Source organism: Pseudophryne corroboree, chromosome 6 (genome assembly GCF_028390025.1).
Source record: "Pseudophryne corroboree isolate aPseCor3 chromosome 6, aPseCor3.hap2, whole genome shotgun sequence".
Classification (NCBI taxonomy): Eukaryota; Metazoa; Chordata; class Amphibia; order Anura; family Myobatrachidae; genus Pseudophryne; species Pseudophryne corroboree.
In genome coordinates this window covers 137,579,836-137,724,014 of record NC_086449.1, presented here as the reverse complement: position 1 = coordinate 137,724,014, position 144,179 = coordinate 137,579,836, and the positions used below count along the sequence as shown (strand labels likewise).

At 47.7% G+C, this 144,179-nt stretch overlaps 1 protein-coding gene and 2 pseudogenes across 1 annotated transcript; 1 reads left to right on the top strand and 2 right to left on the bottom strand.

The window, feature by feature from the left end:
- Positions 1–9,836: 9,836 nt before the first annotated feature.
- On the bottom strand, positions 9,837–9,955 carry LOC134936856 (5S ribosomal RNA; annotated as a pseudogene).
- A 2,451-nt stretch (positions 9,956–12,406) lies between these two features.
- Positions 12,407–12,525, top strand: LOC134938976 (5S ribosomal RNA; annotated as a pseudogene).
- Positions 12,526–45,078: 32,553 nt separating this feature from the next.
- Positions 45,079–130,880, bottom strand: RETSAT (retinol saturase). Its single transcript, XM_063931892.1, has 11 exons — positions 130,634–130,880; positions 124,134–124,316; positions 123,795–124,036; positions 95,347–95,548; positions 91,962–92,159; positions 85,035–85,157; positions 83,951–84,089; positions 83,502–83,611; positions 78,604–78,770; positions 77,064–77,223; positions 45,079–49,005 (listed from the first exon to the last, which is right to left on the bottom strand). Exons 1-11 carry the CDS (start codon positions 130,788–130,790, stop codon positions 48,860–48,862), a joined length of 1,827 nt encoding a protein of 608 aa, XP_063787962.1. The 5' UTR covers positions 130,791–130,880; the 3' UTR covers positions 45,079–48,859.
- Between the last annotated feature and the right edge of the window lie 13,299 nt (positions 130,881–144,179).

The window sequence follows — 144,179 nt, the reverse complement described above, 5'->3', positions numbered from 1 at the left end:
AGCCAGCCTTTCCTTAACTAGCCCCTGGTGATAGCTGAGAGGATGACAAGGATTCCCTGCTAATTGCTACCAATCCTGGATGTATCACACAGCTTTTGGAAAGGTCTGTAAAACTCTGTGACAGTGCTTCCCACACTGACATTACTCCAGCGAGGTTATATTAAAGTGCAGCCTAGCCCTTCTTGCGTGTACTCCCAGTCACTGATAAGCATAGAGACAGTATGACCAATAAGTATAAAGGGAGTTATTAAATACTTGACTGGTCATTCAGGGACATGTACCGTAGCCTGACTCACTAATGGACAGCTACAATTTAACAACAGATGAAGGAGCGTCAGCATAGCAGAGAACTTACTAGCAGTGATATTACGAGTCCTTCCCCTGAAGGGTATATAGCACATCTCCCCTTAATTCAGTGTTTATTCAGCCTAAAGTGACATTTGTTAGGCTAACTCAACGTTATAAGCTGCCTGGGCTGAATAAAATAGTAATTCACCCTGTTAAGAAAATATCTTTTAGTCTGCAGCACACTATACTTCAGACTCCCAGAAAGACAGACCCATTGCCGCCGCTGCGCAGGCACAGTAATTACTAGTTGTCGGAGGTTTTCATTTCAACTGGCTTGGCATCCTACTTTCTGTTCATCTGATTTTTCCCAGATAATGATAGCAAGCTAAATTGGATAAAATCACCTGAAGTCAGTTCACCAGTCATACTTACGGAGTGATAACCGCCTACAGCACAGTACAGTCTAGACCGACTAATTATAACTATAGGCAGGTGTAGATAAGTCACCGCAAATTAAATTCTGACTACAAAGGGCCGCAGTTAGGGCTCCATTCGTCCTGGATTGAGTTACCATCAGTTTGCGTTGTGGAATACAAAGTTTGATTTATCTTCTTTATTCAGTAGAGAGAGCTACAGGGACTTTGGCAGGACTATCTCTCGCAGTATAATAAGAGTAAAGGCTCCCTGTGTACTACATTTAAGGCTAAGGATTCACAGAGACTTCATGTGCACCAACGTTATGGCCATTTAGAAGTAACAGACTGCGTAGTGTTCATTCTAGCACCCTGCACCTTTCAAAATCCGTGCAGTTCCTCTTTCCTGCCTGGGGTGTCGCTCTCTGCTGTGATGCTTCTCAGAACACTCTGATCTCTTACTCAGTGCTGTGATACAGGCCTGTGTGTGCTGAGAAGCACCCGAGCAGAGAGCGACACCTCAGGCAGGAAAGAGGAACTGCACAAGATTTGAAAGGTGCAGGGTGCTAGAATGAACACTAGACTGCGCAGTACAGACAATAAGGGGAATTCAATGGTATATATTATAGTAAAGAGTATAGATCCAATTGTATTTGTTTGCAGAGCCAGCTTGAGGGAAAATCGCTTTACCGTTCTATTGTTAAATTGTAATTATATTCAACAGATCTTATTTATTTTAGCAAGAGTGTTGCAATTTTGTATCATATCAGTTTATTTCCCTTAGAAAGGACTGAGGTCATCCGTTGCTGATCAATAAATCTACCCTTGTTCCATGGTTGTTCGATTCAGCTGTAACGTAAAAAAATTGCTAATCTGATTATCCATAGTACTATGGTTGTTCATGGTAAAGCTTTCACAGGGCATCTTTGACCCGTACTATTAAAGCAATAAAGCAAAGTAGTCTTTTGAAGCGATATAATTGTTATTGGAAATTTCTTGATACTAACCTCTCCACGAGAGCAGGAAGACCTCACGCAAGAAAAGGTACAACTATGATAATATACGATACCCTCACATGATACTCCTTAAGTAGTTTACAAATGGGTAGGAGTACAACAATGTCCAAGTAAACAGACATCTGTTTGCTATCAGAGGTATGAGTCCCCCAAACATATCGTAATCATGAAGCAGTGTGAGAAGAAGCATCAAAGAAATCTGTTATATGTTGGCGAGTTGGACCATCTAAATAATACAGATAAGGATTCCATTTGTTATAAAAGAGATTTGTATTTTTATCTACCTCTGGAAGGGTAGACTGTCGCTCAAAATATAGGGTTCTGAGCAAAAGAGTTTTCACATGCTCTAAACGTAGGGGGTATCTTGAAATCCAATGCTTGCGAATTACCTTCTTGGCGAGTGTAAGTATGATATAGAGAAGTGGAGCAAATCTTAGCACCGTGGCGGACAGTGGGCCTAATTCAGACCTGATCACATCAGCAAATTTGTTAGCTAATGGGCAAATCCATGTGCACTGCAGGGGGCGGGGGGGGGGGGGGGCAGATATAACGTGCAGAGAGAGTTAGATTTGGGTGGGTTATTTTGTTTCTGTGCAGGGTAAATACTGGCTGCTTTATTTTTGCACTGCAATTTAGATTTCAGTTTGCACACACCACACCCAAATCTAACTCTCTTGATAGAGTCAGATATCTACCTTTTAATATAAGCTATTTACTAATACCGTGAAGCCATAATGGCCGCTAAACCACGTGCACGTGCTACGCACTTCGTACGCTATTTGCGTACAAAGACCTCGCACGTGGTGGTACGCAAGTTACGTACACACGCTGCGCTGGGTGTACGGAATACACACAGCGAGCATACACACAGTTAATAACCTTTTAAACCTTAAACACAGAATATGCTTATACTGTAAACCTCAGTACTGAGATACTGCAATGATGTAACACTGGTTAACCTTGTTATTAAGTAAGCTGTTTGAGCGATTGAGACGCTCAGAAACCCTCTATAATGACTGGTGAAACACACACTGCTTGCTAAGGTTCCAACTCCTTTATAGACGATATTAGTAAGTAAAAGGGAAAAAGAAATACAGTTTACAGCTTATACACTACAGACCTGACATTAATACCTAAACACAATAACTAAACAGAAATATAAACACTGGCGAACAATCACAAATAGAATAAACACAAAGAGAATAAATGGCAAACACTTAAAGGATAACAAAAAGAGAACAATTGCATACACACAGAGTAACGAAATGGCCACAGAGAAACTTACACACGTGGGAATGACACGCAGGCGCTATCTGGAAACCAGCCCTCAGCTTTTCACCATGAAAACCTTTGTAGAGAGAAGTGAGTGCTGGTCTGGCTATGGGGGTCTTTATATACACCGCATACTGTACAATACAATGGTCCTATAATCTCATTGTTCATTGGACACAGGAATGTGTCTCTGCATTATAACAAAAGGTCATAGGTGGATTTAAACAGATGGGCTGTGTCCTTCTCCAACTGCCCAGGTGGGAGGCATCCTCTGGATTCCCCCCTGCATGTGTAATGAATTGCAAATACAGTGAATGTCTATAAACTACTTTTAAACATAACTATACGCAGCAGCGAACAATCTCTTCCTAACCAACACTGAAATGTTTCTAATAAAATACTCTTTAGTTAGACACTAGACACCACCATTCAACCTTTGTCTGACCCTTCATATCATGCAAAGAGGAATCCCCATGTCCACAAACCATTTAAACTAAACATTTTTACTGTCATTGCTAAGGGAAATATTATCTACAAAACACACTATATGAGTTAACTATGCTATAAACGAGTCGCCCGCTACACGCTCACAAACTCTACCGTAAATGAGCATAACACGCGCGTGATCACCAGAGCGATCTTAAGCAATTTGCGGATATGCACACGCACCGCAGACTGGGTGCACGTGCAGCGGGCATGTGCATTGGGGTTAGTATAAGGCATTGTGGATTACGATATTTTTCGACTTTGACAGTCCACCCTTTGGCAGTCAACAATAACTGCCACTATCTAAATAATCCAAACAGAAAAATATATGTTATCATGAAATACCTCATTATGATTGGGAGTAGGGAGGAGAGGAGGAGGTGGGAAATGTATGACCTAGTGAGATAGTAATAGCATGTGTGTATGAAATCCATGTCTGAGGGGTCATGTATCATCGTGCCGTACGTGTTCTAAATCAAGCTTCGAGGTATTGCGAAGTATACATTTGAATCCTTCTTATCCCGTATTCAGGGTCTGTGGATGGGCTGTCAAACTCTACCGAGCTCTTTCCGGCTTTTGGTTACAACAAATGGGGTGCACATTAGTTGATGATACATGAAGGGGGAGAATATGTGAGTGCTAATATGTGAAAATCACCTGTCGACTATGTGGGGTACTACCTGGAGGTTGTAGAGATGAAGATAAGAAACAAGCCTTATAAATGCAGTCATATAACTATGTGAGATTTAGTATGCAGTCGCCGATTGGGGTCTTGTTGATGTCTTGTCTGACGTCTTGTCCGGATTGTCGTATCTTTACTGTAGCTTTAAGGTTTATTGGCAAACAAAAGCTTCTTCAAGTGTCCATAAAAAGAATTACAGTCTCTAAAAGCTCATTAGGTGTCTGTGACACAGTTCATCAGTGGTCTTGTATAAATGGTCATCAAATTCTTCTTCCAGGCGGATCTCTTGGTACCTCGGAGAAAATCAAAGGAGAAACGGGTGAAAGAAATGGACCGTGGAATCACATTTTATCACAACATCGTCTCAATCGTTGGGTCATAAATTCACTTCCGGCAACACTTTTCCAATGTAACACAATCCCTCTGAGTTTGGGGCAAGGAACCTATACGCCTTCCTCCCACATATGAAATAAGCGTCATCGGGGAGAACATATGGGACAGAATATGACATAACCATATTACAAACCTTCCAGGGGAAGAATCCTATCCCTAGCTCTCTCATTTGTCTAGTACACATATCAGTTTGTATGATATGTGCACAGTATCCTGGTGATACTTCTCCAACTCGCATGATCCTACTTCCTAGAGTGTACCTATACCGGAAATATTTTCCACTGTCGGCTATTTGGCGTATAAGTTCTGAGTCTATGGGCATTCTGTCGGCTCTGTGTGAAAATGTCATGGTTTGGTTGTTCCAGGACACCTCCCAATTTCCCGGCTTTCGGGGATTGGAAATGTTAAAACATATTAGGGACCTATCAACATGGTATTGATGGAGCTTCAAACTAGGAGGACTAGAAATATTAAATCTCTTGTCCACCGGTCTCCCACCCTTTAACTCAAGTACCTCATCTACCGTTAAAGGGTATGGCACTAGTCCTGACATTCTATGACCTTGAGGTACTTGTGAGCATACCCAACAGTCTGTCTGGTTTAACACTTTACCCACCAATGAGTGGTAGTCACTCAATGGATGCCGGTCCATATTGATATTAAAACGGGACTGACATTCCTTGATGCAGCCGTCCTCAACTATGTTGTTACAATTCCTACAGATACAATTCTCTTTAGCTAACAATCCTTCACAATGTCTATTGATAACACGGCTACCAGATCGTTTTCTGATACTCGCCTTTGCTCAGTGATTGTGTTGTTCTTGGAACTCTATGCCTCCATGTTGATCATCAGATCCATTCCAGATCCTTTCTCGACCTCACTGGTACTCTCACCGAAACAGACTGCTCTGGTCAACAACAGGGTCAACAGGAAAACACGGACTGCAGTCTCTTGGGGCGAGTCCATCTTACAGGAGGAGAAAGAGAAAGTTGTAATGGGGGTACAGATAATAATTGAAGGGGAAAAAAAATGTGTTACGATGATTTGTCCTCTAGTCTTGTTGTTCTTCTTGCTCAGATGTCATCTCAAAGGTGCTGTCTCTCAGTCTTCCCAAAACGAACACTCCGGTGATACAATATTCTTTCCAAATCAGCAATCCTTCTGTAAGGAGCATAAAATCTTGCATTACCATTTGTCTAACTGATGTGTGACATACCATCCGTAAACATGAAAGAACAAAAAGAGAGAGAACAATTTGAAAAGAGAATAAAAACATTATCAGATTTTCATCAGCAGGCTGTCGCATCAACATGTCCACCAGTATCTCCGCATAGTCTCCCCCCCACCAGTATTTCCCCTCTCCACCCTTTGCGTCTGGCCAAACACAATGATGCTAGTAAGACATACTGGGGTTAGGTAGACCTCTGAAAAGACCAAGTAGTCATGTGACGTTTGAGGTCTGCTGGTGAAAGTTACAGATGAGACGAAAACATTTAAAGATAAATTACAAAGTTTACCCGGCCGTCCCTGTGTCCACAAGGAACTGACCTCCCAATTACATTGACTGTAACCTCAGGCTTACTATCAAGGCTAATGATCAACTTTTACTGGCTGCACATTACAGGTGCGGCCCAAAATTCTTCATATATGATCCCTGATTACAATTTCGTGTGTCATAACTTTGCTCGTGTTCTTGTCTAGGGGGCCTGACTTTATGTGGGCTGTTACAGTTGCTGGCATAATGCCCTTCTCTTTTACAAAGATAACAAACCCTTGGCTTCCTCCATGTGCCAGTGGCCTGGGGTTTTGGTTGATTTGATGCCTCCTCTAGTGCTTGGATGCTCAACACCATCAACCGCTCTCCCTGTGCTTCCCTGGTTCTTTAGATATTACGGTCATGCTCGATAGCGGACTCTCTTAATGCAGCCACCGAGATACCTCTCCAGTGAGGTAGAGAGGTTTGTACCCTGATTCTTAGTGTGTCTTTTAAGCCATCCATTAATATGGACACAGCTACCTCCCTATGATGTACATTATCCTCAATGTCCGTGATCCCAGTGTATCTAGATATTTCCTGCAGTGCTCGATGGAAATATTCCGCTGCCATTTCATCTTCTTTTTGTCTAATGGAGAAAATTTTGTTCCACTCGACAACAGTTGGGAAATATACTCCTAATTGCAGATTGATTTGTCGTACATTCTCCTGGGCGTATTCCTCAGTGAGAAGTACGTCTGCGTCTAATCTACAATCAGTGATGAATTTTGCAGGATCAATGTTGAAAGGTAAACATACTCGTAGCACTGTTCGCCAATCTTTGTTTGTGGGTTCTGCGGTGTTACCTAATTCTTTAATAAACCTCTGACATGCGGCTAGATCTCTCCTGGGATCAGGAAATTCAGACATAATTGTCCTCAATTCCATCCGGGACCAGGGACAATGCATAGCAATGTCTCTGACGGGAGTGACTCCCTGATCGTCAGTCCTCCCATTGGGGACTGTGATCACCCTGATAGGATTTAGTTCAATTACACCATCTTGTGTTGACTCTACAATGTGAGGTGCAATTGTCTGTGCATGATATACAATACCATACTTACCTGTGGGCACAACCTCACCTGACCCTCCGTTAGGGGGCTTGACTACTGCCTTTACCGATTGAGCCGTGCCCACCTGGGGGTCTCGTATGATGGCTGCTGGAAAAGGTGCCGACATCCTACTAGGCTCACTTTCTTGCTTGTAATCCTGAGGGAAGTTTAACATGGGGTGCGACTTGCACGGGTTAGAATTTGTATATTTATCAGTTTTCCTTCTATCATTATTACATTTATTACAGTTATTACATTTACTCTTATCATTAATACAGTTACTAAGTGCACAATTATCATCATATCCCCGTATGTCATTCTCTGCAGCCATTTGTTCTCCAGTTGCCATATGTTTCCTGCTAAGGTGAGAACCAGCTGTGTAAGCTAATTCCCTTTGTATCTCACCTTCCTGTTGCCATATCTGTAAACAATCATAATGTCTAATCCGTTGCTTCCCGGATTTTATGAGACAGATCCTTCTCCTTAAATTATGCAATACCTCTGAGTCAAAACTACCTATCCCAGGAAATGGTGCTTTATCCCCCACAGTCATTCGTGTCCATTCATCACAAAAGGTCTCAGTGTGGGGGCCATACTTCCCCCACATTACTAACCGAGCTGACCCCCTGGGTCTGAAATCTGCAGTCTGAACCCTGACTGAGGAACGTCCCTGTGTTGTGCACTTGGCTTCCATTGTGGACCTTTTAAACACAGAAAAACTTCCTAAAATGCACCAAACACAAAAGTCTACGGTGGGAGTTATCCAAGCTCTTCCACCAGCTTCTTCTGCTCCGAGTACAACGGATCCGCCCCTTTTAGCAGACCCACGTAATCGTTGCAGGCCCTACCAGCCTACCTTTATATTTTACACAAATCACGCTTACATGTGCTTCACATAACGCTTATGATGACAAGATTTACGCACAAATATGCAAAACTTCGTATCACGTTGCGCCGTGTTGCCCATACAACCGTGCGGTCCAATCGTACCGCTTATAGACACTTGCTATCTATAAGTGGTAGGATCACTGGAGTCTTCCTACTGTGCTCCACAACAGCCGGAGCGTAATACCACGAAAACTTCTATCACACTCCGTCGCACGTGTTCACCAAGACCGTGCTCGCATGATTCACCAAGTTTCACCGAGTTTCACCAAGACTTCACCAAGACTTCACCAAGACCACCAAGCGGAGTTCAATACACTCATACCTTTTTCCTTTTTGCCCACACTATCATTCTCTAATTTTCAGATCAGAAAAAAATAATCATTTCCCGTAATCTGATAGCTCTCCCCAGAGGTATTACAGTAAAGTAAGGTATTTAAACTACATTTTGTAAACTGAACAAATGTGTGCTATTATCTTCGTGGCTTCCGTGTCGCCTTACTAAAACAATGTTATCGTGTGATTTGTATCTAGTGGGCGTATCTGTACGCACGTTGCGTAAACACGCTACTTGCGTAGGCCTTTGCGTCGCGTACGCTTGACTCGCACTCGGTGAGAGACACGTGTACACAGGCTGGATACGTCTACAGTAACACAAATAACACGCTTCTATAAATGTAAGCGATATTTCACTATAATCACTTACCGTACACCACACAGTATCTGCTATGCTGTGTGCGTGTTTTTACAATTACTCCCTTAAGTATTACTCTTTACTTTTAACTAAAATAGCAGCAAATTTTCTCAGTCGTTATCAAATGCAAATGGCAAACAGGATGGTGAGATAGGTGAAAATACACAGATACAATACAATTCTAAATTAATCTAATAACATACATTGATGTAAACACACACATATAATATTACATCTATGTACTAATCACTGGTCTCCCGAGACCCATTCACTCCTCTAATTTGCATATGAATGTGCCCTTGACTGTGTGTGAAGGTGATTCTATTCACTGCTGGGGAAAAAAACAGTTACACAGGTTCCCATCTCACAACAAGTAGTTCAACAGAATCTTAGAGGTAAGGAGAGGGGAAAAAATCAAAAAACAAAACTTTGTTTCTCTGTGTGTCGTTCCTAAATCAAATATTCATTTTATTATTAATTTTCATTAAGCCCCATCTGAACTATTTATAATTGATTGTGACATGGGTTAAATAAATGCATTGGAAACTCGTAAATGGTGATTTCTTTTTGACAAGGGACGGCTGATTATTCCTGAGTCAACTGAAAATCAGCTATTTTGAAAAAAATGACTTTCCCCCAAATGGCCGCTGCTCCTCCCCCTTCCACATCCATGAGGGTTACACAAAATGGAGGACATACCATGCGGCTTCTTTTGTCACAAAGAAAAAAATCACCATGCAAGCCCCTGAAGTTATTTTAGGCCTGGGTTAAAAATAAAACTAAGGTAATAAAGACAGGAGAGAAAGGAAAAAAGTGACCCTTGTTGGGAGCACTCCCTCTTGGAAACAACTATGATAGAAATTATGTATAGTGTATTGGATATTAAAACGTAACCTTTAATTTTAATGAATAATATGGGAGTACACACAAAAAATGTTTAAAAGATGATTAAATAATTTGAATCGTAAATTCGGGAATGCAACTGTGAACATAAGGATGAAAAAAACATTAAATAAAAGGCAAACGTGCGGCACAAGTTACGGCAAAACCAAGAGATTTACCCGCCAGGTGTTGATTACTGCAGTAGGTGCAATAGCAAAGGTATTGCCTTCAAACTTGACCTACAACACCTGGTATTCCTTAGTGGTCAACCACCTAAGTACTGACCAGGCCCAACACCGTATTGCATCCAAGATCGGACGAGATTGGGCATGTACGGTGTGGTATGGTAGTAGATTTAAAGTTGATGAAGCAAAGACCTATAATGGGTATGCAGTTGTTGAATCCACCACAAGGCTGGTTGTGAAATGGGCAAAAAGTCTCTTAAAAAAGAGACCTATGTTTAACCATCATTGCACCAAGGTGTATTCCAAATGTATAGGTATACAGAGGTTTTAAATCATATGGTCAACCGATTTTGCCAAAAATAGCCGCCAATATGTTGCTTATATTTGTGCTATGCAACATTGATCCCAGAGGATTTTTCACATGTAGTAGGGCAATAGTGGACCCTAGTTATTCTGATGACATGCCAGCCAAATTTTTGAAATATCAAAACATGAATGTGTTGCAAGTATAGTTAGTACTGAAAATGCAAAAGGTCCTGAGCAATACACCATACTCCCCCTCCCCCTTCACACAGCGTATGGGGCAGGAAATGGGAATGCACCAGAAACCATGTATTCAGCTAAAACGACAGATTGGCAGGAGTGGATAGATAATTAGGGAATAAATCTCAAGAGACGTGATCTCCACTATCCACACTAAGGCTAACTAATTCATTAGAGCCTGAAATGTCAATTACTGTCTTGATTGCAGTCTGTAAATAATTGTACTTGCAGTATAGAAGCACACAAATAGTATTGTATGTGCTGTATGTCCACAGTGAGTCAAATGAGAGTTGTGAAACAAAATGTGAAAAAAACCCCAATTGTCAAAGTGAAAGGTGGATTGTTGCTGATTGTATATAACTTCATCAGCAACAGAGTGATACTAAGAAGTATCAAAATTGTTTCTTTATATGTATAGCACCTAACAGCAGCAGTTTGTAATATACAATTAAAGGATTGAATGAAATAAATAAAACTTTTTGCCTTATTATAGAAGCGGCATAAATTTGCCTGAATGAGACCGATGCACACAGTGTTTAATTACAGTTGTGCGTGGCTGGAGAGCGGGAGACAGAATAAAAATGCAGGATATATGTGGAGAGATACTTGCAGACGCCTGTGCGTGTGTCCTGCTGTTTTGATGCCGCTGACAGCTCGACGTGACGAGCTGTGTGTCTAAGCGGCTCCCCTGGTCTCCTCTCCTGCCGATGCCGCTGACAGCTCGGCGTGACGAGCCGTGTGTCTAAGCGGCTCTCCTGGTCTCCTCTTCTGCCGGTCTCCTGGTCACGTGAGCGCACTCACCGTGACCTCGTTCACCTCCCAACGTACGTTTCACAGGATGCTTGTTCACGGGTAGTGAACAAGCATCCTGTGAAACGTACGTTGGGAGGTGAACGAGGTCACGGTGAGTGCGCTCACGTGACCAGGAGACCGGCAGAAGAGGAGACCAGGAGAGCCGCTTAGACACACGGCTCGTCACGCCGAGCTGTCAGCGGCATCGGCAGGAGAGGAGACCAGGGGAGCCGCTTAGACACACAGCTCGTCACGTCGAGCTGTCAGCGGCATCAAAACAGCAGGACACACGCACAGGCGTCTGCAAGTATCTCTCCACATATATCCTGCATTTTTATTCTGTCTCCCACTCTCCAGCCACGCACAACTGTAATTAAACACTGTGTGCATCGGTCTCATTCAGGCAAATTTATGCCGCTTCTATAATAAGGCAAAAAGTTTTATTTATTTCATTCAATCCTTTAATTGTATATTACAAACTGCTGCTGTTAGGTGCTATACATATAAAGAAACAATTTTGATACTTCTTAGTATCACTCTGTTGCTGATGAAGTTATATACAATCAGCAACAATCCACCTTTCACTTTGACAATTGGGGTTTTTTTCACATTTTGTTTCACAACTCTCATTTGACTCACTGTGGACATACAGCACATACAATACTATTTGTGTGCTTCTATACTGCAAGTACAATTATTTACAGACTGCAATCAAGACAGTAATTGACATTTCAGGCTCTAATGAATTAGTTAGCCTTAGTGTGGATAGTGGAGATCACGTCTCTTGAGATTTATTCCCTAATTATCTATCCACTCCTGCCAATCTGTCGTTTTAGCTGAATACATGGTTTCTGGTGCATTCCCATTTCCTGCCCCATACGCTGTGTGAAGGGGGAGGGGGAGTATGGTGTATTGCTCAGGACCTTTTGCATTTTCAGTACTAACTATACTTGCAACACATTCATGTTTTGATATTTCAAAAATTTGGCTGGCATGTCATCAGAATAACTAGGGTCCACTATTGCCCTACTACATGTGAAAAATCCTCTGGGATCAATGTTGCATAGCACAAATATAAGCAACATATTGGCGGCTATTTTTGGCAAAATCGGTTGACCATATGATTTAAAACCTCTGTATACCTATACATTTGGAATACACCTTGGTGCAATGATGGTTAAACATAGGTCTCTTTTTTAAGAGACTTTTTGCCCATTTCACAACCAGCCTTGTGGTGGATTCAACAACTGCATACCCATTATAGGTCTTTGCTTCATCAACTTTAAATCTACTACCATACCACACCGTACATGCCCAATCTCGTCCGATCTTGGAAGCAATACGGTGTTGGGCCTGGTCAGTACTTAGGTGGTTGACCACTAAGGAATACCAGGTGTTGTAGGTCAAGTTTGAAGGCAATACCTTTGCTATTGCACCTACTGCAGTAATCAACACCTGGCGGGTAAATCTCTTGGTTTTGCCGTAACTTGTGCCGCACGTTTGCCTTTTATTTAATGTTTTTTTCATCCTTATGTTCACAGTTGCATTCCCGAATTTACGATTCAAATTATTTAATCATCTTTTAAACATTTTTTGTGTGTACTCCCATATTATTCATTAAAATTAAAGGTTACGTTTTAATATCCAATACACTATACATAATTTCTATCATAGTTGTTTCCAAGAGGGAGTGCTCCCAACAAGGGTCACTTTTTTCCTTTCTCTCCTGTCTTTATTACCTATGTAATAGACCCATGGGAGCACCATCGACAATCACCCTCTTTTTTCTACCTAAAAAAGAACCTTTTTCTGTTCAATGGTAGATGGTGGTCAATTCCGGAAGCTTTTCTGGTTCGTCGGTTTTCTTGGAAACACATATCAATTACATATTTACTTAATCTCACTTAGTCTTGTGCGGCATCCTCAACCCTACCCTTTACCACTTAAAAATAAAACTATCAAGCTATGCAAACTTTTAAAAATACTTTTAAACCTACTTAAACAGATAAGCAATCCAATCTGAATCAAACACAATATGACTCATTTGAACCTTTTATGCAGAGTACAGGTGTGTGCGTGTGTTACATGTGTTGCGTGTGCAGTTGGCACCAAACAGAAATTAAAACCAGATTTAAAAAGACAATAGCTTAACGTTCTTACCTTCTGGAACCGGATTCCACCAGCATCCCTACAAACCAAGAGAAGCAGACGCTCATCCGATCAGCACTACTGTATCCCCAACCACAAACACGGATACAGGGGATACCTTTCCGCCCTTTGCTGATCGATAAAGTCTGCCTGTTTTCGCTTGACTGCGGATATGAGGTGGACCGACGAGCCCTCAATTGATAGAGTCAGATATCTACCTTTTAACATAAGCTATTTACTAATACCGTGAAGCCGTAATGGCCGCTAAACCACGTGCACGTGCTACGCACTTCGTACGCTATTTGCGTACAAAGACCTCGCACGTGGTACGCAAGTTACGTACACACGCTGCGCTGGGTGTACGGAATACACACAGCGAGCATACACACAGTTAATAACCTTTTAAACCTTAAACACAGAATATGCTTATACTGTAAACCTCAGTACTGAGATACTGCAATGATGTAACACTGGTTAACCTTGTTATTAAGTAAGCTGTTTGAGCGATTGAGACGCTCAGAAACCCTCTATAATGACTGGTGAAACACACACTGCTTGCTAAGGTTCCAACACCTTTATAGACGATATTAGTAAGTAAAAGGGAAAAAGAAATACAGTTTACAGCTTATACACTACAGACCTGACATTAATACCTAAACACAATAACTAAACACAAATATAAACACTGGCGAACAATCACAAATAGAATAAACACAAAGAGAATAAATGGCAAACACTTAAAGGATAACAAAAAGAGAACAATTGCATACACACAGAGTAACGAAATGGCCACAGAGAAACTTACACACGTGGGAATGACACGCAGGCGCTATCTGGAAACCAGCCCTAAGCTTTTCACCATGAAAACCTTTGTAGAGAGAAGTGAGTGCTGGTCTGGCTATGGGGGTCTTTATATACACAGCATACTGTACAATACAATGGTCCTATAATCTCATTGTTCATTGGACACAGGAATGTGTCTCTGCATTATAACAAAAGGTCATAGGTGGATTTAAACAGATGGGCTGTGTCCTTCTCCAACTGCCCAGGTGGGAGGCATCCTCTGGATTCCCCCCTGCATGTGTAATGAATTGCAAATACAGTGAATGTCTATAAACTACTTTTAAACATAACTATACGCAGCAGCGAACAATCTCTTCCTAACCAACACTGAAATGTTTCTAATAAAATACTCTTTAGTTAGACACTAGACACCACCATTCAACCTTTGTCTGACCCTTCATATCATGCAAAGAGGAATCCCCATGTCCACAAACCATTTAAACTAAAATTTTTTACTCTCATTGCTAAGGGAAATATTATCTACAAAACACACTATATGAGTTAACTATGCTATAAACGAGTCGCCCGATACACGCTCACAAACTCTACCGTAAATGAGCATAACACGCGCGTGATCGCCGGAGCGATCTTACGCAATTTGCGAATATGCACACGCACCGCAGACTGGGTGCACGTGCAGCGGGCATGTGCATCGGGGTTAGTATAAGGCATTGTGGATTACGATATTTTTCGACTTTGACACACTCTGCACATGTTATTTTACATGGATTTCCTGCAATTGGGAGGAGTGGTGGGATTTAAGATCTTGGGGAGAGGTCATAGAAACTCCACGGGCGAAATATCAATTTCTAGATCAGCAGACCACTGTGCTATGGCGGGCAACCATTCCTTGCCCGCATCTATAGACAAGAGAACCCTATATGTTTTATAATAAGAATTTACTTACTGATAATTCTATTTCTCATAGTCCGTAGTGGATGCTGGGGGCTCCGTAAGGACCATGGGGAATAGCGGCTCCGCAGGAGACTGGGCACAAAAGTAAAAGCTTTAGGACTACCTGGTGTGCACTGGCTCCTCCCCCTATGACCCTCCTCCAAGCCTCAGTTAGGATACTGTGCCCGGACGAGCGTACACAATAAGGAAGGATATTGAATCCCGGGTAAGACTCATACCAGCCACACCAATCACACCGTACAACCTGTGATCTGAACCCAGTTAACAGCATGATAACAGAGGAGCCTCTGAAAAGATGGCTCACAACAATAATAACCCGATTTTTGTAACAATAACTATGTACAAGTATTGCAGACAATCCGCACTTGGGATGGGCGCCCAGCATCCACTACGGACTATGAGAAATAGAATTATCGGTAAGTAAATTCTTATTTTCTCTAACGTCCTAAGTGGATGCTGGGGACTCCGTAAGGACCATGGGGATTATACCAAAGCTCCCAAACGGGCGGGAGAGTGCGGATGACTCTGCAGCACCGAATGAGAGAACTCCAGGTCCTCCTCAGCCAGGGTATCAAATTTGTAGAATTTAGCAAACGTGTTTGCCCCTGACCAAGTAGCTGCTCGGCAAAGTTGTAAAGCCGAGACCCCTCGGGCAGCCGCCCAAGATGAGCCCACCTTCCTTGTGGAATGGGCATTTACAGATTTTGGCTGTGGCAGGCCTGCCACAGAATGTGCAAGCTGAATTGTACTACAAATCCAGCGAGCAATAGTCTGCTTAGAAGCAGGAGCACCCAGCTTGTTGGGTGCATACAGGATAAATAGCGAGTCAGATTTTCTGACTCCAGCCGTCCTGGAAACATATATTTTCAGGGCCCTGACTACGTCCAGCAACTTGGAGTCCTCCAAGTCCCTAGTAGCCGCAGGCACCACAATAGGCTGGTTCAAGTGAAATGCTGAAACCACCTTAGGGAGAAATTGAGGACGAGTCCTCAATTCTGCCCTGTCCGTATGAAAAATTAGGTAAGGGCTTTTATAGGATAAAGCCGCCAATTCTGAGACACGCCTGGCTGAAGCCAGGGCTAACAGCATTACCACCTTCCATGTGAGATATTTTAAGTCCACAGTGGAAAGTGGTTCAAACCAATGTGATTTTAGGAATCCCAAAACTACATTGAGATCCCAAGGTGCCACTGGAGGCACAAAAGGAGGTTGTATATGCAGTACCCCCTTGACAAACGTCTGTACTTTTGGAACAGAAGCCAGTTCTTTTTGGAAGAAAATCGACAGGGCCGAAATCTGAACCTTAATGGACCCTAATTTTAGGCCCATAGACAGTCCTGTTTGTAGGAAATGCAGGAAACGACCCAGTTGAAATTCCTCTGTAGGGGCCTTCCTGGCCTCGCACCACGCAACATATTTACGCCAAATACGGTGATAATGTTGTACGGTTACATCCTTCCTGGCTTTGATCAGGGTAGGGATGACTTCATCCGGAATGCCTTTTTCCTTCAGGATCCGGCGTTCAACCGCCATGCCGTCAAACACAGCCGCGGTAAGTCTTGGAAGAGACAGGGTCCCTGCTGGAGCAGGTCCTTTCTTAGAGGTAGAGGCCACGGGTCCTCTGTGAGCATCTCTTGAAGTTCCGGGTACCAAGTCCTTCTTGGCCAATCCGGAGCCACGAGTATAGTCCTTACTCCTCTCCTTCTTATGATCCTCAGTACCTTGGGTATGAGAGGCAGAGGAGGGAACACATACACTGACTGGTACACCCATGGTGTTACCAGAGCGTCCACAGCTATTGCCTGAGGGTCCCTTGACCTGGCGCAATATCTGTCTAGTTTTTTGTTGAGGCGGGACGCCATCATGTCCACCTTTGGTTTTTCCAAACGGTTCACAATCATGTGGAAGACTTCTGGGTGAAGTCCCCACTCCCCCGGGTGGAGGTCGTGTCTGCTGAGGAAGTCTGCCTCCCAGTTGTCCACACCCGGAATGAACACTGCTGACAGTGCTATCACATGATTTTCTGCCCAGCGAAGAATCCTTGCAACTTCTGTCATTGCCCTCCTGCTTCTTGTGCCGCCCTGTCTGTTTACGTGGGCGACTGCCGTGATGTTGTCCGACTGGATCAGCACCGGCTGACCTTGAAGCAGAGGTCTTGCTAGGCTCAGAGCATTGTAGATGGCTCTTAGCTCCAGGATATTTATGTGAAGTGATGTCTCCAGGCTTGACCACAAGCCCTGGAAATTTCTTCCCTGTGTGACTGCTCCCCAGCCTCTCAGGCTGGCATCCGTGGTCACCAGGACACAGTCCTGAATGCCGAATCTGCGGCCCTCTAGAAGATGAGCACTCTGCAACCACCACAGGAGAGACACCCTTGTCCTTGGAGACAGGGTTATCCGCTGATGCATCTGAAGATGCGATCCGGACCATTTGTCCAGCAGATCCCACTGAAAAGTTCTTGCGTGGAATCTGCCGAATGGAATCGCTTCGTAAGAAGCCACCATTTTTCCCAGGACCCTTGTGCATTGATGCACTGACACTTGGCCTGGTTTTAGGAGGTTCCTGACTAGCTCGGATAACTCCCTGGCTTTCTCCTCTGGGAGAAACACCTTTTTCTGGACTGTGTCCAGAATCATCCCTAGGAACAGCAGACGCGTCGTCGGAATCAGCTGCGATTTTGGAATATTTAGAATCCACCCGTGCTGTCGTAACACTACTTGAGATAGTGCTACTCCGACCTCTAACTGTTCCCTGGACCTTGCCCTTATCAGGAGATCGTCCATGTAAGGGATAATTAAGACGCCTTTTCTTCGAAGAAGAATCATCATTTCGGCCATTACCTTGGTAAAGACCCGGGGTGCCGTGGACAATCCAAACGGCAGCGTCTGAAACTGATAGTGACAGTTCTGTACCACAAACCTGAGGTACCCTTGGTGAGAAGGGCAAATTGGGACATGGAGGTAAGCATCCTTGATGTCCAGAGACACCATATAGTCCCCTTCTTCCAGGTTCGCTATCACTGCTCTGAGTGACTCCATCTTGAATTTGAACCTTTTTATGTAAGTGTTCAAGGATTTCAGATTTAAAATAGGTCTCACCGAGCCGTCCGGCTTCGGTACCACAAACAGCGTGGAATAATACCCCTTTCCCTGTTGTAGGAGGGGTACCTTGATTATCACCTGCTGGGAATACAGCTTGTGAATGGCTTCCAATACCGCCTCCCTGTCGGAGGGAGACGTTGGTAAAGCAGACTTCAGGAACCGGCGAGGGGGAGACGTCTCGAATTCCAATTTGTACCCCTGAGATACTACCTGCAGGATCCAGGGGTCCACTTGCGAGTGAGCCCACTGCGCGCTGAAATTCTTGAGACGACCCCCCACCGTACCTGAGTCCGCTTGTAAGGTTCCAGCGTCATGCTGAGGACTTGGCAGAAGCGGGGGAGGGCTTCTGTTCCTGGGAAGAGGCTGCCTGCTGCAGTCTTTTTCCCCTTCCTCTGCCCCGGGGCAGATATGAGTGGCCTTTTGCCCGCTTGCCCTTATGGGGACGAAAGGATTGAGCCTGAAAAGACGGTGTCTTTTTCTGCTGAGAGGTGACCTGGGGTAAAAAGGTGGATTTCCCAGCCGTTGCCGTGGCCACCAGGTCCGATAGACCGACCCCAAATAACTCCTCCCCTTTATACGGCAATACTTCCAAATGCCGTTTGGAATTCGCATCACCTGACCACTGTCGCGTCCATAACCCTCTTCTGGCAGAAATGGACAGCGCACTTACTCTTGATGCCAGAGTGCAAATATCCCTCTGTGCATCTCGCAAGAAATGCATCCTTTAAATGCTCTATAGTCAATAATATACTGTCCCTGTCCAGGGTATCAATATTTTCAGTCAGGGAATCCGACCAAGCCACCCCAGCACTGCACATCCAGGCTGAGGCGATTGCTGGTCGCAGTATAATACCAGTATGTGTGTATATACTTTTTAGGATATTTTCCAGCTTCCTATCAGCTGGTTCCTTGAGGGCGGCCGTATCAGGAGACGGTAACGCCACTTGTTTTAATAAGCGTGTGAGCGCCTTATCTACCCTAGGGGGTGTTTCCCAACGCGCCCTAACCTCTGGCGGGAAAGGGTATAATGCCAATAATTTTTTAGAAATTAGCAGTTTTTTATCGGGGGAAACCCACGCTTCATCACACACCTCATTTAATTCATCTGATTCAGGAAAAACTACGGGTAGTTTTTTCACACCCCACATAATACCCTTTTTTGTGGTACTTGTAGTATCAGAAATGTTCAAAACCTCCTTCATTGCCGTGATCATGTAACGTGTGGCCCTACTGGAAAATACGTTTGTTTCCTCACCGTCGACACTGGAGTCAGTGTCCGTGTCTGGGTCTGTGTCGACCATCTGAGGTAATGGGCGCTTTAGAGCCCCTGACGGTGTTTGAGACGCCTGGACAGGTATTAACTGTTTTTCCGGCTGTCTCATGTCGTCAACAGTCTTTTGTAAAGTGCTGACGCTATCACGTAATTCCTTCCATACGACCATCCAGTCAGGTGTCGACTCCCTAGGGGGTGACATCACTATTACCGGCAATTGCTCCGCCTCCATACCATTTTCCTCCTCATACATGTCGACACAACGTACCGACACACAGCACACACACAGGGAATGCTCTGATAGAGGACAGGACCCCACTAGCCCTTTGGGGAGACAGAGGGAGAGTTTGCCAGCACACACCAGAGCGCTATATATATATACAGGGATAACCTTATATAAGTGTTTTTCCCTTATATAGCTGCTGTATTATTAATCTGCCAAATTTAGTGCCCCCCCTCTCTTGTTTTACCCTGTTTCTGTAGTGCAGGACTGCAGGGGAGAGTCAGGGAGCTTCCCTCCAACGGAGCTGTGAGGGAAAATGGCGCTTGTGTGCTGAGGAGATAGGCTCCGCCCCCTTCTCGGCGGCCTTTCTCCCGCTTTTTTACGGAAAAACTGGCAGGGGTTAAATGCATCCATATAGCCCAGGAGCTATATGTGATGTATTTTTAGCCATCTAAGGTGTTTTTATTGCGTCTCAGGGCGCCCCCCCCCAGCGCCCTGCACCCTCAGTGACCGGAGTGTGAAGTGTGCTGAGAGCAATGGCGCACAGCTGCGGTGCTGTGCGCTACCTTATTGAAGACAGGACGTCTTCTGCCGCCGATTTCCCGGACCTCTTCAGTCTTCTGGCTCTGTAAGGGGGCCGGCGGCGCGGCTCTGGGACCCATCCATGGCTGGGCCTGTGATCGTCCCTCTGGAGCTAATGTCCAGTAGCCTAAGAAGCCCAATCCACTCTGCACGCAGGTGAGTTCGCTTCTTCTCCCCTTAGTCCCTCTGTGCAGTGAGCCTGTTGCCAGCAGGTCTCACTGAAAATAAAAAACCTAAAACTTTTCACTAAGCAGCTCAGGAGAGCCACCTAGTGTGCACCCTTCTCGTTCGGGCACAAAAATCTAACTGAGGCTTGGAGGAGGGTCATAGGGGGAGGAGCCAGTGCACACCAGGTAGTCCTAAAGCTTTTACTTTTGTGCCCAGTCTCCTGCGGAGCCGCTATTCCCCATGGTCCTTACGGAGTCCCCAGCATCCACTTAGGACGTTAGAGAAATGAGGTTTTTAATAATCTGGTGATAAGCGGAGACAGTGGATCAGTCTCCTGACAAGCAGGTAAGGGAGGGGGTAATGATTGGGCATAATGCCGCACTTGAAGAAACATGAAAAAGTCAGAACGAGATACACCATACCTCTCTGCAAAACCAGTAAATTACATCACAGTCCCTCCAGGGTCGAAGATGTCTTTGATAGCGCTTATCCCCTTAAGGGCCCACTGTGAGAATTTAGAATTTTCCATCAGGGGTAAAAAGCAGGGGTTACCACAAATTGGTATAAATGGAGAGTACATAGGATTTCTGCCTAAGGCCTTATTGATTTTCCACTATGCTAGATATGAGTCCCAAAACAGCGGGTTCACACGCACAGTTATTATCCTGGCTTCTGGTTGCATTGGCTTCATTCAAAAGTGCAGCTGTATCTGATTCTGCCTTCAGTAATCTGCATTCACAAAAGTTCCTCTGCATCTGATTCTGCCTTCAGTGACCTGCACTCTCACAGTACATTTCGTATCAAGGACTTATTCTCCAGGGTCCTGCATACTGTACAAGCACATCCTGCATTCTGCATCCTACTCTGCAGCATACCATTATCTACAATATTCTCCTGCAGGCTGCCACTGGACCTACAGGCACTCCGTTGTCGTCACATCTCCTACGTGTTTCTGCTTTGCAGCTCTGAGTACATTATCTATTAAAGACTACTTAAAAGTCTGTCCATACACAAGCACCATACATATCTCCCTAGTGTTAGTCTAATGAGAAGGAGTCTAATCAAGCTTCAGCTATCCTCCTACACACAAAGCTAATTCCATGAGTCCTCACTCCTGACCTAAATCCACAAAACCCTTGAGACTTGACAAGGACCTTTACCATCATGATTTAGGGCTGTGGTATAAAATATCTACAGGCATTAGGTCCATCCCATTAGGTCGAAAGGCACTAGGTTGACATGGACAAAAGGTTGACATATGAAAGGTTGACACTGGAAACGGTCGACTGGAACAAAAGGTCAACAGGGTCAAAAGATCGACATGATAATGGTCAACACGCTTTCTTACATTTTTGGGGTTAGTGTGGATAGTTTTGACATCTGGGACCACCAATTGTTGAAACACGTCCCCTCGCTTCGCTTGCCATGCATAGAGCACAATGTCTTGCTTTGTTCACCACAAGGTTACTAAAGGTTATGATTTCTTACATGGATAGTCAAGGAAGGAAAAGGTAAAAAAAAACATGGAAACCCACCAAAAAATGTGTCGACCATATGTGTGTCAGTCATTGTTATGTCGACCATATGAATTTGTTGACCTTTTGAACCTGTCAACCATTTCCAGTGTTGACCTTTCATATGTATACCTTTTGTCCATGTTGACCTATTGTCTGTCGCCCATATGGGGTCGACATAATGACTATCGAACTAATGTATTTCAACCAATAGTCCGGATCCCATGACTTAGCACCTCTAGCTTTAACAGTATGGCATCTAAATCATAATTCTTAAGATAAAGGGGTCGGGACCATGTGCAGTGCTAGAAATTCCACTGTGGTGAAGAAGTATGATGTGGGTGATGACGTGATAATGTTGATTCAGTAGTACATCACTTAGGGTCTTATGCATAACTTGTACTGCATATTGCAGTATCTTGGAGTACGTCTCAGTTGTCTCAGAATGGCACATACAGTATCTCTCCATTGTGCCTCTCATCGCTTCGAGAGGCAGAACGAGGGAGTGAAGGAGCAGGTAGAAGTAACCAGAGTACAGTAAGGTCCTCTAATCGCAGCCTATGTTTTAGTCAGAGATGCAGCAGAAAAGCATTTTAGGAGGACTATAATTTACAGCTGCTTCTCCCCAGATACAAGATACCTCCTGGTGATGGACACCGTCACCAAGGTTTAAAATGGTCCTGGAGAGGTGGCAGAACTAATTTACCACGCCACCCAGCCCCCCCACCCCCCATCACCTTAAGCAGAGCCAGGGCCAGTGCTAGTGCTTCCTGCACCCCCCTGCAAACTATAAACTAGTGCCCTACTTCCCATACTTTATAAAGGGACATTGATCTCACAAAGAAGCAGCATGGTCACACAGTAGTGCCCCCAATTGAAATTACACCATACAGTAGCAGAATTTGATTCACATTACACTGTAATGTAATGCCCCTTATTCAAGTTATGTCATTCAGTAGTGCCCTTTATTCACATTGCACTACACAATGGTGCCCTTTATACACATTATGCCACACAGTAGTGTCCCTTATATACAATGCCCACAGTAGTGCCCTTTATACTCAATTTCCACAGTAATAGTGTCATTTACACATAATGGCCCTCATTCCGAGTTGTTCGCTCGCAAGCTGCTTTTAGCAGCTTTGCACACGCTAAGCCGCCGCCTACTGGGAGTGAATCTTAGCATCTTAAAATTGCGAACGAAAGATTCGCAATATTGCGATAAGACATCTCTGTGCAGTTTCTGAGTAACTCGAGACTTACTCGGCATCTGCGATCAGTTCAGTGCTTGTCGTTCCTGGTTTGACGTCACAAACACACCCAGCATTCGCCCAGACACTCCTCCGTTTCTCCGGCCACTCCCGCGTTTTTCCCAGAAACGGTAGCGTTTTTTCACACACTCCCATAAAACGGCCAGTTTCCGCCCAGAAACACCCACTTCCTGTCAATCACATTACGATCACCAGAACGATGAAAAAGCCGTGAGTAAAATTCCTAACTGCATAGCAAATTTACTTGGCGCAGTCGCAGTGCGAACATTGCGCATGCGCAGTTAGCGGAAAAACGCTGCGATGCGAAAAAATTTACCGAGCGAACAACTCGGAATGACCACCAATGTCCACAGTTGTAGTGCCCCTTACACATAATGACCACAGTAGTGCCACTTATACACATAATGCCTACAGAAGTCTGCTTATACACAAAATGCCCACAGTAGTAGTGCCGCTTTTATATAGAATGCCCACAGTAGTAGTGCCCCTTTCATATAATGCCTACAGTAGTAGTGTCCCTTACACATAATGACCACAGTAGTGCCGCTTATACACATAATGCCTACAGAAGTCTGCTTATACACAAAATGCCCACAATAGTAGTGCCACTTTTATATAGAATGCCCACAGTAGTAGTGCCCCTTTCATATAATGCCCACAGTAGTAGTGTCCCTTACACATAATGACCACAGCAGTGCTGCTTAAACACAATGATCCCAGTAGTGCCACTTATACACATCTCTGCCTCTGTCACTCCAGCAGCTCACTGCCTGTGTCCCACCAGCAGCTCCATGCCCTGTATCCCTCCAGCAGCTTCCTCACCTCTCTTGTCCCCACAGCTCCCTCTCATCTTGTCTTCAAGATGCACAGAGCCTGCTCCTCTTCATCGCTCCTCTTCACTTCAGCAGCGGTGACAGCATGACGTCACATACGCTGTGCAGTAAAAGGAAGCCACTGGGACGTGAGCAGGGGATGAATGCCGTCCTACAGACACAGCATGGGTGTGTACCAGGAAGGGTGGGCTGTAGATGTAGGAGGACCATTGAGCCACCAGGACCTGAGTAAGTGGGACATGGCTGCAGCTCATCAATGACACTAGTGCCACCTGCATCATCTATTGACTTAGGTGATGGGGTGGGCTTTTCTGTTAGAATTACTGTGCAGGGCAAGGAAAGAGGTGGAACTAGTTTCCCCTACTATTACAGGTGGTGGAATTCAGTTCCACCTCGTCCCCTCCCTACACACACACTTTAACCCCTGACTGTCACCGATCTTGCATTTCTTGCTAAAAATTAAATAACTAATAAGTGGAGACACCATAGCAAGGACTACAGAGTTGTGTCCTCCTGCCATAGTGCCAAACTAGCCCATGGCTGGTCATCTCCTGGCTGCATACCTTAGGACAGGCATGTCCAAACTGTGGCCCTCCAGCTGTTGTGAAACTACATACCCCAGCATGCCCTGACACGGTTTTGCTGTCAGAGAATGCTAAACCTGTGTCAGGGCATGCTGGGATATGTAGTTTCTCAACAGCTGGAGGGCCGCAGTTTGGACATGCCTGCCTTAGGAGGATCGGGACTGCACTAGGGCTATTCCCAAGACTCCTGGGAGACATGGATTAATGTCCCTGTTAGGGTCTCCTGCTCTGTGCTGCCACGTCGTCATGGCAACCGGGAGACAAGTGCTAGCGGAGTAACCTGAGCGTAGCTGATACTCCGGTTCGGGTCTTTTGCTGTGCAATGGTTACAGGCTCTGTGCACGGCAGGGGATCCGGTGCTGGTTTTTGTGCTCACAGTCTGTGAGGTCTGAGTGGGGCGTGGACAGCACCTGCTATATAAACCCTCTTCTCAGGTTAGGCAGATGCTGCTGAATCTTTGTTGGTTAGTCAGTTCCTGAAAGCTAGCTAGTACTGTGTAAACTTTGTATTTGTTTGTTGCTTACTGCAAATAGGCCTTGGGATTTGGTATTACACTCTGCAATCCAGACCTAGCAGTAAGACTGGAGTCAGTCGTTTAACCTGCTGGGGTTCTTTTGCTACTCTGTGAACCTAGCAAGTTTGCGGCTGTATTCTCAGACTTGCCTGCCAAAATCCTTTCTCACTGTGCAAGGTGTTCAGGTGTCAGTTTAGTGGCAGTAAGCTGAACCAGTGCACTGCAAGTGAGGACTAGGATTGTGGAGACTCTCCTTGTGTCTATTATTCCATCTCTGACCAAGGAGTTTACTGCCACACCCGTTGGTAACCCTTTAGGGTATTGCTGTTGCCCTTAGCAACAGCATTTCGGGTTCTCTACGTATTAAATCACTACATCTCGCTTCTTTCCATCTGAGCATTCCTAATACTAGGGAGACACCCGGTTTCTTAGCCTTTGGGCTTCTCTGTTCACTTTGTGTTTATTTTGTTACCCTATCACCTTCTGTGTATGTAATGTCATATTCCCCAGTCTGTCTGTGAGTTCATTTGTTTTGCATCCCTCACCGTTCAGACACCAGTACATTCCTGCTGGCACTGGTGTGCATAACATATTCAGCAGCCCAATACTCCTGTTGAAATTTTGTAGGAATATGGAGCATACCCCTCAAAATACTTTGCAACAGGTGGTCGATCAGGTGCAGGTCCTGACACGACAATTTAATGATTTGTCCATTAAAATGCACACCTCGCAGGCTGCTGGCGGAGCTTTCGCAGCAGCAGTACCTTCAGGGGTTAAGGAGCCGAAAGTAAATCTCCCGGATCGTTTTTCTGGAGATCGCTCGCAGTTCTTTTGTTTCAAGGAGAGCTGCAAGCTATATTTCCAGCTTAGGCCTCAGTCTTCTGGGTCAGAGATTCAGCGGGTGGGCATAGTGATTTCCTTGCTACAAGGAGACCCACAGGTCTGGGCATATGGGTTGCAGCCTGACTGTCCGTCGCTTAAAAGTGTTGATGCTTTTTTTACGGCACTGGGCATGTTGTATGATGACCCTGACAAGACGGCCTCAGCCGAGGCTCAGATTTCGATCCTTAAGCAAGGGCGAAGGCCAGTTGAGGTTTATTGTACGGAGTTTCGGAGGTTGGCCCATGATACCCAGTGGAATGACCCAGCCCTGAGACACCAGTACCGAAGAGGTCTTTCTAACCAGTTAAAAGACCAACTGGTACAATATCCCTTGCCTGATAGCTTGGATCAGCTCATGCAGTTATCCATTCGGGTGGATAGACGGCTGAGAGAGCGCAGGCTTGAAAGGGAGACCGAGATTTCCTTCTTTCCCAAGGGAACCTCAGACTCTGAGGAATTTTCCGAGGAGCCTATGCAGATTGGGGCTACCCGCCTCTCCTCGCGTGAGAAGACGCGGAAGAGACAGCAGGGGTTATGTTTGTACTGTGGGAATAAAGGTCATGTGGTAGTATCATGCCCAGAAAAGCCGGAAAACTTCAGGGCCTGAGGGTGATGGGAAATATCCTGTCAGGTCAGAAGTCGGAATTTCCCAAGAAGACTTTTATCATTCCGGTGACCTTGAAGATCCTCGGTCAAACTGTCAAGACTGAGGCCTTTGTGGACAGTGGGGCCGACGGGGTTTTTATGGACCGCCAATTCGCCCTGAGACACTCTGTTCCCTTAGTATCCTTGGCATCGGAAATTGAGATTTGTGGGTTAAACGGGGAACCATTATCCCAGGGTAAAATTACCTCTTGCACTAGCCAGATTTCTTTGTTTATTGGAGCCACACACTCTGAAAAATTGTCCTTTTATGTGACTGTCTGTACTTTTGCCCCATTGGTGTTGGGGTTACCCTGGTTAAGGGCCCACAATCCTCAATTTGACTGGGTCTCTGGGGAGATTCTTAGTTGGGGTACTGATTGTTTCAGGAGTTGCTTGAGCCTTCCAGTCAGGCTTTCGCAGCTAAGTTTGCCAGGATTGCCAGGATGTTATGCAGATTTTGCGGACGTGTTCTCCAAAAGACTTGCAGAGGTACTACCTCCCCATCGCCCCTATGACTGTGCCATTGATTTGTTGCCGAATGCTAAGCTTCCCAAGAGCAGGTTGTACTCCCTGTCACGTCCTGAGACTCAGGCTATGGCAGAGTACATTCAGGAGAACTTGGCTAAGGGATTTATCAGACCTTCACAGTCTCCAGTTGGGTCGGGGTTCTTCTTCGTGGGTAAAAAGGACGGTTCGTTGCGACCCTGCATCGACTTCAGGGAATTGAACCGTATCACGATTAAAAACTCATACCCACTGCCTCTCATTTCGGTCTTGTTTGACCAGCTTCGTACTGCCACCATTTTTTCTAAGATTGACCTACGCGGTGCGTACAATCTAATCCGAATAAGAGAGGGGGATGAATGGAAGACTGCCTTTAATACCCACTCAGGGCATTATGAATATTTGGTGATGCCTTTTGGGCTCTGTAATTCCCCGGTAGTCTTCCAGGACTTCATGAACGATGTGCTCAGGGAATATTTGGATAGATTCTTAGTTGTATACTTAGATGACATCCTAATCTTCTCCCATTCCCTGGAGGAACATCGGAAGCATGTACGCTTAGTACTCCAGAAACTCAGAGACCACCGGCTTGGGGCGAAGCTGGAGAAGTGCGAATTTGAAGTTCAGCAAATCGCATTTCTAGGATATATTATCTCCCCAGAAAGTTTCCAAATGGTACAGGCTGTCCTGGATTGGGTGCAGCCCACTAGTTTGAAGGCGCTTCAGCGTTTTCTGGGCTTTGCAAATTTTATAGACGATTTATCGCTGGATTTTCGTCTATAGTGGCGCCCTTGGTGGCACTCACTAAGAAAGGGGCGGATGTTGCTCACTGGTCTTGTGAGGCCAAAGCGGCTTTTGCCCGTCTCAAAAGGGCATTTGTCTCGGCCAAGGTGCTGCGACACCCAGATCCAGAGCGTCCTTTTGTGGTGGAGGTGGATGCCTCTGAGATGGGTATTGGGGCAGTGCTCTCTCAGATGGGGGTGTCTGATAATCGCTTTCATCCCTGTGCTTACTTTTCCTGTAAATTTTCGCCTGCCGAGATGAATTATGACGTGGGTAACCGGGAATTGTTGGCTATTAAGGATGCACTCGAGGAGTGGAGACACTGGCTTGAGGGGGCTAAGTTTGTGGTCTCAATTCTCACCGACCATAAGAATTTGGCATATTTAGAGTCAGCGAAGCGCCTCAATGCCAGGCAGGCACGATGGGCTTTGTTTTTTGCTCACTTTAATTTTTTGATAACATATCGCCCTGGGTCAAAAAACATCAAGGCTGATGCGCTCTCGCGGAGTTTTGCTCCAATCCAGGAGACCACCGAGGAGCCATTGCCCATTGTGTCCCCATCATGTATTAAAGTGGGCATTACCCAGGACCTCTTGTCATTAGTCCTTAGAGCACAGGAGCAGGCTCCTCCAGACCTTCCGGTAGGTCTTTTGTTTGTGCCTCCTAGGTTAAGACAGCGAGTGTTCCTGGAATTCCATGCCAAGAAGTCGGCAGGTCACCCGGGTATTGCCAGAACTCGGGAGTTGCTATCTAGGGCGGTGTGGTGGCCCTCGGTGGCTAGGGATGTGGATCAGTGGGTTCGGGCATGTGACATCTGTGCCCGAAATAAGACTCCTAGAGGGGTTCCTGTTGGCCCATTACATCCACTCTCTATTCCATCTAAGCCATGGACCCACATTTCAATGGATTTTGTGGTGGACTTGCCCAAATCCTCGGGGATGACAGCCATCTGGGTTGTCGTTGACAGGTTTTCGAAGATGGCGCACTTCGTTCCATTGGTTGGGCTGCCATCGGCCAGACGCCTGTCTGAATTATTTATGCTGCATGTTGTGCGCCTCCACGGGTTGCCACTTGATGTGGTCTCTGACCGCCGATCCCAGTTTGTGGCCAAATTCTGGAGGGCATTTTGTTCCGATCTCCAGATTTCTGTCAGCTTGTCGTCAGGCTACCATCCGCAGTCTAATGGGCAAACTGAAAGGGTGAACCAGTCCTTGGAGCAGTTCCTCAGGTGTTATGTCTCCAAGTGTCAGACTGACTGGGTGGCTCATCTGTCCATGGCGGAGTTTGCCTATAACAACGCGGCTCACTCTGCTACAGGGATCTCTCCCTTCCTTTGTGTGTATGGGCATCATCCTAAGGCCAATTCTTTTGACCCCCTGGACTCCACGCCTGGTGGTTCCTCTGTGGTTTCGGTCCTTAGAGGTATTTGGAGGAAAGTGAAGAAAGCCCTTGTGTCTGTGTCATTAGTGACCAAAAGGGTTTTTGATAAGCGGAAAAGACCCTGCAGCTTCAAATTAGGAGACTTCGTCTGGTTGTCTACCAAGAATTTGAAGTTGAGACAGCCATCTCATAAGTTAGGCCCCCGGTTCATCGGTCCTTATAAGATCACTAGGGTTATCAATCCGGTGGCATTTCAGTTAGATCTACCCCGTTCTTTGGGTATCAATAAAACATTTCATTGTTCCCTTTTAAAACGGGCGATTAGTAATCCTTCTTCCAGTGGAAGACCTTCCCCTCTTCTGATACGTGGCCAGAGGGAGTTTGTTGTTGAAAGGATTCTTGACTCCAAGATGGTTCGGGGTCGGCTGTCATTTTTGGTGCACTGGAAGGGGTATGGCCCGGAGGAGCGGTCGTGGGTGCGCAGTTGTGATCTTCATGCCCCCAGACTGTTACGCTCTTTCTTCTCGCAGTTCCCCGATAGACCCGGTGGTAGGGGTTCTTTGACCCCTCGTCAGAGGGGGGGTACTGTTAGGGTCTCCTGCTCTGTGCTGCCACGTCGTCATGGCAACCGGGAGACAAGTGCTAGCGGAGTAACCTGAGCGTAGCTGATACTCCGGTTCGGGTCTTTTGCTGTGCAATGGTTACAGGCTCTGTGCACGGCAGGGGATCCGGTGCTGGTTTTTGTGCTCACAGTCTGTGAGGTCTGAGTGGGGCGTGGACAGCACCTGCTATATAAACCCTCTTCTCAGGTTAGGCAGATGCTGCTGAATCTTTGTTGGTTAGGCAGTTCCTGAAAGCTAGCTAGTACTGTGTAAACTTTGTATTTGTTTGTTGCTTACTGCAAATAGGCCTTGGGATTTGGTATTACACTCTGCCAATCCAGACCTAGCAGTAAGACTGGAGTCAGTCGTTTAACCTGCTGGGGTTCTTTTGCTACTCTGTGAACCTAGCAAGTTTGCGGCTGTATTCTCAGACTTGCCTGCCAAAATCCTTTCTCACTGTGCAAGGTGTTCAGGTGTCAGTTTAGTGGCAGTAAGCTGAACCAGTGCACTGCAATTGAGGACTAGGATTGTGGAGACTCTCCTTGTGTCTATTATTCCATCTCTGACCAAGGAGTTTACTGCCACACCCGTTGGTAACCCTTTAGGGTTTTGCTGTTGCCCTTAGCAACAGCATTTCGGATTCTCTACGTATTAAATCACTACATCTCGCTTCTTTCCATCTGAGCATTCCTAATACTAGGGAGACACCCGGTTTCTTAGCCTGTGGGCTTCTCTGTTCACTTTGTGTTTATTTTGTTACCCTATCACCTTCTGTGTATGTAATGTCATATTCCCCAGTCTGTCTGTGAGTTCATTTGTTTTGCATCCCTCACCGTTCAGACACCAGTACATTCCTGCTGGCACTGGTGTGCATAACAGTCCCAAAAATAGATTAAAATATAGTTTTCCCATGGCAAACAATAGGTACACTGGGACTTGTAGTACGCCAAGCAGAAATACTGGGGAGGGGGAGGGGGGGGACACAGTTGCAAATACTTTTTTTAGATTAAAATAAAAACGCCCCTATGCAGCCCACTTTCTCCAATGTATTGTTCACCTAATTCCAGGCTTCCAGGGGGTCCTCTCCAAACAAAACATGACACTGCTACTTCCTCCATCAGGAACTCCACTGCAAATGGCTTAGAAATGGCCACGCACTTCTATTTATACAGTAGTGCCATTGGAAATCCCCACTGTAGTTGATTGTAGAACTATTATTATTATTATTACATTTTATTTACAAGGCACCACAAGTGTTTCTCAGCGCCGTACAAAGGACAGTACAGGGAGACAAAACTTAGCATTACAGTAAATAACAAAAATAGAGTACAGGTAACAAAGAGCACCACAATTCTCAAGACATAATACAGCTAAGATGTAAGTAGTGAGGGAGTGATCAGTGTGCTACTAGGGGCTGCTGGCCATAGATGGAGATGAGCCTTTACCAGCAGGAGAAAAAGTGGTAAAGATGGTCGCTGAGTAGGGGAGAGCTGCGAGTGAAATGTGTTGAGAAGAGGGCTTAGATAACAAGAGGAAAGAGGGCCCTGCTATGAAGATCTAACAATCTAGTGGGAAGGGTCGACAGACAGATGACATGAGGCGCAAGCAAGCGGGAGGTAGCCTGATGGCAGTATGCAAGCAAAGCTGAGGTGTTCAAGGAATGAGGCAGGGGGATGGAGGAGCGGCCTCAGAACTAGGTTATGCATCGGGAGGGTATGCTTTGATGAGTAGGTGGGTTTTTAGTGTCCGTTTGAAGCTTTGCAAGGTAGGGGAGAGTCTAATGGAGCGGGGGAGAGCATTCCACTGAAGGGGTGCAGCACGGGCATAGTCTTGAACTCGAACATGGGAAGCAGTGACCAGGGCGGTGGAGAGGCGACGGTCATTGGTCGACCGTAGGGGGCGGGAGGGAGTATGAAGGGAGAGGAGGTTGGAGATGTAGGGAGCAGTGAAATTAGAGATGGCCTTGTATGTGAGGGTGAGGAGTTTGAAGAGGATTCTGTAGGGGAATGAGAGCCAGTGTAGATTTTGTTGAAGGGGAGTGGCAGATGTGGAGCGGCGGGAGAGGAAGATAAGCCTAGCTGCGGAGTTGAGGACAGATTGGAGGGGAGCGAGATGGGAGCAAGTGAGGAGAACATTGCAGTAGTCGAGTCGTGAGATGACCAGTGAGTGGATGATAAGATCTATCTATCTATCTATCTATCTATCTATCTATCTATCTATCTATCTATCTATCTATCTATCTATCTATCTATCTATCTAATGTCGCACTAAGTGACAGAAAATACAGTAGCTGGGTCACATAAGTTTCCTTAGAAAGAGAAGATTCACACTTATAATAAAACCGTAAGCTGCTTGTCAGTAAGATGAATTGGATTCAGCTTTGTACAGTCCTCTAATGTGCATTCCACTACAATAGGAAATGTGTGCTTTTACTGTGAAAGCTGCTTTAAAAATTGAGGACATCCGTGACAACTGTTGCACATCCTGGACTGTAGTCAAGAAAGTAACAAGGTTTTGTTGTTGAATATATAGTTTTAAAGGAACAACAATTCCCTGTTACTAATACATGTACAGTGCTACACGTTTTCTGATATCACTGCGAGACCATTTATTTCTATAATTACACAGCGTCATACTTCCTGCGGCCATGCTGCGCAACTGTATGGCATTCAGAAGGTTGTTGATCGACGAATGTGCGTCTTCGTGCACAAGCGCCGTACTGAGACGACATCATTGGGCGTCTCAATACAAATCCCTTCAGTTGTGACATTTGCATATTTTCATAAAACCGCAATGGCGTTTGTGACCATCTCTGAATCAGGCCCTTAAAAAACAGGTTTAAATTTAGTTTCTTAAAGAATTGGGTTTCTGCATTTGTGACCTTGTAAGCACTGGCTTATCTATAATGGGTGCAGTGTGTGCGGTGCCCACGGGCCCCTGGATCCAAAGGGGGCCCACACCACACACACTGCACCCATTTCTTCTATACTTACCTTTCCGGCGTCCAACGGTGACTGTGTGTGGGCCCCATCCTCTCCCGTAGCCATCACCGCCGCTGCTAGCACACTGAGTGCTAGAGACTCTGGCACAGTGCCGGAGTCTACAGCGCATGCGCAGGACTCCGGAAAAATGGCACGGCGGCCATTTTTCAGAGTCCTGCGCATGCGCTGTAGACTCTGGCACTGTGCCAGAGTCTCAGCGCTTACAGCGATAGCAGCGTTGGTGACGGGTACAGGAGAGGAGGGGGCCCACACACGGTCTGCACACGGTTCCCCTCCTCTCTAGAAATGCCACTGCTTGTAAGATATGCCTTATACTGTAAGTGATAACCCCTTTAAAAAAACAACCGAGGTCAGCCGGCATCCCGTCTGGCCCAATGTGATTCCCCTGCATGAACCAGTAATCATAGTTCCTCTATACAGGCAGAAGGATCTCTTCATTCATTGGATGATGTAACATACTTGCCGATTTTACGACTGTCCCATGTGGGAGGGGGCAGCCAGGTCGTTACAACAGGGGGTGTGGCCTCTTCATGGGTGGGTGGTACAGGGGAGTGGATGTGTGATTGCATTATCGTAGCCCCACGCCCCGCTATTCAATGGGCAGATTACCATCATCATATAGCGTCAGCGGGGCTTTGATGACCAACTATCATGATTCCAGTGGGACAGTTCTGCTATTCGGACACTGTTCCACTTGCAGACCGCAGTGTACCGCGGGTAGAGGGGAAGTTTGGGGGAGCCTGTGATAACTGCTGCCCTGCTCTGCAAAGCACTGAGTGATCCCTAAATAGATGCCGTGTGCACGCACACTGCACCTAAACAGTGTAGGGAGGAGAGCCAGGGAGCTGCCCAGCTGTTAGGGGACGCTGGGTACATCCCCATAATGCTGAAAACAGGGCCGTGTTGTGCAGCCACACCCCCTTTTTGGGTGCACACACCGTAAGCAAGGGTCTCGATTTAATGACACCAAATGTTGAGAGCTATGTAGTAATGTGAAACAGGACCTTTAACTGACAAAAAAGGGCAAGCGACTGATGTGACTGAGCAGCGTCATGAGTGCCACGCCACCACGTAAAATCGTGACAATTTACACTGCGACGATTGTGAGAAACATTCACTACAGTTCAGTACCCTACACTACAATCCTGTTTGTGTGTGGCTGCAATGCAAAAAATATGCTATGTAGTCCAAAAAAGATGATAAAGTCCAAAACTAGGTGAATACGGATAAATCTATAGGTCAACAGGAAAACTGATGATAATTTGGTTCTCTATGATGCATCAAAAGAAACTATAGTGAGGTGGATCAATTTTAGGGAACCTGTTTCTTACAATTATACCCCTTTCACACGTGCAGCTATCCCTGGATTTCTGCACATGAACACACATCAACCCGGGATTTCTGCATGTGTGAAAGGAAACAACCCGGGACTGAATCCCGGGTCCATTGCCCTGCTCCCGACCAGGGTCATAGGGCTGAGACCCAGGAATTTGACAGATGCTTAACCCGGAAAATTTCCTGACTCTTAATTCTTAAAGCGGCTTAAGAAGGCACAAAACAGGAGCCCTTTTGGCTTTCGGTGCTTTTGGGTTATAGTGGTAGCACCCTCTGCTGGTTTAACTATGCAACAGCAAGTATATTTATTTTTTCATTATTTATTTTATTAACTAGAAGTAGTAACAGCTACTAAAGAAACCATCATTTATTTACATTTTATTTGTGGTGCAATTAATGGTAATATAAAATATTTAAATTACAATAAAAAAGTCCAACATATTAATCCATACCTACATTGCCAGGGAAACCACTTTTTTTATTATTATTCTGTAATTATTATTATTGTTACTAGTTTTTATTGACCTATCATTCGCTGGGTCCCGCTCTCTCACACCTGGACATCTTATTTTCCTGTCCCGCTTGTAAAGGGTATTTCCTTCTCTATGTTGTCCCATCCCATCGTCACACGCTGGCTCCCATTGCAGATGAAGGGGGTGGGACAGACCATAGAGGATTATTATATATATTACAAACACAATTTGCATACACATGTCCATGTTTTATGAAAGTTCATCAGTGTTTCCTATTTCCAGTCCTCAGAGACCCAGTGGCAGATTTCTGACTTGGCTTGTGAGGCACGTGCCTAGGGGTGCCATTTCCTGGGGCAAGCAGTCAGCAGCACCCCCTTTCCCCACCCTCCCTCCATCAGAGCAGCTGGCGGTCATCCAGGGAGAAAGTCCACACATGGGTGCTGCCAGCACTGCCCGCCATTGCTCATTACCACCAGTCCCAGCAGCCTGAATGGTTGCTCCAGTGCCCAGAAAACCCCATACACGGCTGCACTCAGTGCTGGTGCCTGGCCTCACACGTGATGTAACAATGCTGTTTGTCAAGAGAGCCATCACTCAGCATGCCTGGAATGCTGGAATGGAGACAGGAGTGGGGAAGACCTGGCACTGAAAGAATACAGCTGGAGCATGTGAGGAGAAGGTAAGGATGCTGCTGCCCAAAGAACAGGATAAGCAGAGGCCAGGTAAGTTACATTACCTACAGGGGAGGCACATTTTATTCTATACTACTGGGAGATAGGAAGCACCATGTATTGTTTGCTATAGGGAGGAGGAAAGCACATTATATTCTATAGTATAGAGAGGGAGAGGCAGATTACATTGTACACTATAGGCAGGATTTTTGTACCTGGAGCAAGGCCGAAATTTGACTCCCCCTCCCCCCCAATTCAGATTATGCCACACAGTAGTGCGACCTTATTCATATTACACTGCACAGTAGTACCATTTTATTATCCAATCCCAAACTTTTGAGTTTATTTAGTAGCCTGAGATGTGGGACAAGAGCTTTAATAAAGACTAGATAAGCTATATGTATGGCCCCACCTTTATCTATTACTTTAGTCACACAGTCATAAACGTCAATAAGGTTTGTTTGAAATGATCTCCCTTCAGTGAATCCATGCCGTTTGGGATCCTGTAAATTGCTGGATTTTTGATAATCTACAACTCTTTCTTTTAAGAGCGTTTCCATCAATTTCCCTACTATTGATGTAAGGCTCACTGGTCGGTAGTTGCTTGCCTCTTCCTTGCTTCCACTTTTGTGCAGTGGGACTACGTTCACTCATTTCCAGTCCTCTGGAATTACTCCTGTAACTAGTTACTGGTTGAATAATTCTGTTAATGGTGCTACCAGCACCCCTTTATGCTCTTTTAGTATTCTTGGGTGTTTCACATCTAGCCCCATTGATTTATCCACTTTCAGCTTTGAGAGTTCTGTTAGGACCTTCTCCTCTTGTTTATTTTTTTCTGAATATCCCTGCAACTTAACTGTGGCCCCTTCCCCTCTCTTTCAGTAGTGAATACTGAGCAAAAATAATTATTAAGATGATCTGCTATTACATTGTCTCACTCAACAAGACTCCCAGTCTCCGTCTTTAGTCTTATTATTCTGCCTTTTGCTCCTTTCACTTATATACATGAAAAAAATTTTTTTGCCTCCTTTACCCACTGAATGGGCAATTTTCTTCTCAGCTTGCCGTTTTTGCCTTTGCACATCTGATTACATTCTTAGTCTCCTTCTGTCTGACACGATATATCTCTTTGTCTTCATTATTTTGTGTCTGCTTTTATATATATATATATATATATATATATATATGAATGCCCTCACTCACCGACTGACTGACTCATCACTAATTCTCTTGCTTCACGATATGTCAGGAAGCTAAAATTTAATATAGATATTCTTCAGGTGGGAAATAGGAGAACTACGTAATTAGAATTTATTGTTATTATTATTATTACTACCCTTTATTTATATGGCGCCACAAGGGTTCCGCAGCGCCCAATTACAGAGTACATATGCACACTATCAAAACAGGAAAACAGTGATTTACAGTTGAAGACAATATAGGACAAGTACAGGGTAACTAAGCATAACTACACCAGTAGACGACATAGAGATAAATTTCATGGTGGCCAAAAAACTGTGGGATTTGGGCAGTTGTGGATTATTAAAGTAAGAATAGGATAAGCGCATGAGGGAAGAGGGCCCTACTCGTGAGAGCTTACATTCTAAAGGGGAGGGGCAGACAGACAGGGATCGACACAGATGGGGTACACCGAGCATGGGACAGGGGTTTAGGATGAGATTTGGCTGGGTTTGGTAAAGACATGGGTCTTAAGAGCCCATTTGAAGTTCTGTAGAGAGGTAGAGAGTCTGAGGGGGAGAGAGAAAGGGAGCAGCACGTGAAAAATCTTGGGAGATAGGAGTGGGAGGAAGTAATCAGAAGACAGGAGAGGCGGCGTGCATTAGCAGAGCGAAGAGGATGGGTGGGAGTGTAAAGGGAGATAAGGTCAGAGATGTAAATGGGAGGAGTGGGTGCGTGCTTATTAAATGAGTGTGAGAAGTTTGAATTGGATTCTGAAAGGGAAGGGGAGCCAGTGAAGGGCTTGTAGGAGAGGGGAGGTGAATGTAGTGCGTAAGGGGATGAACAGGGAGTTGACATAACAATGTCATTACGGATGCGAGGCTTGCGTTGCGTGAACGATAACACCTAAACGAACAATAGGATCACAATTTGGATTGCACCTCCAGTGGGTAGAATTTAATAAACTACAAAAATGCTCCTGTCACTTTTACCATATCTGCTACGGGTGCTCCTCGGGTAACGCCAAGAACCATAGATTAATATTTACATACATTAAGACGTCTCAAATTTACATCTCTATAGATTTACCAAATTTTTAACTCATTTATATTTACAACCATGCAAATCAGAAACTGCAGTACGAAGAACAGGTAAAACAGCTAGTATTTCCTAAAAGCCATCTTTTTTTGCTTTCATAATACTTGCTACTTCATTTGCAAATCACACTGGCTTCCTTTTGCTTGTGTTTTTCCTAATACTTTTGATATAAAGGTCTGTTGCCTTTGATATTACACTTTTAATGTTTCCCAACTCTCCAGGACTCCCTCTATCCTCTATGGCAGGCATGTCAAACTCATGGTCATCCAGCTGTTGTGAAACTACAAGTCCCAGCATGCTTTACCAGCTAATCAGTGGAAGGTATGCTGGCAAAGCATGCTGGGACTTGTAGTTTCACAACAGCTGGAGGGCCATGAGTTTGACATGCCTGCTCTATGGTATTTGGAACCCAAACTACATAAGGGAGCCCATATATTTTCAGTTTACGGTATATTTTCACCCTTTTCAGTTATCTTGAACCTCTATATGTTGACAAGGTAATCATGATACTCCACATTGGTTAACGCTTATATTTTTACGAGCTTTATACGTTTCCTATAAAATTAGGATGAAAAGAGAAAAAAAAAAACTCTTTTTCTTTCACAATTTATAATAGTTTTGTATACTCATCAATTTTGAGGGCATATTATTAAAATTTTAGATTATACATTTTCTTTTGTACTTCATTCCATTCATTATTTTTTTACTAATATTTAGATAATTGTTGTAATTAAGAGTGCTCCCAAAAGAGTGTTTTTGTCTTTTGCTCTCAGAAAATCACTGTAGTCTGTATCTGTAAGATATCTGGGAGCACCACCAACTGTAAACTGTCCTAAATGATTTATGTGTGACAGTCTTAACTCTGTTTTCATATTTATTTTGCTTTACTACAGAGTGATTAATGCGGACTCATATCTTACTTATATTAGTACATAGACCCCCATAGTCTTATAAATATCAAAGGCACTTTGGCAGTCTTTAAAGGAGTGAGTAGTAATACTTTAATTTCTTAACGTTGCACTGGAGTGCACCAGTGTAATGTTGAACTATGCTTTTAAGGTTCTTATTGTTCATTTTAATGTCACAGCAACCCCAGAAAAAATTAATTTCAGTATTAGATCATCACATTTATATATACAAAAGTAGATGTTAAGAGGTATAGTTTATTCATGCTTTTAACCCTGCGATGTGTATAAACCATATTAAAGGAGTCTATGCTTCACAAAATATCAATGTACAAAATATCAACGTAATATATATATAAATTATTATAAATCTGTTAATAGCATAGGCAAATTCAAGGAGAAGGGGGGGGGGGGGGTTCCAGTTGCCCGAAAATCCCCCTTCCCCACAGTCAATACATGCAGTATAAAGGGCGGAATGGAGCTGCTGCCCAGTAGCAACAGATCTTCCTATAAAGTCTGCTGTGTGTGTCTGTGGACCTTAGTGCTCAATCATCGCACCAGAGGGAGAATCTAGTAAATGGATTATTATAATCATTGGGCCTATACAGTACATGTCTGAAGTACTGTATTACATAAACTGAACTTTGGTTGGGGCAGACTATAGCTTGTTACTTGCTAATTAGTCATCCTTCATGGGTTGGCGACAATCACCCTAAAATCAAACATTTGGAACCCCCTCTCTAGAAATGCTGAGTTTGCCCCTGAATGGTATATCAGAAAAGCAGTGTGGGACCCTTACAAAAACTGGTCTACGTTAGCAGAAAAATGTTGTAACCCATAGCAACTAATCAGGTGTTAACTTTTATTTCTCTAACGTCCTAGTGGATGCTGGGGACTCCGTCAGGACCATGGGGAATAGCGGCTCCGCAGGAGACAGGGCACAAAAGTAAAAGCTTTAGGATCAGGTGGTGTGCACTGGCTCCTCCCCCTATGACCCTCCTCCAAGCCTCAGTTAGATTTTTGTGCCCGGCCGAGAAGGGTGCAATCTAGGTGGCTCTCCTAAAGAGCTGCTTAGAGTAAAAGTTTTGTTAGGTTTTTTATTTTCAGTGAGTCCTGCTGGCAACAGGCTCACTGCATCGAGGGACTTAGGGGAGAGAAGTGAACTCACCTGCGTGCAGGATGGATTGGCTTCTTAGGCTACTGGACACCATTAGCTCCAGAGGGAGTCGGAACACAGGTCTCACCCTGGGGTTCGTCCCGGAGCCGCGCCGCCGACCCCCTTGCAGATGCCGAAAAGTGAAGAGGTCCAGAAACCGGCGGCAGAAGACTTTTCAGTCTTCATAAGGTAGCGCACAGCACTGCAGCTGTGCGCCATTGTTGTCAGCACACTTCATAACAGAGGTCACTGAGGGTGCAGGGCGCTGGGGGGGGCGCCCTGGGCAGCAATGATAGTACCTTATTCTGGCTAAAAATACATCACATATAGCCCCTGGGGGCTATATGGATGTATTTAACCCCTGCCAGGTCTCAAAAAAACGGGAGAAGAAGCCCGCCGAAAAGGGGGCGGGGCCTATTCTCCTCAGCACACAGCGCCATTTTCCCTCACAGAAATGCTGGTGGGAAGGCTCCCAGGCTCTCCCCTGCACTGCACTACAGAAACAGGGTTAAAACAGAGAGGGGGGGCACTGATTTGGCGATATGACTACATATATTAAAATGCTATAAGGGAAAAGCACTTATATAAAGGTTGTCCCTGTATAATTATAGCGTTTTTGGTGTGTGCTGGCAAACTCTCCCTCTGTCTCCCCAAAGGGCTAGTGGGTCCTGTCCTCTATCAGAGCATTCCCTGTGTGTGTGCTGTGTGACGGTACGTGTGTGTCGACATGTATGAGGACGAGGTTGGGAGGCGGAGCAAATTGCCTGTAATGGTGATGTCACTCTCTAGGGAGTCGACACCGGAATAGATGGCTTATTTAAGGAATTACGTGATAATGTCAACACGCTGCAAGTCGGTTGACGACATGAGACGGCCGGCAAACATATTAGTATCTGTCCAGGCGTCTAAAACACCGTCAGGGACGTTATAATGCCCAATTTACCTCAGTCGGTCGACACAGACACTGACTCCAGTGTCGACGGTGAAGAAACAAACGTATTTTCCTTTAGGGCCACACGTTACTTGTTAAGGGCAATGAAGGAGGTGTTACATATTTCTGATACTACAAGTACCACAAAAAAGGGTATTATGTGGGGTGTGGAAAAACTACCTATAGTTTTTCCTGAATCAGATAAATTAAATGAAGTGTGTGATGAGGCGCGGGGTTCCCCCGATAGAAAATTATTGGCGGTATACCCTTTCCCGCCAGAAGTTAGGGCGCGTTGGGAAACACCCCTTAGGGTGGATAAGGCGCTCACACGCTTATCAAAACAAGTGGCGGTACCGTCTCCAGATAGGGCCGCCCTCAAGGAACCAGCTGATAGGAGGCTGGAAAATATCCAAAAAAGTATATACACACATACTGGTGTTATACTGCGACCAGCGATCGCCTCAGCCTGGATGTGCAGCGCTGGGGTGGCTTGGTAGGATTCCCTGACTGAAAATATTGATACCCTTGACAGGGACAGTATTTTATTTACTATAGAGCATTTAAAGAATGCATTTCTATATATGCGAGATGCACAGAGGGATATTTGCACTCTGGCATCAAGAGTAAGTGCGATGTCCATATCTGCCAAAAGATGTTTATGGACACGACAGTGGTCAGGTGATGCAGATTCCAAACGGCACAAAGATGTATTGCCGTATAAAGGGGAGGAGTTATTTGGGGTCGGTCCATCGGACCTGGTGGCCACGGCAACTGCTGGGAAATCCACCGTTTTTACCCTAAGTCACATCTATGCAGAAAAAGACACCGTCTTTTCAGCCTCAGTCCTTTCGTCCCCATAAGCATATCTGCCCAGGGATAGAGGAAAGGGAAGAAGACTGCAGCAGGCAGCCCATTCCCAGGAACAGAAGCCTTCCACCGCTTCTGCCAAGTTCTCAGCATGACGCTGGGGCCGTACAGGACCCCTGGATCCTACAAGTAGTATCCCAGGGGTACAGATTGGAAAGTCGAGACGTTTCCCCCTCGCAGGTTCCTGAAGTCTGCTTTACCAACGTCTCCCTCCGACAGGGAGGCAGTATTGGAAACAATTCACAAGCTGTATTCCCAGCAGGTGATAATCAAAGTACCCCTCCTACAACAAGGAAAGGGGTATTATTCCACACTATATTGTGGTACTGAAACCAGAAGACTCGGTGAGACCTATTCTAAATCTGAAATATTTGAACACTTAAAAAGGTTCAAATCAAGATGGAGTCACTCAGAGCAGTGATAGCGAACCAGGAAGAAGGGGACTATAGGGTGTCCCGGGACATCAGGGATGCTTACCTCCATGTCCCAATTTGCCCTTCTCACCAAGGGTATCTCAGGTTCGTGGTACAGAACTGTCACTATCAGTTCCAGACGCTGCCGTTTGGATTGTCCACGGCACTCCGGGTCTTTACCAAGGTAATGGCCGAAATGATGATTCTTCTTCAAAGAAAATGGACGACCTCCTGATAAGAGCAAGGTCCAGAGAACAGTTGGAGGTCGGAGTAGCACTATCTCCAGTAGTTCTACGACAGCACGGGTGGATTCTAAATATTCCAAAACCGCAGTTGTTTCCGACGACACGTCTGCTGTTCCTAGGGATGATTCTGGACACAGTCCAGAAAAAGGTGTTTCTCCCGGAGGAGAAAGCCAGGGAGTTATCCGAGCTAGTCAGGAACCTCCTAAAACCAGGAAAAGTGTCAGTGCATCATTGCACAAGAGTCCTGGGAAAAATGGTGGCTTATTACGAAGCGATTCCATTCGGCAGATTCCACGCAAGAACTTTTCAGTGGGATCTGCTGGACAAATAGTCCGGATCGCATCTTCAGATGCATCAGCGGATAACCCTATCTCTAAGGACAAGGGTGTCTCTCCTGTGGTGGTTACAGAGTGCTCATCTTCTAGAGGGCCGCAGATTCGGCATTCAGAATTGGATGCTGGTGACCACGGAGGCCAGCCTGAGAGGCTGGGGAGCAGTCACACAGGGAAAAAATTTCCAGGGAGTGTGATCAAGTCTGGAGACTTTTCTCCACATAAATATACTGGAGCTAAGGGCAATTTATAATGCTCTAAGCTTAGCAAGACCTCTGCTTCAAGGTCAGCCGGTATTGATCTAGTGGGACAACATCACGGCAGTCGCCCACGTAAAACAGACAGGGCGGCACAAGAAGCAGGAGGGCAATGGCAAAAACTGCAAGGATTTTTCGCTGGGCGGAAAATCATGTGATAGCACTGTCAGCAGTGTTCATTCCGGGAGTGGACAACTGGGAAGCAGACTTCCTCAGCAGGCACGATCTCCACCCGGGAGAGTGGGGACTTCATCGGGAAGTTTTCCACATGATTGTGAACCGTTGGGAAAGACCAAAGGTGGACATGATGGCGTCCCGCCTGAACAAAAAACTGGACAGGTATTGCGCCAGGTCAAGAGACCTTCAGGCAATAGCTGTGGACGTTCTGGTAACACCGTGGGCGTACCAGTCGGTGTATGTGTTCCCTCCTCTGCTTCTCATACCCAAGGTATTGAGAATTATAAGACGTAGAGGAGTAAGAACTATACTCGTGGCTCCGGATTGGCCAAGAAGGACTTGGTACCCGGAACTTCAAGAGATACTCACAGAGGACTCATGGCCTCTGCCGCTAAGAAGGGACTTGCTTCAGCAAGTACCATGTCTGTTCCAAGACTTACCGCGGCTGCGTTTGACGGCATGGCGGTTGAACGCCGGATCCTAAGGGAAAAAGGATTCCGGAAGAGGTCATTCCTACCCTGGTCAAAGCCAGGAAGGAGGTGACCGCACAACATTATCACCACATGTGGCAAAAATATGTTGCGTGGTGTGAGGCCAGGAAGGCTCCACGAAGAAATTTCAACTCGGTCGATTCCTGCATTTCCTGCAAACAGGAGTGTCTATGGGCCTCAGATTGGGGTCCATTAAGGTTCAAATTTCGGCCCTGTCGATTTTCTTCCAGAAAGAATTGGCTTCAGTTCCTGAAGTTCAGAAGTTTGTCAAGGGAGTACTGCATATACAACCCCCTTTTGTGCCTCCAGTGGCACTGTGGGATCTCAACGTAGTTCTGGGATTCCTCAATTCACATTGGTTTAAACCGCTCAAATCTGTGGATTTGAAATATCTCACATGGAAAGTGTCCATGATGTTGGCCCTGGCCTCGGCCAGGCGAGTGTCAGAATTGGCGGCTTTGTCTCACAAAAGCCCATATCTGATTGTCCATTCGGACAGGGCAGAGCTGCGGACTCGTCCCCAGTTTCTCCCTAAGGTGGTGTCAGCGTTTCACCTGAACCAGCTTATTGTGGTACCTGCGGCTACTAGGGACTTGGAGGACTCCAAGTTGCTAGATGTTGTCAGGGTCCTGAAAATATATCGGTTTCCAGGACGGCTGGAGTCAGGAAAACTGACTTGCTGTTATCCTGTATGCACCCAACAAACTGGGTGCTCTTGCTTCTAAGCAGACGATTGCTAGTTGGATGTGTAGTACAATTCAGCTTGCACATTCTGTGGCAGGCCTGCCACAGCCAAAATATGTAAATGCCCATTCCACAAGGAAGGTGGGCTCATCCTGGGCGGCTGCCCGAGGGGTCTCGGCATTACAACTCTGCCGAGCAGCTACGTGGTCGGGGGAGAACACGTTTGTAAAATTCTACAAATTTGATACCCTGGCTAAAGAGGACCTGGAGTTCTCTCATTCGGTGCTGCAGAGTCATCCGCACTCTCCCGCCCGTTTGGGAGCTTTGGTATAATCCCCATGGTCCTGACGGAGTCCCCAGCATCCACTAGGACGTTAGAGAAAATAAGATTTTACTTACCGATAAATCTATTTCTCGTAGTCCGTAGTGGATGCTGGGCGCCCATCCCAAGTGCGGATTGTCTGCAATACTTGTACATAGTTATTGGTACAAAAATCGGGTTATTATTGTTGTGAGCCATCTTTTCAGAAGCTCCGCTGTTATCATGCTGTTAACTGGGTTCAGATCACAGGTTGTACAGTGTGATTGGTGTGGCTGGTATGAGTCTTACCCGGGATTCAAAATCCTTCCTTATTGTGTACGCTCGTCCGGGCACAGTATCCTAACTGAGGCTTGGAGGAGGGTCATAGGGGGAGGAGCCAGTGCACACCACCTGATCCTAAAGCTTTTACTTTTGTGACCTGTCTCCTGCGGAGCCGCTATTCCCCATGGTCCTGACGGAGTCCCCAGCATCCACTACGGACTACGAGAAATAGATTTATCGGTAAGTAAAATCGTATTTTTCTAAACTGTGTTTTAGAAGTGACAGAATCTGATTGGTTGCTGTAGCTAACAATGCCTTTGCTTTTTCAAACGCAGTATATTGAGAGACAGGAGAACAAATTCCTCTATGTGTAATGAAACAAGACTGCCACAAGTTTAAAAAGGTCAGAATTTTATGTTTTATTAAAAACCATGTAAAGAATTATGTTTTTCATCAGTAACTGATTACAAAGGAAATATGACTTTCTTAAATCTGGCTTTACTCGGACTAATATTGTTTTCATCAGTGTCTTACACATCTTTCAAGTACTTTTGTTTCACAGAATATAACCACAGCAGCACTGGGCAATTTCTGATATCACAGTACAGAATATTATGGTTAATTTAAACTAAACTCATCTGCAGTGTTGAACAACAGTCTTGCTATTGTACAGTGGTATCTGCATTCCACACATAGCCTTCTGAATGTGAGCTCTGCTGCCTTGAACCTCATATTCAGGGCCGTCTTTTCGTATGGGCTCAATGGGCTCTTGCCCAAGGGCCCCAGGAGTATAAGGGCCCTAGGCTGATAGCTGAGGGTCCCCTCTTTCCAGGGGTACCAGATTTTTGAAAATCGGCCCTGGGGAACCGGAGATATCTGACATTAAAGCAGGGGTCCCCAACCAAGCCTGTTAATTGCACTTCCCAGCCTGATATCTTGGGTTTTGTCTGACTTAGAGTACTTGTGAGGGTATAAGCTAAAAGCTGGGACTCTCCCCTTTTGGTGGACACTGGCAGCTTGTCTCTACTATGCCCAGAACCAGAGATATCAGCCTTCAAGCAGCTGGTCCCTGCTCCAGCTCCACACGCCTAATATGCAGTTTTAGATTTTCATTGGTGAATTGCTCTGGCACCTGAACTCTGATCCCCAAGTCCCCAGAACCTTCTGAAAGGTGGGACACTCTAGTTTTTTTTTATCTCATTCAAAGCTAAAAAATATATTATCAGAAACTTGAGATATCTGCAGTCAAGCAAGCTGCCCTCCCAACGGAAAATGATAAATATTAAGCCCACTCCACTATACACCCTCCCCTACGTATTAAACACCCGCTGCCACTCTGGAAGTCATGTAACAGGGCATCTTCATTCAGCCCAATGCCCTCTTCTACAGTTTAGCCCCATCTGTGCAGTAAAGGAGTAATTATCAGAAATTACTGTTCCAGGTCCTACATGCTGAGCTGAAGATAGAACACCCCCTACTGCCCACGGGACATCACAGCTGCACTGATAGCACCCCCTACCCCCACCCCTACCGCTGGAGGATGGGTAGGGGGCCCAGTGCATTGCTGTGCCCAGGGGCCTACACTGCTGTTAAGACGGCCCTGCTCATATTTGTTCCCATTTTGCAGGACATTTTTTGGAAAAGGGAATAGCAAGTATTCGCCAATTTTGTGCCATCGATCATGTAAAAGTATAACATGTATGAAGGTTTAATTCCTCTAGGAGATGTAACAAACATCCATTATGTCTGGCCTGATGGATGATCGAGTGTCATCTCTTGTTGTTAGGAAATGATGGGGTCTAAGGACCTTATTCAGTAAGGATTGCACATTCTGCCTTACAATTGCATGTTGCATACTGCCCACCACCCACCCACTGTGATCATGCTGAAATTGCAATCGTGCCGCAATTACAGTATGGTCGCAGAAACTGTAAATGCATCCTGCAGCCACCGCCATTTGCGGCCGAAAACGCAGATACGCCCCCGTTTACCCGACGCCACCCTGCGAACGCCTCTGCCTGTCAATCAGTTAATGTGATCCAATGGCATTAACTGCTCACGCACGCACAGGATGGGACCTGCACGTGCGCACAGCAGGGCTCTCTCAGAAAAATGCGGTTGCATCGCGTTTGTGATGCGATCTGAATCAGCCCCTATGTACTAACCCTTGGAGATAAAGTGCCAGCCAATCAGCTCCTAACTGCCATGTTACAGGCTGTGTTTGAAAAAAAGCAGTTAGGAGCTGATTGGCTGATACTTGATCTGCATCCACTTTATCTCTCTCCAGGGCTTAGTACATAGACCCCAATGTTCTTTTAATTTTAAACAGCTTTTCTTGATGGTCCCTAATATTTCCGGTGTTTGGACCATTTTTGCTGCAACTCACCCACAAACATTACAGATTTCCCTTCGCGGCACATAGAGGTGCACTGGTAAATCTGTGATGCAGTCCTTCTGCAATTCCCAGAAATGTAAGATAGACATTTAGTAGATATTCCCAAAAATAGGATTATGTAACAACCATGTGTTTCAGATGGGTAGAATGAGAAATTATAAAAGGAGATTACAAATAAATTCTTATTCCCCTCTAGCATATCTAAGTGCCCATCTTTATACACTTAACCTATGCGCCTAAATTCCGGTTAGGTATAAACACTAATGGGCCCTACACACAGCGCGATCAGCCGCCGAGCTGCCCAACGGCTGATACGGCCGACCCGGCGGGGGGGCAGTGATGGGGGGGAGTGAAGTTTCTATTGGCCTGCATGCACAAGCGACGGGGCACCAGCGATGAACGAGCGCGGGGCCGCACATCGTTCATCGCTGGTGCCTCCACACTGAAAGATATGAACGGTATCTCGTTCATTAATGAACGAGATCGTTCATATCTTTCAGCATTATCTGCCAGTGTATATGGCCCATAAGGGATATATTTACTAAAGTGCAGATTTTTAAAAGTGAAGATGTTGCCCACAGCAGCCAATCAGATTCTGCTTATCATTTATCTAGCACCTTATACAAGAGAATAGCTAAAATCTGATTAGTTGCTATAGGCACCTTCTCCACTTCTAAAAACCCGCACTTTAGTAAATATACCTTTAAATGTTGTCTACCAATGAAGAGCAGATGACGTTTTACAAACTATTGCTGCTCTTAAATTACAGTATGCTTGATATGAATCTGATTGGATCAGTGTTTTCAGCTGTACAATATATATTACTATTATTTTACAACTATGGTGGACATTGTCATTAAATTTACAAATACTGTATAGGAGACTATATATATATTATAAAAATATATGGGCAATATTGCTACATTTGTTCTATACCAGTGACACTTTTATTTTAATACAATACACTATTATTTACAGTAGTGCTTTGTAAAATAGTGATTCTGACTAGATTGCTTAGATTTTGAAGCATGATCGCTCCGTGTGTACCCCGCGCATCGCTATCGCTGGTGCTAGATTGGCAGGCCAATCTAGCAGGTCGCTCACTTCACCCGCTGGGTGAAATGAGCGTCCCCCCCCGTCTCCCACGGCATGCTCAGCACACATCGCGCTGTGCTGAGCGGGGGGAGAGATGTGTGGTTAGCGAACCGCTCAGCACACATCTCTCCCCAAATCGGCCCCTGAATACGGCCCTTAACGTTCTTAACTGTCCTATTGGCAAAAACCGTTAGTATCAATGATAACTGACCTGATATGGGCCCCCACATTGAAGCAACTGTTGAGATTAATCACTGTAAAGGGGGGTACACACGGAGAGATCCGTGCTTAAATTCTAAGCAATCTGACTGTGTGCTGAGTGGGGGGAGAGGTGTGCTGAGCGGTCTGTGATAGATCACTCGGCACACATCTCTCCCTGTGTGTACGGGGCTTAAGATGGTTTTAGGTAGATTTGCTGAAGAGCTGACTATTATCTGCATTGGAGAATGATTGATTTTACACCAATATAGGTGCTGTCTATATGGTCCCCTGACTCATGGAGGCTACGGCACGGAAGCCGCCAAGAGAATTTAGGTTGCACCTATTATATGTGGGATTACAACTGTATACGTTTACAGTAATAGGATTAGAATTAAAAATGTATCCGTCTTCGTCTAATTTATTGTGCACCAGTACATGTGACTGTGGTCGCTTCTTATACAGGTCGGCTCTGGGCGCTTGGAGGTCACTCAGCCTTCTTAGCTTTATGCTGCATAATCTGGCGTCGCAGTTTCAGGAGGTCAAAATACAGGTTCCGTCCTAGTATATCTGATGCACATATAACAGCTCCATTCAGAGCCCCAACAAACCCACAGAGGAAGACGTCTTGACCTGAAATAGAAAACAGAAGGTGATCTTCTGAGACGAGATGTATATGCAGCGAGACCAGCTACTGAACATGCCCATCACAGCGCTGCGTATTTGATTACCTATGATAGTAACAGTAACTGACAAATAGAGGTGACTTATAATCATGTTTGACATCTGAGAGGAACACATTCCTGTGCTGGCAAATGTCAGTGTTGTTCTCTAGCTGTTTTCGTTCGCAGCGCAGCGTTTAGTTAAAAAAGAGGCACTTCTGCGCATGCGTAAGCGCCGCAATGCGTACGCTCTACGTAACAGCCGAAGTAGTTTCACACAAGGTCTAGCGAAGCTTTTCAGTCGCACTGCTGGCCGCAGAGTGATTGACATGAAGTGCGCGTTTTTGGGTGGTAACTGACCGTTTTCTGGGAGTATGTGCTAAAACGCAGGCGTGTCAGATACAAACGCAGGCGTGGCTGGCCGAACGCAGGGCGTGTTCGTGACGTCAAAACAGGAACTAAATAGTTTGAAGTGATCGCAAGCGCTGAGTAGGTCTGGAGCTGCTCAGAAACTGCACAATCGCTTTTTGTTGCTGCGCTGCAAACCTTTCGTTCGCACTTCTGCTAAGCTAAAATACACTCCCAGAGGGCGGCGGCTTAGCATTTGCATGGCTGCTAAAAGCAGCTAGCGAGCGAACAACTCGGAATGAGGGCCAATCTCTAGAGATAGCGGCGTTGTGTACAGATGGTAGGAGTAGAGAGAATGCTGTGTTGGACCACAGGAGCGCTCACTTGGGGAGATGCATCATAGATTGCAAGTAAATAAATAAGTTTCTCTTACGTCCTAGAGAATGCTGGGGTCCATATTAGTACCATGGGGTATAGACGGGTCCACCAGGAGCCATTGGCACTTTAAGAGTTTGAGAGTTAGGGCTGGCTCCTCCCTCTATGCCCCTCCTACCAGACTCAGTTTAGAAAATGTGCCCAGAGGAGCCGGTCACAGCTAGGGGAGCTCTCCAGAGTTTCCTTAGTAAAGTTTAGTTTTAGAGTTTATTATGTTACAGGGAGGCTGCTGGCAACAGCCTCCCTGCATCGAGGGACTGAGGGGGGGAGCAGTGTCCGCCCTGCGGGATCTGAGCCACTGTCTCCGCTGACTGGACACTGAGCTCCAGAGGGGATAGATCGCTCTCCGCCGCAGGGAATTGCTCACCCCAGCAGCATGCCGCCCCCCTCTTACAGAGCTGAAGATTTGTGGCGAGTGAGTCACCGACCCCCCTAGCAAGCAGGGGGACGGTGTGAAGATAGCGGCATCAGGGTAGGAGCGCAGTATTAACTGCGTTCCGGAGGCTCAGCGGTACATAGTGCAGCGCTGTGAGGGGCGCCCTGAGCCAGCGCCTACACCCTACACTGGTCACACAGCCTGTCGGGGTCCCCGGATATCAGCCAGCATCAATCCTCAGGCCTGTATAATCCTATGAAGAGCGGGAAGACAGCGCCATTTTGGGGGCAGAGCTTCTCCTCAGAGCGGACCCAGCAGCGTTCAGCACCATTTTCCTGCCTGCACAACGCTGTCAGTGAAGAGCAAGTCCGTCCACAGCAACTCCAGCTATCTATCACGGTACCAGGGGGTTGTAGAAGGGGGGGAGGCTGCAAAACGACTGTGTAACCTATTAAGGTACACAGTCAGCGCTGATAGGGGGTCTCCCTTTATATTAAAAGCGCTGTGTGTGGGTTGGCTCCAATCTCTGTGTCTCTCTTGCCATTCTTGGGGGTGAAACTCTGTCTGCCCTCGTGTGTGTGTGTGTGTGTGTGTGTGTGTGTGTGTGTGTGTGTGTGTGTGTGTGTGTGTGTGTGTGGAGTGTCGTGGTCTCCATTCAGCAATATCCAGGGACTCTGTTTCATATGCTGCAAAGGATGTCCTCTCAGGATGAACCCATTCCATGTAATCAGGATTGCACTGGTTTAGCACAGATTCCAGCAAGGGAGCCTGAGTGGTTGTCCTCTATCAAATCTATGATTTCTCAGATTTCAAATAGGGTTGCACAAAATGAATCTGCAACTCAGGCTTTACAGAACTCTATGGCCATATGGCCCATTTCTGGTACATCAGGGCTCCCCGCTGTATATTCCCATAAACGTGCTCTTGCTCAGATCATGCAGGATGATATGGATACCGATTCTGATACTACAGACGGTGACGGGGATGTGTTGCGGGGGGCTGCATCACTCGCAAAAGTGTTGCAGTTGATGATAGAGGCTATTGGAGATGTGTTGAATATTGCTGATACAACACCCGAGCAGGTTGAGGAGGCTTACTTCACTGAAAATAAGAAAGCCTCGCTAACCTTCCCTGCGTCAAAGGAATTAAATGCTATATTTGAAAAGGCTTGGGAAAACCCGGATAAAAAATTCCAGATGTTGTAACACTGTAGGGGTGCAAGGTGCCTTTTCCTGGGGAATATGGCAGCACGCAGCAGCTGAGGAACAACACAAGTCCAGTTTCTGGTACAACTGACCCCGGCCAGTTTTATTGAAACAGAAAATAAAACAAACCCCAAAATAAAAATACCTTGCCTGTCCGGCACTAACTAAACATAAGATGTTCCTAACTGTCACTAAACAAAACACAGAGTTCTTCAGTACATACTGTATAGCTTACTTGCATCAGAAAGCGTGTCTCTCACACACAGATCCTGCAGCCTTCCCAGGCAGTCTGCCCATACTAATCAGGTTAGAAGCACTATATCACTCTTACACAGCTGAAACCCTGATTAGCCCTCTGTGAGGCCAAAGACCCGAACTGGGCCCAATGTCTAGAACTCGCCTTATCTCTCTCTCAGAGCCTTTACCCAGCTTTTACAGCAAACTGAAAAGGTTCAGACAAAACAAAAAGCATTTTTCCTAGAAGTTAACATTTTCTAAAACATGTAAGACAAGAACCTGGGACAAATATACCTGCCCTCAAACACTATCCCAGTGTTCTTGTCACATATCCCCCTCCCCTGTTTCGACCTAGGGGCCGGAACACTTGTAGCCCCCAAACAGAAGATGCGAGACAATGCATCTGCGTTGGCCAATTGTGTTCCCGGTCTATGTTCGACAGTAAACTTAAAGTCCTGCAACGCTAGAAACCATCTAGTTACACGAGCATTCTTGCCTCTATTTACATACATCCATTTTAAAGGGGCATGGTCTGTCACTAGTCTGAATTGTCTACCCAAGAGGTAATATCTCAAGGTATCTAGTGCCCACTTAATGGCCAAAGCCTCCTTTTCCACAATGGCATACCTTTTTTCATGCTCATTGAGTTTCCTACTCAAATAAATGATAGGGTGTTCGTCCCCATCTCTGGTTTGGGACAGCACAGCACCTATCCCAACCTCTGAGGCATCTGTCTGTACCACAAATTCTTTTGAAAAATCTGGTGTTATCAACACCGGTTGTGAACACAAAGCCACTTTTAACGCTTGGAACGCCTTTTCTGCATCAGGGTTCCATTTCACCACATTTGACTGCTTCCCTTTGGTAAGGTCTGACAACGGCACCGCTGTTGTCGCAAAATTAGGAATAAACCGTCTATAGTACCCAGTAATTCCCAAAAAAGCCCTTACCTGTTTTTTATTCACTGGACGAGGCCAGTTTTGAATAGCATCAACTTTATTCAATTGGGGCCTAATCAGACCTCTGCCTATGGTGAAGCCCAAGTATTTGACCTCCTCCATTGCGAGGCAGCACTTCTTTGGGTTAGCAGTTAACCCTGCCTCTCTGATTGAGTCCAGTACTGCTTGTACTTTAACCAAATGTGACCCCCAGTCTGTACTGTGAATTACCACATCATCCAAATAGGCAGCTGCATATTTTCTATGGGGCCTCAAAATTTTATCCATCGCCCGTTGAAAGGTTGCTGGAGCCCCATGCAACCCAAAGGGTAACATCTTATACTGGTACAGCCCCTCCGGAACCGAAAAGGCTGTTTTTTCTTTGGCGCTATCAGATAAAGGTATTTGCCAGTAACCTTTGGTCAGGTCCAATGTGGTGAGAAACCTGGCTGTTCCCAGCCTTTCTACAAGCTCATCCACACGGGGCATGGGGTATGCGTCAAACTTGGACACCTCATTTAACTTACGAAAGTCATTACAGAAGCGTATGCTACCGTCGGGCTTCGGGATGAGCACTATGGGACTGGACCACTCACTGTTAGACTCCTCTATGACTCCAAGTTCTAACATGGTTTTAATTTCCTTAGAAATAGCTTCTCGCTGAGCTTCAGGAATCCTATATGGCTTTAAATGAACCCTGACCCCTGGTTCTGTGACAATGTCATGTTTTATTATGGTCGTTCGGCCAGGCAGCTCTGAAAATACCTCCCTATTTTGGATGAGAAATTCTTTAACCTGATTGTTCTGATCAGCTGATAATGTCTCTGACACCTTCACTGCGGGAAGCAACCGGAGTGAAGACACCGAAGGGCAAGGCTCCGCTGACAGAGACAACCTATCTTTCCAGGGTTTGATTAAGTTAACATGGTAGATCTGTTCGGGTTTTCTCTTTCCCGGCTGGTATACTTTGTAATTAACCTCATTCACTTTTTCCCTAATCTCAAATGGACCCTGCCATTTAGCTAGGAATTTGCTTTCCACAGTGGGTACCAAAACAAGAACTCTATCTCCAGGAGCAAATTCCCGTATCTTGGCACTCCGGTTATAGACCCTCTGTTGAGCACTTTGGGCCTGTTCCATGTGCTCTCTGACAACAGGTACCACGGCTGCAATCCTATCCTGCATTTGTGTTACATGCTCAATAACGCTTCTATAAGGAGTGGGCTGTCCTTCCCACGTCTCTTTGGCAACATCCAACAGCCCTCTGGGGTGTCTACCATACAACAAATCAAATGGAGAAAACCCCGTAGAGGACTGAGGAACTTCTCTGATGGCCATTAACAAGTAGGGCAACAAACAATCCCAGTTTTTCCCATCTCTCTCAACAACCTTTTTTAACATACTTTTTAATGTTTTATTAAACCTTTCCACCAACCCGTCAGTTTGGGGATGGTAGATGGACGTCCTGAGGTGAGTGACCTTAAATAACCTGCACAATTCTTTCATGATCCTTGACATAAATGGAGTACCTTGGTCAGTCAAAATTTCTTTTGGTATTCCCACTCTACTAAATACCTGCACCAGCTCCCTAGCTATCGCCTTGGTTGTGATAGTGCGTAAAGGGACAGCCTCAGGATATCGAGTGGCATAGTCCATAATTACCAGGATATACTGATGGCCCCGAGCAGACTTTAACAAGGGCCCCACGAGATCCATAGCTATTCTGTCAAACGGGACCTCTATAATAGGCATGGGAACTAGTGGGCTCCTGAAATGGGGTCTAGGGGCATGATACTGGCATTCAGGACAGGAAGAACAATATTCAGACACTTCTTTATAAACCCCTGGCCAAAAGAACCTTTGTAAAACTCTTTCAGTGGTTTTTTCTGCCCCTAAATGTCCTGCGGTAACGTGACTATGAGCTAAATCTAGTACCGTTCTCCGATAAGGCTGGGGAACTACCAGCTGTTCCACCACATCCTCACCCCTTTTGACAATGTGGTACAAGAGCTCATTACAGATGGCCATGTGGGGATACGTAACCCTGTCACCTGGTACCACAGGTTCCCCATTAACAATCTTAACATTCTCTCTAGCCTTTATTAAGGTAGGATCCTTTAACTGTTCAGACGCAAACAGATCCTTCTTTACCTCCAGGTCAGGCACACTTTCAGTTCTAACTACTATGTCTCTGTTCCCGGCAAGAGGGTCCTCACTGGACTCCCCATCTGTCACTTCCCCAGCCAAACTAGCAAAAGGCAAAGGGCCAGAAAGTTCCGAAGACCCACGTACATCCATAAAATCACCGGTATTATCAACTGGCTTTTTACTTCTCACATCTGTTGATAACCGTGATTCCCACAGTTTCCAAAAATGAGGAAAATCCCTCCCTATTATGGCCTCATGCACCAAGGTAGGGACCAGTCCCACTTTAACCATTGCTGACCCACAACAAGTTTCTATATTCACCTCAGCAGTGGCATAATATTGGGTATCCCCATGTATGCAAGTTACCCCAATAGGTATTTGCTGGACCTTTAAGGGGTTCACTAACCCAGCTTTCACGAGGGTAACTAAACTTCCTGAATCTAGCAAGGCCTCTACCCGGTTACCTTCTAAGAACACATCACACATTTGTTTTTCCAGCTCAGGTGAAGGTACCACAGTACAGGCTAACCTAGCAAAGAAAGACATTCTGCGACATTCAAAGGCAGCATCACATTGCATGGGTTCTTGCGTGACTGGGCAATTGGCAATAACATGACCTGGCATACCACACCTAAAACATTTAACCACACGATTATCAACCCATTTGGGCAGCATAGACCGTTCTAGCCCCATTGGCCTGTTTCCAGGGCCAGTGTTTACAGTCTCTCCAGCCTTGCGTTCTCTTAACCGCCCAGCAACGTTTTCCCACGGAACAGTCTTACCAGTCTTTACTGAAGGGCGCTGTCGAGGATCTATGGGTTGCTGGGTGGTCATCAGTAGTTCCTCTGCTGCCAAATACCTCTCTACCATGTCCACTAATTGGTCAGCAGTACCCGGGTTTCCATGGCTCACCCACTTGCGCAGGACCATGGGCAAAGATCTCAAGTAGCGGTCCATGACGACTCTTTCCACCATCTGGGGACCAGTTAATGTCTCTGGCTGCAGCCATTTTTTTGTTAGCTGAATAAGGTCGTGCATCTGGGAGCGCGGAAGCTTCTCCATGGCGTACAGCCAACGGTGCACCCGTTGTGCTCGTACTGACAGCGTGACTCCCAGGCGGGTCAGGATCTCAGTCTTTAGTTTATCATAGTCCCGAGCCTCAGCAGGGCTTAAATCAAAGTAAGCTTTTTGGGGCTCACCTGACAGGAAAGGTGCCAGCAGACTGGCCCACTGTGCTTTCGGCCAGTTCTCACGCTCGGCAGTCCTTTCAAACGTGGTCAGATAGGCCTCCACATCATCAGCCTCTGTCATTTTCTGCAGGAAGTGACTGGCTCGTATAGAACTAGAGCTGGTTGGAGCACTGACGGCCACATCTCCAACCCGAGCTGCAAGTCTCTGCACCACTTCTGCTAAGGCCTCTCTATCCTGACGCTGTTGCCTGTAAAGTTCATCAACAACTGCCTGCTGTTGTCTCTTATTTTCCTCCATTGCCACCTGCTGCTGTCTGTTGGCCTCCTGCTGTAGTCTCCAATTTTCCTCCATTGCCACCTGCTGCTGTCGGTTGGCCTCCTGCTGAGCCGCTGTAGCTTGCAGCAAGGCTTTAAGCAGATCCTCCATGTCAACAGATTTTTCAGGCGGCTTTGCAGCTGCTTTCACCCAGGACATATATCAAACCCTCAGGGGTGAGTCTCAGTAACTTCACACTGGGCTGTATCTGCATAAACCACCGTTTTCTGCAGGCCTCACAAAGCTGCTGCTTTCACTTATGCGCAGAACGGCCTGCTCGCATTCTCCACCAAGTTGTAACACTGTAGGGGTGCAAGGTGCCTTTTCCTGGGGAATATGGCAGCACGCAGCAGCTGAGGAACAACACAAGTCCAGTTTCTGGTACAACTGACCCCGGCCAGTTTTATTGAAACAGAAAATAAAACAAACCCCAAAATAAAAATACCTTGCCTGTCCGGCACTAACTAAACATAAGATGTTCCTAACTGTCACTAAACAAAACACAGAGTTCTTCAGTACATACTGTATAGCTTACTTGCATCAGAAAGCGTGTCTCTCACACACAGATCCTCCAGCCTTCCCAGGCAGTCTGCCCATACTAATCAGGTTAGAAGCACTATATCACTCTTACACAGCTGAAACCCTGATTAGCCCTCTGTGAGGCCAAAGACCCGAACTGGGCCCAATGTCTAGAACTCGCCTTATCTCTCTCTCAGAGCCTTTACCCAGCTTTTACAGCAAACTGAAAAGGTTCAGACAAAACAAAAAGCATTTTTCCTAGAAGTTAACATTTTCTAAAACATGTAAGACAAGAACCTGGGACAAATATACCTGCCCTCAAACACTATCCCAGTGTTCTTGTCACAATACCTAAAAGGGTTCTGGTAGCATTTTCTTTCCCGGTAGAGGATAGGAAAAAATTGGAAAACCCGCCTATTGTTGACGCGTCAGTATCCAGACTCTCAAAAAAGGTGGTTTTACCAGTTCCAGGATCTAACGCCTTGAAAGAGCCGGCTGATCGTAAAATTGATAATACGCTCAAATCCATGTACACGGCTTCTAGGGCAATCCTACGTCCCACTATTGCCAGTGCTTGGATTGCCAAAGCTATAGTAAAGTGGTCAGGCACATTACTTGAGGACTTGGATACTATGGAGAAATGTGATGTTGAATTGTTTTTACGTAACATTCAGGATTCGGCAGGATTTCTGGTAGAATCCATGAAAGACCTGGGTTCCATAGCTGTGGGGATTTCCACCATGTCCGTATCAGCTCGTTGAGGGCTGTGGTTGCGCCAGTGGTCTGCCGACGCGGAATCCAGGAGAAGTGTGGAGGAGACCCTACCCTACACAAGTCAGGCTCTCTTTGGGGAAGCGTTAGATGTGTGGATCTCCACGGCTACGGCGGGTAAGTCACCCTTTCTTCCCTCAGCTACACCTGCTCCGAAGAAACCTTTTTCTTCAGTTTCGTCACAGTCCTTTCGGTCTAACAAGCCCAGAAAGGCAAAGCCGTCCAACACCTTCTTTCGGGGAGGCCGGCCCAAGTTCAAGAAACCTGTGGCTGCAGGTTCCCAGGCACAGAAACCTGCTTCAAGTACACCAAAGTCCTCCGCATGACCGTGGACTGCACGCCCCGGAGGTGGGGCCGGTGGGAGCGAGACTCAGACATTTCAGTCATGTCTGGGTGTCCTCCGGCCTGGACCCCTGGGTGCAAGATATTGTGTCCCAGGGGTACAGGCTGGAATTTAAAATACTCCCTCCTCACCGATTTTTCAGATCAGGCTTGCCAGCTCTGCTGGCAGACAGGACTGTCCTGCAAGAAGCCGTCCAGAAGTTGGTGGAGGCACAGGTCATTGTGCCAGTACCACCTCACATGCAAAACAAAAGGTTACTATTTGAACCTTTTCGTGGTACTGAAACCGGATGGTTCGGTCAGGCCCATTCTGAACTTAAAATAACTAAACCCCTTTCTAAGGGAGTTCAAGTTCAAAATGGAGTCCCTAAGGGCAGTGATATCAGGTCTGGAGGAGGGGGAATTCCTAGTATCCCTGGATATCAAGGATACGTACCTCCACATTCCGATTTGGCTGCCGCATCAAGCTTATCTGCGATTTGCACTGTTGGACTGTCACTTTCAGTTCCAGGCCCTCCCATTCGGTCTCTCCACAGCACCAAGGGTTTTCACCAAGGTGATGGTGGAAAAGATGATTCTCCTCCGCAGACAGGTGTGAACATAATTCTGTATCTGGACGATCTGCTGATAAAAGCATCGTCCAAGGAGAAGCTGTTACGGTCCATAGCATTCACGACTCAGCTTCTCAGGAAACATGGTTGGATCCTGAATCTTCCAAAGTCACATTTGGAACCAACTAGAAGGTTGTCCTTTCTGAGAATGATCCTCGACACAGAGGTGCAGAGGGTGTTTCTCCCAGAGGAAAAGGCGTTGGTGATTCAAACGATAGTCCGGGATGTCCTGAAGCCAGCCCGGGTGTCAATTCATCAGTGCATTCGCCTTCTGGGGAAGATGGTGGCCTCTTACGAGGCTCTGCAGTATGGGAGGTTTCACGCTCTGGGTCCTTCCAACTGGATCTCCTGGACAAGTGGTCAGGATCCCATCTACACATGCACCAGAGAATACGTCTGTCGCCAAAGGCCAGGATTTCACTCCTCTGGTGGCTGCAATTATCTCACCTTCTGGAGGGCTGCAGGTTTGGGATTCAGGACTGGATCCTTCTAACCACAGATGCAAGTCTCCGGGGCTGGGGCGCAGTCACTCAAGGGGAAACCTTCCAAGGAAGGTGGTCAAGTCTGGAAGCCGGCCTGCCGATAAACATTCTGGAACTAAGAGCCGTCTACAATGGGCTCCTCCAAGCGGCCCATCTTTTGAGAAATCGGGCCATTCAAGTGCAGTCGGACAATGTGACAGCAGTGGCTTACATAAACCAACAGGGCGGAGCGAAGAGCAGAGCTGCAATGGCAGAGGTAACAAGAATCATCCTCTGGGCAGAAAAGCACGCGTTGGCGCTGTCAGCAATCTTTATTCCAGGAGTAAACAACTGGGAAGCGGACTTCCTCAGCAGACACAATCTCCATCCAGGGGAGTGGGGTCTCCATTCGGAGGTGTTCAAGGAGGTAACAGATCTTTGGGGCGTAACCCAGATCGACATGATGGCCTCTCGTCTCAACAAGAAGCTTCGGCGGTATTGTTCCAGGTTGAGGGACCTGCAAGCAGTGGCGGTGGACGCCCTAGTGACTCCATGGGTATTCCAGTCGGTGTATGTGTTTCCTCCACTTCCACCTCATCCCAAGAGTTATAAAGCTCATAAGGAGAACAAAGGTTCAAGCGATCCTCATTGCTCCAGACTGGCCAAGAAGGGCTTGGTACGCGGATCTTCTGGATCTACTGCAAGAAGAGCCAAGGCCTCTTCCTCTTCAGGAGGATCTGCTGCAGCAGGAGCCGTTTGCCTAACAAGGCTTACTGCGGCTACGTCTGACGGCATGGAAGTTTAACGCCTGATACTAGCTCGGAAGGGCATTCTGAAAAAGGTTATTCCTACCCTGATACAGGCTAGGAAAGGAGTAACGTCTAAACGTTACCATCGAATTTGGAAAAAATATGTATCTTGGTGTGAGTCCAAAAAATTTCCTGCGGTGGAGTTTCAACTGGGACGGTTTCTCCTCTTCTTACAAGCTGGTGTGGATATGGGCCTAAAGTTGGGATCTGTGAAGGTCCAGATTTCGGCCCTATCCGTTTTCTTCCAAAAACAATTGGCTCCCTGAGGTTCAGACCTTTTTGAAGGGAGTTCTGCACATCCAACCTCCCTTTGTAACGCCTACGGCGCCTTGGGACCTTAACGTGGTGTCGCAGTTCCTCCAGTTGGACTGATTCGAGGCTCTACAGGAGGTTGAAGTCAAATTTCTTACGTGGAAAGCTGTCACTTTGTTGGCTTTAGCTTCTGCTAGACGTGTGTCAGAGTTGGGGGCTTTATAATGTAAAAGCCCATTCTTGATCTTCCACGAAGATAGAGCTGAGCTCCGGACACGTCAGCAGTTTCTTCCGAAGGTTGTGTCGGCATTTCATATCAACCAACCTATTGTGGGGCCAGTGGCTACTGACTCCTCAATTTCATCAAAGTCCTTGGATGTTGTAAGGGCCCTGAGGATATATGTGAAGAGGACTGCTCGTCACAGGAAAATCAGACTCTCTGTTTGTCCTGTATGATCCCAAGAAAATTGGGTGTCCTGCTTCTAAGCAGACAATCTCTCGCTGGATCAGGTTCACTATCCAGCATGCGTATTCTACGGCAGGCTTGCCGTGTTCTACGTCTGTCAAGGCCCACTCTACACGTAAGGTGTGGTCTTCCTGGGCGGCCTCCCGGGGTGTCTCGGTGTTACAACTTTGCCGAACAGCAACTTGGTCTGGGTCGAACACGTTTGCAAAGTTCTACAAGTTCGATACTTTGACTGAACTTCAGATCATCAGAGGCCAATCAGTTCTGCAGGAGCCTCCGCGCTCTCCCTCCCGTTCTGGGAGCTTTGGTACATCCCCATGGTACTAATATAGACCCCAGCATCCTCTAGGACGTAAGAGAAAATAGGATTTTAATTACCTACCGGTAAATCCTTTTCTCATAATCCGTAGAGGATGCTGGGCACCTGTCCAGCGCTTCGTTTTCCTGCAATTGTTATCTGGTTCAGTACAACTTTGTTTTTAGTTAAGTACTGCGTTGTTTACTTGGTAAGTAATGTTTTCAGCGGTTGCTGAGTTTTCAAGGTAAGTTAGCTTGATGTGCCTTGTATGTGTGAGCTGGTATGAATCTCGCCACTATCTGTGTTAAATCCTTCTCTCGAAGATGTCCGTCTCCTCGGGCACAGTTTCTTGACTGAGTCTGGTAGGAGGGGCATAGAGGGAGAAGCCAGCCCACACTCTCAAACTATTAAAGTGCCAATGGCTCCTGGTGGACCTGTCTATACCCCATGGTACTAATATGGACCCCAGCATCCTCTACGGACTACGAGAAAAGGATTTACGGGTAGGTAACCAAAATCCTATTATATAAATATATTAGTGCCTTGCTAAAGTATTCACGCCCTTTGTATTTTTCATGTTTTGTTGCCTCACAACCTGGAATTAAAATGGAAGGTTTGCATCATTTCATTCACAGAATATGGCTACAACTTTGAAGATGTTTTTTTTTTTCTTAATTGTGAAGCAAACAACAAATAAGACAAAATAACAGAAAATTTCAGTGTGCATAACTATTCACCCCCGTAAAGTCAGTATTTTGTAGAGCCACACTTTGCGGCAATTACAGCTGCAAGTAGCTTTGGATAAGTCTCTATGAGCTTGCCACATCATGCCACTGGGATTTTTGCCCATTCCTGAAAGCAAAACTGTTCCAGCTCCTTCATGTTGGATGGTTTCTGCTTGTGAACAGCAATCTTCAAGTCTGACCACAGATTCTCAATTGGATTGAGATCTGGGCTTTGACTACGCCATATTTCCAACACATTTAAATGTTTTCCCTTAAACCTCTCAAGTGTTGCTTTAGCAGTATGCTTCGGGTTATTGTCCTGCTGGAAGGTGAATCTCCGTCCAAGTCTCAAATCACAGACTGAAACAGGTTTTGCTCAAGAATATCCCTGTATTTCCCTCAACTCGAAACAGTTTCCCAGTCCCTGCTGCTGAAAAACATCCTCAGAGCATGATGCTGCCACCACCATGTTTCACTGTGCGGATGGTGTTCTTGGGGTGATGGGATGTGTTGAGTTTGCGCCAGACATAGCATTTTCCTTGGTGGCCGAAAAATAAAATTTTAGTCTCATCTAACCAGAGCACCTCCTCCATATATTTGGGGAGTCGTCCACATGCCTTTTGGCAAACTCAAAACGTGCCTTCTTATTTTTAACACTAAGTAATTACTTTTTTTCTGGCCACTCTTCCATAAAGCTCAGCTCTATGGAGTGTACAACTTATTGTGGTCACATGCACAGATACACCAGTCTCTGCAGTGGAACTCTATAACTCCTTAAGGGTTACCTTTGGTCTCAGTACTGCCTCTCTGATAAATGCCCTCCTTGCCTGGTCTGTAAGTTTTGGTGGCCAGCCCTCTCTTGGCAGGCTTGTTGTGGTACCATGGGGGTCATTCCAACCCGATCGCTCGGCGCAGTTTATCGCAGCGCAGTGACCGGGTCGGAACTGCGCATGCGCCTGTGCCGCAGTGCGCCGATGCATGCCAGACGGCCGAAGGCAGAAGCGGTCACTGGACGGCAGCGTTAAGCCGGCGTTTAGGGCGTGCGGTCAAGCCAACGCAGGCATGGCCGGACCATTGGGGGGGCGGGCCGCGGGGGCTGTGTGACGTCACACGCAGCCGCTGCGACCCGGGGCAGCGAAGAGGTTCTCCCAGCCAGCAACAGGAGCTGCGCTGGCTGGGAGTAGCTCCTGAAATGCAAAAGCATCGCCGCTGTGCGATGCTTTTGCATTTCTGCGGGGGGGCGGCACCGACATTCGGGGCGGACTAGCCCTGTGCTGGGCGTCCCCCCACATGTCTGAGTGCCTGATTAGCTGTGCTAAATTTAGCACAGATACGATCAACTCGGAATGACCCCTCCATGTTCTTTCCATTTAAAGATGATGGATTTTTTTTTTTTATAACCCAACCCTGACTTGTACTTCTCAACAACTTTGTCCCTGACTAGTTGGAGAGCTCCATGGTGTGATGCCTCTTTAGTGGCGTTAAAGCCTCTGGGGCCTTTCAGAAAAGGTGCGTTTATACTGACAGATCATGTGACACTTAGACTGCTAACAGGTGGACTTCATTTCACTAATTATGTGACTTCTGAAGGTAATTGCTATGAAGCCCCTCAAAAGCTCTGGTGCAATCAAAGGGGGTGAATACATATGCACATGCCAATTTTCACATTTTTATTTATACAAATTCTTTTTTATATACATTTTTCTCATTTCACTTCACCAACTTAGACTATTTTGTGCATAGCCATCACATAACATTCAGATAAAAAAATAATAGGATTTTAATTACCTACTGGTAAATCCTTTTCTCGTAGTCCGTAGAGGCTACTGGGTCCATTTAGTACCAAGGGGGATAGAGTGACAGGTCCACTAGGAGCCATGGGCACTTTAAGAATTTGATAGTGTGGGCTGGCTCCTCCCTCTATGCCACTCCTACCAGACTCAGTCTAGGAAACTGTGCCCAAGGAGACGGACATACTTCTAGAGAAGGACAGATAAGGATAGTGGTAAGATTCAGAACCAGCACACACGTCAAGAGGAAAGCTAAGGTAACCAAACTTGAAACAGGAACAGTAACGGCTGAACCAACATTACTTAACCAAGTAACTTTCAGGACGAACGAAGCAATGGGCGGGCGCGCAGTATCCTCTACGGACTACGAGAAAAGGATTTACCGGTAGGTAAATAAAATCCTATTTTCTCTTACGTCCTAGAGGATACTGGGGTTCATTTAGTACCATGGGAATGTACCAAAGCTCCCAAACCGGGTGGGAGAGTGCTGAGGTTCCTGCAGAACTGATTGGCCTCTGAGGACCTTCAGTTTGGTCAAAGTATCGAACTTGTAGAACTTTGCAAACATGTTCGAACCTGACCAAGTAGCTGCTCGGCAGAGCTGTAATGCCGAGACACCCCAGGCAGTCACCCAGGAAGAACCCACCGACCTAGTAGAGTGGGCCTGTACAGATTTTGGACATGGCAAACTTGCCGTGGAATAAGCATGCTGGATAGTAAGTCTGATCCAGCATGCAATAGTCTGCTTTGAAGCAGGACACCCAATCATATTGGGATCATAAAGAACAAACAGCGAGTCCGTCTTTCTGTGACAAGCTGTTCTTTTCACTTACACCTTCAAAGCACTCACACAGCCAAAGACTTTGAAGTAGCAGAGGTGTCGGTGACAACTGGGACCACAATAGGTTGATTGATGTGAAGCACAGACACCACCTTAGGAAGAAATTGCTGATGAGTTCTGAGTTCAGCTCTGTCCTCATGGAAAATTAAATAGGAACTTTTGTGAGATAAAGCCCCCAGTTCCGACACATATCTTGCTGAAGCCAAGGCCAACAGTGTGACGGTCTTCCACGTAAGATATTTTACGTCCACCTCCTGTAACGGCTCAAAGCAGTCCGATTGGAGGAAATGCAGCACCACATCGAGATCCCAAGGTGCCGTGGGAGGCACAAAGGGAGGTTGGATGTGCAGAACACCTTTCAAGAACGTCTGGACCTCAGGGAGCGAAGTCAATTGTTTCTGAAAGAAAATGGATAAGGCCGAAATCTGGACTTTTATGGAGCCCAGACGTAGGCCCACATCCACTCCTGCTTGTAGAAAAGCAGGAACCGTCCTAGGTGGAATTCCACCGCAGAAAATTTTCTGCTCTCACACCAAGAGACATATTTCTTCCAAATACGATGGTAATGCTTGGACGTTACCCCCTTCCTGGCTTAGATTATAGTCGGGATAACCATGTTAGGGATCCCTCTCCTGGCTAGAATCAGCCGATCAACTTCCATGCCGTCAAACGTAGCCGCGTTAAGTCCTGATAGACGAACGGGCCCTGTTGCAGAAGATCCTCGCGAAGAGGTAGAGGCCACGGATCTTCGAGGAGCATTTCCTGAAGGTCCGTGTACCAGGCCCTTCTTGGCCAGTCCGGAACAATTAGAATTGCTTGAATCTTTTCCCTTTTTATTCTCTTTAGAATTCTTGGGATCAGAGGAAGTGGAGGAAACACGTACACCATCTGATAGACCCATGGAGTCGTCAGGGTGCATACCGCCACCGCCTGTGGGTCTCTTGACCTGGAACAATACCGCTTGAGCTTCTTGTTGAGACGAGAGACAATCATGTCGATATGTGGATATCCCCATCGACTTGTCAAGCACCTGAACATATCCGGGTGAAGTCCCCACTCCCCCGGGTGCAGGTAGTGTCTGCTAAGGAAGTTTGCTTCCCAGTTGTCTACTCCCGGAATGAAGACCGCTGACAACACCACAGCGTTTCTCTCTGCCCAGAGGTTGAATTCTTGACACCTCTGACATTGCTGCTCTGCTTTTCGTTACGCCCTGTCGGTTTATGTACGTCACTGCCGTCACATTATCTGACTGGACCTGAATGGCCCGATCTTGAAGAAGATGTGTGGCCTGCAGAAAGGCGTTGTATATGGCCCCGAGTTCCAGAATGTTGATTGGAAGGATGACTTTCTGACTTGAACATCTTCCTTAAAACTGCACCCCCTGAGTGACTGCTCCCCAACCCCTGAGGCTTGCGTCTGTGGTTAGCAGAATCCAGTTCTGAATTCCGAACCACCGGCCCTCGACGAGGTGAGAAGTCTGTAGCCACCACAGAAAGGAGATCCTGGCTTTTGGCGACAGACTGATCCTCTGCTGCATGTCAAGATGTGATACGGACAATTTGTCCAACAGATCGAGCTGGAAGGGTCTTGCGTGAAACCTTCCGCATTGAAGAGCCTCGTAAGAGGTCACCATTTCCGCCAGAAAGCAAATGCATAGATGCACCGATATCCGGGTTGGCTTCAGGACATCCCGAACCATCGACTGGATTACTAATGCCTTTTCTAACGGAAGGAACACCTTCTGCGACTCCGTATTCAGTATCATTCCCAGGAATGGAAGCCTCCGTGTTGGCTCTAGGTGAGGTTTCGGAAGATTCAGAATCCACCCATGATCCTGGAGAAGTTTGGTTGAGAGAGCAATGCTGTCCAGCAACCTTTCCCTGGACGGTGCTTTTATCAGGAGATCGTCCAGGTATGGAATTATGTTCACTCCCTGTTTGCGGAGTAGACCCATCATCTCTGCCATCACCTTGGTGAACACCCTCGGTGCTGTGGAGAGGCCAAATGGCAGGGCCCGGAACTGGTATTGACAGTCCTGCAGTGCAAACTGTAGATAAGTCTGATGAGGCAGCCAGATCGGAATGTGAAGGTACCCATCCTTGATATCCAGAGACACTAGGAATTCCCCCTCCTCCAGACCTGAGATCACCGCTCTCAGAGACTCCATCTTGAATTTGAACACTCGCAAGTACGGGGGTTCAATGACTTGAGGTTCAAAATTGGTCTTACCGAACCATCCGGTTTCGGTACTACAAACAAGTTGGAATAGTACCCCTTGTTTAGCTGATGAGGTGGAACTGGAACAATGACGCGGGTCTGTACCAGTCTGTGCATGGCATGTTGTAAAGTTATACTTGCCTCTTGTGAAACTAACAAGCCTGATTTGAAGAGTCTGAGGTGGGAGATCTTGGAACGCCAGTCTGTAGCCCTGGGAAATAAGATTTATGACCCAGGGATCCTGGCACGAATTTGACCACATTTGACTGAAGAATTGTAGGCGAGCTCCCACCTGCCAGCCTTCCAGGCATTGCGGTCCACCGTCATGCTGAAGTCTTTGAGGAAGCAGAGCCTGAGCTCTGTTCCTGAGCACCTGCTGTTTGCTGGTTTGCTTGGTTTACCTCTTGCGCCGGTGGAGGACGTAGCAGCTCCTCTGGATTTGCCCTTCAACTTGGCCGTCCGAAAGGACTAACTTAGAAGCTGAATAAGTATTCTTGGTTGGGGGGGCTGCGGAAGGAAGATACGTAGACTTACCCGCAGTAGCTGTGGAGATCCATTTGTCTAATTCATCTCCAAACAAGGCCTCTCCTGTGAATGGTAGGCCTTCCACGCCTTTCCTGGAATCCGCGTCAGCAGTCCACTGGCGTAGCCACAAACCTCTGCGTGCCGACACTGCCATAGCGGTGATGCGTGCGTTAAGCACGCCTATTTCCTTTATGGCTTCCACCATAAAGTTTGCAGAGTCCTGTATATGCTGCAGGAGTAAGACAACATTCCCCCAGAATCTAACCCCTCAATTAGATTACCTGACCATTTTGCAACGGCTTTAGTGATCCACGCACATGCAATAGTGGGTCTTTGGGCCACCCCAGCAGCTGTGTACAATGAGTGTGGTCTCAATTTTACGATCAGCCATGTCTCTTAGGGAGGCTGCACCAGGAACAGGCAATACAATTTTACATGACAGCCTAGAGACTGATGCGTCCACTATCGGTGGATTTTCCCATTTTTTTCCTATCCTCCAGAGGAAAAAAGAAAAGATGAGAGCAACCTTTTAGGAATCTGAAGAACCATGGGTTAATCCTGATAAGAAGTTTCAAACAGGGTATTCAATTCCTTTGATGCAAGAAAAGTGACTGAGGACTTATTTTTTTACATTAAAATAAGGTTCCTCACACTCCTCTGACACCTTATCAGGAATATGCAGAACATCTCTGATAGCCTTTACAAGAGCCTCTATTCCCTGTGACAGAGCTGTATCCCCTCCCCCTCTGAGTTCACCTCCCCCTCCTCCATGTCTGACCTGTCATCGTCAGAGTCAGACTACAGGATATGGGCTAGAGATCGCTTTTGCGGACAAATGGGAGGGGATTGAGGTGCTGTCTTGGGGACTGAGTCTCTGTTCATAAACTCATCCACAGTCTGTTTTAAGTATTGCGTCCCTTTCTCATTGCGGGACAGTTTTGTAGAAAGAGTTGAGATCATTCCCATTCAGCCCCGCTAGTCTGTAAACCCTGAGTACCTAGTAGTGAGCCCCCTGGTGAAGAGGAACACTCTGCTGTAGAAGACACACACTCTTTGCCTGACATAATGTAATGTGATAGCACACACACACACACACACACACACACACGTTTGGAGCCAGCCTCCACCGCACCCTTATCGCTAATGCCAAGCTTAGCTGGGTCGCAGACTAAGTACCCTGATAGGGGACTTAGTACACTAGTAATTGCCCCCCTCCCCCCCCCCCCGCTATGACCCCCTGGTACCGCTGAGGTAATGTGGAGTCACACTGGAGGAGCTGCACGTCTCTGTCCTGTCAGCGTCTGTGTCCACTGCAAAGGGAAAATAAATGGCGCTGGTGAGCTGCTGGATCCTTTCATAGTGAAGCCCCGCCCCTTCAATGGCGCGCGGTCTTCCCACTTTTTTTATACTGGCTGAGTAATCTGGTGCTTAAAATGGAGAAAACCGTTTTAAGGCTTTTGTGCCAGTATGGGTACTGTGTACAGTGTACGGGGACTCAGTTGTGTACTGTGTCCGGAGACGCATTCCGCTCCGTTTAGAAGCCGTGCGTCTCCGTACCCTCATGCCACCATAATGGCCGGCGCCCCGCTATCTGGGATGCCGGCTCAGTACTCACCACTCTTCATTCTTCTGGCTCTGGGTGGCGGCGTGCTGCAGGACTGTATGCTCGCCCGTAATGGGATTGCGAATAGATCCCTCAGGAGCTCAGTGTCCTGTCAGCGGGGAACGGGACCATTAATCCCTCAAGAGGTTGGGCCGTTCCCCTCCCCCTAAGTACCACGAAGTAGGCAGGCTAGTGCCATCCAGCTCTGCCTGAAAGTAACAAATATATAAAATAAATGCAGAAAACTCTTCAGGAGCTTCCTTCAGCGTGACCGGCTCCTCCGGGCACATTTTCTAAACCAAGTCTGGTAGGAGGGGCATAAAGGGAGGAGCCAGCCCACACTTTCAAATTCTTAGAGTGCCCATGGCTCCTAGTGGACCAGTCTATACCCCATGGTACTAAATAGACCCCAGTATCCTCTAGGACATAAGAGAAAATAGGATTTTAATTACCTACCGGTAAATCCTTTTCTCGTAGTCCATAGAGGATACTGGGCCCAGTGCTTCGTTCGTCCTGCACTGTTACTTGGTTAAGTAATGTTGGTTCTGCCGTTGCTGTTCCTGTTTCAAGTTTTGTTAGCTTGGCTTTCCTCTTGTTGTGTGTGCTGGTTCGGAATCTCACCACCATCCTTATCTATCCTTCTCTCAAAGTATGTCAGTCTCCTTGTGCACAGTTTCTTAGACGGAGTCTGGTGGGAGAGGCATAGAGGGAGGAGCCAGCCCACACTATCAAATTCTTAAAGTGCCCATGGCTCCTAGTGGACCGGTCTATGCCTCCAAATTTTTATTTATACAAATTCTTTTTTATATACATATTTCTCATTTCACTTCACCAACTTAGACTATATTGTGCATGTCCATCACATAAAATTCAGATAAACCAAAAAAAAAAAGAAATTGTTGTAATGTAACAAAATAGGTAAAAATCCAGGAGGGGAGAATACTTTAGCAAGGCACTGAATGAATGAATGAATGAATGAATGAATATATATATATATATATATATATATATATATAAACTCTTTCTGCGAGGTACACTGGGCTCCACAAGGATGGACAATGGGGTGTAGAGTAGGATCTTGATCCGAGGCACCAACAGGCTCAAAGCTTTGACTGTTCCCAGAATGCACAGCGCCGCCTCCTCTATAACCCCGCCTCCCTGCACAGGAGCTCAGTTTTTAGTTAACCAGCCCAATGCAGTAGCAGGAAAAGAGACGACAACGGTTAGTAGCCACATACACCACACTCTCATGACAGGAGAAGTGTCAGCGGCTAATGCCATACCAACCCGAAGAAGCTAAGTGAGTCAGGGTGGGCGCCTTGTGGAGCCCAGTGTACCTCGCAGAAAGAGATTTAACAAAGGTAAGTTCTTACCATAAATCTCGTTTTCTGCTGCGGGGTACACTGGGCTCCACAAGGATAGACATTGGAGATGTCCTAAAGCAGTTCCTTACGGGAGGGGATGCACTGTAGCGGGCACAAGAATCCGGCGTCCAAAGGAAGCATCCTGGGAAGCGGCAGTATCGAAGGCATAGGACCTTATGAACGTGTTCCCGGAGGACCACGTAGTCGCCTTGCACAATTGGTCAAGGGTCGCACCACGTTGCGCCGCCCAAGAAGGTCCAACAGACCGAGTAGAATGGGCCGTAATGTGAGCAGGAGCTGACAGACCAGCCTTCACATAAGCATGTGCAATCACCATTCTAATCCACCTGGCCAGGGTCTGCTTGTGAGCAGGCCAGCCACGTTTGTGAAATCCAAACAAAACAAAGAGAGAATCAGATTTTCGAATAGAAGCAGTTCTCTTCACATAGATACGGAGAGCCCGTACCACATCCAAAGACCGCTCTTTGGGAGACAAATCAGGAGAGACAAAGGCCGGAACCACAATCTCCTGATTAAGGTGGAACGAAGAAACCACCTAAGGTAAATATCCGGGACGAGTCTTAAGAACCGCCCGGTCACGGTGAAAAATCTGATATGGGGAACTACAAGACAAGGCACCCAAATCCGACACTCTTCTAGCAGAGGCAATAGCCAGCAAGTACACCACCTTAAGGGAAAGTCACTTAAGGTCAGCTAAACCAAGGGGTTCAAACGGAGGCTCCTGCAACATCTCCAAAACCACCGACAAGTCCCAAGGAGCCACAGGCGGGACATAGGGAGGTTGGATACGCAACACACCCTGAGTGAAAGTATGAACATCAGGTAAAGTCGCAATTTTTCTCTGAAACCACACCGACAAGGCAGAAATATGAACCTTGAGGGAGGCCAGACGCAGGCCTAAATCCAGGCCCTGCTGCAGAAAAGCCAAAAGTTTGGCTGTACTAAACTTGGAAGCGTAATAATTGTTAGATGCGCACCAAACAAAGTAGGAATGCCAGACCCTATGGTAAATCCGAGCAGAAGCCGGTTTCCGGGCCCACAACATAGTTTTAATGACCTCTTCAGAAAAACCCTTAGCCCTCAAGACAGAAGCTTCAAGAGCCACGCCGTCAAAGACAGCCGGGCTAGGTCCTGGTAGACACAGGGGCCCTGAACGAGGAGGTCTGGGCGTTGTGGAAGTAGAATTGGACGCTCTGACGATAGGCCCTGCAGGTCTGAGAACCAGTGCCGTCTGGGCCACGCTGGAGCTATGAGAAGCAGAATTCCTTTTTCTTGCTTGAACTTCCGATTTACCCTGGGCAGGAGTGACACCGGAGGGAACACGTACGGCAGCCGAAACCTCCACGGCACCGCCAGCGCATCCACGAATGCTGCTTGAGGATCCCTTGTCCTTGCTCCGAATACCGGAACCATGTGATTGTGTCGAGACGCCATCAGATCTACGTCTGGAAGACCCCACTTTTCCACTAGGAGTTGAAACACTTCTGGATGGAGGCCCCACTCGCCGGCATGCACGTCTTGACGACTGAGAAAGTCCGCTTCCCAATTTAGGACTCCCGGAATGAAGATTGCCGATATGACCGGTAGATGGCGTTCCGCCCAATGTAGAATCCGTGAGACTTCCTTCATTGCCAAACGGCTTCGAGTGCCACCTTGATGATTTATGTAAGCCACTGTGGTGGCGTTGTCCGACCGGGCTTGAACAGGATGGTTCGGAATTACATGCTGGGCCAGGTTCAATGCATTAAAGACTGCCCGCAATTCCAGAATGTTGATCGAGAGGAGAGATTCCTCCTTGGTCCACCGACCCTGAAGGGAGTGTTGCTCCAGCACCGCGCCCCAACCTCTTAGACTGGCATCTGTCGTCAACAGGACCCAGTTGGATATCCAGAAGGGACGGCCCCTGCACAATTGTTGGTCCTGGAGCCACCAGAGCAGCGACAGACGGACCTCCGGAGTCAATGAGATCATTTGAGACCTGATCCGGTGAGGCAGGCCATCCCACTTGGCTAGAATCAGCCTCTGGAGGGGGCGAGAATGGAATTGAGCATACTCCACCATGTCGAATGCTGATACCATGAGGCCCAGCACCTACATCGCCGAATGTATCGACACTTGCGGACGAGAAAGGAAGCAACGAATCCTGTCCTGAAGCTTTAGGACCTTCTCCTGGCACAAGAACAACCTCTGGTTGTGATTGTCCAATAGCGCTCCCAGATGCACCCTGCTCTGAGCAGGGATCAGGGAGGATTTCTTCCAGGTGATGAGCCACCCGTGGGCTTGTAGAAACCGGACCAGATGACGAAGGAGAAGTTCTGGGGAATTTGCCAGGATTAACAAGTCGTCCAGATACGGCAGTATCCTGACCCCTTGACGGCGGAGTACCACCGTCATCACCGCCATTACTTTGGTGAAGACTCGCGGAGCCGTTGTTAAACCAAAAGGTAACGCCCGAAACTGGTAATGGAAGTTGCCAATAGCAAACCTCAGGTATTGCTGATGTGACGCTGCTATAGGAATATGCAGGTAAGCATCCTGTATGTCCAGGGAGACCATGTAGTCCCCAGGTTCCAAGGCCAGAACTATAGAGCGAAGGGTTTCCATGCGGAACTTGGAAACCTTCACAAACGTGTTCAATGCCTTGAGGTTGAGAATGGGCCGTGAGGACCCATTCGGTTTCGGCACTAGAAACAGCGGAGAATAGTACCCCCAGCCCCTCTGCGCAAGAGGCACCTGTACTACGACTCCTGTATCCAGGAGGGTCTGTACCACCGAATGCAGAGTGTTTGCCTTTGTCTGGTCCGACGGGACGTCTGTCTGGCAAAATCGATGAGGGGGTCAGTTTTTGAAGGCTATGGTGTAACTCGAGTGTCGACTTCCCGTACCCAGGCATCTGAAGTTGTCTTCAACCATTCCTGGGTATACCCTAGAAGACGGCCCCCCACCCTGGGATCCCCCAGGGGGAGGCCCGCCCCATCATGCGGCAGGCTTATCGGCCTTGGAAGCCCAGGCTCTTTTTGGCTTCGGCTTACCAGGTTTGGAAGTGCGGGCCTGCTTGTTGTACGCCTGACCTTTTGCTTTACCTGAAGGACGAAAGGGGCGAAAGGACGTACCTTTAGCCTTCGACACAGAAGGAGCGGTACTTGGCAGACAGGCAGTTTTGGCAGTAGCCAAGTCAGCCACTATCTTAGTTAAGTCCTCCCCAAACAGAATATCTCCCTTGAAAGGGAGTACCTCCAGGGTTTTTCTAGAGTCCAGATCCACAGACCAGAAATTCAGCCACAATATCCGGCGAGCCAGGACTGACGTAGCAGAGGCCTTGGCTGCTAGGATACCAGCATCAGAAGCCGCCTCTTTAATATAGCGAGAAGCTGTGACAATATATGACAAGCATTGTCTAGCATGGTCAGAGGAGATTTCAGCTTCTAACTCCAAGGCCCATGCTTCAATAGTCTCTGCAGCCCATGTAGCTGCAATAATGGGCCTTTGTGCAGCACCCGTGAGGGTGTAAATTGCTTTCAGACAACCCTCCACACGTTTATCCGTAGGCTCTTTTAGAGACGTGACGGTAGTGACAGGCAGAGCTGAGGAAACCACCATCCTAGCCACATGTGAGTCCACTGGAGGAGGTGTTTCCCAATTCTTAGACAGCTCTGGCGCGAGGGGATAGCGAGCCAGCATCTTCTTTTGAGGCACAAACTTCGTACCCAGGTTTTCCCAGGGTTCCTGACGTATATCCACTAGGTGATCAGAGTGAGGTAAAACTTGTTTAACCACCTTCTGACGCTTGAACCTATCAGGTTTCTTAGGAGGGACGGATGGCTCGGGATCATCCGTAATCTGTAGAATTAACTTAATAGCCTCCAAAAGATCAGGAACATCCACATGTGAACTACCCTCCCCATCAGCCGTATCTGAGTCAGAACCTGTGGGGTCAGTGTAAGTGCCATCTTCATCAGACGAGGTAGGTGTCAGTGACAGCAGTGGATTGTGAGGAGACAAGCGCTCGCTTAGAGGACCCCTTGGACTTAGGCGAGCGATGGTCAGACTTTTTAGTAGTCAGGGACTGGTTCAACTTCTTCAATTGAGCAGGTAAATCGTCCGCCCACGGCGGGTTAGCTGCAGGGACCACATACGGTTGTACCGGCATTGGGGGTCCCATAGGGGGCGTTTGTTTATGAACTAGCGTATGCAGAAGCATGGAAAAAGCGGCCCACGGTGGGTCATTATGTGCCTCCGTTGCCACAGTCCCACTGGGGGGCAAGGAGCCCCCAGAACCAGAGCCCACAGCTGCTATATTCCCCTCATAGGGATCTGTGGCTTCAGCAACACCGGCAGTGTGTTCAGCCCCAGAACCGTTACCCTCAGAAGCAGACATGATATATCTTGCAGTATCAGGTAACACAGTACAATTGGCAGCAGCACAATACCTCTTACCCAAACCCCTGCGCAGTGTAGTCAGCACTAGCAGAGATAAAGGAGAGATATGGTGACTAAACCACAGAGAAAAATACGTAGTAAAGTATATCTTTGTGAAAATCCTATATCAATATAAAACCTGACGCACCAAGCCCCCTCAGGTTATAGAATATAGGGATAGCAAGTTGAGTGAGAGACACGAAATGGACACCACTCAGCTATCAAATGCACACACAGATAGTAATAACCTCTGCATTGTACAAACTGTGACTAACAATAATACTGCACTGGACTAGCTTATATATATAGCTATATAGTCAATAGATATAACACTACACAGTAAGAACTGGATGTATATCACAGGGTAATTGTACTAGAAAACCCTGACTAAATGCACTCTCTTAACTATCACTGTCTAAAAAGGCAGGTAGAATACTTAAGTGTCATGTAAAGTCACAGCACTGACAACCAGGCGGCTTTACACAGGAGGATTTGCCCAAGCAGTCCCAGGAACAGTGAAGCTGAGGGATAATGGCGCCCAGACACTGACAGGGAGTGAGGGAGAGACATATATGCAGCTCCAGGGCGGGAACATTTGCGGGAAATGGCGCCCTGGGGCTTCAGGTCTAAGCCTTATCCCCCTGCTGGCAAAACCACCGGGTACTGTGGGCTTTAATAAACTGGTTTAGAGTGAAAACCTGACCTGCGCCCATGCCCTGGTGATCTAGTGGGATCGCCTGTACTGCCACAGTGTCCACCGCTAGCGCGCACGGCCCGCCTCCCTCTTACCGCGCCGGATCGCGATAAAGACCGGGTCCCGCAAGCAAGACCCACTCGCCACCTCCCAAAGCGCGGCCACGCGATCCCGGAGAGCCCCCGTCGTGTGTGCCTGACGTGAAGAAAACCGGAGCCTCCTGCTGTAGTTACCCGGCAACCAGGGCTCGGGAGTGTACAGCGCCGCTGGGGAGAGCTGGAGCTGCAGCAGTGAATGTCTTCTGACATTTACCACAACTGCTGCCCTTGAAGTCTTCACTTTTTCTTCATAAAAAAGCTCTTCTTAGGGCTGCCTGGAGCAGCCCCTCTGTTAAGTGCCTGCTTACTGCAGCACCAACTACAAAACTGAGCTCCTGTGCCGGGAGGCGGGGTTATAGAGGAGGCGGCGCTGTGCATTCTGGGAACAGTCAAAGCTTTGAGCCTGTTGGTGCCTCGGATCAAGATCCTACTCTACACCCCATTGTCCATCCTTGTGGAGCCCAGTGTACCCCGCAGCAGAAATATATATTTGAATTAGTGTGTTAAGGGAGTAATTATAAACATACGAAACGCAGTTTCAGCCTAAACGTTTAGGTATATACTCAAAAGAGGATTGCCCGTGTGGGTGACTTCCGGCGAGTGTAAGGAACAATTGTGTGTTGAGTAAGTGGGCAATAGTAGTTTTGTTGCTAGTGTGATTTATTGAGTTGTGAACGCACGTTTCCCAGCTAGCATGGCGGCCAATCATAACCATACCACCTATAACACTCTCCTATGTATCTTACCGGGGAAGCTGTCCTGGCAAACAAACAATAACTACACTGAAAAGAATTGCATTCGTATAACAGCCGAACATGACAATGCCACAAGAACAATAACAAAGAGGGGCATGTGCCAGCGACGTGTGGTGAGGTGAGGCAGAGACTTTCATGTCATACTAATGTATAAGCCAGAGTTCTGACTATATGGGTCATTCCGACCCGTTCGCTCGCTGCGTTTTAACGCAGCAGAGCGAACGGGTCCCTGCTGCACATGCGCCAGTGCCATAGTGCGCCTGCGCATGTGGGACGGCCAAAGGCCGTAGCAGGATAGCGATCGCCTCTGCCTGATTGACAGGCAGAGGCGATCGATGGGTGGGAGGGGGCGAAACGGCGGCATTTAGCCGCCGTTTCGTAGGTGCGGGCCGGCCAACGCAGGCGTGGCCAGACCGAACCGGGGGGGGGGGGGGGGGCGGGCCGCAGCGGCTGTGTGACGTCATACGCAGCGGGCCAGGGAACAGGGAGTAGCTCCCGGCCAGCACGCTATAGCTGCGCTGGCCGGGAGTTACTCCTGAAGTGCAAAGGCATCGCCGCCGTACGATGCCTTTGCCCTTCTGCGAGGGGGTCCGGACTGACATGCGGGGCGGACTAGCCCCGTGCTGGGCGTCCCCCTGCATGTCAGGAAAGAGGATCGTAGCTGTGCGGCTACGATCAACTCGGAATGACCCCCTATATAAGGTATATGAAAAATACAAAGAATATATTAGAAATATCTTCTTTCCATTATTCTAATAATTTTTATAGTTAAAACTCTGGAGTAAAAAGTGGCTATGGCAGGTGAGGCAGTGCATATCTTTTCCGCACATCTCCGCTCAAAAGTCTCCAAATTTCCAGCAGTATATACTGCGGCACTTGTGTATAATGCTCACGTGTACCCTTGCACTCATATTTTGTGTAAATCTGGCTCTGGTACTAGCCAGTGCCTCCTGAGCCATTTATCTCACAGTACGTCCCTGGCATGTGCATAGGCCGACACAGGACCTCTGACAGCGAGAGTGAGTCTGCAGTGGCTGATGGGTGTAATGGCGTTAGATGGTGGTAATGCATTCTTTCCTTAATGTTAGTAGTCGATTCATCTCACCCGTATAACCTAGGCACGGTAATATCGCCCAATGTTAACTGGGGCATGAGGTAATATATAATACAATGAATTATAGTAACTAGACATCGCACAACCACTTAAAGCCTTTAGTTGTAATTGAGTGTAACAGGGGAAGGATCCAAAACTCACCTGTCAGGTAGAGTCCCTTGATAGGAGTTTTAGCCCTCATGGTTGCTGTAGTTTCAGGACTCATCCGGGCAATATCATGCTCTGCCCCATAGAACTCCCCCCGTGAAGCACCAAGGTAGTGATCATTAGTCAGGGGGGATCCGCTGACGTAGCAATCAATCTGTGATATAAAAAGATCAGAGATCACCAACCAAACCAATAAGCTCACATTTCTATTTGTGTGTCCTCAGAGGTGGGTGTCCCATGGGGATTTTTATTTTATTTTCCTTATAGTGCACAGCACACTGTATTAAGTGCAGCAACACGCTAGCCACCAGGAGGAGAGAATCAGGCTGCTGTCTGTCAGCCCTTGGCAGCATTGAATGATCAACCCAGCTCCGCCTCCTGCATTCAGATTTGCGGGCTGGGCTTGATCCTGGTTGGCCTGTTACCCTTTTCCTTGCTAGTCTCTTGTCCTCCCGCAACACAGCACTGCACGGCACCACACCGTCAGGGAAAGGCAGCCACCGAAGAGATAAAGACCAGCAGCAGCATGTGCTGAAGCGCTGCTCAAGAGGCTGATGTGTGAGCGCGCTGCTTCAGCCAATGTGAGGGGCCAGGCAGAAACTTAACAGAAGCAGGTCAGTGCTCCCATCCTAGTGTCTGGCCTTCTCCAGCCCAGTGCCCCCCCCCTTCCCCTCCCCATCCCAGTGTCTCTCATCCTGCCAGTCCAATGTCACCCACCATCACTGACCTCCCCTATCCCAGTGTCTGCCCTTCTCCAGCACCATTACTGAACCCCCCCATCCCAGTGTGTACCATCCTGAGAGCTTACTGATCACATCACCATGCTCCCCCCACCTAGAACCCCCCAGCCATCCCTATCTCACTGTCCCCTTCTCATCCTGCCCAGTCCCCCTCCATTCACATTGCTCCTAGCATCCTCTACCTCTCCCTTTCAATCACTGCCTCTGTCTCCCACTATCTCTCCCAGTGACCCACTGCCTCACACTCTGCCTCTCCCCTGCATCACTGTCTCCCCATCACCCGCTCTCATTCGTCACCCTTTGCCTCTTTGTCTCCCACTATCTCTGCCTGTCACCCTGTGCCTCACACTTTGCCTCTCCCCTGCGTCACTGTTGCCCCATCACCCGTTCTCTCATGTCACCCTTTGCTTCTCTGTCTCACACTATTTCTCCCTGTCACCCTGTGCCTCACACTTTGCCTCCCCCCTGTGTCACTGTTGCCCCATCACCCTCTGCCTCTCCAAAGCAACACCCTTGGATATGGCATTTCTCTGTGGTGTCACACCCCTTGTTGTGAGGTCACACCCATTTACTTTTCTGGAGCACACACGCAAAAGATCACCTCCCTCTCTTCCTGTCATGGAGCCCCCCCCCCTGTTATTTCATTCTGGATCCACCCCTGACTCCAGCCCACAAAGATAAGGCTTTCTCTTTGGCTGCTGGGCATACAGGTAGCCCGCCCATATTGTATCAATTTCCTTATCCAGTAATTTATCCCTCCTTAATGACCACCTCTTGGGCCTCATTTGGCTCACCTTGTCCTTGATCTGCGGGAAGATCTGTATTGTGGTCTCTAGCATAGACTCCGCAAACATGCTCTTCACACTTTCATAGTCTAGTCCTCGTTTCTGCACCTTCTTGTTCTTCCACTCCTCAAACCACTCGTAGGAGGTGAAGGAGAGAGCAGTCAGGGTGGACTTCCCTGGGAAAGGAGATGCACAGGTTTTTTTTCACATGAGACAATAAGGCCAAATGGAGATCTATATACACATATATTATATATACACACACATACATACACACACTGTATATACATGCACAGAGAGAGAGGGGTAAATTTACTAAGAATCGTATTTTCCCGTTTGAGGTCAAAGTTCAATCACGAATGACATCGAAAGTGTAAATATGCAACTTTTTGAATTGATTACGACTAATTTACTAAGCTGCCGTATTCTGCATTTTCGGGTTTTCCGATGTCGATGTCATTCGTTTTTTTGGCAGTGTTTTACGTGAGTGACTTGTAAAACACTGCCGACTTTAATACAATGAATCTCGGCCGGATCTGAGAGATCCGTGCTGGGCTTCATTGTGCACCTTGTAAAAAAAAAAAAAAAATGTTTAAATGTAAAAAAAAAAAATAGCGTGGGGTCCCCCCTCCTAAGGCAAACCAGCCTCGGGCTCTTTGAGCCGATCCTGGTTGCAGAAATATGGGGGAAAAATGGACAGGGGTTCCCCCATATTTAAACAACCAGCATCGGGCTCTGCGCCTGGTCCTGGTTCCAAAAATACGGGGGACAAAAAGCGTAGGGGTCCCCCGTATTTTTGAAACCAGCACCGGGCTCCACTAGCTGGACAGATAATGCCACAGCCGGGGGTCACTTTTATACAGTGCCTTGCGACCGTGGCATCAAATATCCAACTAGTCACCCCTGGCCGGGGTACCCTGGGGGAGTGGGGACCCCTTCAATCAAGGGGTCCCCCCCCCCAGCCACCCAAGGGCCAGGGGTGAAGCCCGAGGCTGTCCCCCCCATCCAATGGGCTGCGGATGGGGGGCTGATAGCCTTTGTTCAAAGTGAATGATATTGTTTTTAGTAGCAGTACTACAAGGCACAGCAAGCCTCCCCGCAAGCTGGTACTTGGAGAACCACAAGTACCAGCATGCGGCGGAAAAATGGGCCCGCTGGTACCTGTAGTACTACTACTAAAAAAATACCCCAATAAAGACAACACACACACACCTTGAAAGTATAACTTTAATACATCCATCCGCACCTCCATATACACATACTTACCTTATGTTCCCACGCAGGTCGGTCCTCTTCTCCAGTAGAATCCATGGTGTACCTGTAGAAAAAATTATACTCACATAATCCAGTGTTTTAGGCTCCTCGGTAAATCCTTTTGTAATCCACGTACTTGTAAAAATAAAAAAACGGATACCCGACCTCGCACTGAAAGGGGACCCATGTTTTCACATGGGTCCCCTTTCCCCGAATGCCTGGAACCCCCCCTCTGACTTAAGTCCAAGAAGGTTCCATCAGCCAATCAGGGAGCGCCACGTTTGGCACCCTCCTGATTGGCTGTGTGCTCCTGTACTGTATGACAGGCGGCACACGGCAGTGTTACAATGTAGCGCCTATGCGCTCCATTGTAACCAATGGTGGGAACTTTCAGGTCAGCGGTGAGGTCACTTTCGGTCAACCACTGACCTGAAAGTTCCCACCATTGGTTACAATGGAGCGCATAGGCGCTACATTGTAACACTGCCGTGTGCCGCCTGTCAGACAGTACAGGAGCACACAGCCGATCAGGAGGGTGCCACAACGTGGCGCTCCCTGATTGGCTGAAGAAACCCACTTAGACATCAGTCAGAGTGGGTTTCTGGCATTCGGGGAAAGGGGTCCCATGTGATAACATGGGTCCCCTTTCAGTTCGTGGTCGGGTATCCGTTTTTTTATTTTTTCAAGTACGTGGATTACAAAAGGATTACAAGCAGAGGAGCCTTCAACCATGGATTATGTGAGTATAATTTTTTCAACAGGTACACCATGGATTCTACTGGAGAAGAGGACCGACCTGCGTGGGAACATAGGTAAGTATGTATGTATGTTGGTGTGCATGTATGTATTAAAGTTATACTTTCAAGGTGTGTGTGTGATGTCTTTATTGGGGTATTTTTTTAGTAGTAGTACTACAGGTACCAGCGGGCCCGTTTTTCCGCCGCATGCTGGTACTTGTGGTTCTCCAAGTACCAGCTTGCAGGGGAGGCTTGCTGGGCCTTGTAGTACTGCTACTAAAAACAATATCAAACACTTTTCACAAAGGCTATCAGCCCCCCATCCGCAGCCCATTGAATGGGGGAGGACAGCCTCGGGCTTCACCCCTGGCCCTTGGGTGGCTGGGGGGGGGGGGACCCCTTGATTGAAGGGGTCCCCACTCCCCCAGGGTACCCCGGCCAGGGGTGACTAGTTGGATATTTGATGCCACGGCCGCAAGGCCCGGCTGTGGCATTATCTGTCCAGCTAGTGGAGCCCGGTGCTGGTTTCAAAAATACGGGGGACCCCTACGCTTTTTGTCCCCCGTATTTTTGGAACCAGGACCAGGCGCAGAGCCCGGTGCTGGTTGCTTAAATATGGGGGAACCCCTGTCAATTTTCCCCCCATATTTTTGCAACCAGGGCCGGCTCAAAGAGCCCGAGGCTGGTTTGGTTTAGGAGGGGGGACCCCACGCATTTTTTTTATGAAAAATTATAACATTTCCCACCCCTTCCCACTGATAAACATGCACGGATCTCATGGATCCGTGCATGCCTATACAAACACGGGATAAAAAAGCAGGTCTGTTTTTTTTTAGCACTTTTTCACGATTTGTATTTTAGCACGGCAGTGTTTGGCTATTGTCGGCAGTGTTTGTGTTTTGCACTTTTTAGTAAATGACCGATTTCTACCAAATTGCAGGCGTATTTGACCGATGGTGTATTGATTCGTGATTTTTTCCAAGGACTTCCAAAATATTACGAATGCCCTCATCACTGCCGTGATTTTTGCTTAGTAAATTACCGAGATGACACTTTGAAGAAAAAACGGCATCTCGGTCAAAATCGGGACCTTAGTAAATATACCCCAGAGAGAGTGTGCATGACATAAACCTTGTTATTGCATGCACTCTGTAGTCTGCTGTAAGCCAGCCACTGTTTCTGGTCGAGAGCAGACTCGCACATGCTTAACTCAATCTGCTCAAACTTGTTTCACTTTCTCACATGTAGCTGGATTTGTCAAACTAAAATTTGATAAATTCCAGCAGACTAATTCAGGAAATGACTTGTAGCCTGGTGGTCGATGTGTGTAAATAGCCATAGGGTATAGACTGGGAAGGGGTCTCAGAGCTCAAGCTTACAAGACAGAAATATAATAATGCTATTAACAACAAGATTTTATAGGTTTCTTCTGGATAAGTATAATCAGACACACCCATGTCCAAGAGATAATTTGTCTAGAACATATTTCCATTTTTTAAGGATTATTTGACCAGTAGGTGGCACTGTTCACTGGAGTGTATGTGAAAGGGATGTGCCCAGTATGCAGCTCCGTGTGAGGATGAACATATGAAAATTTTTATCAAACTGCGCATGCGCAGTAGAAACAGCAGATGGCATATTCCAGGTGCACACTGCACGGATATCGGCCCGATTTGTCATTTCCAGGCAAATCGGAATAACAAAAATCAGAAATATCGGGCAGTGTGATTGCCCGATTTGCACGCTCCCGTGGTCGCTAGCTATGTCTTCTAGTCGGCCCAGGGTCAACCAGAAGACATCGCTAACGATGCCATGCTGCCGAATGCAGCGTCATCCTTAGTCGCCCCCCTGCATAAGCAAGTGTGTATGCCCTTGCCCATCCAGGGTCCAGTCACCCCCTGGAGCGTCGTTCTGATGTGTAACCGGCGTATGTCAGGCACTTAGAAAAATACTGAAGCTTACAGGCAGCTGGGGGATAGAGGGGTAAAAGCCAATTCCAACGTTTCAGTTTTAAAGTGCCAGGCTCCACACACCACCAGCACACACCACCTAGTGTTCTATTGTCCCCAACTGGATGGAGAAAGATGGTGTGTTTCTGTGTCAACTTTGCGGCCACATGGTACAGCATGAGAATAACATGGAAATGCAGCCAGAGTGGCGTCCTATTCAGAGTAGTGCGTATGCCGAGGAGACATCTCTTACACTCAGCATGAAGTAGGTGTATGTGGCCATACTAGGGCGGGATGTATTAACATACAACGCCACCCATTGTAGCGATGTTGATTGCATATGTACTAACATATGCGATTAACATCGCAATGCGGTGATGGAGGCCCCCGCGATACCTGTGAGGTCGTGTGCGGGGGGGGTGGGGGGGTCTCCGTCACCTCCCTGGGGTCTATACCTGCTCACCTACCGGAAAGCAGGCAGCAGGCTTTCCGGGGCGCCTCCTCCTCCTCCCTGCAGCCGAAAGGACCTCCGGCTGTGTTGCTAGGAAGAGGAGGAGTTTGACTTCCAGGTCCAGGCTGCCTGGAAGAATGTATGCCGGGAAGAAGGGGGTAAGCAGCGCGGCGGCGGGTTGTGGCGGCCGGCGATAAGAAGCCCATAGGCTTCTATAGGGTATCTATGGATGGCGATACCCTCAGGGGCAAAAACACGGCGGACGGGGGTTAGTACATACGAAAGTAGATAAAAAAAAACCAAAACGGGGGTTTTATAGAATTTTCCCTTTAGTACATCCCACCCTAATAATGATGGCTTCCACTGTGGGCGCCGCAATAAAAATGTGGCCTTATACAGAGCTGCATGCGACTCGGAATCAGTACCAATATTTTCAGTGAAATGGACAGATTACAGATTGGGAGTCTCATATAAGCATCGCTCCCAGGCAGTGTAGCAGGACTTCCAGGTGCTTACCTGGGCACCGCTCCTCATGGGTGGGATCTTTTGCAGAAGGGGAGGAGATATACAGCATTGGAATATGATTCGGAGCATCTTCTACAGAGGCATCAAAAAAGTTTCTCTCCCTGTACAAGATACGAATACATTTCATCAATTAGAAATATAAGAATTTAGCAAAGAGCAATACCTATATCTAATGAGTGACTCAGATGTAAACAGTTTGTGTTTAATAAATCTCCTAAGCGACCTCCTTCAGCCGAGTCCTGATTAGCATGATCTAGAATGACAGTGGCCCTGGGTACAGATTTCTCTTGCTGCTGAAATGTGAAGGCATCTCTATTTATTTATAAGAACATCTAGTAATAGATATCCCTAATTCTTGCACATTAATGACCGGAAATGTGTACATTCTGATAATACAACAGACTTTACCCTAAAGGTGTATAATGGTAGGCACTACGTACACTTTCTTCAGGTCTTTGTCTGGGATGTAGATGTAATTAGAGGCAGGAAGCTGGAGTTCTTCTTTTGTGCCCTTAATGCCAATGAAGAGACTGAAGCCCCCGGTTCCATGGCGCATCATGCCCAGCTGAGACTGGATTGCTGTTCAGGAGAATAAAGAGTTAAATCGGAATACAAATAGAGAAGGGAAAGTGAGATATACAAGTGAAAGATTGAGGGAGGGGGTCACTGCCCCTTCCCCATGATCTCATACCCTTCACTGCATTCTCCATAAAGCTATAAAACTACTAAAATCTAGAACCATAAGGGCTGTAAAAAAAAAAGATAATTTTTTTAAAAATGTTATTTTATATTATATATATATATATATATATATATATATATACAGGTTGAGTATCCCATATCCAAATATGCCGAAATACGGAATATTCCGAAATACGGACTTTTTTGAGTGAGAGTGAGAGAGTGAAACCTTTGTTTTTTGATGGCTCAATGTACACAAACTTTGTTTAATACACAAAGTTATTAAAAATATTGTATTAAATGACCTTCAGGCTGTGTGTATAAGGTGTATATGAAACATAAATGAATTGTGTGAATGTAGACACACTTTGTGAAATACACAAAGTTATAAAAAATATTGGCTAAAATGACCTTCAGGCTGTGTGTATAAGATGTATATGTAACATAAATGAATTCTGTGCTTAGACTTAGGTCCTATCACCATGATATCTCATTATGGTATGCAATTATTCCAAAATACGGAAAAATCCCATATCCAAAATACCTCTGGTCCCAAGCATTTTGGATAAGGGAGACTCAACCTGTATATACACACACACACTTTTTTTTTTTTTTTTTACGATGATCCTCGAATGTTTATACTTTACCTTATTATTGTCTACAAAAAATGTTAGTGTGAGATCAAAGGCTCAGAGCCCCTTACTCAAAATAGTCAAAGCTACAGTACCCGAGCTTTTTTAATGTTATTCATGATGGTTATAGCTTTTATGTATGCTTTGCATAAGGTTTCCCAGCTGCCCAATCAATTGAGTTATACTGAGAACATCTCCAGATTCCACTTACCTGGCAGAGACTTAACCTCAGGAGGGAGAAGCTTCTCGTATGTGTTGAAGATCCCAGCATCAGAAATCACAATGGGAGCAAAAATATTCATAGCATCCATGCCCTTCCCTTTTACTACAACACCTACAAGGATACCAGATATCAGCAAATGTCATGATCCATAGCATATGCATATGATGTCCAGTAACAAACATACGTTTACAACTTTCTGAATGACAGATTCAATCATCTCCCAGCCATATCACTTAGGTGAAATAAGTATTAAAATAAAGAGGGAGATGTATCATGATTTGGCGGGAGATGAAGTGGAGAAATTGCTCAAAGCAACCAATCAGATTCTGTCATTTATCTAGCACAGTCTACGAAATGACAGTTACAGGCTGATTGGCTGCTTTGGGCAACCTCTCCCCTAAAGTCTGAAGACAAAACAGACTGTTCAGTCTTATCTGGGGTGACACCCATGAGTTTGTTCTACAACAAACGATAAGAGACTCAGCAGGTATCGCTTATCAACTGGCACAAAAGCTGCTTAGTTAGTTTTAAGTCACATAATTTCAGTTTATTTTAAAAGGGAATCTGACAGACTTTACAAGGTAATGTTGTTACCAAGAGGACTGCAAATCAATTTTTACTACTTACTGCATGCACTATATCTACGTATAGTTTAGTGAACATGTACTACTGAGAAATTGCTATTTTATAATATTAGTAATTTATACAGGAGTACTGGAAGTATTCCTTCATTGTATACATGTTAAGATGGGTACGCACTAGACGATGTTGTCCGATGCAGATCAGACCGATATATTGTTCACACTGGTGCATATTGGGCAGTGTGTATGTCTAATATCCATGCCCCTGCCATCGTTAGCCATGTCTTCTAGTCAGCCAACAGATAAAATCTCTAGAGATGCTATGCTGCTCCGTCACCCCCCTGCTTCGGCAAGTGTGTATGCTGATGCTGGGTTCCTGTCCCGTCGCCCATCGGATCGCTTTTATTGGGATAAATATTATTCTAAATAAAATAGGATTTTAATACCTACCGGTAAATCCTTTTCTCTTAGTCCGTAGAGGATGCTGGGGACTCCAAAAGGACCATGGGGTATAGACGGGATCTGCAGGAGACATGGGCACACTATAAGACTTTGAATGGGTGTGAACTGGCTCCTCCCTCTATGCCCCTCCTCCAGACTTCAGTTAGAAAACTGTGCTCAGGGAGACGGACATTTCGAGGAAAGAATTTATTGTTTAAACACGGTGAGTGTCATGCCAGATCACACCTCGAACATGCCGCAGAACGTGGCATTCAATAGAACACCAGCTGACGGCATGGAAAAACATACAGCAATATGCTGACCGAAAATGTAACACAACCTGTGTGTAAACACGACCAATAATCACATACCGCATGCCATGGCATGAATAACAGCACCAACAGACTTAACTGAAAAGAAACACCACATGAGTGTAACGACAACCAATAGCTGCAGATACAGTACGCACTGGGACGGGCGCCCCGCATCCTCTACGGACTAAGAGAAAAGGATTTACCGGTAGGTATTAAAATCCTATTTTCTCATACGTCCTAGAGGATGCTGGGGACTCCCAAAGGACCATGGGGTCTATACCAAAGCTCCAGACTGGGTGGGAGAGTGCGGACGACTCTGCAGCACCGATTGAGCAAACATGAGGTCCTCATCAGCCAGGGTATCAAACTTGTAGAACTTAGCAAAAGTGTTTGAACCCGACCAAGTAGCTGCTCGGCAAAGTTGTACCGCCGAGACTCCTCGGGCATCTGCCCCAAGAAGAGCCCACCTTCCTGGTAGAATGGGCCTTCACCAACTTCGGTACCGGCAATCCAGCCGTAGAATGAGCATGCCGAATCGTATCACAGATCCAGCGTGTAACAGTCTGCTTAGAAGCAGGGGCCCCACTATTTCCCCAATCTGAGCCGTTCTGGAGACATAAATATTCAAAGCTCTGACTACATCGAGGGACTTCGAATCAGCCAAGGCTTAAGTAGCCCCAGGCACCACAATAGGCTGGTTCCTGTGAAACGCAGAAACCACTTTTAGCAGAAATTGTTGCAGAGTTCTCAACTCCGCTCCATCCACATGGAAGATCAAATAGGGGCTCTTATGAGACAAATCCGCCAATTCAGACACCCGCCATGCGGACGCGAAGGCCAATAGCATGACCACTTTCCAAGTGAGAAATTTTTACCCAACCTTTCGTAAAGGTTCCAACCAGTGTGACATAAGAAACTGCAACACCATGTTAAGGTCTCTTGGTGCCACTGGGGGCACAAATGGAGGTTGGATGTGCAGCACTCCTTTTACGAAAGTCTGAACTTCTGGAAAGGTGGCCAATTCTTTTTGAAAAAAAATGGATAAGGCCGAAATCTGCACTTTAATGGAGCCTAACTTTAGGCCTGCATCCACACCTGCTTGCAAAAAATGGAGAAAACGACCCAGCTGAAATTCTTCCGTAGGAGCCTTCTTGGATTCACACCAAGACACATACTTCCTCCAAATATGGTGGTAAAGCTTTGCCGTTACTTCTTTCCTAGCCTGAAGCAATGTGGGAATGACTTCACCGGTAATACCCTTTCGGGCTAGGATAAGGCGTTCAACCGCCAAGCCGTCAAAAGCAGCCCCGGTAAGTCTTGATACACGCTCGGTCCTTGCTGTAACAGGTCCTCTCGCAGAGGAAGAAGCCAGGGATCTTCTATGAGTAAGTCTTGAAGATCTGGATACCAAGCCCTCCTTGGCTAGACCGGAACAATGAGGATCGCCTGAACCTTTGTTTTTCTTATGTTTATCACCTTCGGAAAGAGTGAAAGTGGAGGGAACACATAGACCGACTGAAACACCCAAGGTGTCACAAGGGCGTCCACTGCTATAGCTTGAGTGTCCCTTGACCTGGAACAATATCCCTGAAGTTTCTTGTTGAGGCGAGACGCCATCATGTCTAATCGAGGAATTCCCCAAAGACTTGTCACTTCTGTGAAAACTTCTTGATGAATAATACCCCACTCTCCTTGATGGAGATAGTGTCTGCTGAGGAAGTCTATTTCTCCGTTGTCTTCACCCGGAACAACGACCTCTAATAGAGCGTTTACATGCCTTTCCGCTCATCGGAAACTTTTGCGGCTTCTACCATTTCCGCTTTGTTCCTCGTTCCGCCCTATCGGCTTACTTACGCCACTGCTGTTTAGTCGTCCGACAGAATTAAGACGGGCAGAACACGAAGATGATGTTCCGTTGTAAATAGCTCTTAATTCAAGAATGCTTATTGCAGACAAGCTTCCCGGCTTGACCTTTCCCCCTGGAAATTCTTCCCCTGGAAAGACTGCTCCCCAGCCTCGGAGACTTGTATCCATGGACACCAGGATCTAATCCTGGATCCCGAACCTTCGTCCCTCTAGGAGGTGAGAACTGTGAAGCCACCACAGGAGAGAGATTCTGGTCCTGGAAAATAGGATTATTTTCCGGTGCATGTGCAGGTAAGACCCGGACCACCTGTCCAACTGGTCCCGCAAAAAAACACTCTGGCATTTGACCTGCTCACCGAATGGCCTCATAGGCCGCAACCATCTTCTGCATCAACGGAACGTATCGACGGGTTTATCCTGTTGCAAATCTGATCCGACTCTGGATCATCAGATCTCTTTCCACAGGAAAAAACAAACTCTTAACAGATCAGTATCTAATCTTATTCCCAACTCCGACCTTTGCGTCGTTGGGATCAACAGCGATTCTTTGTGTTGAAGAACTGTCAGAGAGAAACAACGAATTGTACCACTTGTTTCTTGACCTCGCCGTAGTCAGGAGAGCGTCCCAGTACAGAATAATAATGGCTCTTACTATAGAAGGAAGACCATCATACTGCCATCACTCCGGTGAAATGGCAATGACAATCCTGAATAGGGAAACCAGGTAAGCTTAATGCGGATGACACCGCATTTAAACCCTCTTTCTTCTTTTACAAGTTGGAGATCCCTGCCCTGAGAGATTCCATCTTGTAGTTCAATTTCTTGAGTAGAAATCTTTTTTGGGATTGTTCTGACCGAGCTGTCCGGACTCAGAAGCATGAGAAAGCTTGAATAACAGCTTATTTTTTCTTTTCTTTTTGTGACAGGGACAGCAGGACAATGTCCTGATCCTGACCCAACTCTTGTATGGCGTCGCATACTACCTCTCCAGAGGAGAATCGGTAAGATCTATTTGAAAACTCAGTGAGGGGAATCATTTGGAAAACTCGAGTATGTCCCCCTTTGGACTCTATTCTTAACTCACTGTGTCAAGTCCATTCCAGGACTGACTGAAGAGTATTAGACGAGTTCCCACCGGATGTCAGGAACATCAGGGTTCCAGTGACATAAATGTGTTCTGAATGTGTATGAACATGTACTGAATGCCAATGTTGTGGATCTAATCAGGAAACATTATGGCCGACATAGAACATAGTATTCGTGTCGACAACCGGGAGTAGTAACTGGGCAAAATAACATTTTTGTGACCCCGAAGGGTCTGAGGGAAACATACCTAATTTCACTAGGACGCCCTTCACAAATACTACCACGTCTGTGCTCGAGCTACAGCTCAGTGCAAACGTACCATACATATATATATATATATATATATATATATATATATATATATATACATACATACATACAGGTATAGGTTTTTTTACATTATTTCACACCCAGTCATAATAGTTGGTGCCGACAGGGTCACCCACTTACGTCTGTGTCTCCCTAACAGTGTTTACTTTGGAAAAGCTTACAACTACTGACATGCTGACACTTAATCTCATGAATCAAATACCATCTGGAGTCGGCAATGCCTACAGAGGGATTCCCATATCTGTTTGTGGTAGAGCACTCACACATGTCGACACACGTGTACTAAACGCCCACCAACATTGCTAAAATAGCCAGATTTCTGACAGGGAAAACACAGAAACTTTAACCAACTCATTTTACACACGCTCATTATATATACATATATATAGTGCTTCATGCTTGAACCCATATTGCACTAAATAACTCTGCCCCCCCCCCCCTCATTTTACACTGTTAGCTGTTTAACAGTGTTTTGGCGGGCCCAGTATCTCTGTGAGGAGAAAATGGCGCAGTATAGAGTTGAGGGCTAAGCCACGCCCCCTTCTCGGTGCGCTTCAGTCCCGTTATTTTTGCATATTTTTATACTGTCAGGGGTCAGTATACAGTGCCTATGCACTGTATATCACTTTGCCAGGTCATATCTAAGAGGTATATTGCTGCCCAGGGCGCCCCCCCGCGCCCTGCACCCTTGTAGTGCCGCTTGTGTGTAGGAGCAATGGCGCACAGCGCGACCGCTGCGCGGTACCTCAGAGATCCTGAAGTCTTCTGCCATCACTGAAGTCTTCCTTTTTTTCTAATACTCACCCGGCTTCTTTCTTCTGGCTTTGTGAGGGGGGTGACGGCGTGGCTCCGGGAACGAGCAGCTAGGCGAACCAAGTGATCAGACCCTCTGGAGCTAATGGTGTCCAGTAGCCTAAGAAGCAGAGCCCTTGAACTCAGAAGAAGTAGGTCTGCTTCTCTCTCCTCACTCCCACAATGCAGGGAGCCTGTAGCCAACAGGTCTCCCTGAAAATAATAAACCTAACAAAGTCTTTTCAGAGAAACTCAGGAGAGCTCCCCTAGTGTGTGTCCAGTCTCTCTGGGCAGAGTGTCTAACTGAAGTCTGGAGGAGGGGCATAGAGGGAGGAGCCAGTTCACACCCATTCAAAGTCTTATAGTGTGCCCATGTCTCCTGCGGATCCCGTCTATACCCCATGGTCCTTTTGGAGTCCCCAGCATCCTCTAGGACGTATGAGAAATACAGTTTCCCTATTGCTTACTGAGAACTGTAATATTTTATTAAAGAGTAATAGAAAGAAAAGGGAAAATCTTTAGCTGGACACTTAAGCACCCCCTAGGGCTGACCAAACTGACATAGCATATGTAAGAAGGTGGGTATGCCAGTTTGGTCAGCCTACTGCATGGGTCTTCAACCTGTGGCCCTCCAGCTGCTGTGGAACTACATATCCCAGCATGCCCTGCCACAGTTTAGCTATTAAGGCATGCTAAAACTGTTGCAGGGCATGCTGGGATGTTGAAGATCCATGCACTAGGCTGACCAAACTGAGATACAGAAAGAATGTGCAAGAAAGTGGGTATCTAAGTTTGGTCAGCCTAGTGCATGGATCTTCAACATCCCAGCATGCCCTGCAACAGTTTTAGCATGCCTTAATAGCTAAACTGTGGCAGGGCATGCTGGGATATGTAGTTCCACAGCAGCTGGAGGGCCACAGGTTGAAGGCCCATGCAGTAGGCTGACCAAACTGGCATACCCACCTTCTTACATATGCTATGTCAGTTTGGTCAGCCTAGTGCATGGGTCTTCAACCTGTAGCCCTCCAGCTGCTGTGAAACTACGTATCCCAGCATGCCCTGCCACAGTTTAGCTATTAAGGCATGCTAAAACTGTTGCAGGGCATGCTGGGATGTTGAAGATCCATGCACTAGGCTGACCAAACTGAGATACCCACTTTCTTGCACATTCTTTCTGTAACAGAAAGGGAATGTAGTGTATGGGAAAGGGACAGCGGCGTGCCGTGAGTGCATGTGTGTGTGTGAGCCCCGTCATTTCTCAGGGTATATAGAAGTCCAACAGTAGACTGACGTCTTCTGATATGGACGTTCATAAATGGAATAAACTTCTAGAGCACACGGTTACACACAAGTTCAGTATATATCAATGCCCTTCTAACCTACAAAAACTATAACGCGTGCCCACTAAAGATACATAGAAAAAAAAAAAGATCGTTCCATTTAAGTTGGGACATATCCACTGTGTATTTGAAGCACACAAGTCGGCGTCCTTTTATCCTTCTTACCACACGCTCTTCTGTCGCTGTTCACCAGGATCTTCTCTACTGTTGCTTTAGACAGGACAGCTCCTCCAGCCTTAACGATTGTGGGCACCAGGTGGTATGTGATCTCACTTGCACCGCCAGTAGGGTACCAGCCCCCACGCAAGAAATGATCAATCAGGGCCGCATGTAGAGCAAAGCTGGCTCTATCAGGGAACACACCTGAAAAGACAAGTGACAGTTAATATTTCCTGTTCTCCATGGAACAGGGTCTACTGTGGTAGAGATGCCACTAATGGGTTAAACAGAAATATACATGAATGAAACGACTGTACTTTGCTATCCCCAGACAGGAATTCTATTGTGCAGTGACATGATTGCATTTGACAGATTGAGCTGCACCTAATCTCACCACGTTCCCATCATCCAATTGCAGATCTGACACTTCACTTACCACCAACTACACCTTAATCCTCCCCTCATGCCTGACTGATATGGGCTCCAAAAGCTGTTTTGGGGATTATTTCAACACAAATGCATCAATATTGGAAAAATGTGTTCCAATGCTGACAGCCCATGCAGTGTCTCACCTTATACTGTATTGTCAAAGCTATTAACAGTCCCTGACATAAGGTTACCATCTTTATATATCAATGCCTCTCTAATAAACTAGCAAACATTAAGCAGACCCATACTGTAGAGACCCATGTGACCTATTTAATAAGGTGTACATACTTTTCTGGTATTTGTGGTATTTTGACTCATTCCACCAGCACCAAAACGATTCATAGTTAACTTTTTATATGAATTCACAGAGTCCATTTCCGTGCCATTAATAAATCTAGCAGGGAATACTAATGGGTCTTGCAACTTTGGGTGAGATGTAACAAGTCTTGGAGAGAGATAAAGTGGACAGAGATAAAGGGGCAGATGTATTAAGCCTGGAGACAGCACAAGGAAGTGATAAACCAGTGAGAAGTGCAAATGTGATACACGCACCAGCCAATCAGCTCCTAACTGTAACTGTTCATTTACATATTGGAGCTGATTGGCTGGTGCGTTTATCACCTTGCATTTATCACTAGTTTATCACTTCCTTATGCCTTCTCCAGGTTAATACATCTGCCCCAATGTATCAACCAATCAGCTTCTGTAATTTTTCAAACACAGCCTGTAACATGACAGTTAGGAGCTGTTTGGTTGGTACTTTATCTCTCTCCAAGGCTTGATTCATCTTGCCTTAATGCCACATTTCATCCAATATAATTTTTTTATTATACTGTATATATACAGAATAAATTGCAAATGAGATGTAGGTAATCTATACAATGATGAGGGTAATTGACTAATATTGGTGCAGAATTGCAAAGGTGTAGTAACCAGTGGCATACCTCCCAACTGTCCCGATTTTCGCAGGACAGTCCCGTTTTTTTGGGTCTGTCCCGCTGTCCCTCCCGCGGGCCGCAGTATCCCGCGGTGGGGGAAGGGGGGGCAGTTGGGAGGCTCCTGATCACTCGCTGCTCTGCTCAGTTGAGAGCAGAGCAGCGTTGAATAGATGCTGTGCGCATGCGCACAGCGTCTATTCCAGTGAGCTAGAGGGGGCATGGCAGCAGCTCAAAGAGCGCTGGCCATGCCCCCTCAGTGCCGAAAATGGGGGCGTGTCTCGCAGTCACGGACCCTCTGCAAAGCCACGCCCCCTTCCACATAGGCCACACCCCCTTTTGGGCGCGAGTGCGCTACGTGCGCCAAGATGTCCCTCTTCCCTGTTCTTCAGAGTTGGGGGTATGCAGTGGTGACTCCAGAGGTGCAGCTGCATAACAGTTCAAAATTCATATAGAGAAACCACACCAGCTGCCACCCCAAACATTACCGGCAGGGACTCATTGGCAGTAGGTGTGGCTTCCCTATTTGAATTTTGGACTGTGCTGCAGCCCCACCTCTGGAGCCGCCACTGGTAGTAACCAAACATTAGCTTCAACAGCATACTGTGAGTTATAACAAATAAGAGGTAAGATTGGTGGACACAATGTAAATGTGCAACATGTGAGTAAATGACTGCCAATGTGTTCAATAGATTGTGTTATGCAGTGCCGTTTCTTGCGGCGGGCGAGCCGTGCAACCGCACGGGGCGCCCGCCGCGGCACTTTGCAGGTCCCGGTTTCCCTGTCCTCCGTCTTTCCGTGCACTTTTGCTCGGGGGGCGGAGTTTCGCGGAATGACGCGGTTGCGTCATGACTCCGCCCCCTGAGCAGGAGTACTCGGGAAGACAGAGGAGGGCTGGAAGGAGGAGGCGCGAGGAAGCTGGAAGGAGGAGGCGCGAGGAAGCAGAGACGGCCAACCCGAAGAGCGGGAAGATCCTTCATATGTAAGTTGTCTCCCCCCCCCCCCCCCCCCCCCACTTGACACTTGCCTGCCACACTGTGTAAAATGTGGACTCTTGCCTGCTGCACTGTGTAATTGGGGACACTTGCCTGCTGCACTTTGTAATTGGGGACACTTGCCTGCTGCACTGTGTAATTGGGGACACTTGCCTGCTGCACTGTGTAATTGGGGACACTTGCCTGCTGCACTGTGTAATTGGGGACACTTGCCTGCTGCACTGTGTAATTGGGGACACTTGCCTGCTGCACTGTGTAATTGGGGACACTTGCCTGCTGCACTGTATAATTGGGGACACTTGCCTGCTGCACTGTCTAATTGGGGACACTTGCCTGCTGCACTGTCTAATTGGGGACACTTGCCTGCTGCACTGTCTAATTGGGGACACTTGCCTGCTGCACTGTCTAATTGGGGACACTTGCCTGCTGCACTGTCTAATTGGGGACACTTGCCTGCTGCACTGTCTAATTGGGGACACTTGCCTGCTGCACTGTCTAATTGGGGACACATGCCTTCCGCACTGTGTAAATGGGGACTCTTGCCTGCCGCAATATGTAAAATGGGGACTCTTGCCTGCGTACCTTGTAAAATGGGGACACGTGCCTGCCGCAATGTGTAAAATGGGGACTCTTGCCTGCCGCAATATGTAAAATAGGGACTCTTGCCTGCCTACTGTGTAAAATGGGGACACGTGCCTGCCGCACTAAGTAAAATGGGGTCTTTTTTTCCCCCTGTGGTGGCAGTGATATCAGATGAGGCCACACCCATTTTAATGAGACCACGCCCGTTTTAATGAGACCACACACCCTTGTCGGGAGCACGCGCGCATTTTTTGTTTTTATATCTATGGGGGGGGGGGGGGGCATTTTTAAATCTCGCTCTGGGAGCCAAATTGGCTAGAAACAGCCCTGGTGTTATGTAACATGATGGATCATTATGGAACGTAGAACACAACAAATACGTTACACCAAACACTACCTTTATAATCTCCATTCTAATCATCTTTCCTATATGATGTATCAGTCACATACCGTATGTTCCAAATATGTAGCTGAGAACAGTTTGTAACTCCTTGTTTTTGGTGAGCTCCCCGATGACCTCAGATACACTGCGAGATGCGTAGCGGAAGAATGGGGAGAACCAGCTCACCAGGCCAATGTGACACAAGAAGCGGGCGAGTGGCAAAGGCAGGATTTTTAGGATGGCCATGTCTTGGACGCGCCCCGAGACTTTCTGCAAGGTGGATATGCTATTAGTCTTTGCTTTCCAATGCAGGAGAGCACAAAAGCACTTTGTAAGTGATTCTAGGTAACACCCCCTACAGACAGTAAGTTAACATCTTATACATTCATGAGATACTTTAATAACAATATTATTATTATTATTATTATTGTTTAATTTTAAAGGTACCATAAAACACCATACGGTGGGAAAGCAGAGCATATACCAAATATACACCAAAATTCAAAGTAATATATATACAGCAAGCCGTATGCGGTTAGCATACCGATCGCCAGGATCCCGACGGGGGCACCATACCGCCGCCGGTATACCAGCGAGGTAGGCGATTCCCCCTCTAGGGGTGTCCACGACACCCATAGAGGGAGTATAGAACCTGTGGCAAGCAAAGCTTGCCACCAAGCTCGCAAGGGGCTTAGTTGCGCTCGCCCCCTGCCGGCATTCCACCGCTCGGGATGCCGCTACCGGTATAATGACAGTCGTCATCCTGCCCTGTGGGATGTCATACTGAACCCCAGGAAGCATAGTACTGTGGTGTATTAGATGTAATGCTAAATATAACAGGCTGCATAAAGAATTTACAGGAGACAAGAGACAAGACCACACATGAGATGGAAGCAGACATAAAGACATGTGGAAGGAGGGCCCTGCTCGGACAGCTTACAATCTAATACAGAGGTACTAGGCTAAGACAAAAGGGGGGGGGGGTGATAGCGTGAGAATGTGGGTGTAAGGAGGCTGGGTTAGTTCAGGGGGAGGTAGGAGAAGGCAGGAAGGCTTTACATAAAACTCTCCCGTTTATCAAAGTTTCATTGGAGGTAGGACAGGGGTTCATGGGAGTGGAGCAGCAAAGGCTCAGAGGGTAGCTGAGGCCACTGGCAGAATAGGGAGGCAATGTGGAGAGAGACACAAGGCCAGAAATGTTGAATTGGGGTTCTGAAAGATTTCTGGGTAGGTGGGTGGGAGCAGTTTGAATCAGATCCTACAGGAAATAGTTGACCCAGCTTTAGAATTGTGTGTCCAAACTCAAATCTAAATTGCAGTGCACACTAAAGCTGTCCAGGTTGTGTGGGTTACATGCAAAAGCAGCCAGTACTTACCCTGCATTGAAAAAAATAAATGTATTTGCAGTTTTTGCACCCCTTGCATTATTGCAGCACGGTTTGTCCAGGTGCACTGTTACTTGCTTGTTTTTGCTTTACTTTCAACTTTGTCGCATCTGGCCCACAGTGTGTCTGCGATGACACTGGCTTTGGCACATACTACATGCAGCAAGAGAGACGGAAGAAGAGGCATTGCGAGTGATGTTCACTGAAGGCACCCGCGGTGTCCGGGTGAGGAGCCAGAGTCAGCATTGTCTGCCTCTCAATAGACACCTAAGGTATATTTACTAATTTATATTTACTAAAGGATGGGTTTTTAGAAGTGGAGATGTTGCCCCCAATCGGATTCTACTTATTTTTCTAGTATCTTATAGAAGATAATAGCTAGAATCTGATTGGCTGCTATGGGCAACATCTCCACTGCCAAAAATCCGCACCTTATTAAACATACCACCGACTGTGTGTGTGAGAAAGTGTGACAAGCATATGTGTAGGAACATAAGGGCAGATGTATTAAGCCTGGAGAAGGGATAAAGAAGTGATAAAGCAGTGATAAGCGCAAGGTGATAACGCACCAGCCAGTCATTACGAATTTGAAAATGACAGGAGCTGACTGGCTGGCGCGTTATCACCTTGCACTTATCACTGCTTTAATCACTTCTTTATCACTTCTCTAGGCTTAATACCAAGGCTGCCATCAGAAATTGCGGGGCCCGGGACTGACAAAATAGCATACCTCCCAACTTTCTTGTGTTCTAAGGAGGGACACACGTGCGAAAAGAGGGCGTGGTCTATGAAAAGGAGGCGTGGCTTTGTGGGAGGACCCACTATCACTAGCCACGCCCCCGTTTTCGTCACTGAGGGAGCATGCCCAGCGCTCTGTGAGCTGCTGGCATGCCCCCTCTCGTCCTGTCTCCCCTGAATAGACGCACAGCGTCTATTCACCGCTGCTCTGCTAAGCAGGGCAGCGAGAGACAGAGTGTCCCAACTGCCCCCCCCCCCCACCGCGGGACACTGCGGCCCGCGAGTGGGACAGTCCCCAAAAAACAGGACTGTACCGCGAAAATCGGGACAGTTGAGAGGTATGAAATAGGCAGGGCCCCCCTCCTCCACTGTGGAGGAGTCAGCTTTGGAATTGCACGAGAGTGTGTGTGTGTGTGTGTGTGTGTGTGTGTGTGTGTGTGTGTGTGTGTGTGTGTGTGTGTGTGTGTGTGTGTGTGTAAACAAATACAGCATCAGGTTACATGGTGGACCCCTACATTCGGACACCTTGTTCGAGCAGCAGCAATTGTAAAGGTCACACGTGATTGAAATAAATTACAATATCATCATGAATAAACAGAACAGTGCAAAAAATAAATAAAATACAAATACATTTCTCTAACGTCCTAGTGGATGCTGGGGACTCCGTAAGGACCATGGGGAATAGATGGGCTCCGCAGGAGACAGGGCACTCTAAGAAAGAATTAGGACTACTGGTGTGCACTGGCTCCTCCCTCTATGTCCCTCCTCCAGACCTCAGAATCTGTGCCCGGTCAGAGCTGGGTGCACTTTAGTGAGCTCTCCTGAGCTTGCTAATAAGAAAGTATTTTATTAGGATTTTTTATTTTCAGAGAGATCTGCTGGCAACAGACTCTCTGCTACGTGGGACTGAGGGGAGAGAAGCAAACCTACTGACTGCGGATAGGTTGCGCTTCTTAGGCTACTGGACACCATTAGTTCCAGAGGGATCGAACACAGGAACTCAACCTTGGTCGTCCGTTCCCGAAGCCGCGCTGCCGTCCCCCTTGCAGAGCCAGAAGACAGAAGCCGGCGAGTGAAGCAAGAAGACATCAAAATCGGCGGCAGAAGACTCCTGTCTTCATATGAGGTAGCGCACAGCACTGCAGCTGTGCGCTATTGCTCCCACACTAACCCACACACTCCGGTCACTGTAGGGTGCAGGGCGCAGGGGGGGGGGGGCGCCCTGGGCAGCAATTGAGTACCTCCTGGCAAAATAGAGCATATATACAGCTGGGCACTGTATATATGCATGAGCCCCCACCATTATTTTACACAAAATCGCGGGACAGAAGCCCGCCGCTGAGGGGGCGGGGCTTCTTCCTCAGCACTCACCAGCGCCATTTTCTCTCCACAGCTCCGCTGAGAGGAAGCTCCCCAGGCTCTCCCCTGCAGAAGCACGATAGAAGAGGGTGAAAAGAGACGGGGGGCACATAAATTTGGCGTAATAACAATATATACAGCAGCTACTGGGTTAACACTACGTTACTGTGTGATTCCTGGGTCATATAGCGCTGGGGTGTGTGCTGGCATACTCTCTCTCTCTGTCTCTCCAAAGGGCCTTGTGGGGGAACGGTCTTCAAAAGAGCATCCCCTGTGTGTGTGGTATGTCGGTACGTGTGTGTCGACATGTCTGAGGTAAAAGGCTCCCCTAAGGAGGAGATAGAGCAAATGTGTGTGTGAAGGTGTCTCCGTCGACAACGCCAACACCTGTTTGGACATGTGTAATTAAGTGCTGAGGTGAATTTATTGCACAAAAGATTAGAGAACAGACAGGAAATCTACCCATGTCTATCCCTCTGTCGCAGAGACCTTCAATGTCTCTCAATGCTCACTATCCAAAATAATAAACACTGATGTCGACACGGAGATTGACTCCAGTGTCGACTACGATAATGCAAAGTTACAGCCAAAATGGCAGAAAAGTATTCAATATATGATTATTGTAATAAAAGATGATTTGCATATCACTGATGACTCATCTGTCCCTGACAGAAGGGTACACATGTTTAAGGGGAAGAAAGCTGAGGTAAATTTCCCTCCTCTCATGAGGAAAAAGAGCGGGAATCTCCAGACAAGAGACTGCAGTTTCCCACAAAGGAATTCTCAGGCAGTATCCTTTCCCCACTAGGGCCAGGATACGATGGGAATCTTCCCCTAGGGTGTCACGTTTGCCCAAAAGGTAACCTGTCGTAACAGCTATTCTCAGGGATCCTGCAGATAGCGTGCACATTCTGGTACACTACTCAGACCGGCGATTGTGTCGGCATGGGTTTATAGCGCTGGGGCAGAGTGGACAGGTACCTTATCAGCAGAGATTGAGACCCTAGTATGTAGATATATATATATAGATATAAGTATATATAGAGATATATATATAGAGATATATATATATATATATATATTACAAAGAGACATGAGTATACTGGGTCCTAGAGAACAAAGCTATGTCGTTTTCTGCTTGACGTGTCCTGTAGAATATGCAATGGACAGATGATGCAGACTTAAGAGGCATATGGAAGGCTGAGGATTGTGTGGAGAAGGGTTCTCGGACCTGGTCTCCACAGCTATAGCTGGTAATTCTGTTGGTTTGCCTTATATATTATTCCTGCACAGCCTAGGAAAGCACGACATTATCAAATGCAGCCTTTAGAACAAAGAAACAAGAAAGTCCGAGGTGCGTCCTTTCTTGCCAGAGGCGGGGGCAGAGGAAAGAAGCTGCACAACACAGCTAGGTCCCAGGAACAGAAGTCCTCCCCGGCCTCTACAAAAATCCACGGCATGTCGCTGGGGCTCCACAGGCGGAGCTAGGCCCGGTGGGGGCACGCCTGCGTAAGTTCAGCCACAAGTGGGTACGCTCCCTGTTAGGTCCCTGGGCAATAGATATTGTGTCTCAGGGATGCAAGCTGGACTTTGAGAAAATGCCCCCTCACCGACGGCCCTGCCGGCTTCCCCCCACGAGAGGGAAACAGTGTTAACTGCAATTCACAAATTGTATCTTCAGCAGGTGGTGGTCAAGGTTCCCCTCCTTCAACAGGGAAAGGGTTATTATTCGACCATGTTTGTAGTACCGAAACCGGACGGTTCGGTCAGACCCATATTGAATTTAAAATTCCTGAACATATACCTGAAAAGGTTCAAGTTCAAGATGGAATAGCTCAGAGCGGTCATCGCAAGCCTGGAAGGGGGGATTATATGGTGTCTCGGGACATAAAGGATGCATACCTTCATGTCCCCATTTATCCACCTCATCAGGCGTACCTCAGATTTGTGGTACAGGATTGTCATTACCCATTCCAGACGTTGCCGTTTGGTCTGTCCACGGCACCGAGAATATTTACCAAGGTAATGGCAGAAATTATGATGCTTCTGCGAAAGCAAGGAGTTACAATTATCCCATACTTGGACGGTCTCCTCATAAAGGCAAGGTCCAGAGAGCAGTTGCTGATCAGCGTAGCACACTCTCGGGAGGTGTTGCAACAGCACGGCTGGGTTCTGAATATTCCAAAGTCGCAGCTGATTCCTACGACGCGTCGGCCCTTCTTGGGCATGATTCTGGACACAGACCAGAAGAAGGTTTTTCTCCCGGCGGAGAAGGCTCAGGAGCTCGTGACTCTGGTCAGAGGCCTCTTAAAACCAAAACAGGTGTCGGTGCATCAATGCACGCGAGTCCTGGGAAAGATGGTGGCGTCATACGAAGCCATTCCCTTCGGCAGGTTCCATGCGAGGACCTGTCAGTGGGATCTGTTGGACAGGTGGTCCGGATCGCATCTTCAGATGCAGCGGCTGATCACCCTATCCCCCAGGGCCAGGGTGTCTCTTCTGTGGTGGCTGCAGAGTGCTCACCTTATCGAGGGTCGCAGGTTCGGCATTCAGGACTGGGTCCTGGTGACCACGGATGCAAGCCTCCGAGGGTGGGGGGCAGTCACACAGGGAAGAAATTTCCAGGGTCTGTGGTCAAGTCAGGAGGCTTGTTTGCACATCAATATCCTGGAACTAAGGGCCATATACAACGCCCTAAGTCAAGCAGAGCCTCTGCTTCGCTACCAACCGGTGCTGATTCAGGCAGGCAACATCACCGCAGTGGCTCACGTAAACCGCCAAGGCGGCACCAGGAGCAGGGTGGCGATGGCGGAAGCCACCAGAATTCTGCGCGGGGCGGAGAATCACGTAAAAGCACTGTTAGCAGTGTTCATTCCGGGAGTTGACAACTGGGAAGCAGACTTCCTCAGCAGGCACAACCTCCACCCGGGAGAGTGGGGACTTCATCAAGAAGTCTTCACACAGATTACAAGTCGTTGGGAACTGCCACAGGTGGACATGATGGCATCCCGCCTCAACAAAAAGCTACAAATGTATTGCGCCAGGTCAAGAGACCCTCAGGCGATAGCTATGGACGCACTAGTGACACCGTGGGTGTTCCAGTCGGTTTATGTATTTCCTCCTCTTCCTCTCATACCCAAGGTGCTGAGAATCGTAAGAAAAAGAGGAGTGAGAACAATACTCATTGTTCCGGTTTGGCCAAGAAGGACTTGGTATCCGGAATTGCAAGAAATGCTCACAGAGGACCAATGGCCTCTGCCTCTCAGACAGGATCTGTTGCAACAGGGGCCCTGTCTGTTCCAAGACTTACCGCAGCTGCATTTGACGGCATGGCGGTTGAACGCCGGATCCTAGCAGAAAAAGGCATTCCGGATGAGGTTAATCCTACGCTAATAAAGGCTAGGAAGGACGTGACGGCTAAGCATTATCACCGTATATGGCAAAAATATGTTGCTTGGTGTGAGGCCAGGAATGCCCCTATGGAGGAATTCCAGCTGTGCCGTTTCCTTCACTTCCTACAGTCGGGAGTGACTTTGGGCTTAAAATTGGGGTCCATTGAGGTCCAGATTTCAGCCCTATCCATTTTCTTTCAAAAGGAACTGGCTTCTCTTCCTGAAGTTCAGACGTTTGTAAAGGGAGTGCTGCATATTCAGCCCCTTTTGTGCCACCAGTGGCACCTTGGGATCTTAACGTGGTGTTGAGTTTCCTGAAATCACACTGGTTTGAGCCACTTAAAACCGTGGAGTTAAAATATCTCACGTGGAAGGTGGTCATGCTGCTGGCCTTAGCTTTGGCTAGGCGTGTGTCAGAATTGGCGGCTTTGTCACATAAAAGCCCCTATCTGGTTTTCCATATGGACAGGGCAGAATTACGGACTCGTCCGCAATTTCTGCCAACGGTGGTGTCATCTTTTCATTTGAACCAACCTATTGTGGTGCCTGCGGCTACTCGTGACTTGGAGGATGCCAAGTTACTAGAGGTAGTCAGGGCTTTGAAGGTTTATGTAGCCAGAACGGCTGGAGTCAGGAAAACTGAGTCAACAATGAAATGAAATACAAGGGAGATCTCAGTGCGCAAAGAACAAGCTGCTGGATAGCACCCCCCTTCTCCAAAGAAGGTTCCCAAATCCTTCACCACATGCGACAGAGAAAAATATGAGAAAAGGGGACTTAACCTGCGCTCCACAATAAATTGTCGTTTTCAATGGACCCAGAGTTGTTTGCAAACTCATGCAGATATCATATGCAAGAAAAAGATATTATGTACATAGTGAAGTACAGCTTTAATCAAGGATATAATACAAATTCATCAAACAAAAAAAAATTTCTCTGGTGTTGAAATTACATAGATCGTCCCACAGGACAAATAACACTGGAAATTACAATAATTCTTATAAATAATTAAAACATAGTTTGGATTGAAATAGCAGCATAAGGAACTGGGGTGGGGGGTGGTGAGGAAATTACCAGATGATAAGAACTGTATGCACAGTTCAAAGCCAGCCTGCGGCTTTTATTAGGTGCAGGGAAACCCGGAAAATCCCTGTGCCTCGCTGTACTGGAATGGAACGTTCCTCTCCTGCTCCCCTCCTCAGTCTCCAGTAATCACCAACGCGTTTCTACCTCTAACAGAGGTCTTTTTCAATTGCACCTTGAAAAAGACCTCTGTTAGAGGTAGAAACGCGTTCAAAGCAAACTATTGCTCGCTGGATCTGTAACACGATTCAACAGACTCATTTTGCGGCTGGATTGCCGCCTCCAAAATCAGTAAAAGCCCATTCCACAAGGAAGGTGGGCTCTTCTTGGGCGGCTGCCCGAGGGGTCTCGGCATTACAGCTTTGCCGAGCAGCTACTTGGTCGGGTTCAAACACTTTTGCAAAATTCTACAAGTTTGATACTCTGGCAGAGGAGGACCTTGTGTTTGCTCATTCGGTGCTGCAGAGTCATCCGCACTCTCCCGCCCGTTTGGGAGCTTTGGTATAATCCCCATGGTCCTTACGGAGTCCCCAGCATCCACTAGGACGTTAGAGAAAATAAGATTTTACTTACCGGTAAATCTATTTCTCGTAGTCCGTAGTGGATGCTGGGTGCCCGTCCCAAGTGCGGACTTCTTCTGCAATGCTTGTACAGGTTGAGTATCCCATATCCAACAACACAGCTAGGTCCCAGGAACAGAAGTCCTCCCCGGCCTCTACAAAAATCCACGGCATGTCGCTGGGGCTCCACAGGCGGAGCTAGGCCCGGTGGGGGCACGCCTGCGTAAGTTCAGCCACAAGTGGGTACGCTCCCTGTTAGGTCCCTGGGCAATAGATATTGTGTCTCAGGGATGCAAGCTGGACTTTGAGAAAATGCCCCCTCACCGACGGCCCTGCCGGCTTCCCCCCACGAGAGGGAAACAGTGTTAACTGCAATTCACAAATTGTATCTTCAGCAGGTGGTGGTCAAGGTTCCCCTCCTTCAACAGGGAATGGGTTATTATTCGACCATGTTTGTAGTACCGAAACCGGACGGTTCGGTCAGACCCATATTGAATTTAAAATTCCTGAACATATACCTGAAAAGGTTCAAGTTCAAGATGGAATAGCTCAGAGCGGTCATCGCAAGCCTGGAAGGGGGGGATTATATGATGTCTCGGGACATAAAGGATGCATACCTTCATGTCCCCATTTATCCACCTCATCAGGCGTACCTCAGATTTGTGGTACAGGATTGTCATTACCCATTCCAGACGTTGCCGTTTGGTCTGTCCACGGCACCGAGAATATTTACCAAGGTAATGGCAGTAATTATGATGCTTCTGCGAAAGCAAGGAGTTACAATTATCCCATACTTGGACGGTCTCCTCATAAAGGCAAGGTCCAGAGAGCAGTTGCTGATCAGCGTAGCACACTCTCGGGAGGTGTTGCAACAGCACGGCTGGGTTCTGAATATTCCAAAGTCGCAGCTGATTCCTACGACGCGTCGGCCCTTCTTGGGCATGATTCTGGACACAGACCAGAAGAAGGTTTTTCTCCCGGCGGAGAAGGCTCAGGAGCTCGTGACTCTGGTCAGAGGCCTCTTAAAACCAAAACAGGTGTCGGTGCATCAATGCACGCGAGTCCTGGGAAAGATGGTGGCGTCATACGAAGCCATTCCCTTCGGCAGGTTCCATGCGAGGACCTGTCAGTGGGATCTGTTGGACAGGTGGTCCGGATCGCATCTTCAGATGCAGCGGCTGATCACCCTATCCCCCAGGGCCAGGGTGTCTCTTCTGTGGTGGCTGCAGAGTGCTCACCTTATCGAGGGTCGCAGGTTCGGCATTCAGGACTGGGTCCTGGTGACCACGGATGCAAGCCTCCGAGGGTGGGGGGCAGTCACACAGGGAAGAAATTTCCAGGGTCTGTGGTCAAGTCAGGAGGCTTGTTTGCACATCAATATCCTGGAACTAAGGGCCATATACAACGCCCTAAGTCAAGCAGAGCCTCTGCTTCGCTACCAACCGGTGCTGATTCAGGCAGGCAACATCACCGCAGTGGCTCACGTAAACCGCCAAGGCGGCACCAGGAGCAGGGTGGCGATGGCGGAAGCCACCAGAATTCTGCGCGGGGCGGAGAATCACGTAAAAGCACTGTTAGCAGTGTTCATTCCGGGAGTTGACAACTGGGAAGCAGACTTCCTCAGCAGGCACAACCTCCACCCGGGAGAGTGGGGACTTCATCAAGAAGTCTTCACACAGATTACAAGTCGTTGGGAACTGCCACAGGTGGACATGATGGCATCCCGCCTCAACAAAAAGCTACAAATGTATTGCGCCAGGTCAAGAGACCCTCAGGCGATAGCTGTGGACGCACTAGTGACACCGTGGGTGTTCCAGTCGGTTTATGTATTTCCTCCTCTTCCTCTCATACCCAAGGTGCTGAGAATCGTAAGAAAAAGAGGAGTGAGAACAATACTCATTGTTCCGGTTTGGCCAAGAAGGACTTGGTATCCGGAATTGCAAGAAATGCTCACAGAGGACCAATGGCCTCTGCCTCTCAGACAGGATCTGTTGCAACAGGGGCCCTGTCTGTTCCAAGACTTACCGCAGCTGCATTTGACAGCATGGCGGTTGAACGCCGGATCCTAGCAGAAAAAGGCATTCCGGATGAGGTTATTCCTACGCTAATAAAGGCTAGGAAGGACGTGACGGCTAAGCATTATCACCGTATATGGCGAAAATATGTTGCTTGGTGTGAGGCCAGGAATGCCCCTATGGAGGAATTCCAGCTGTGCCGTTTCCTTCACTTCCTACAGTCGGGAGTGACTTTGGGCTTAAAATTGGGGTCCATTGAGGTCCAGATTTCAGCCCTATCCATTTTCTTTCAAAAGGAACTGGCTTCTCTTCCTGAAGTTCAGACGTTTGTAAAGGGAGTGCTGCATATTCAGCCCCCTTTTGTGCCACCAGTGGCACCTTGGGATCTTAACGTGGTGTTGAGTTTCCTGAAATCACACTGGTTTGAGCCACTTAAAACCGTGGAGTTAAAATATCTCACGTGGAAGGTGGTCATGCTGCTGGCCTTAGCTTTGGCTAGGCGTGTGTCAGAATTGGCGGCTTTGTCACATAAAAGCCCCTATCTGGTTTTCCATATGGACAGGGCAGAATTACGGACTCGTCCGCAATTTCTGCCAACGGTGGTGTCATCTTTTCATTTGAACCAACCTATTGTGGTGCCTGCGGCTACTCGTGACTTGGAGGATGCCAAGTTACTAGAGGTAGTCAGGGCTTTGAAGGTTTATGTAGCCAGAACGGCTGGAGTCAGGAAAACTGAGTCAACAATGAAATGAAATACAAGGGAGATCTCAGTGCGCAAAGAACAAGCTGCTGGATAGCACCCCCCTTCTCCAAAGAAGGTTCCCAAATCCTTCACCACATGCGACAGAGAAAAATATGAGAAAAGGGGACTTAACCTGCGCTCCACAATAAATTGTCGTTTTCAATGGACCCAGAGTTGTTTGCAAACTCATGCAGATATCATATGCAAGAAAAAGATATTATGTACATAGTGAAGTACAGCTTTAATCAAGGATATAATACAAATTCATCAAACAAAAAAATTTTTCTCTGGTGTTGAAATTACATAGATCGTCCCACAGGACAAATAACAACACTGGAAATTACAATAATTCTTATAAATAATTAAAACATAGTTTGGATTGAAATAGCAGCATAAGGAACTGGGGTGGGGGGTGGTGAGGAAATTACCAGATGATAAGAACTGTATGCACAGTTCAAAGCCAGCCTGCGGGTTTTATTAGGTGCAGGGAAACCCGGAAAATCCCTGTGCCTCGCTGTACTGGAATGGAACGTTCCTCTCCTGCTCCCCTCCTCAGTCTCCAGTAATCACCAACGCGTTTCTACCTCTAACAGAGGTCTTTTTCAATTGCACCTTGAAAAAGACCTCTGTTAGAGGTAGAAACGCGTTCAAAGCAAACTATTGCTCGCTGGATCTGTAACACGATTCAACAGGCTCATTTTGCGGCTGGATTGCCGCCTCCAAAATCAGTAAAAGCCCATTCCACAAGGAAGGTGGGCTCTTCTTGGGCGGCTGCCCGAGGGGTCTCGGCATTACAGCTTTGCCGAGCAGCTACTTGGTCGGGTTCAAACACTTTTGCAAAATTCTACAAGTTTGATACTCTGGCAGAGGAGGACCTTGTGTTTGCTCATTCGGTGCTGCAGAGTCATCCGCACTCTCCCGCCCGTTTGGGAGCTTTGGTATAATCCCCATGGTCCTTACGGAGTCCCCAGCATCCACTAGGACGTTAGAGAAAATAAGATTTTACTTACCGGTAAATCTATTTCTCGTAGTCCGTAGTGGATGCTGGGTGCCCGTCCCAAGTGCGGACTTCTTCTGCAATGCTTGTACAGGTTGAGTATCCCATATCCAAATATCCGAAATACGGAATATTCCGAAATACGGACTTTTTTGAGTGAGAGTGAGATAGTGAAACTTTTGTTTTTTGATGGCTCAATGTACACAAACCTTGTTTAATACACAAAGTTATTAAAAATATTGTATTAAATGACCTTCAGGCTGTGTGTATAAGGTGTATAAGAAATATAGATGAAATGTGTGAATGTACACACACTTTGTTTAATGCACAAAGTTATAAAAAATATTGGCTAAAATGACCTTCAGGCTGTGTGTATAAGGTGTATATGAAACATAAATACATTCTGTGCTTAGACTTGGGTCCCATCACTATGATATCTCATTATGGTATGCAATTATTCCAAAATACGGAAAAATCCCATATCCAAAATACCTCTGGTCCCAAGCATTTTGGATAAGGGATACTCAACCTGTATATAGTTATTGCTTACATAAGGGTTATGTTATGGTTGCATCAGGTTGGTCTGATGCTCTGTTGTTGTTCATACTGTTAACTGGGTAAGTTTATCACGAGTTATACGGTGTGATTGGTGTGGCTGGTATGAGTCTTACCCTGGATTCCAAAATCCTTTCCTTGTACTGACAGCTCTTCCAGGCACAGTTTCCTTAACTGAGGTCTGGAGGAGGGACATAGAGGGAGGAGCCAGTGCACACCAGTAGTCCTAATTCTTTCTTAGAGTGCCCTGTCTCCTGCGGAGCCCGTCTATTCCCCATGGTCCTTACGGAGTCCCCAGCATCCACTACGGACTACGAGAAATAGATTTACCGGTAAGTAAAATCTTATTTTTTTTAGTGTTGGCATGCATACATACATACATACACACACACACACACACACACATACATACATGTGCCGCTGTCGGAAGGGCCCAGGATGCTGATGCCACTCCATCCCCGCTGTTCTGCTGCTCTCCTCCGTCCTCCTGCAGCTGTATTGAAAACGTCCCTTCCAAAATGACCACCTCCTCAGAGGAGACAGTTATTCAAGATACTAGCGGGCTCCTCTAGTATCTTAAATAACGGTCTCCTCTGTGGCGGCGGCCATTTTGGGAGGGAAGTTTTCAATACTGAGCTGCTGAAGGGTCAGAGGACAGCGGCAGAACAGCGGGGACGACCGCGGAACGGCGCGGACGGCGGCGGGCAGGTGGCTGCATGAGCATCCCGAGCCCTCCTCTCTCTGTCAGAGGCTGGGCCCCCAGCATCCCCCTGATGGCGGCCCTGCTTAATACATCTGCCCCATAGAAACATAGGATTGGACAGCAGATAAGAACCACTTGGTCCATCTAGTCTGTTTTTGGAGTGTGGTAGGAAACCAGAGTACTCGGAGGCAGTATATTGTATAGAATTACGGTGTTCTGACCATAGTTAGAGGACTAGACGTCCATAAGTCAAGGACAGTAGTGAGGTTCCCGACATACTGTAAATGCCCTTGGCCATTGGCTCTTATCCCTGAGAACACCAATCTGCACATATTGAGCATGGGAAATATGAAAAAACTAACTGCAAATACAAAAATAGGAGGAGGTGCTATAACTGCAGAGACCCCATAGACAGGGATCTTTCATGTTGCATGCATAAATGTTTTGATCAGAATATGAACCAATACCTCATATTTCTCTAACGTCCTAAGTGGATGCTGGGGACTCCGTAAGGACCATGGGGAATAGCGGCTCCGCAGGAGACTGGGCACATCTAAAGAAAGCTTTAGGACTAACTGGTGTGCACTGGCTCCTCCCCCTATGACCCTCCTCCAAGCCTCAGTTAGATTTCTGTGCCCGACGAGAAGGGTGCACACTAGGGGCTCTCCTGAGCTTCTTAGTGAAAGTTTTAGTTTAGGTTTGTTATTTTCAGTGAGACCTGCTGGCAACAGGCTCACTGCATCGAGGGACTAAGGGGAGAAGAAGCGAACTCACCTGAGTGCAGAGTGGATTGGGCTTCTTGGCTACTGGACATTAGCTCCAGAGGGACGATCACAGGCCCAGCCTGGATGGGTCCCGGAGCCGCGCCGCCGGCCCCCTTACAGAGCCAGAAGAGCGAAGAGGTCCGGAAAAATCGGCGTCAGAAGACGTTCCTGTCTTCAATAAGGTAGCGCACAGCACTGCAGCTGTGTGCCATTGCTCTCAGCACACTTCATACTCCGGTCACTGAGGGTGCAGGGCGCTGGGGGGGGCGCCCTGAGACGCAATAAAACATGATAAAAATACCTTACATGGCAAAAAATACATCACATATAGCTCCTGGGCTATATGGATGCATTTAACCCCTGCCAGAATATACAGAAAAACGGGTGATAAGGCCGCCGAAAAGGGGGCGGAGCCTATCTCCTCAGCACACTGGCGCCATTTTCCCTCACAGCTCAGTTGGAGGGAAGCTCCCTGGCTCTTCCCTGCAGTCACTACACTACAGAAAGGGTTAAAAAAAGAGAGGGGGGCACTAATTAGGCGCAGTATTAAAACATACAGCAGCTATAAGGGGAAAAACACTTATATAAGGTTATCCCTGTATATATATATATATATATATATATATATATAGCGCTCTGGTGTGTGCTGGCATACTCTCCCTCTGTCTCCCCAAAGGGCTAGTGGGGTCCTGTCCTCTATCAGAGCATTCCCTGTGTGTGTGCTGTGTGTCGGTACGTTTGTGTCGACATGTATGAGGAGAAAAATGATGTGGAGACGGAGCAGAGTGTCTGTAACAGTGATGTCACCACCTAGGGGGTCGACACCTGAGTGGATGTACTGTTGAAAATTACGTGACAGTGTCAGCTCTGTATAAAAAAACAGTGGTTGACATGAGACAGCCGGCTACTCAGCTTGTGCCTGTCCAGACGACTCATAGGCCGTCAGGGGCTCTAAAGCGCCCGTTACCTCAGATGGCAGATACAGACGCCGACACGGATACTGACTCCTGTGTCGACCGTGAAGAGACAACCGTGATTTCCAGTAGGGCCACACGTTACATGATTGAGACAATGGAAAATGTTTTATACATTTCTGATAATACGAGTACCACCAAAAAGGGGTATTATGTTCGGTGAGGGAAAAACTACCTGTAGTTTTCCTGAATCTGAGAAATAAAATGAGGTGTGTGATGATGCGTGGGTTTCCCCCCGATAACAATTGATAATTTCTTAAAAAGTATTGGTGTATACCCTTTCCCGCCAGAGGTTAGGGTGCGTTGGGAAACACCCCCTAGGGGGGATAAGGCGCTCACACGCTTGTAAGAACAAGGGCTCTACCCTCTCATGAGATGGCCGCCCTTAAGGATCCTGCTGATAGAAAGCAGGAGGGTATCCAAAAATGTATTCACACACATACTGGTGTTATACTGCGACCAGCAATCGCCTCAGCCTGGAGGTGCAGTGCTGGGTTGGCATGGTCGGATTCCCTGACTGGAAATATTGATATCCTAGATAAGGATAGCCAGTGATGGTTCTCTGGGATGGATTGCTGCTCCTCTCCTCTATGCAAAAAGAACCAGGCGGCACTCCACGGATTTAAACAGGTATAAATGTATTAAAGGTGAATCAAAGCATTACAAGCATAGTGAACACCAACGTTTCAACGATGCTGGGCGCCCATCCCAAGTGCGGATTGTCTGCAATACTTGTACATAGTTATTGTTACAAAAATCGGGTTATTATTGTTGGGAGCCATCTTTTCAGAGGCTCCTCTGTTATCATACTGTTAACTGGGTTCAGATCACAAGTTATACGGTGTGATTGGTGTGGCTGGTATGAGTCTTACCCGGGATTCAAAATCCTTCCTTATTGTGTACGCTCGTCCGGGCACAGTATCCTAACTGAGGCTTGGAGGAGGGTCATAGGGGGAGGAGCCAGTGCACACCAGTTAGTCCTAAAGCTTTCTTTAGATGTGCCCAGTCTCCTGCGGAGCCGCTATTCCCCATGGTCCTTACGGAGTCCCCAGCATCCACTACGGACTATGAGAAATAGAATTATCGGTAAGTAAATTCTTATTTTCTATTTTGCAACACAGACTGGGGGCGGGATGTACTAATGTACATCGCCGCCCATCGCCTCCCTGCGCCACGATGCTGATCGCATATGTACTAACATATGCGATCAGCATTGCGGAGGACAGCTCTTCCGATAAGAGCTGTCCTCCGCGATGCGCAGCGGCAGCCTGACTTCCGGGATTCGGCCCCAGAAGTCAGTCTGCGCATGCGCGGGGTGACGGGGGCGGCCGCAGGGCATGCTGGGAGGGATCCGATCGGATCCCTCACACAGCGCCGCGGAGAGAAGCCCATAGGCTTCTATGGACGTACGCCAGCTAAAGCTGGCGTACCCCGACGCGGCGCTGTCCTGCCGGCCGGGGGTTAGTACATCAGGAAAATGCGGTAAACAGGGAGTTTACCGCATTTTCCGCTTAGTACATCCCGCCCTGTGAAAGATAAGCACTGATAACATTTTTTTATTCATGCACCGCATCTACACACCGCCATAAATACAGCGCATATACACCGCCATAAATACAGCGCATCTACACACCGCCATAAATACAGCGCATCTACACACCGCCATAAATACAGCGCATCTACACCGCCATAAATGCAGCGCATCTACGCACCGCCATAAATGCAGCGCATCTACGCACCGCCATAAATACAGCGCATCTACGCACCGCCATAAATACAGCGCATCTACGCACCGCCATAAATACAGCGCATCTACGCACCGCCATAAATACAGCGCATCTACGCACCGCCATAAATACAGCGCATCTACACACCGCCATAAATACAGCGCATCTACACACCGCCATAAATACAGCGCATCTACACACCGCCATAAATACAGCGCATCTACACACCGCCATAAATACAGCGCATATACACCGCCATAAATACAGCGCATCTACACACCGCCATAAATACAGCGCATCTACACACCGCCATAAATACAGCGCATCTACACACCGCCATAAATACAGTGCATCTACACACCGCCATAAATACAGTGCATCTACACACCGCCATAAATACAGTGCATCTACACACCGCCATAAATACAGCGCATCTACACACCGCCATAAATACAGCGCATCTGCACACCGCCATAAATACAGCACATATACACCGCCATAAATACAGCGCATATACACCGCCATAAATACAGCGCATATACACCGCCATAAATACAGCGCATATACACCGCCATAAATACAGCGCATATACACCGCCATAAATACAGCGCATATACACCGCCATAAATATTGTATGTTATCCCTGCAAAAATTCAGGTGAGGTATATGTATACACTCCAAAGAGCAAAAAATATTCTAAAGTGCGCAATGAATGTTAAAAAGGGCAGCAGTCACATAAAAAAAAGGGAACACCACGTCCCTATTGGTATAGTTAGCTGTAAGAAGATAAAAAATATGTGCATAGGCGCCCTTATAACAAGATGGATAACAAGGTGTTAGATTAAAAACACACTTTTCTCTATCGTCCTAAGTGGATGCTGGGGTTCCTGAAAGGACCATGGGGAATAGCGGCTCCGCAGGAGACAGGGCACAAAAAAGTAAAGCTTTACTAGGTCAGGTGGTGTGCACTGGCTCCTCCCCCTATGACCCTCCTCCAGACTCCAGTTAGATTTTGTGCCCGAACGAGAAGGGTGCAATCTAGGTGGCTCTCCTAAAGAGCTGCTTAGAGAAAGTTTAGTTTAGGTTTTTTTCTTTACAGTGAGTCCTGCTGGCAACAGGATCACTGCAACGTGGGACTTAGGGGGAAAGTAGTAAACTCACCTGCATGCAGAGTGGATTTGCTGCTTGGCTACTGGACACCATTAGCTCCAGAGGGATCGAACACAGGCCCAGCCGTGGAGTCCGGTCCCGGAGCCGCGCCGCCGACCCCCTTGCAGATGCTGAAGCGTGAAGAGGTCCGGAAACCGGCGGCTGAAGACTCCTCAGTCTTCATAAGGTAGCGCACAGCACTGCAGCTGTGCGCCATTTTCCTCTCAGCACACTTCACTGGGCAGTCACTGAGGGTGCAGAGCGCTGGGGGGGGGCGCTCTGAGAGGCAAATATAAACCTTATACAAGGCTAAAAATACCTCACATATAGCCCATAGGGGCTATATGGAGATATTTAACCCCTGCCTGACTGGAAAAATAGCGGGAGAAGAACCCGCCGAAAAAGGGGCGGGGCCTATCTCCTCAGCACACGGCGCCATTTTCTGTCACAGCTCCGCTGGTCAGAACGGCTCCCAGGTCTCTCCCCTGCACTGCACTACAGAAACAGGGTAAAACAGAGAGGGGGGGCACATTAATGGCTATATATATATATATATTAAAGCAGCTATAAGGGAGCACTTAATATAAGGATATCCCTTGTATATATAGCGCTTTGTGGTGTGTGCTGGCAGACTCTCCCTCTGTCTCCCCAAAAGGGCTAGTGGGTCCTGTCTTCATTAGAGCATTCCCTGTGAGTTTGCGGTGTGTGTCGGTACGTGGTGTCGACATGTATGAGGACGATATTGGTGTGGAGGCGGAGCAATTGCCAAATATGCAGATGTCACCCCCCAGGGGGTCGACACCAGAATGGATGCCTTTATTTGTGGAATTACGTGATGGTTTATCTTCCCTTAAACAGTCAGTTGAGGACATGAGGCGGCCGGACAATCAATTAATGCCTGTCCAGGCGCCTCAAACACCGTCAGGGGCTGTAAAACGCCCTTTGCCTCAGTCGGTCGACACAGACCCAGACACGGGCACTGATTCCAGTGACGACGGTAGAAATTCAAACGTATTTTCCAGTAGGGCCACACGTTATATGATTTTGGCAATGAAGGAGACGTTACATTTAGCTGATACTACAGATACCGTAAAACAGGGTATTATGTATGGTGTGAAAAAACTACAAACAGTTTTTCCTGAATCAGAAGAATTAAATGACGTGTGTGATGAAGCGTGGGTTGCTCCTGATAAAAAGTTGATAATTTCAAAAAAGTTATTGGCATTATACCCTTTCCCGCCAGAGGTTAGGGCGCGCTGGGAAACACCCCCTAAGGTGGACAAGGCGCTCACACGCTTATCCAAACAAGTGGCGTTACCCTCTCCTGAGACGGCCGCACTTAAGGATCCATCAGATAGAAAGATGGAAGTTATTCAAAAGAATATATACACACATGCAGGTGTTATACTACGACCAGCTATAGCAACTGCCTGGATGTGCAGTGCTGGAGTAGTTTGGTCAGAATCCCTGATTGAAAATATTGATACCCTAGATAGGGACAATGTTTTACTGTCGTTAGAACAAATAAAGGATGCATTTATCTATATGCGTGATGCACAGAGGGATATTTGCACACTGGCATCTCGGGTGAGTGCTATGTCCATTTCAGCCAGAAGAGCCTTATGGACACGACAGTGGACAGGCGATGCGGATTCAAAACGTCACATGGAGGTTTTGCCGTATAAAGGGGAGGAGTTATTTGGAGTTGGTCTATCAGACTTGGTGGCCACGGCTACTGCCGGGAAATCCACTTTTTTACCTCAAGTCACTCCCCAACAGAGAAAGGCACCGACCTTTCAACCGCAGCCTTTTCGCTCCTACAAAAATAAGAGAGCAAAGGGCTTGTCGTACCTGCCACGAGGCAGAGGAAGAGGGAAGAGACACCAACAGGCAGCTCCTTCCCAGGAACAGAAGCCCTCCCCGGCTCCTGCAAAAACCTCAGCATGACGCTGGGGCCTCTCAAGCGGACTCGGGGACAGTGGGGGGCCGTCTCAAAAATTACAGCGCGCAGTGGGCTCACTCGCAGGTAGACCCCTGGATCCTGCAGATAATATCTCAGGGGTACAGGTTGGAATTAGAGACGGATCCTCCTCATCGTTTCCTGAAGTCTGCCTTACCAACCGTCTCTTCCGAAAGGGAGAGGGTGTTGGAAGCCATTCACAAGCTGTACGCTCAGCAGGTGATAGTCAAAGTACCCCTATTACAACAAGGAAAGGGGTATTATTCCACTCTATTTGTGGTACCGAAGCCGGATGGCTCGGTAAGGCCTATTCTAAATCTGAAGTCCTTGAACCTCTACATAAAAAAGTTCAAGTTCAAGATGGAGTCACTCAGAGCAGTGATAGCGAACCTGGAAGAAGGGGACTTTATGGTATCCTTGGACATCAAGGATGCGTATCTACACGTTCCGATTTACCCCGCACACCAGGGGTACCTCAGGTTCATTGTTCAAAACTGTCACTATCAGTTTCAGACGCTGCCGTTCGGATTGTCCACGGCGCCTCGGGTCTTTACCAAGGTAATGGCCGAGATGATGATTCTTCTTCGAAGAAAAGGCGTATTAGTTATCCCATACTTGGACGATCTCCTAATAAGGGCAAGGTCCAGAGAACAGCTGGAGACAGCTTTAGCACTATCTCAAGAGGTGCTAAGACAACACGGGTGGATTCTGAATATTCCAAAATCCCATTTAATCCCGACAACTCGTCTGCTGTTCCTAGGAATGATTCTGGACACGGTTCAGAAAAAGGTTTTCCTTCCAGAGGAAAAAGCCAAGGAGTTATCCGATCTGGTCAGGAACCTCCTAAAACCAGGAAAAGTGTCAGTACATCAATGCACAAGAGTCCTGAGAAAAATGGTGGCTTCTTACGAAGCAATTCCATTCGGCAGATTCCATGCAAGAATATTCCAAAGGGATCTGTTGGACAAATGGTCAGGGTCGCATCTGCAGATGCACCTGCGAATAACCCTGTCACCAAAGACAAGGGTGTCACTTCTGTGGTGGTTGCAGAAGGCTCACCTATTAGAAGGCCGCAGATTCGGCATTCAGGATTGGATCCTGGTGACCACGGACGCCAGCCTGAGAGGCTGGGGAGCAGTCACACAAGGAAGAAACTTCCAGGGAGTATGGACGAGTCTGGAAAAGTCTCTTCACATAAACATTCTGGAACTAAGAGCAATCTACAATGCTCTAAGCCAGGCGGAACTTCTCCTGCAAGGAAAGCCGGTGTTGATTCAGTCGGACAACATCACGGCGGTCGCCCATGTAAACAGGCAGGGCGGCACAAGAAGCAGGAGTGCAATGGCAGAAGCTGCCAAGATTCTTCGCTGGGCGGAGAATCACGTGATAGCACTGTCAGCAGTGTTCATCCCGGGCGTGGACAACTGGGAAGCAGACTTCCTCAGCAGACACGATCTTCATCCGGGAGAGTGGGGTCTACATCCAGAAGTCTTCAACATGTTAATAGACCGTTGGGAAAGACCAATTGTAGACATGATGGCGTCTCGCCTCAACAAGAAACTGGACAAATATTGCGCCAGGTCAAGAGATCCACAGGCAATAGCTGTGGACGCACTGGTAACTCCTTGGGTGTACCAGTCAGTGTATGTGTTTCCTCCTCTGCCGCTCATACCAAAGGTATTGAAGATCATACGGCAAAGAAGAGTAAGAACAATACTAGTGGTTCCGGATTGGCCGAGAAGGACTTGGTATCCGGAACTTCAAGAGATGCTCACGGACGAACCGTGGCCTCTACCTCTGAGAAGGGACCTGCTACAGCAGGGTCCCTGTCTTTTTCAAGACTTACCGCGGCTGCGTTTGACGGCATGGCGGTTGAACGCCAGATCCTAAAAGGGAAAGGCATTCCAGAAGAAGTCATTCCTACCTTGATTAAGGCACGGAAGGAAGTCACCGTGAAACATTATCACCGCATTTGGCGAAAATATGTAGCGTGGTGCGAGGATCGGAGGGTTCCGACGGAGGAATTCCAACTGGGTCGTTTCCTACATTTCCTGCAATCAGGATTATCTATGGGTCTCAAATTGGGATCCATTAAGGTTCAAATTTCGGCCCTGTCAATATTCTTCCAAAAAGAATTGGCCTCTGTCCCTGAGGTCCAGACTTTTGTCAAGGGAGTACTGCATATACAGCCTCCTGTGGTGCCTCCGGTGGCACCGTGGGATCTAAATGTAGTTTTAGATTTCCTCAAATCCCATTGGTTTGAACCATTGAAAAAGGTGGATTTGAAATATCTCACATTGAAAGTGACTATGTTACTAGCCCTGGCCTCTGCCAGGAGAGTATCTGAATTGGCGGCTTTATCTTATAAAAGTCCTTATCTAATCTTCCATTCGGATAGGGCAGAACTGCGGACTCGTCCGCATTTTCTCCCTAAAGTGGTATCAGCATTTCATCTGAACCAACCTATTGTGGTGCCTGCGGCCACTAGCGACTTGGAGGACTCCAAGTTGTTGGACGTTGTCAGAGCCTTAAAAATATACATTGCAAGGACGGCTGGAGTCAGAAAATCTGACTCGCTGTTTATATTGTATGCACCCAACAAGTTGGGCGCACCTGCTTCTAAGCAGTCGATTGCTCGTTGGATTTGTAACACAATTCAACTTGCACATTCTGTGGCAGGCCTGCCACAGCCTAAAACTGTAAAAGCCCACTCCACAAGGAAGGTGGGCTCATCTTGGGCGGCTGCCCGAGGGGTCTCGGCATTACAACTCTGCCGAGCAGCTACGTGGTCGGGGGAGAACACGTTTGTAAAATTTTACAAATTTGATACCCTGGCAAAGGAGGACCTGGAGTTCTCTCATTCGGTGCTGCAGAGTCATCCGCACTCTCCCGCCCGTTTGGGAGCTTTGGTATAATCCCCATGGTCCTTTCAGGAACCCCAGCATCCACTTAGGACGATAGAGAAAATAAGAATTTACTTACCGATAATTCTATTTCTCGGAGTCCGTAGTGGATGCTGGGCGCCCATCCCAAGTGCGGATTATCTGCAATACTTGTACATAGTTATTGTTAACTAATTCGGGTTATTGTTAAGGAGCCATCTTTAAGAGGCCCTTTCTGTTGTCATACTGTTAACTGGGTTTAGATCACAAGTTGTACGGTGTGATTGGTGTGGCTGGTATGAGTCTTACCCGGGATTCAAAATGCCTCCCTTATTGTGTATGCTCGTCCGGGCACAGTACCTAACTGGAGTCTGGAGGAGGGTCATAGGGGGAGGAGCCAGTGCACACCACCTGACCTAGTAAAGCTTTACTTTTTTGTGCCCTGTCTCCTGCGGAGCCGCTATTCCCCATGGTCCTTTCAGGAACCCCAGCATCCACTACGGACTCCGAGAAATAGAATTATCGGTAAGTAAATTCTTATTTTTAATAAGAATACAATAAACATAAAAATGGAAGCTTGAAAAAGGAGATTCTCTCCGAAACGCGTCGTTTGGACGTTGTTTGTGACTGAATTACTACTGAATTCCCTACTCAGCCTCCAAGGAAACAAGGCTTTTGCGGTGGTGCCGTGTTATACTACCGGGGCCCTCTTGCTTTTTGAACAAAAGCTCTTTGCCCACCGCAAATCCCCTAGTGGGTGAGAAACTTATTTCTGGGATCAGTGCAATTTTTCTGTTGTATATACATTTTTATGTTTATCGTATTTGTATACACTACCAGTAAAAACTTTCACAACACTAATATTTTTTCAGTTTTTATTATTTATACACTGCATAACAGCTTTTATTGTGTCTATACTGCATATCAGCTTTTATTATGTCTACAGTATACTGCATATCAGTACATACAGTAGACAGGCATAACCATCCTATAATTAATGGGCCAAAAGGACGTGTTTACATAAACAAAGATAAGATGCTGGCACAAACTTGAGAAAGGAGTTGGATTCTCCGAATCTTTGCTGCTGAGACTTCACTTTATGCAAGATAAGTTCTAATCAAGGACAGAGGAGTAGAACAAGCAGCAATATGTAACCTTTGAGTCTAGAGTAGGGGTGGGCAAACCGATCCTGTCCGGCCCACTGCCTCCCACCAACGAGCAATGACAAGCGGCCCGAACGGCTGAGCTGCTTGTCATTGCTCTGAGCTGCAGTACCTCCAAGCTGCCGGCGGCGCCTCTCTCCCCTGCTGCTGCGTTGTAGCAGCCTCCTCCAGAGTCCCCAGTGAGAAAGAAAGGGTGTGTGTGTGTGTGTGTGTGTGTGTGTGTGTGTGTGTGTGTGTGTGTGTGTGTGTGTGGGCAGCGGCGTCAGTCTGTTTTTAGGTTTGGGGGAGAGATCTTTAGCTCTGTCACGTATAACCCCCCCGTGTTCTGTCACTGTCACCCCCCCCCCCCCCTGTGTTCTGTCACTGTGTCACACCCCCCGTGTTCCGTCACCGTGTCACACCCACCGTGTTCTGTCACCGTGTCACACCCACCGTGTTCTGTCACCGTGTCACCCCCCCCGTGTTCTGTCACCGTGTCACCCCCCCCCGTGTTCTGTCACCGTGTCACCCCCCCCGTGTTCTGTCACCGCGTCACACCCCCCCGTGTTCTGTCACCGTGTGACACCCCCGTGTTCTGTCATCGTGTCACACCCACCGTGTTCTGTCACCGTGTCACACCCCCCGTGTTCTGTCACCGTGTCACACCCCCCGTGTTCTGTCACCGTGTCACACCCCCCCGTGTTCTGTCACCGTGTCACACCCCCCGTGTTCTGTCACCGTGTCACACCCCCCTGTGTTCTGTCACCGTGTCACACCCCCCCGTGTTCTGTCACCGTGTCACCCCCACCGTGTTCTGTCACCGTGTCACACACCCCGTGTTCTGTCACTGTCACCCACCCTCCCCGTGTACGGTCACTGTGTCACACCTTTCCCCAGGGGCCATAAGACACTGGATAATTTGCTTGCTGCACAATAATTATCCTAAATAAAATGTTAATGTGTAAAAGGGGGCTCTACCTGCTGTACTGTGTAAAAGGGGCTCTACCTTCCATAATGTGTAAAAGGGGCTCTATCTGGTGTAATGTGTGTAAGTGGCGCTGTGTGGCGCAATTTGAATAATGGAGACTATTGTGCAGCCTAATATGAATCTGTATTATTTTTTGCCCACACCCCTTCCACATGAAGCACGTCCCTATATTTTTGGCAAGTGGGGGGAGCTGCTATTTTGTATGTGGCCCTCGGATACTGACAGGAAATGTCAAGTGGCCCCTCAGCTGAAATAATTGCCCACCCCTGGTCTAGAGACTGTGGAGTCTTCATGGTTCATTCAAAAGTGAAGACCCCACAGAATCCCAGAATAAATGCAGCAGGTGCTGGCACATTAATGGAATGGGGCTAATCATGCATTTTTCCCTCATCTTACATATATTTAAGGGGTCTATTTACTAAGCCTTGGATGGAGATAAAGTGGGCGGAGATAAACTACCAGCCAATCACCTCCTGTTATTTTTCAAACCCAGCCTGTGACATGGCAGTTAGGAGCCTGATTGGCTGGTACTTTATCTCCATCCAAGGCTTAGTATATAGACCCCTAAGTCTTTAGAATGTTGACAGTTGTTTCCAAGCAAGACAAGGGTGATTAGTGTATGCCATGGGGAGAAGGGCCAAGATAAATATTTGCCATGGGTGACAAAGCCTAGCTTCACCCCTGCTTAGATCTATGTGTATATATTGTAATATATTGTATATACACATAACATACAGCGCAATTGTAATTTTTCCTATGATCTGCAGGAGAAGTATCTACATAATCTACTCTTATCCCATGGGCATCACCCTTCCTCTCATCCTGACTAGACAGACATGCTGGAGCTTGGTCATATGGACATAAGAGAGGCAAGCAGTGGTGTAAGCCTCTACTTTGTACAGAAGGTTGTACTATGGGAGGTCCAGCCAAAGTGAATCACTGCAAGACCAGCATGGATTTAAACTTAGGCTCCCATTTATCAAGCCTTGAAGAGTGAGAAATAGCACAGTGACAAAGCACCAACCAATCAGCTCCTAACTACAATATCACAGGCTATGTTTGAAAAATGACAGGAGCTGGTTGGCTGTTACTTCATTACCGTGATAGTTATTCTCCAAGGCTTGATAAATCTGTGTCTTAGGGGGACATTTACAAAGCAGTGATAAGAGCGGAGAAGTGAGGCAGTGGAGAAGTGCCCATGGCAACCAATCAGCACTGAAGTAACATCTATAATTTGCATACTATAGAATTATACAGAGCTGCTGATTGGTTGATGGGGCAACTTCTCCACTGGCTCACTGCTTAGTAAATGTCCCCCTTAGTCCCTACCATGTGACCAGGGGACTGGAGAGCGTAGCTTAGGAGCCAGGAATCACAGTGACAGGGAAAGGATGCTGGCAAGCTATATGGGTTTTCTCATTTTCAGAATGGCACACCTCCTTAGTATTTTTGCATTCATGCTATTATTTTGTGAAACTTAAATAAAAAGGAGAGTGAGGAGTTGAGGATGGCACCCGGGCAGAGAGTATGTGCAACAGACCAGAGTATAATGCGGTCAGGGGAGAGGTAGGGAGGCGTGGAGGCTCTAGACCGAAGAAGGATGATAAGCTGTGTAAAGGAGCACTACAAGGAGTTATCAGAGGAATTATTTATTAAAAGAACTCTGTTTAGGACACGTGGGCACCTGTTGAGGCTGGAGGAAAAAAAATTCCATATGCAACGGAGGCAAGGGTTCTTTACTGTTAGGGCAATAAGGATTAGGAATTCCTTGCCAGAGAAAGTGGTAATGGTGGACTCTGTAAATGCATTTAAAAAAGGATTGGATGAATTTCTGATTGAAAAGGATATCCAAGGTTACAACATTTTAAACATTGACGTTGTTAATCCGGGTGTAACATGACTTAGAGTTGTTAACTAGACATAAAACATTCTTCAGCAGGTACAGTAAAATCAACTCAACTTGATACAGAATACAGGTTGAACATAATGGGCACTTTGCCTCTTTTCAACCTCAATTACTATGTTACTATGTTACACATGTTCAGCTATTGTGACATCCATGAGAAAAAAGCAGAGAGACAGCTGGACACACAAGAGAAGAGAAAAGGTCAAGAAAGGAGAGGTAGTTTTAGGTTTCATCATCATGGAGTTAGTACTGGAGTCAGAAGGAGTATATTACGATTACCCATAGGTGTCGGAACTGGGAAGGGGGGGGGGGGGGGGGGAGTGGGCGCAAAGGCGCCCCCCAGAACATTTGAGAGGCACCAGTCAATGTACTGAATCACAGAGTGCAGTGCGTCCACTATCTAGGGTTAACTCGGACAGAGTCAAGCTCCCCTGCACCCAGCTCAAGTCCCTACAGTGTGTGTGTCTTGTTACTGTGGGCTGGCCCCTTCTCTGGGACCATCCCTGTGCCCTTCTCACCTCCCACTTCATATGTTCCTCCCCTCCCCCCCCTTTATCCTTTCTCTTCCCCTCCTTGTACCCAAACGCTCCCACCCTCTTACTTGTGTCACTGATACTGTAGATAGTGATATCTATATAAATATAGACCGTAGCGGCTCTTGCCACGGGCAAGCAAGCTTTTTTCCCGGGGCGCCGCTGTTCCGAGGGCGCTGCCATTGCAAGAGCGGCTACTGACACGCTCTTCCCGGCCGCAGCAGGCGCCGTGGGCTGTGTGGGCGCCCACTGCAGCCGGCTCCAGTGACAGACACTAGAGGTCATAATTGACCTCTACTGTCTGTGCGGCGCTGCTATGGGAGAGACGTCATGATGTCTCTCCCATAGAGAGGAGCTGGCGGCCAGAGACGGAGGGCAGCGCAGTAGCGGTCGGGAATCGGGAGCAGGGCTGGTAAGTATTGTGGTTTTTTTTTTTTGTGTATGTAAGCGGCGCTACTGGGGCACAGTTATAGGGGTCACAACTGCTGGGGGCACAGCTACAGGGTGATAACTGAAGCCAAGCCTCTTCCCTATAAAGCCACGCCCCTGTGTTTTTGGGAGTGTAAGCAGAGACCTGTGACTTCAGTCGGAGCTTCGGCTCCAAGTACAGGGGCCAGTGCAAATGCAGATAAAAGGGGTGCCAACTACTCTAACAAGTGTAACGCTGGGGGCGGTGTAGTCACATAGATGTGACCAACTCAGAATGCATGGATTTCTGACTGCTGGAACTGTAATCACTTTACATGCAACTCAGGCCATGCCCTTTTGTTTATAGCCGCTGCCATCAGCGATTAGTGGCACCCTACATCCATTTTCTTTTTTGAATAAACCAAATGCTGGATCATCCGAATATTTATTTGTAGTGTGTGATCAAAATACATCTAAATCCCATATAACAGGCAGATCTTAATAAGCTGCTACTGGGGTTAGAGGGATAATTAAGGGAGGGTAATTGTACTAACCTTAACAAGCCTCATAAAGTCATCAATGACTTTCTCCTCTCCTGGGAAAGCCTTCTTCAGCTCATCGGTATATGCCTGTGTTCCAGAGCGCATGTTGTAACGACGGGCATTTGCCATATCCCCCAGCACCACCACATCGAAAGGATCATCCATTAAAGACCACTGCAGCTGCCCGTCCGTCAGCTGATCCACCAATATCCGCGTTGGGGAATGTTCATTTAACTGACCGATGTAATGAATTCCTGAGATTAAAAATCAAATATGTGTCTATCATCCAGTCATCATCTTCCCAGTTCCCTCAGCGGGCACTACTCCCAGCAATCCAGTCTTTATACTTACCCACATCAAACTCATAGCCCTTCTCATTGAAGGTGTGGCAACAACCTCCCAGCTTCCCCAGTTGCTCTAGCACCAGTACCCGTTTGCCAGCCCTGGCGAGCAGCGCAGCTACCCCTTGCCCTCCAATTCCACTACCAATAACGATAGCATCCAGCTTCTCAGGAACTTTATCAGGAGAGAAGACTGTAATGAAGAACAGTACAAATAGGATAATGAGACGGGGCAAAAACACTGTTAAAACATCACCGGTACTAAAATAAAACCTATTCAAGGGGCAGGCAACCTGTGGCACTACACATGCCAGCATGCCTTGCTACAGTTTTAGCATGCCCTAAAAGCATAACTGTGGATGTATAGTTACATAGCAGCTGGTTGTCTACCTCTGATCTGTTCCATTAAAACTTAACTTGTTCTATTATTCTAATAGCCTTTGGCTGGAAGGGCAATCATATTACAAGTGCAAAAATGTAAAAGTGCAATTTACATAATCTCAGCGTTAAACTGAAGGCGAACATAAGGAGAAAATTAAAAAAACAAACTCTACTCCATTCTCCCTTCCACAGCAGCAAATCCCGCGGTTTTCTGCCGCCCTGATCCTTATTTCAGTGTTGTCTGCTGATGCAGCTACAGTATGTTGCTATACCATGCACTTGTCCTATATGGTCTTGAACTGTAAGTCACTGTTTTCTTGTTTTGCTTATTTGTTTATGTACTCTGTAATTGGGCGCTGCGGATCCCTTGTGGCGCCATATAAATAAAGGTTATTAATAATAATAATAATAATAATATGACTGCTTTAAAGCAACAGCTGTGAGTTCACCAACTCTTCACTACAGAAACCAACTACCTGTATAATTGGGTGTGATATGATATGCCGACGGTTGGGATACGTATGGTCACATGACTGACCACAGCATCCCGAATTTTAGAATGCCGACAGGGGACGAGCCAGTTCATTTACCCATCCCCTGCCCCCTACCCTAACTCGTCTGGGCTGGAGCCTTGGGCTAAGATAGTGGGGGGTGTCGGCTAAGGCTAATAACAGGGGGTGACGGCTAGGGCTAAGACTCAGTGGGGTTGGCAGTTACGGCTAACCCCCACCTGTAGTGCTTAACCCTAACCGTCACCATTACCGTTACCATCGGGATGTCATCAGGGTTCTGGCGCCGGGATTCTGCGAGGTGCCAGGATTCTGGGGTAGATCACCTGACCGCCGACTAACCACATCCCGTATATTTCTGGAAGCTCAACACTGAACTCCCTGATTGGTCACTGCAAAAACTTAACTTCTTTGGTTATATTGGGGGTAATTCCAAGTTGATCGCAGCAGGATTTTTGATAGCAACTGGGCAAAACCATGTGCACTGCAGGGGAGGCAGATATAACATGTGCAGAAAGAGTTAGATTTGGGTGTGGTGTGTTCAATCTGCAATCTAATTTGCAGTGTAAAAATAAAGCAGCCACTATTTACCCTGCACAGAAACAAAATAACCCACCCAAATCTAACACTTTCTGCACATGTTATATCTGCCTCCCCTGCAGTGCACATGGTTTTGCCCAGTTGCTATCAAAAATCCTGCTGCGATCAACTTGGAATTACCCCCATTATTTGTACTGGCTTCATAACAATCACACTGCATTATCTGTGCCAATTTGCCTTTATACCCCTGTTAACCCTGTCTGATTTATCAGTGTATTTTGCCCTGACTCTCACCCCTCACCTCTAACTTTGTCTACCTTAGTATTCACTTTCTGCACCCATTATCCATTTTGCTCAGTGAGGTATAGCTAATGAAGGAATACTGGGATAATGTTTGCATAGTCAAATACAGTGTAATTTATCACCTTTTATCAGGTAAACATTTGACTCACTGTTAAGGCCAGTGCCGACAGGAGAGATGCGTGCTGAGCGATCTTATCACAGACCGCTCAGCACACATCTCTCCCCCTGCTCAGCACAGCGCGATGTGCTGAGCGAGGGGGGATGACAATGGGGAGGGGGGCCCTCACTTCACACAGCACTGAAGTGAGCGACCCGCTAGATTGAGCCTGCCAGGCTCAATCTAACACCGGCTGCAGCGATGCGCGGCTATCGCTGGGGGGCATACACACAACAGATCAGTGCTTAAAATCTAAACAATCTAGTCAGATTGCTTAGATTTTAAACACAGATCTCTCCCTGTGTACCCCCTTTAACCATAGACATCATTTTCCTTTAGATGCAATCTAGGGCCAGCTGTGCTAGTCAATGTTCGTTTACAATCAGAGGTGGGGAACCTTTGGCCCTCCAGCTGTTGATGAACTAAACATACCAGCATGCCCTGCAACAGTTTTAGCATGACCAAAAAGTAAAACTGCAGCAGGGCATGCTGGTATATGAAGTTCAACAATAGCTGGAGGACCAAAGGTTCCCCACCCCTAGTTTACACAAACAAATTGTTCATAACACTAAGTATTTCAAATTGAACAGCTGAACAATGCCAGTAAACAGATATTTAAAGGTTTACCTTTAATAATTGCAACTTTGTTACATTCTAAACCTAATAACTAAATTGCTTTTCTTCCTTGCACTCCATGGCATTTTCTTCAAAGCAATTACATCCTTTATACTCCCTGCAAACCCCCCCGCCCTCCCCATACACATTGCTGCCTAAATTATCCACTCCCCTCTTATTAACACTCATAAGCTTCTGCAGATTCAATCCCTCCATTGGTTACCTGTATTCTCCATATTTAATATAAAATACTTTTACTCACACACGAGGCCATTAACCAGACTTACACCAATGTAATCTCTTCACTTATCTCAAAGTATCTTCCAACCTGACTTCTTCGCTCTTCACAAGATGAACATCTCTCATCCACACTCGTCATTTGCTCCCAACCACAATTGCAGGACTTTCTTCAGGATGTACCCACTCTGTAGAATGCCCTCCCTTGTATAAGACTCTCCTCTAGTCCCCAAATGTAAAGCGTTACCGGAAAACTCACCTCTTCAGGCAAGCTTATCATATTCCGGAACCGCCCATATACCTTTCATAAACTTTCATATTAATTGCATTCACACTGTACAGTCCACACATACCCTCACCGGGATGCGGTCAATTTACCTACAATCAAAATTCTGACAGTCAAAATACAGACAATCATTGACCGACGGTCAAAATCTAGACAAGGTCAAAATCCCGACATGATCAAAATACTGGCATTTAAAATGTTGACAGATCAAAAAGTTCACGAGTTTTTCATGATTTTTTCATTGAAACTGACTTGTTCATACTTTACCATCCCAGTGGACCTGGAGGGGGGAATATAATAGTGTTCCGAGCGCAGCGAGGCACCATGCCTGAAGCATGGCAAGAGCAGCGAGCCAAGTGAGGGGACGCAGTACATTTATACAGTGTCTATGTCGACCTATGTCAACAAACACACCAAAAAAGAATAGTGAAAAACTTGTGTCGACTTTCTGACCTGTCGACATTTTAAATGATGGTATTTTGCCTTTGTCTGTATTGTATATGTCGGTATTTTGACCTTGTCGGGATTTTGACCATCGGTCCATTGCTGTCTGTATTTTGACCATCGGGATTTTGATTGTAGGTATTTCAAACTAAACCCTCCTCACCCACCCTTGCGTATCAATGCCTATTTCCCTATACATTGTAAGCTTGTGTGCAGGGCCTTCCTACCTCTATGACTCTATTACCCAGTTTTGTTTTATCACAGTTTCCAATTGTAAAGCGCAATGGAATTTGCATCGCTATATAAGAAACGGTTACAAAATAAAATAATAATAATAATAATAATAATAATAATAATAGACTGGGCATTAGTATAGGCTAAGCTTCATTTATAGAAAAATAAAACAAATGGAATTTAGGTAAAACAAGAGATAGACCTCAAATGTTTATGACAAACGCTGGCAATATATTAAACATTATCTTTAAGCATTAAGGGGGATATTTATGAAATGTTTGCAAGAGATAAAGCACTGACCAAGTAGCTTCGGACATCCCTTTCACACAAAGGGGTAAATTTACTAAAGCTTCAAAAGCGGAAAGAGGTGATGTTGCCCATAGCATCTATCATTTCTTTATTGTATCCTCGGATATGATAGAATCTGATTGGTTGCTATGGGCAACATCACCTCTTCACTTTTAGAAGCTATAGTAAATTTACCCCTTACATAAAAACCCTGAGTTTTTACATGTGAATGCTCAACAACCCGGGATTTATTTTTTGTGTGTCAAAGGAAACAACTCAGGACTTGTCCTGGGTCTCCGACTTTACCAGGGTTGAGCTGAGACTCGAGAATTTACCAGTTATACCCCTTTCAGACATCAGACCCGGGGAAATTGGCGGGTCTAGAATGACGGCAAATTCCCGGGGCTGCGCTCCATGGGGGTCATTCCGACCTGATCGCACGCTAGCTATTTCTTGCAGCGCTGCGATCAGGTCAAAACTCGGCAAAACTGCGCATGTGTATGCACTGCAATGCACGGGCGCGTCGTACGGGTACAAAGAGGATCGTTGCTGGGCAATGGATTTAACGAAGAAACCATTCGCACAGCCAATCGCAAGGTGATTGACAGAAAGAGGGCGTTTATGGGTGTCAACTGACCGTTTTCTGGGAGTGTTTGGAAAAACGCAGGCGCGTCCAAGCATTTGCAGGGCGGGTGTCTGACGTCAGTTCCGGGACCGGACAGGCTGAAGTGATTGCAGCGGCTGAGTAAGTTCAGACCTACTCAGAAACGGCACAAAACTTTTTTGTACTGCTCGGCTGCACAGGCGTTCGCACGCTTGCAAAGAGAAAATACACTCCCCCATAGGCGGCGACTATTTAATCGCAGCGCTGCAAAAAAATAGCTAGCGTGCGAACAGGTCAGAATGACCCCCAATGACCCTGGTCGGGAGAAGGATTGCAGACTCAGGACTTAGTTGTTTCCTTTCAGACATATCAAAATCCCGGGTTCACATGCATAAACCTGGGAATTTGATGCATTTCTGAAAGAGGTATTAATAGGGGTGGTATTCATGTGACCGCCGGTCTGCTGACCGACAGTCACATGACCTCCTCCACCATCCCGCCGGCTCAGTATCCCGATGGTCGGCATGCCGAACAACAGGGACTATTTCCACTCGTGGGTGTCCACGAGACCCATAGAGTGGGAATAGAACCCGTGGCGACCGCAGGTCGCCACCGAGCGCAGCGTGGCGAGCGCAGTGAGCCCGCAAGGGGCTTGCTGCACTCGCCCCTCCCCGCCAGGATCCCGGCGTCGGTATGCTGCCGGGATCCCGGCGTCGGTAAGCTGACCGCCGGTCAGCCATACTACACCCATTAATAGACCTGGCAATTTCCCTGGTCCTAAGGGGTAAATTTACTAAAGCTTCTAAAACAGAGAATTGGAGATGTTGCCCATAGCAACCAATCAGATGCTGTCTATCATTTTCTAAAAGGTAATAGAGAAATGACAGACAGCATCTGATTGGTTGCTGTAGGCAACATCACCAATTCTGTTTTAGAAGCTTAAAGTGGAGATGTACTAAGCAGTGAAAAGAGTGGAGAAAGGTACTGGAGAGGTTTCCCATGGCAACCAATCAGCACTTTTTTTGCATACTGTAAAATTATAGAGCAGCTGAATGGTTGCCACGGACAACTTCTCCACTGGCTCACTGCTTAGTACTTCTCTGTCTTAGTAAATGTACCCCTAAGTGTGAAAGGGATATAATGGTCATTCTACAGGCTGTGATTTAAAAAAAAATGACAGCCAGGAGCTGATTACTGGTACTTCATCTTTCTCCAAGCTTTGATAAATCTCCCCCTGAAACATTTGGGGCCAAAAGAATTGCTGGGACTATGTGTCTCTACACTCCAGCACAAATTAAGGTCTGAAACTGGTTATAAACACAACACTGGTGGGTAATTGGTAACTAAACAGTTTTCTGAAACTACAAATAACCACACATACATAATTGCACCTTACAGAGCGCATGCCTGGGTGTGTGGTTCCACAGCAGGTAGTGTCACATTCTGTATAAGCCTGATGTACAGAACGGAAAATTAATAAGGACCATCTATTTTATTATTTTTAACTGGATCACAATGCGGAACAATCTACACCGCAGTTAGTGTTACACCATGCAACACATTCTTCACCTCCACTTATACAATCAGGTATACTGTATATTGTACATGGACAACAACTGCTAAGCTACAGAGAGCTGTGTTCCTCTGGCTGTAGCATCTGATATAAGCACCCACGCCTCCTTGTCATGTGTACAATGCATTAACTCCCAGAACTGGTTGCCTATGGTGCTAGTATGCTAGCAGTAGCCATAGTAAAATGCAGAAAATATAACAATATTGTTCATCTCAGCTACTATTATACTAGATTCACTACCGTCAGCAATTAGTCTATTCACCGGTCACATGACAAAGTGCAGTAGAGGTGAAACAACATTCAACTGGTTGTATTGTATTGCTGGTTGTATTGTATTACCATTCTTTATCACTTTTCTCTTCAACCCCTTATCAAACACCACAGGTCCTGGGGGTCTTCTGGTGTCCACAGCAAAGGGGTTAGGACCTCGGCCCCCTAGCCAAGCCTTGAGGATAATAAAGATGATGCAGATCCCAGTTACAAGATACAGCCACATGTCTGGTGCTTGTCTGTGCAATGGGCTGCCTGTGAGAAGCTGCTGCACTCTGTACACAGTGAGAATGGGGCTGGGCTTGTGTCCTCTTCCCCCTGGTAACTCCCACTATGTCACACACAGCAAAGAGAGCACAGGCCTACCTGCCTGACTCATTCATTGTGACTTGCACAGAGGAGGGGCCAGTGTTATATATAACATGATACAATGTTTCTTCCTTCCAACCAAGAATTTTTAGGGTTATTATTGTCAGTTGCCGTCAATGCTTTGCATAATCACTGATTTCATGGTCACAATATTGATTTTTACGAAATCATTGTTTTTAGCACATAAATGTTGAAGTGGACAAAACTGACTTATACAGCTTTCCGATTAAAAAGCCGGGTCACACCTGGGATTTTATACATGGGTCCATTCCGGATGCAACCCAGCTGAGCCCCTTTCTGACAGGGTCTGCGATGTCATTGCACACAGGTGCAGCACCAGTGCTTGGAGCCTTTTGGCTAAGATCAAGTGTAGTACCTGCTCGAGGGAAACACTTGGGGGTATATTCAATTGCAGTCGGATCCTCTCTGACGAAAAGGATCCGACTGCAGCCTATTCAGAAGCAGGCCATTTTCGCCCGTTTTCCCCTCCCCTTTCGACCATTCATTTCTGCCCTCTCTTATGGGCAAAAATGAATGGTCGAAGATGGCCCATTTTCAACAGCGCCGCTGTAAAAAAACACATGGATTAGCAGAGATTCCACTCATCCATGTGTTTTTCGACTTGTAAGAATTTCCGACAGGGCGGAAAACTGCCACTTCAATTGACTACTGAAATGTCGGAAAGTTCCGATCATTGGCGGAAAACGCCGGCTTTCCGCCCTGTCGGAACTTCCAACTTCAATTGAATACAGCCCTTGGTTTAGTGCCTATTCTTACACTAGAGCTTGTGGAGTACCGTGCTAGGGAGGGACTGGCCCTGGTCGCGAGTGGAGAAAAACTGGGCTTAGTATCCGTTGTCCTTTTAGATGGTTGAAATATGACCCTTGTGGTGGAGCGGAGAACAGCCCGGTTTAGTATCTACTCTCGTGCCGAGGGTTGGTCCTGTACCCTGTCATTGAGCAGGGACGAAGCTTGGTCTGGCTGGAGGTCGGGAGCAGCCTGAAGCCCGAGGTGCTATGTGCCTCTGGTGCCAGCAGAGCCACTGGTGCCTGAAAATGCACTGGTGTTGCGTCCCACAATGCACTAGTATGGCACTTTGCACTTGCACTTCACCACTTCTGTCTGCACCCACATTCCTTTGCCCTGGCCTTTTGGCTAGGGCAAGGAAAATGTTTACTTTCCCTCCAGCCATTTGGCTGGGGTCTATATATTTCTCTATTTATTTTTTCATGTATGTTTGCACTTTTTTTGCACTTCACCACACCTTTTTATGTTTTTTTTTGTGTGTGTGTATCACGTCTTTGTGGGGTTTAGGTGAGACCCTTATGAGCCACCCTCTCCCCTTGGAGCAGTGGCCCTCTCCTTTTAGGGAGGGCTGAAGGTTTTTCGTTCCCCAGGGGGAAGCTTCGGCCAACCCTGGGGAGAAAGTAATGACCCTGATCTGTGAGCCTTTTGGCTCCGGGGGTGAGGGATTCAAGGGGTCCCTCTGCGCTTCAGCAAGGGGGGACCCGAAGATCCATCTTCCCCTCAGTAGGCCTTTTGGCTCTGAGGGGTTGGGGAGTACCAGGGCCCTTCTCCTTTTGGAGAAGGTCCAAAGTGCTACGCCCCCAGCATGGTTTTTGCACTGTTCATTGGGCGATGAAGCCACGCACCTTGGGCATCAAGTGAAAACCCAAAACAGTGCTTGGAATGAGATCATCTCTGAGGGACGGCTCTTCCTATGCTGTAAATGGGTCCTGGGTCGGATCGGGTCCTTCCCAGGAAAAACCCTGCTCACTAGCAGGGTTGGATTCCGGGATTACTGAACCCGGGTTGAGCTGTTTCCACTGGCAAAAATCACGGTTTCACGTGCAATAACCCGTGATTTTGATGTCAGTGGAAAAGGGATATAAATTGGTACAAGGGATTATTTCGTTTTACGGTACATCTTCTTGAGATTATACAGCCATTTTTTGATTGCCCAATTAGTGCCCATGAACAAGTGCCCTTACACATTTTTATTAGTGGTGGTTAGATAATGCGATTATGGGGCAATTTGATAAAGTTACGTTAAATATTATTATTATTATTATTATTATTATTATTATTGTCCTTTATTTATATGGTGCCACATGAGATCCACAGCGCCCAATTACAGAGTATACAAATAAGCAAAACATGAAGACAGTGACTTACAATTCAATACAATATAGGACAAGTACAGCACAGGGTATATAAATATAGCTGCATCAGTGAACAGCACTGAAATAAGTGTCAGCGCGGCAGACAACCGAGGGATTTGGTGCCATCGAAGGGAGTATTGAAAAGAACATAGGTTAAGTAAGAGACGTAAAAGCACATGAGGGAAGAGGGCCATGCTCATGAAAGCTTACATTCTAAAGGGGAGGGGCACACAGACAGGGGTGACACAGATGGGGTAGAACGTGAGCGTGGGCCACAGAGGGTTTAGGATTAGAGATGGCTGGGTTTGGTGAAGAAGTTGCTCTTGAGAGCCCGTTTGAAGTTTTGTAGAGAGGTGGAGAGTCTGAGGGGGAGGTAGAGAATTCCAGAGATGGGGAGCAGCAGGTGCAAAATCTTGGAGGTAGGAGTGGGAGGCGGTAATCAGTAGGCAGGAGAGGCGGTGTGCATTAGCAGAGTGAAGAGGACAGGCAGGAGTGTAAAGGGAGATAAGTGTGAAGGGGGTTGTCCCCCGCCTCCGTTCGTCGCGGCGGGCTTCGGCGCGGCGGCGGGTAGGCCCCAGCTTGGAGGGACTTGCATCCGTAGGGATTCAAGCCCCTCCAATCACGTTGCGGCATTTTGAACAACGCGCCAAGCGCGAGCCAATCAGAGCTCGCGCCTTGGCCGCCAATGGGAAGACGCCGCGGCGAGCCAATCAGAGCTTGCCGCGTCATAGCTCCGCCCGCTCCCAGCATCATATAAGAGACGCTGCGGAGCGGGAGAGCTCAGTCGGACGCTGGACGAAGAAGAAAGAAGAGCTCCTGCAGAAGAAAGAAGATCTCCTACAGAAGACTGAAGACGCGGCGGCGGCGGAGCCTGCAGAGCCGGCGGCGAGGACGACGAAGAGGAAGACGTCGGCGGAGGAAGGCGCCCAGCAGCAGAAGTCCGGCGGAGAGTGCTGCAGCGTGTGGGAAGCAAAAGAGCCAACGAAGCTCCCCGCTGCAGCCTCTCCCACCGAGACAGGTAGGCGGCCCTGGGACACCTGCACTTATATTTAGTCCACCCTAGAGCACCAGGGACAGGCACTAGGCCTGCGGGGATAACTAGGCCCTCTCGGCCTGTGCCCACGGTAGTCAGGCCTCCTGCCTGTGCCCACAGTTCAGGCCCTCCAGGCCTGTGCCCACAGTTCAGGCCCTCCAGGCCTGTGCCCACAGTTCAGGCCCTCCAGGCCTGTGCCCACAGTTCAGGCCTCCGGCCTGTGCCCCTAAGTCAGGCCTCCTGCCTGCGCTCATACTTCTGGCCACGGGCCTGGCCCATACTCCTGGCCACAGGCCTGCGCCCACACTCCAGGCCCGTGCCCACACACCAGGCCTGCGCCCTCATCCAGGCTTCCACCTACTGTATTTTATAAGACTTGGGGTGGTATCGTACCGTCCGGCCCGGGTAGAACCGGTTGGGAGTGGGCTGTGCGGCAGCTCCCGAGGGGTTCGCAGTCGGCCGGCGCGAGGAGCCGGCTGGCCCCACGCGGTGTACAATACGAGGGATTAGAGAGTGTGGAGTAACGTTCCCGTCCCACGCTCCTCTATTCTCCGGTAATCCGGAGTGGACGGCCGTCCGCTCTGGACCCCCGCTTGCGTCCTCAGTTAGGAGCGGAAGGAAGTAGCTACTTACCAGTATCCGGTAAGTGGAATTGGTTATTCGGGGTTAACCTGTTGTACCGGGGAATTGTTCTACTGGCTTGTTGGTTAGCGAATGTGTTTAGTTAGTCCGGTCTCTGCTAGTTCGGAATAGAACCAGTAGCCTCAGTTGCTGAAGATAGTTTGCTCAGGCAGGCGTAGTTGGCTGCAAATTGTTGTTTGCCGTTAGTGTAGCCTGCAGTTAGGGAGGCTGTTCTTCTTGCCCCAACAGGAGCGGAGAGGTGCGACCATCAAGGTGACCAGCAAGTCGGGAGTGAGTATTACTCTGTGTCTGTTTTGTCATCGTCCCCGTATACCGGTCGGGGGTTTGCTCACGGACGTGAGGACCCCTCTCACCACACAACGTGCGAGAGTGCGTGAGAATTGGGTAGCTGAGGCCTTTCGGCCAGTGATGACCTTCCGCCCAGCCGGTGAAGGTCGCCGCTACCCCTGACGCGCCCTGTACCGCCGACGGAGGTCGACACGCACGTCTCAACCGGTACGTTCCTTCCTTCTAGGTTCTTCGTCGACCGCTGCAGGGAGGTGTTCGTGCCGACGATTGATCCGGAAGGCGGAGTTCCCTGACGCTTCTGGGTATCGTTTGTGACGGGAGTTGCTACAGGTGGGTGGAGTGACGACACCTGCACGGCAGCAGGCACTGTATCACTGTCCGGGCCTGTTACATTTGGCGTAGTCGGCAGGATGGATGAAGATCGGTCACACCCTCCCGCCGAGAAGACGTTGGGAGATGAGCAAAGACGATCCGCCCGGAGGGACTCAGATGCCAGTTCCACTCAGGTGGCCCGGAGAGGGTCGGACGACGAGCGACGAAGGTCATCCCGTCGACTCAACGTTGGATCAGCCCTCGCCCACTTACCTCGGTATGACGGACGTAATATGACCTTAGAGGACTGGAAAGCCCGACTAGAGGCGACTTTCCTTATCTACCAGGTGCCCGACGACTTACGAGTGCCCCTCGCCCTGAATTCCCTGGAAGGCGAGGCTCGCCGGACGATCCTCTTACGACCTGAAGACGAACGCGAGGAACTGGAGGAGATCTTTTATATACTGGGGGATATCTACGGGGACACCTCCTCCGCAGGAACCCTCCGACAGCGCCTGTTTGGCCGCTTCCAGAGGGAGGACGAGTCCATACCCCAGTACGCCAACGCACTCCAGGAGATGATGGGAGAAGTGCATCGAAAGGATCCTGATGGGTTTGGGGCACTCACCAATGCCAGCCAGATATTACGGGACCAGTTCGCCATGGGACTCAGGAATGTGCCCTTGAGGCAGGTCATGCTGGATAAAATATCCCAGGATGATACCTTGACCTTCCATCAGGTCGAAACTGACGCCGTAGCCAGGGACCGAAATGCCAATTACGGACCCCACGCTGTGTTCCCCCAATGGGTGCAACCGGTGTCCGCGCCAGTGGCTAGCAGGGAAACCAACCCATTGGAAACCTGTGTGCAAGATCTAAAAGAGACCTTCCTCCGGGTGACCAAAGAGATGAGGGAGGAAGTCGCCCAACTGCGGGATGAAGTGTACCAGCGGGACCGCCAGGGTACGGAGTCCAGATCCCGAGAGAGGGACACCAGACTGCCCCGTGGACGGAGCACTGGACCAGATAGCCATCCTGGAGAGGGCCGGCCCCTCGTTGTTACCGCTGCCATCGGTACGGGCATATCGCACGAACCTGTACGGAAGCGATCCCAGAGGCACCGTTAAACTAACCTCCCTCGCGGTAACGGGACCACCCGTGAGGGAGAGTGACGAGGGGAAGTCAGTCATTAACGAACAGGCTAAATTGGTAGGAGAGTGTCCCATAGTAGTCGGCCGCCTTGGGGGGAAAGATCAGTCCTGCCTGTTGGATACCGGCTCTCAGGTATCCACCATGTCTGAGGCATGTTTTTTGGAACACTACGCTCATCTCAATGGTGAGGTGTCCGAGAGCTTCATTACCCTCACTGCGGCTACTAACCTGCCCATCCCCTTGGTGGGGGTGGTGTGGATGGAAATGGAAGTTTGTGGCCAAAACCTGGGCAGAAAGGGGCTGCTGGTAGTTAGCAGTCCCGGACTGAGCCATGGCCCGGTGATCCTCGGAATGTATGTGCTCCGACATCTCGATCGGCTATTGTTCCAGGAAAATGAACCACGATACTGGAAGAATTTGGGAGTTCAGCATCCTGTCCAGCAGGCTTTTCAACTGGTGGGACGACAACAAGGAGCCAGGGGCCTAGGGGCTATCGATGAACACCTGGGCCTTTTGAAGATTGGTCACCACCAGCACCTGGAATTACCCCTTCGTCAAGAGGTCCTTATCCCTTTGGAGGTACGGACTCACAAGAGCCTAAATGGCATGGAGGTAATGGTAGAGCCAACGGATGTGCTAGGAGTAGGGTCTGGGGTGATGGTGGCTCGTACCGTGTCGGTGGTGGCCGGGGGGAAGGTCTCCGTCCGTTTCTGTAACCTCACAGACCAGCTTTGTCGAATCCCGGCAGGAGCAGTTATCGCTCAGGTGGTGGCCCGGCAGGAGCAGTTATCGCTCAGGTGGTGGCAATTCATGAAGGTAGTATTCAGGGGATGCGGAAACTCTCCCTACAGCCAGAGGCTTCGGAAGCATGGGCATTGTCTGTTCGAGTGGAGGAGCTAGAAGAGGCCAGCCCAGAGTGGAACGGTACGGTTATCCGAAAACAGATGGACGTGTCGCTGGAAGAGTGCGCGGCCGGGGATGTGGCCAAGTTGGATCAGATGCTCTGGAATCGGCAGAAAGTTTTCTCGCGACATGAGGAGGATTTCGGATACACTGATGACCTGCAACATGAGATTCGCACTGGAGATGCCCCCCCTGTTCGAGAACGGTATCGGCCGATACCTCCCCGATTGTATCCGGAAGTCAAGACAATGCTGTGTCAGATGCTGGACAATCACGTGATCCAGGAGAGTAAGAGTCCATGGGCTGCACCCATAGTCCTAGTCCAAAAGAAGGATGGGACCATCCGTTTTTGTGTGGACTATCGGAAGTTGAACAGTTGCACCGTCCGTGATGCATACCCTCTCCCCAGGATTGAGGAGTCCCTAGCCGCGTTGGGCAATGCGAAATTCTTTTCGACCTTGGACCTGGCCAGTGGATACTGGCAAGTGCCTGTGGCCCCACAGGATAGGGAGAAAACCGCGTTTGTGACGCCCATGGGGTTGTTCGAATTTTGTCGCATGCCGTTTGGGTTGAACAATGCGCCCGCCACGTTCCAACGGATGATGGAAAGATGTTTGGGAGATTTGAATTTTGAGGCCTTACTGATCTACCTGGACGACATCATTGTGTTTGCGGCAACCTTGGAGGAACATTTTGCTCGACTTGACATGGTTCTCCAGCGGTTGGAGAAGTATGGTCTGAAGCTTAAACCTCGGAAGTGCCATCTGTTGAAATCCAGTTTGGAGTATCTCGGACATGTGGTGTCCCGTGATGGAGTATACCCAACCCCCAGCAAGGTTGCGGCAGTTCAGGAGTGGAAGGTGCCCACCACTGTCACGGAACTGCGAGCGTTCCTGGGTTTGGTAGGGTATTACCGACGCTTCGTCAAAGATTTTGCCCGGATCGCGGAACCCCTACATGCGTTGCTTCGAGGGATCGCGACTACAAGGAAAGCAACCCTGGAGACATGGGAAGGAGCGCAGGACCTGGCCTTTAACCGACTGAAGAAAAGTCTCACGGAGGCTCCGATGTTAGGGTATGCAGATTTTGAGAAACCCTTCATTTTGCACACGGATGGAAGTCTGCAGGGGTTGGGTGCGGTCTTAGTTCAAGTTCAGGATGGACAGGAGCGGGTGATTGCCTACGGCAGTCGTAGCTTGCGAGAGACCGAGAGGAACCCAGACAACTACAGTTCCTTCAAGCTGGAATTGCTGGCAGTGGTGTGGGCAGTAACTGAGAAATTTGCGGAATACTTGACCGCCGCTCACGTGGACATCTTTACGGACAACAACCCCTTGGCGTACCTGGAGACTGACTCCCTAGAGCAACGGTGGGTGGCCAGGTTGGCCAAGTTTTCCTATAAGATTCATTATCGTTCGGGGAAGAGTAATACCAACGCGGATGCCCTGTCTCGCTTCCCAGTGGAAATCCCAGAGCCTTGTGAGGTAGAAGACGACGGTGGGGAGGAAATGCCGGATCTAACTCGTGTGCGGCAGCCCGTTGGTAGAGAGTTGTGTCAACAGAACGCCCGGACTGCCTTACTCAGGTACACGGAAATGGATTGGGCACAGGAGCAACAGGCTGACGAGGGTTTGGACCTTATTCGACAGTGGATACAGAGGGGTCATCTGCCGTCTTGACGAGAACAGGATGGGCTGACAGTATTCTGTAGAAAGGTGATGCGTCGTTGGGACCAATTGCGGGTCTGTGCTGGTACTTTGCGGAGACGATGCTATTTGGAGCAGGAACTGCCTACTGTTGAACAGGTGGTGGTGCCGGAAGTCCGGGTGCGGGCATTGGTCGAAGAGGCGCACGAACAGGGGGCCCATTTGGGGTCCCATAAGATATACCATTGGTTGAGACGCCAGTATTTCGCCCCCCGGCTGCAAGCGGTCGTGGATCAGGTGTGTCGTGAGTGCCGGAGGTGTGTGGTAGTTAAGCCGCAGGAACAGCACGTGCCCATCCAGACAGTCCGGATCAGTCGGCCGTTGGAGTTGCTGATGATTGACTATGTGTTGATTGGGGAGTCGGTTAGTGGACACCAGTATGCCCTGGTGATGACTGACCATTTCACCAAGTTCACGGTAGTGGTCCCGACCCGAAACCAAACTGCGGAATCAGCAACACAGGCAAATTTCATTCGGCAGTACGGTTGCCCCGAGCGGATTCATTCTGATCAAGGGGCCTGCTTCCAGGGGCAGCTGATGGAACGGCTCTGCCATCTTTATGGCGTCCAAAAGTCCCGTACGACGCCTTACCACCCGCAGGGAAATGGAGCCTGTGAGAGGTTTAACAGGACTTTGCTGCAGATGCTCCGCGTGTTGGAACAAGCTAAGAAGCAACGATGGCCCTAACATGTGCAGGAGTTGGTCTGGACTTATAACAACCGAGTTCATCACACCACCGGATTTTCCTCTTTTTTTTGTTGTTTGGTCGACCGGGGCGGGAGGCGCACGACTTACAACTGTCCAGAACCGAAGAGGAAATTCCCCTGGCCCCTGCCGAATGGGTAGAGCAGGCTTTTTCAACCAGTGTGCCGTGGCACACTAGTGTGCCGCGACCAGTTGCAAGGTGTGCCATGGAGCCAGAGCAGCTTCCTGCACCTTCAGAATGAACTGTTGGCCCGGGCTCTTCTTAGAGGATTAGTCATGCTCCGGCCGTGACCTATGCCTTCGACACGAGGCGGTGTGATATCATAGGTCACGGCCACCGCATCTCACCACCCAGGCAGCCCACCTGCCTGGATACACATCTTCCAGTTTCTGCCTACATACACAGCTTTCCTTGCCCACCCACATCCACACCTGCCTGACTGCCTGCTGCTCAGTATTCACAGCACTCCACTATGAACAACCCCCACCACTGAGGGACAGGAAGGAGGACAGCAGACCGGTAGGGGCTAATATTTGTTATTTTAGTTTTCCTGTGGGGAACAATAGGATTTATGTGGGGAGAATAAGGAATTATGGGGAAAACAATGTGAATAATTCGTGTGGGGAGCAATAGGATTTATGTGGGGAGAATAAGGATTTATGGGGGAACAAGGGCCCTCATTCCGAGTTGATCGGTCGCAAGGCGAATTTTGCAGAGTTACACACGCTAAGCCGCCGCCTACTGGGAGTGTATCTTAGCATCTTAAAATTGCGACCGATGTATTCGCAATATTGCGATCACAAACTACTTAGCAGTTTTAGAGTAGCTCCACACTTACTCTGCCTGTGCGATCAGTTCAGTGCTTGTCGTTCCTGGTTTGACGTCACAAACACACCCAGCGTTCGCCCAACCACTCCCCCGTTTCTCCGGCCACTCCTGCGTTTTTCCCGGAAACGGTAGCGTTTTCAGCCACACGCCCATAAAACGCCGTGTTTCCGCCCAGTAACACCCATTTCCTGTCAATCACATTACGATCGCCGGAGCGATGAAAAAGCCGTGAGTAAAAATACTATCTTCATAGCAAAGATACTTGGCGCAGTCGCAGTGCGATTATTGCGCATGCGCACTAAGCGGAATTTCACTGCGATGCGATGAAAAATACTGAGCGAACGACTCGGAATGAGGGCCAATGTGAATAATTCATGTGGGGAGCAATAGGATTTATGTGGGGAGCAATGTAATAGATTTATGTAGGGAGCAATAGGATTTATGTATTGAGCAACATGATTTATGTGGGGAGCAATGGGATTGTTTTTTCTGTGCAGGCCAATGTATGTGTGGATTTTTTTTTACTGTGAGGGCTAATGTGTGTTGTTGTTGTTTTCCTGTGGGGAACTTATGGTGTGCCTTGGCAATTTTAAAATATTGTTCGGTGTGCCGCGAGTAAAAAAAGGTTGAAAATCACTGGGGTAGAGGAACATCGACTACGGCTGGAGGCGGCCCACGAGCTGGCTGGAAGACTCATCACGGATCAACAACATGCGCCTGCGAGGTCCCACGAACCTGGGTCGCTGGCCGTGGGCCAGCGAGTTTTGGTGCGTGAGGTCCGTCCGGGGGGAAAACTGTCAGAACGGTGGGAGGTTACCCCATATATTATTTGCCGTCGCTTGTCCCTGGGTGGTCCAGTGTATCAAGTGGAGTCTACTGATGGGACTGGACGTCTACGCACGTTACATCGGAGTAAACTGCGACCTTGTCCTTTCCTGGATCCGGTTATTGATGCTGGGTCCCTTGAAAAGGCGGACGGAGTTGAGGCTCCTGCCTGGGAAACTCCTGTCCCCCTGCCAGACGAAGAATGGTGGTTGCCTGTCGAGGAGAATCAGCCAGGTGAATCATCAAGGACTCAACCGACTGACGTGGTCACTCCTCCCTTACCAAGACGTTCTCAGCGTTCAAATAGGGGTGTTCCGGGCCCCCGCTACGCAGACCCAAACTTTGTGTGGTCGGACTCTTGCTTTGTGGGGACCACAAAGGACAAAGGGGGGGGAGAAATGTGAAGGGGGTTGTCCCCCGCCTCCGTTCGTCGCGGCGGGCTTCGGCGCGGCGGCGGGTAGGCTCCAGCTTGGAGGGACTTGCATCCATAGGGATTCAAGCCCCTCCAATCACGTCGCGGCATTTTGAACGGCGCGCCAAGCGTGAGCCAATCGGAGCTCGCGCCTTGGCCGCCAATGGGAAGACGCCGTGGCGAGCCAATCAGAGCTCGCCGCGTCATAGCTCCGCCCGCTCCCAGCGTCATATAAGAGACGCTGCAGAGCGGGAGAGCTCAGTCGGACGCCGGACGAAGAAGAAAGAAGAGCTCCTGCAGAAGAAAGAAGATCTCCTACAGAAGACTGAAGACGCGGCGGCGACGGCGGAGCCTGCAGAGCCGGCAGCGAGGAAGAGGAAGACGTCGGCGGAGGAAGGCGCCCAGCAGCAGAAGTCCGGCGGAGAGTGCTGCAGCGTGTGGGAAGCAAAAGAGCCAACGAAGCTCCCCGCTGCAGCCTCTCCCACCGAGACAGGTAGGCGGCCCTGGGCCACCTGCACTTATATTTAGTCCACCCTAGAGCACCAGGGATAGGCACTAGGCCTGCGGGGATAACCAGGCCCTCTCGGCCTGTGCCCACGGTAGTCAGGCCTCCTGCCTGTGCCCACAGTCCAGGCCCTCCAGGCCTGTGCCCACAGTTCAGGCACTCCAGGCCTGTGCCCACAGTTCAGGCCCTCCAGGCCTGTGCCCACAGTTCAGGCCCTCCAGGCCTGTGCCCACAGTTCAGGCCTCCGGCCAGTGCCCCTAAGTCAGGCCTCCTGCCTGCGCCCATACTTCGAGCCAATCAGAGCTTGCCACGTCATAGCTCCGCCCGCTCCCAGCATAATATAAGATACGCTGCGGAGCGGGAGAGCTCAGTCGGACGCTGGACGAAGAAAAAGAAGAGCTCCTGCAGAAGAAAGAAGATCTCCTACAGAAGACTGAAGACGCGGCGGCGATGGCAGCGGCGGCGGAGCCTGCAGAGCCGGCGGCGAGGACGACGAAGAGGAAGACGTCGGCGGAGGAAAGCGCCCAGCAGCAGAAGTCCGGCGGAGAGTGCTGCAGCATGTGGGAAGCAAAAGAGCCAACGAAGCTCCCCGCTGCAGCCTCTCCCACCGAGACAGGTAGGCGGCCCTGGGCCACCTGCACTTATATTTAGTCCACCCTAGAGCACCAGGGACAGGCACTAGGCCTGCGGGGATAACCAGGCCCTCTCGGCCTGTGCCCACGGTAGTCAGGCCTCCTGCCTGTGCCCACAGTCCAGGCCTCCAGGCCTGTGCCCACAGTTCAGGCCCTCCAGGCCTGTGCCCACAGTTCAGGCCCTCCAGGCCTGTGCCCACAGTTCAGGCCCTCCAGGCCTGTGCCCACACTCCAGGCCCTCCAAGCCTGTGCCCACAGTTCAGGCCCTCCAGGCCTGTGCCCACAGTTCAGGCCCTCCTGGCCTGTGCCCACAGTACAGGCCCTCCAAGCCTGTGCCCACAGTTCAGGCCCTCCAGGCCTGAGCCCACAGTTCAGGCCTCCGGCCTGTGCCCCTAAGTCGGCCTCGTGCCTGCGCCCATACTTCTGGCCACGGGCCTGCGCCCATACTCCTGGCCACAGGCCTGCGCCCACACTCCAGGCCCGTGCCCACACACCAGGCCTGCGCCCTCATCCAGGCTTCCACCTACTGTATTTTATAGGACTTGGGGTGGTATCGTACCGTCCGGCCCGAGTAGAACCGGTTGGGAGTGGGCTGTGCGGCAGCTCCTGAGGGGTTCGCAGTCGACCAGCGCGAGGAGCCGGCTGGCCCCACGCGGTGTACAATACGAGGGATTAGAGAGTGTGGAGTAACGTTCCCGTCCCACGCTCCTCTATTCTCCGGTAATCCGGAGTGGACGGCCGTCCGCTCTGGACCCCCGCTTGCTTCCTCAGTTAGTAGCGGAAGGAAGTAGCTACTTACCAGTATCCGGTAAGTGGAATTGGTTATTCGGGGTTAACCTGTTGTACCGGGGAATTGTTCTACTGGCTTGTTGGTTAGCGAATGTGTTTAGTTAGTCCGGTCTCTGCTAGTTCGGAATAGAACCAGTAGCCTCAGTTGCTGAAGATAGTTTGCTCAGGCAGGCGTAGTTGGCTGTAAATTGTTGTTTGCCGTTAGTGTAGCCTGCAGTTAGGGAGGCTGTTCTTCTTGCCCCAACAGGAGCGGAGAGGTGCGACCATCAAGGTGACCAGCAAGTCGGGAGTAAGTATTACTCTGTGTCTGTTTTGTCATCGTCCCCGTATACCGGTCGGGGGTTTGCTCAC

What these genes read in the sequence shown, in the direction of transcription:
- RETSAT (XM_063931892.1), bottom strand. Translation starts at nt 130,790, where the DNA reads ATGTGGCTGTATCTTGTAACTGGGATCTGCATCATCTTTATTATCCTC. An exon ending in ACTTTATGAGGCTTGTTAAG is followed by an intron (nt 95,549 to 123,794) that starts GTTAGTACAATT and finishes TCCACCTTGCAG; the next exon opens with AAAGTCTCGGGGCGCGTCCA. An exon ending in CAAGGGACTCTACCTGACAG is followed by an intron (nt 49,006 to 77,063) that starts GTGAGTTTTGGA and finishes TTTCTATTTCAG; the next exon opens with GTCAAGACGTCTTCCTCTGT.